Here is a 128,589-nt window from a genome sequence, read left to right as displayed (position 1 = left end):
CCGGATGAATCAGCGACTCCGTTAATATTCAAATGACTCTTTCAGTTCTGAGGGTGAAGTTGTAGTGTGCTTTAACTGAAGAAATTGTCAAAATGCTTCACAATGATTAGAAAACAAACGCATACACGTGTGTATTTGTTCCCAGAGTGAATCATGAGGCTCTCCAGAAGCTTGCAGTTTTCTTCCAGAACACCAAAGATGACCTGAACACTGGAGCGGAAATCACAGACGCGATTTCTACCAAGTACAGTATACTCACTCAGATTTTCAGCTGTATTTTTAATATGGAGCAACCCTTCTTCTCCATTGGTAACTCAGAGCTTTGATTCTGGTGATGGGAAGAAATTACGATATAATCTTTAAAAAAAAAAAAAAAAAAGAAAAGAAAAAGAGAATTGATAGTGTTGTATCAGACCCAATTTATTAGTTTAAGGAACCAAACTTGGAGCCAAAAGCAGCGGTCGAACAATACCCCAGGTTTATTACCCTTACAGATTATTGGTACTACTTGACTACGTTTACATGGACAGCAGTAATCTAATCATTGACCTTATTCTGAATGAGACGTATAATATTCTGATCATGAGTCGCTTTTAGAATATTCCTTTCATGTTCATGTTTTACATGTTATAGAACATAGAGCGATTAACGTCACACGTCATTACGTCCCTGCGCCACGCCGTCCGACGTCCCTCCAGAAATTCACGTATCGACGTACAGTTCATCTTCGTTATGGTACTCAAAAATCGCTGTTTACATGGTAGTTTCTTAATCTGAGTATCGACTTAATCGGTTTGATTTTGAATTATTGTTGTCCATGTAAATGTACTGACTGTGAGTAGAGCTGTGACCACCATATTGGCTTTGTAGTGCTTTATCTGTCAGCCAGGAGTCTAGCAATATCTATATACTACAAAGTAGTCGATAGGGTTCGGCTACTGCCTTTCGACTGTAAGAAACTAGACGGAGCAGACTCGCGTGACTCGAACTGGAGGCTAGGTTATTAATTTGTGGTAATGCAGACACAAGGTTACTGTAATTTATCTAAATATGCTAATATTTGTGTTTATGGTTTTGCAGCGTTAACGATCCAGGTAAGTCTAATTTGTTTTTGCTTGAGCTTTGACCAGTGTAATTCCATGTTTGTACATGCCTATAATTTCTATAAATGTGCATGTGAACACTTGGTGATTTATTGTGGGATAGTCCAGAGATCGTAAATAACCACCCAAAGGTTAAAGGTCTTGATCAGCTTATTTCATGTGTGTTTACCGATAGGTTTGCTGTGTGACGTGGAGGAGCCTCCATATGAGTAAGTATGTGTGTGGAAGACTGAGGGCTACGTGAAGTCTAAGCCTTTTGGTAGATTTACCCATAATGTGCAGAAAAAGCTTTCAATCTGAAATGAAGCTTTTGAGACCTGGTGTATTTAAGGAAATAAGCAAGGATGCAAGATCTCTGGAGTTACCGTGAATGTCTCTTCATTGAATATCTCTTCTTTAGCGAGGAAGACCAGTTCAGTTTCGCGGACGTCGAGCTGCTGCCACCTCCTGAACTCTACGCCGACTTTTTCTGAGCTGTCAGGTTTGTTTTCAGAACCGTATCCAAGATCTGACTGAAAATTAAACAATTATTGTTTCTATGTTCTCTTTCAAGAGATCCACACTCAGAAGCCCCACAGTGAATTCATTTTTATTATTTTTTTTTAAAACCCGTCTGCTACCAAATAAAATTCCAACCGATCCCATTCGGTCCTGAAAGAATACTTACCAATCAAACCATATACTGAAAGAATTCTGACCAATCATATGAGCTACTGTAAGAATACTGCCCAATCAAACCACGTACAGATGTTATACCGACTAATCACACCAGATATACCAGATATTGAAATAATTCTGACCAATCACGCCAGATACTGAAGACTTCTGACCAATTAAACCAGATATTGAAATAATTCTGACCAATCTTGCGAGCTACTGTAAGAATTTTGGCCAATCACGCCAGAGACTATAGACTACTGATCCATTAAACCAGATACTGATGGTATACCGACCAATCACATCAGATATTGAAATATTTCTGCCCAATCTTGCGAGCTACTGTAAGAACCAAATCAAACCAAAGTTGTGGTCGTAGTATAGTGATTGTATTTTGAATATGGGTGTTTTAAAAGGGGGGTGGAAAAGGAAATGTTGGGTGTACCAGGTGCATCTACCATGTAATTATCCTAATCAACTACTGGTCACTTTGTACATTACTGACTTTATCCCATATGTACGATTTTGCAGTTCCTCTACCATATGCATCAGTAAGAATGGACCAGAATCGATCAGATATTATTTAAGTGGTGGTTAATTCTCACTACAGCAGTGACGCTTAATTGTGTGTGTGTGGGTCTACAGTTGGATTTTTTTTTTTCCTCCACATAGCTCGTTTCTTTGCTGGATGTGAACCCAGACCTGTGTGCTCTGTTACTAATCTGTTAAACCAAACTCCACTGGAACTCCATACTGGTCATAACATGATTTTGTCTTTGTCTTACTTTCATATAAACGATACCTTTTCTACACTTGTGTTACAGACTCCAGGCTCCTGTTGGCACTCAGGAAATACAGTCCAGTTCTCTGACTGCTGCTGTTACAGCACGTGTTTCAGACTGTTCGACTAAACACTGAACTCTTCTAGCCAGAAGTGTGTGTGTGTGTGTGTGTGTGTGTGTGTGTGTGTGTGAGATTTAACTTCAGGTGTAAAAGAAGGCAGAGTTAAATAGCACGTTAATAAAAGAATGCGAACGGGCGTAGCACTTTATGGGTGTGTATTATATTGTGTCTAAATGTTGCACCTCATTTGGGCTGTGAAGACTTTGCACCATCTTGTATGAGCTTCCTTTGTGTTTTCATTTGAACACCTTTTTTTTTGTTGTTGTTGTTCATGATGCAGTGTTTCGGCATCATTTGTGTTCTTGTATGTTTGTATTAAAACTCATTTCTGAATGAATGCAAACAATAAATGGATTCATATACACAAATATTTGACCTCGGTTCTGCTCTTTAAGTCTCAGGTTCTCACAGTTGAAATTAGAATCCACTGTTATTAGTTTATTAGGTTTATCACTGTGTTCTTATTGTTATTAGTCTGTTTGATTGGCCACTTAGATTAGCTGGGTTTTCATCTGTTATTTATAAATAAATAATATATATTTTAGTGTGGAAATATATAAATAAATGTCAGCTTGAACTATGGCTCCAATAAATAAAGCAGAGTATTATTGTACACATTTAAATAATATTCACGCATTTAAAAAGAAATGTTCAGAGAGGGTCCCTGGAATTTATTTTACAGGACCCTCACTACAAAATGTTTGAGAACCCCTGCGCTAAATGATGGTAAATAACCACTAGATGGCACAACAGCATTTTGATTTGATATCTCTATTCCTGCCATCACAGAGCTGCTGAACATTAGAATATTGTATTGTCTCTGAATTAAATGGTGTCTTGGTTTCTGGACTGAATAAGAATGTTCACTCAGTTGGGTAAAAATTCAAACGTCCGAGAATCAAAGATGTACGTGGCGAAGTATACCGTATACATATGGACGTATAACTTGAAAGTGGGTTCAACTTTTAACAAAATGCACAAAGCAGATTTACAGAAATCCTACTCTTTATTACACGCGTCCAGACGTTGTTTTAACGTCTCATCTGAAACACGGTACTGTTTTTACAGTATAGTGTCCCTGTCACTATACTGGGGCATTAGGCCCAACACAGACCACAGGGTGAGCACCCCCTGCTGGCCTCACTAATACCACTTCCAGCAGCAACCTTAGTTTTCCCCAGGAGGTCTCCCATCCAGGTACTGACCAGGCTCAACCCTGCTAAGCTTCAGTGGGACACCAGGTGAGAGCTGCAAGGTGATATGTCTCTGGTACATCAGTTCAGTATTCAGGTGTAGAAGAGTAAAGACAAACATTACTGAGTGTGTTTACAGGATGTTCATTAGGAGTATATTAGGAATAATGGTCTGGGATGAAAGACAAGAGTCAGTGTCACATCAGAAGCTCTTGGGTACAAATCTAAACTATCCAGGTGGAATTATATACAGGATTAAGTGTAAGATTTGAGTTTAAACTGCTTATAAGAAGTGAAAATCTTTAGAGTATCCACATTGAACCATCCAGAGCCGCTCTGATGATCGGGAGTCACGCCATGAGATAAAATCCTTTCCTCTCTCAGAACTGGACTGAAGCGGTCAGGATCTACTGCACTTTCAGCTTGATGGTGATGCATCTCCATAAATGCCTAAAGCATAATGATTATCTACAGTCTATACACTGCTACATTTTCTAGCCATGTGTAATATACTTTCTATAAATTGGACTGTATGCTGATATCATATTATAAAGAAACTTTGATTATACAATAAAGCATATAAAGATATGCCTTCAGAGCTGCTAAACTGGTATGGATAATGACATGAACGTCCTTAGAATACACTACATGATATTTCAGAGAACCTAAAGAAGGTATTTAGACATGGTTGGGGTAATCACTGAAGGCTAATCTTGCATTTTTGTACTGCCATTGCCAGGTTATTTGGTATTTATCATCTGTAGTTTACATGACAAGGAATTTATAGCAGCAGTTCATACTGAATTAAGATTTTACTGTGAAAACCTGTAGCCCAAGACTATTATCTGCAATTAGGAGGTGGTAAACCATTTTAAAGTGACAAGCAAAACACCCAGCCCCCAACACACACACACACAATGTAAATTGCTGGCAGTCATTCAGAGCTAAGTGAGAGCCAAAGTTTTACACACACACACACAACTCGAAGTTCTACTCTGAACTTTATTTGTTTATATTTTTAAACGCTGTTAGAAATGTTTTTGTATCATGCTTGTTCATGGTGCTGATTTATTAATATTCTATGTGTTTAAATACTGCTATATTTATGACTTCATTTCGAAAAATCTTTATTTCACTGACGAGTCTTCTTGCAAATGAGGCAGCTTGAGGCTTTTAAATATTGAGGAACAATAAAACATTTTTTAAATAACATTGTACTGATCCCTGGTGGGGATGTGTGTTACAGCTGCATACACACAATACAATATGATGCAGCAGAATTCAATACATAAAGTAAGAATAAAATAAAACTGATATATGATAGAACTAGAAGGATAAATAAACGTTTGCAGGTTTATATATGAATGATTTCAGAGTGGTACTAAACTGTACTAAACCTTTCCTTGCCTCTGGGGTGGTACCATTATTATTATTATTATTATTATTTTTGTACCTTTAATATGTAATTGTCACATGGAAATGTGGATATAATGTTTCCTTAAAAAAATGATTTAAGGTACATAAATAGAGTTTTAGATTTTAAAGTTTTAAAGCTACAAAAGGTTTTAAAGGTACAAAAGGTGTAGGCTTGAGGGTATCACCCCAGTTTACTGCACAATTATTATTATTATTATTATTATTATTATTATTATTATTATTATTATTAATTATAGTAGTAGTAGTAGTAGAATTATTATTATTAGTAGTATTAGTAGTATTAGTAGTAGTTGTAGTAGTAGTAGAATTCTTCTTCTTCTTATTATTATTATTATTAATAGTAGTAGTAGTAGTAGTAGAATTATTATTATTATTATTAGTAGTAGTAGTTGTAGTAGTAGTAGTAGAATTCTTCTTCTTCTTCTTCTTCTTCTTCTTAATAGTAGTAGTAGTAGAATTATTATTATTATTATTATTATTATTATTATTATTAATAGTAGTAGTAGTTGTAGTAGTGGTAGAAATATTATTATTATTATTATTATTATTATTATTATTATTAATAATAATAGTAGTAGTAGGAGGAGGAGGAAGAGAAGGGGGAGGGGGAGGAGGACGGAGAAGCACGTATTATGGGCGGGGTTATAGCCACGATAGGCGTGGTTATTGTGACATGGGAGGAGTCTAGTTGTGGGGGAGTAAAGTAAAGCTCTCTGTAAAACCGCAGCAACTCAGAGAATCAGTGAAAAGTCTTTGTTGTAGCTGAGTATGAAACTTTAATCCTTTAGTACCTGAATCCTGTCTCATTTCAGCAGTCAGTAGTAAATCTCCACGTGTCTCAGTGAAGCAGAGCGAAGCCTGTAGGACTGATCATTTATTTGTTTGAGTGAAAAGGAAGAAACACAGTTGAAGTCAATGCAGCGGTTACTGTGTGAGAAGGTGATGGCTTCGGAGAGCAAAAACCCCACCAGTGAGGGGAAAGACACCAGCCAGAGGAAGATCCTCGTCTTCCTGGACCTCTTCTGCCTCTTCCTGGGTGAGTTCTTCTCTTCTGTGTTTCCTTTGCTGTGATGGGTGGCATGCATCTCCATCTCCATCTCCATCTCCATGGAGTTCATGTTTACAGCAGGGCTTCTCAAACTTTTTTTTTTTTTTTTGCAGGCTTAAGTGGAAAACAAAAACAGCAACTTATTGGTCCTCCTTGGTAGAGATTTTATTTTATGAACATAATCTATCAACTATTGAAATATTAGGCCTCATTTATTAAAATACTTTTGCAATAATATTTTTCTATAAATAATTATTTATAGATTAATCCCAAAAGGAAATTCATGCATTCCATCAGCAATCTAACAAGTAGTGCAAGCTATAATAATAATAATAATAATAATAATAATAATAATAATAATAAGCTTAAATATAGTATAGGAGTACAGCCCTATATATACTCAAGTCCTCTGAGGAAATGTGAGTGTTTTATTGCCCTTATGGAAAATGAGATTATCTGAGCATGATATGTGGTCACGTGTGAGAAACACGTGAAAGTGCATCTAAACATGTTACACCCTGGAATTACATACAAGTAAATGGACAAAACGAATAAACCCACGTATCGTGTATGTACAAAAAAAAATAAACGTGTGAAAAATTCTTTTCAAAATGGACTGTTATTTCCATACACTTACGTGCCCAAAACTGTCGGCACGTGTCCTTCTGTAATGATTGTCCCCTCTGAATGTGAGGTGTGCTACAGTAGCTACCTGAGCGCTCACAAATGACCTGCCTGTAGTTTCATTACAGTTCGAGACGTGTTGTAGATAGATTTTTTTTTTTTTTTGGAATGCGTGGGATGTACATGAAAGCTGATCACAGATGTGTGCTTCTTTGGTCTGGAGGAGGACGACCCTTGATGACCCGTGAGGTTCTTCATCCTAAAGTCATCTGGGAATTGTGGGTATGGGGTATTTAGGAGCACGACTTCGGTCGTACAGAGTGGTCTGATACTTCAGTCCAGAAAGGAATGCGAATAATTAATGACGATGATCAGGATGAACAGCACAGGTGTTGTAACGAGTCTAGGGTGCGTATTAGACGTGTCATGGGTTTAGTAGTTTAAAAATAGCTCAGTATTAAAAATAAAAACACATGTCGGTATTTATCCTGTTGTTGTTTATAAGCTGAAAGAGACCGTGGCTGCGATGAAAGATGCAACACTGCTTCGCCAAAAATGCATCTTTGTTTGGTTTAGTTTTGTCAGAAATGTCTTGTTCTTGCCTGCGTTTGTGGTTCTGTTATGTAGGATAAAGTTAGGACCATAATGACGTGGATTACGCAGCAAGAAAGGTCTAGAGGCCAGAGGGAGGTGTGAAATCCACCCTACATTTTTAAGGAGTCGCTGCCAGACATAAAAGGAGCTTAATTAGGTAAATAAAAAAAACAGCAGGCAGAAGTGTATTTTAATGAGTAAAACGTCAGCAGTGATCATACACCGTGACTAACTATGAACCTGTAACAACTCTATTAGGATTCGTTTTAAGATCCATGAGAGATTTATTCTCCCCGACATTCCCTTCACAGTCATCTCAGCCGACTTCGTTGTTTGAGAGCAGAGGAGGATTTCTGCTCAGGAGTTTCTGATTCCTCACATTCACATCACATTTTAACTCCATGAGCTGCGTACAGAGCTGTTGCTTCAGGTTCAGATCGAGGACAGAGGATGTGATGTGATTTAAAGGTAGCAGAGGAAGGAAAAGGAAGGAAAAGGTGGGACTTGACATTTTGCTTTTAATAGGCTTTTACACATTCCTGTGGGCAGTTTCACACATGCTAACTGGAATCTGGGGTTAAATGTTGCGCTCTCGCTTCAATTCGCAGATTATTTTCGTTTTCAGAGAACCCCAGCATCCTTTCTTGGCTCGTCTACGCTCACCTCAACAGCCAGGAAGTTATTTAAAGTGATGAAGCACGCTGAGTGAGCTGAGATTACCCAGAAAACCTCTCCGATTACATTTGACCAGAGTTACGGGGAAGATGATACAGATTGGATGTGTTGTTTGTTTATTATATGTTTGTTTTTGGGCTAGCCATATTGTGGCCTCGGTGGGTTTGAGCTGCCCTCAGTGATTGCCTGATTACAAGTAGGTCGCTGATGTGGTCAGAGAGGAGTAACCACACAGCGGAAACACAGAGGTAATTACACTCGTCTGTACACACACACACACACACACACTGGTATGGCATCTCCTAATCGTTCACTTCAGTGGGATGAGCAGCTGCAACAGTTCTTTTCATCATTAAATAATGTAAACAGATTTTTTTTTTCTATTATTATTTCATGTTCCATAAAATGTAGCGATATTAAATTAAATAAACTTGACTGTGTTTATCTTTCTATCTCTTTATCTAAATGTTATTCAGTCGGTATCCTGAACATAGGATACCTTACCATAAAACTTAATAAGAAAAAATAAATAAACTAGCCAAACTTAACAGGCCTTCATTAAACAATGGAATTTTTTTTTATTAATTACATATTAATTAGAGCACAGTGGAATTGTTTTCTTTGCATACCCCAGCACGCCAGGAAGTTGCGGTCAGAGCACAGGGTCAGCCATGATACAGCGCCCCCTGGAGCAGAGAGGGTTAAGGGCCTTGCTCAAGGGCCCAACAGTGGCAGAATAGCAGTGCTGGGGCTTGAACCCCCCAACCTTCCTATCAGTAACCCAGAGCCTTAACCGCCAGACCACTACTGTCCCCACTTTACCTTGATTGTACCAATGATAAATTTACAAGACACTTCCATAAAACCCAATGAAATACTGGGTTAAAGTGGATCTGATCATCTAGTACAATCCGCCAGCAGCTTCTTTCCTTTCAAACATGCATCGTAGATGTGCTGCTATGAAAGACGTTCAAACTTTAAAAAAAAAAAAAAAAAAAAGTCTTGAGTGGTACAGCTGTCTAAAGTTTTACCCTGTCCTCAAGAGATCACGAGTTCCAATTTCTACGATGCCACAGCCGTCCAAAACAGCATAACTCTGGGTGAAAGATGTATAGATAATATAGCGAGAGGTGGAACACAAAACCAGTAAAACGGACTATGGCGCTTTTCCCCCCAGAACTGATTATTCCACCTACGCTGGCAGAAAACTCCCTTTGTGATTTGTGACTTTTTGTTCTGATATATAAATATATTCATCTCATAAACAACCCCTGTCCCTGTTCTCCAGAAAGCCTTAAAGCTTTAGAGAGCAGTGGAATGAGCATATCAGGACAGTCAATCATTAGTGTAAATGAAAATGAAACACATATGAAATAACGCTGATGCGGTCGGTCCTGTATTCGGTCTTCAAACTGTTCCTCTACTCAATATATAATACACGTACACGTCCTGTGCGTGGCTTTAAAGGCTGCACATGTTTGCAGTGAAATCTCTGCCGGGTTTAAAGGCTGCTAATCAGCTTTGTAGGCACGCAGGCTGCTGTGCTGATTACTAAAGGCTTGTCTACGCTGCTCGTCAGAGGAAACGAACACTCAGCAGCTGTGGATATTTAGATCTAATTATTAATAACCTCCGGCTGACAGCATATGGACATCTGAATCCCCCAATATCCTTTGATATGAATATCTGCCTCAAACCATATCCAGTTCTTTAGTAACATCCCACAGACACACTGAGACTTGCTGTCAAATCCTAAACTGTTCATCGTTATTCAGACTCGATCTTATTTTGTCACACGCACAACTACACACAGTACGACACGCAGCGAAATGTTCATTACGACTGTCCGGGATATGAAAATAGAATTTATTTACATAAGCTAGAATTTACTATTATACAGGTAAAAAAAAAAGAAAAGAAACATGTAAAAAGAAAGCTTAAGGGATATACAACTACATTTCCAAAAAAGTTGGGACACTGTGTGAAATGTAAAAAAAAAAAAATGTAAATAAAAACAGAATGCAGTGATTTGCAAATCTCATAAACCCGTATGTAAAACCATGGACGCCACGTCCTCTAAACTAAAGAGGACTACAGAGGAGAGGGACCATCCGGCTTTTTATCAGCGCTCAGTTTAAAAGCCTACATCTCTGATAGTATGGGGGTGCATTAGTGCCTATGGAATGGGCAGCTTGCACATCTGGAAAGGCATCATCAATGCTGAAAAGTATGTACAGGTTTTAGAGCAACATCTGCTTCCATCCAGATTCCATCCCGTCTTCACTTCTGAAAGACTCCGCCTCTCTAAGATACACTTTTTATACCCAATCATCTCACTGATCTATTACCAATTAACCTAATTAGTTGCAAAATGTTCCTCCAGCTGTTTCTTTTTAGTCACACTTCCTTTTCCAGCCTTTTGTTGTCCCCGTCCCAACTTTTTTGAGACATGTTACGGCCGTCAAATTCAAAATTACCTTACTTTTTTCCTTAAAACGGTCCGTTTCCTCACTTTAAACATTTGATATGTGTTCCATGTTCTGTTGTGAATAACATGTGGGTTTATGAGATTTGCAAATCATTGCATTCTGTTTTTATTTACATTTAACTCAGCGTCCCAACTTTTTTGAAATTGTGGTTGTAAAAGATAGGAGGCAGCAATAGTATGACTATGTATGGAATAAAGTGACGATATGTGCAGTTGTATGTGCAAAAACCAGTGAACTGTGCAACATCAGCCTGAGGTAGTTGTAGTAATAGTAGCATGAAGCTGGTCATTATGAAACCATTCGTTCATGTACAGTAAGTGTTTTATCCAGAGTCTAGTCTTGAGGCGGGAATACACCGTGGATGGGATGGCAGTACATTGCAGGACATCACAAAAAAACACACACATTTACACAATCACTCAGACATAAGGGGCGATTAACATAGGCACCTACCAGAATTTAATTGGGAAGTGGAAGAAATCCGGAAAACCCGGAGAAATTGGTGTTTCTTTTTATTTGTCACCTTTTTGTGTAATATGGTCTGGTTATAAATTCTGAAGGTACAGGGAGGACAAAGTGTTAAAAGGACACACGTTTTTTTTTTTTTTTTATACTTTGTGCCGTAACAACACACCACCCTCATATATAAGCACAAATGTACACACACGTATCCTGGAAAACATGTGTGTGGACGTAAACCAGAATTCTAGCAGATGCCAGACTCGATGGGAATGCAGGTTCGTTTGCCTCCTGTTACTCATTTCGACTTGAAAATAAAAAAGCATTCTCTTAGAGAGAAATGCTAAGATCTGAGTCCAGAGTATAACCCATGTTTACTCCAAACAGCCGTCTAAATAAAAAAAAATCCAGCAGCGTGTAAGTAAAGCTGTGCCAGAGTGGAACAATTTGTCTCAATGTAAACCATGGCCTGGCATTTATTGAAGTATTCAGCATGTGCAGAAAGTACAAAAAAAAAAAGAGTAAGAAAGTCGCTGATTGGTTAAAGCACTCATCATTAGTCAGGGTGTAAAGACAATAATCCAACCTCACTAAATACAAGCTACAATACCAGTCCAACTATATTCTCCTTACGCATAGTGTTAACACTTCTGGAGACTGTTTTAAGGAAAATATCACCACCAAATCCCTTTAATATGGAAGCCCTAAGAGGCCATGCGCTATTAAATATTTTTCTTACTTGTTTTCAAACATGTTTTTATAGTTCTGGAGGCAGCAAACGCTTAGCTCAATCCTACAGCATCGTGGATGAACAAATTCGTTTTTACTTTGATCAGGGACTCGCTGACACTGAAACAGCTCTATGTCTGTCAGTGATTGACCTCTTCCACGTTAGTGTCTGACACATGAGATCCTTCTGTCAGGTATACTCCTGGCAGTTTCATCGCCAGTCGACTTGAGGGTCTGGGATGTCTGCATGGCTACAGAATGATGTTCAAAACATGGAGTTTAAATGGTTTCCAGCTTTTTGTTATGTCAAGATCACGAGAAAACGACGTTTTGCTACGCTAAAACAAGAAAGAAAGCAAAAAAATAATAATAATGCATGGCCTCTTTGGCTTTCCGTATTTTAGACCATTACTAAATGGCGTACTTATATAGCGCTTTTATCCAAAGCGCTTTACACTGTGTCTCATTCACCCATTCACACACACACACCAATGGTAGCAGAGCTGCCATGCAAGGCGCTAACTTGCCATCGGGAGCAACTTGGGGTTCAGTGTCTTGCCCAAGGACACTTCGGCATGTGGAGTCACGTGGGCCGGGAATCGAACCTCCAACCCTACGATTACTGGACAACCCGCTCTACCACCTGATCCACAGCCGCCCCGTTACTGTAATATAATTCATTAATCAATAATATTTTCTAATTGCAGATGCAGCATGTATCTGGTATATGTTTACAAACTTTCTTCTCAAAATATTAAATGAAATTAAAAAACAATTTTGTGCCAGGCTTCAACGAACACCTTAGTACTATCTTATTTTAACCAAAATCAGTTGCGTCTGTCCTACAATATGCACATTTTGTACATCGTGATTATTGATGCACATTGTTTAAAAATGATAGAAAATATCATTTTAGATCATCATCAACATTACATATTTAGACCAGAATGTTTGTTTATTTATTGTAAGAATTTCTTTTTCAGTTAAAAAAAAAAAAAAAATTACCATGAGCATTTTTACCCATAACTTTGGAAATCATTTTTCAATAGTGATATATGATTTATTTATTTTTTCCCTTTTCTGGTAAACCCATTAAGATGTTTTGTTTATTCCTGCTTCTCAGATCTGATGAGATGTTTGTATGACATTTAATGCGTTGTATATTTCTCTTAGCTGTTTAATCTGGTTCATTTTTCTCCGTTCTCATATTTGTGTGATATGTGAACTTTCAAACACTGCTTACATGTAATGCGGTTTTTAATGGGTTTCATTTGTAAGTTTGTTGTTTTTGTTGTGTGTGCTTTTTTTCCTTGAGTGTTTAGCAGTGGTTCTGGGAGCTTTAAACTTGCTTTTAAGCCTGAAGACAGGAAACGTGGCAGAAACAGAGCGAGCGAGAGAGAGTCGTATATGTTTACTTCTTCTCAGTTATCTACTCTGGAGCCTTATCAGAGTTCCCATCAACATGTTTAACTTTTATTGCTTCGGACCGGCTGATTTACGATCTGCTCGTAATTTCTTCGAGAGTTAAACGTCCCTATGAAGGCAGCCTGCAGTAAACACTCGGAGGCTATTTAATGCTCTTGCTAACGTTTCCCGCAGTAATTAACTCTGGGGTGCTCTGGAGGATTGGTGCAGCGCTGAATGCATTCCAGTTGTGTGAGCGGGGTTTAAAAACACAGTCAAAATGACAGTTTAAAATGGAAGAAGAAGCCTTTATATGTCACGTATACATTACAGCACAGTGAAATTATTTTCTTCCCATGATGTCAGCCATGATACAGCGCCCCCTGGAGCAGAGAGGGTTAAGGGTCTTGCTCAAGGGCCCAACAGTGGCAGCTTGGTGGTGTTGGGGCTTGAACTCCTGACCTTCTGATCAATAACCCAGAGCCTTTAACCACAACCAGTACCCACATACTCCTTGAAAATAAATAAGAAAATATTTTCACCGTGTAAATTTCTGTGCGTGTGCACACATCTTTCCACACACACACACACACACACACACACACGCCCAGATCCATATCTCACATAGCAGATATACATCAGCCAAATTACTCCAGGTAATCTCATGCCATGATCTCCTCTCCCTTCTCCCTCTCTCACATTAGCTGGTTTGCCGTTCCTGATCATCGAGTCCAGCGCTGTCCGGCCGTACCGCCGCGGCTTCTATTGCAGCGATGAGTCCATAAAATACCCGGCCAAGGACGGAGAGACCATCAGCGATGGGGTTTTATCAGCGGTGGGCACGCTTATCGTCATCCTCTCGGTAGGTTTCTTTTATTTTCGGGTTTGGGGTTTGTTTTGGTGGCGGGGGGCATGAACGAGTGTGTGAATGTGTCTGCACGTGTTGTCCCATCTAGGGTGTGTTCACGGGATGAGATCCGGATCCACTAGTTTACTTTTCTTTATTTTTCTTTCAAATTGACTAATTTGGCAAATGCTTTTATCCAAAGTGACTCACAACTGAGCTGAGCCGATGAAGCACTTTCAATTTGAACCCTTTCTTTGAAATGAATTGTTAAAAAACAACCCTGAGGAGTGCAGTGACTGGAAGGTTCTGAGTTTAAATCCTGGGAATTGAATTGCAAACAAAGGCACTTAACCGTAAAGTTATGTTTTCAGGTACGTTCTTGAATGCTGCGTCTCATCCAAGCTGCTTCGGATAAAAGCGTCTTCCAATACACTTAACAATAACTGACTTTTATAGTGCAGGTTCAGTGCACTGTTAAGCGTCAAACATATCACACAGAATTCACTTCTGTCGTTTATCCAGTAGTTTGTTCATAAGTAACCTTCAGTCGACTTGAAATGTTCCCTTTTGGATTCTTTCTGGAACCGAACGTCCGTAGAGAGACCGAAGACTCCCTCGTCTGGGCGGCGTTCTGAGTTGTTTTTCGTTTTCAAAAAGACATTTTCATTTCCTAGAACAGAGTAAAAGAGTGGGTTGCGGTCGATGGCAAGTTAACTCGTCTGAGGAATTTAAAGGCGGCGCAGAGCCGGACCCGTATAGGCCAGGTGTTTCCGTGCAAGAGGTCTGATGGAGGATCGCATTACAGCCTTCATCAGAATGAGAAACTGGTCCCAGACCGGCGCTTGCACTCTGAGAGGCCCCAGACTTCAGACTGGAAACCAAACAGCATACCATCAGCGTGAGATTCAACAGCTAGCTCAGCGATTCTCTTTATTAAAACCAGCCACATCCCCCTATTCTCCCTCGCACACGTTTCTCAGCTTAGCGGCGAGTTGACTGGGGGGAGGGAGAGTTGAGCTGAGACATATGGTTTGAATTACACGTAAGTGAAGAAAATGATGTTTAAATGTGACTCGAATACCTAAAATTCCATAATTCGCCTAAAAATTATTTGTCCAAAAACTGCATGTGCAACAATGAAGATTAATGTTAGTAAAACAGGCGGAGTAATTACAGCTGAGGATTTATTTTTCCTATATGTAGGACAAATTTCCTTTCAACTTCGTGCAAGAACATACCTTAATGCCACTATACTTGCATTGGGCGTCGTTTATCGAGCTGGAGACGAGTGGATTTAGGCAAAAAAAAAAAAAAATGGTTTGTACGAGTATTTACACAAGAAATTTGGTATTAATGAAAATTTCATAGATTTGAAGAAAAAAAAAAAAACATTCATATCCTACACATGCTCCCGAGTGTGTGTAAATTCACTCATAGAACCCTAATATAAAACTCGATCGGATTTAAATCATATAATTTGCAAAGGAGTTGCTGCGTTTTAATATGCAGATGATGCTGTCAAGTTTAAATGCCTAATTTATATCTATAAATAGCGAATATAAATTCACCTGGAGCTTATATTTAAGGACCAGTATGATTTTTTTATTTTCTGGAATTGTTTTTTTTTTTTTTTTTTGGAAACTTCTTTTGATGCTGTCCAACGCTTTAGATCCAGGACTAATTTGGTCGACAAAAAGATCCTGTGCCATTCCTGTGCATGTCCACGTTTTGTTTATGACTGTGGTTCATTTCTTCCTACTGGCACATTTTAAAAGAGTTCTTCTTTTTTTTTTTTTTTTTTGGTAGTTAAGTAGTCATTTTGGCTTCCCACTCTGTGAGCATTTCCTTTTATGGAGTTTTGTAGGCGTCACTAATTGCAAATCAGCTGTGCTTTGAATGGACCAGTAATGTATACTCTAGCTGATTGCCATCTTTCAACATACGCACGTGAATACAAAGAAAATCCAAAGAGTTTCTGAAACTTTCCTAAATGTTTTGTTCGGTTTAGCTCACGCAAACATTCACACACAACTTTACTCAAAGTATTGGCCCATTGGTTTGTGCTCTTCTGTACATAGCATATGGGTTTATTGAGAAATTTAATCGGAAATGAGTTAACGAGTGAAAACGAGGAATCGGGTAGCACGATCTTATGCTCAGCCCACTTGCATTCAACTGTCCTTTAACCCTTTTACCTCTTCACTTTGATTTTCCACCACGTATAGATCACGATAGGCGAGAGCTACCGGATCCACTTCCTCCATGAGGGCTCCAACGCGTTTGTAAGGAACCCCTACCTGTCGGCCCTCTACAAGCAGGTTGGGGTTTTCCTCTTTGGCTGTGCCATCAGCCAGTCCTTCACAGACATTGCCAAGGTGTCGGTGGGCCGCCTGCGTCCTCACTTCCTGGATGTGTGCAGGCCAGATTTCTCCCGGATTAACTGCTCGCTGGGTTACATCACCGAGTACCTGTGCACAGGGGACGACAGCAGGGTTCAAGAGGCCAGGTATGACACAAGCAGCATGAATGGACCATGTCGTAGGTGTAAATACATCTGTAATATATATGTGCACCTTATGTTGTGTTACTGCTTACATCATACTGCTTATTCAGTTCAAATAACACGATAAAATAGCATGAACACGATGAAATATAACTGATAGATTACTTGAAGGAAATTTCATACATTCAAAAATCTATGTAAAGACTAATTTGTATTAGAATTAATATCTGGGATTGGCTAATGAAAGCTGTCTTTTTATGAACTAAAACGCAATTTTGACTCCAACATAAAGCGCGTAAATATAAACGTAAATGATTTGTATTACTGCCCTTCTAGTAGTAACCCGTGTCATGTATGTGTATGTGCAGTTACATAAGGATATTAGAAATGTTCCCCTTAATCTGATAACAGACTGTATTATCTAGGCTAATGCCTTTAAGCAAACTGATGTGCAAAAGTGTACAAGTTAGCATTGTAAGAATCTGCTTATTGTGCTAAACGATTTAAAGATCGAATGCTCTCTCAGAGAGACGAAATAGCTATTACTTCCTCTCGCTTTGTGGGTAACAAGAAAAAAATAAAAAGTTGGGACATATGTTCAATCAGTCCATGACTGATGTGCACTGCTTTGTTTTCTCCTTAACTTCTCCTCTATACATTTGACTTGCAGTACTGTGCAAAAGTCTTAGGCACATGCAAAGAATTGCTGCAGAGCAAAATGTCATCAAAATAATGAAATTAAACGTTTCTACATTTGAAAAAAAAAAAATACTATAAAGAGCAGTAAACGGTAGTAAAAGAAACAAGGTCAATATTTGGTGTGACAAAAATTTTTTTAAATAACAATAGTAGTCTCCGGTACAATTAGTGCAGTTTTGTAAGGAAATGAGCTGGAAGTGTTATCGAGCGTCACGCAGAACCAGACACGGTTCTTCCGCAGACTTTGACTGTCGCACTCGCTTCGTATTTTTGATTCAAAACCCAGCAGCTTTCATTGTGTTTTCCATCTGAGAAGTGTCTCTTACCGCTTAATATTCTGCTTTCTTTACTCACACACAAGCATTTCTCTGTAACATTTCATTTTGTGCTGGAACACTAATGTTTGAGAATTTAAATTTTTTTTTTTTTTTAATGTACTGACGATAATGTAGAAGTCACGAAAGTTTGTACTAAAAAAAAACAATAGGGTGCCTAAACTTTTGCACAGTACTGTAAATACATATTTCCATGTTGACAAAGCCCTTAATCCGCTCTCTCTCTCTCTCTCTCTCTCTTCATAGGAAGTCCTTTTTCTCAGGCCACGCCTCTTTCTCCATGTACACCATGCTCTATTTGGCTGTAAGTACCTCCGGACTTCTGTATAAATTTTGTCATTCTCCACGCTTTAGTCTGTCTAAACTTCAGTCTAGGCTCAGAAGCAGCTGCAGAAATTAAATTGCTCGGATTATATTAACAGAAAATGCAAAGAAAAAACCCTCGAACGTAAAATACTTCGACTCACCTGGAGGGATCTCAGTATTCCGTTGTGTGTATTAACTCCAGAGTGATGTGTGTTTGTGTAGCTGTACCTGCAGTCGAGGTTTACCTGGGAGGGAGCGCGGCTGCTACGGCCTCTGGTGCAATTCACACTCCTCATGATGGCCTTCTACACCGGTTTATCACGCGTCTCTGACCACAAGCACCACCCCACTGACGTGCTGGCTGGTTTTGTACAGGGAGCCCTGGTGGCCTACTGCGTTGTAAGGACACACACTCACAATAGTCTTACTACGCTTGTGAAGATCTTCTATTGGCAGAATTATTAATGATAACTAGTACACGAATCTAATCCTAAACTTAACCTCGATAACCAAACAGAAACCATTTGGCTCTTTATTTATTTATTTATTTATTTACAAATAAGTATTGTTAAAAAAAAGGTCAATATTTCTTTCCTTGTAGGGACATTTAGTCCACGTCAAGATCCAGAAATATACAAACCACTGTGGAATTGGAGTTGTTACAAATCATCAATATATCAGTCAAATAGACGTGCAGATATTTTTACTCCATTCTTGTATGAATCTGGAATACATCTGCGTCATTTTGGTCGTCCGTCTTTGTATTGGTTAATTTCGGGGTTGTCCGTCCGTCCGTCTGTCCAATCCGAGATTCTCGTGAACGAACGCTTTGTGTCTATATGAGACTAAAATCGTAACCAGCAGGGTGAACCGATTATATTTTGGAATCCAAACAGAGTCAAGATCACAGCAAGGTCAAATGTCTGAATTCGTTTTTTTCTTCAATAGCTTCCTTTCTGTTTGGAATATATCGTTAAGGGTATTTCAGAATTGGAAAGATGAAGGAATAGACTTGTTTGCAGCAGAGGCATTGACTCCAGTGATGCCATTGGTGTAAAGTTCTACTTGTTTTCTGAGTTGTGTTTAGATATGGATCATATAAATAGTAACACTTGCGTAATTGAAACGTCGTGTTTACAACGGACGTATTTAATACCTGCTGTAGACACAGTAGAATGTCCATAATGATTTCTGTGACGTTTACAGATATTTTTCACACTTTTTATAATGGACTCTACTGTATATATGCATAGACCATCATACATACAGTGATAAAGTGACAGATCATGCACTTTCTCACTCACTAACACACACAATTCTTCTGAGTAGCTCTAATAATAATAATAATAATTTTTGCTCTCTACTTTTTTTTTTTTTCCTTCTCCCAGGCATTCTATGTGTCTGACCTCTTCAGCTCAAAGGACAGAGGCTCTTCCCTCCCACCAACTCCTATAAAGAAAGACCTTCTACCCACTGTGGAACGGAACAACCACCTCACTTTAGCATGACTCTAACAGCCTAGGATACGCTGAGGTGTCCAGGGCACACGGTCTGGAGTGGCCACTGGGCTAGCACTGGCTTTGCCCATCCGCAGACTGGCCTACACTGGACAGATGTAAACCACATGTGAATCTTAATGTGCCAAATTGATGGCGTGCTGGAATTCACGCCTACAATACTAACCGTTAAACCTGAGAATCCGTTCCAGAGCTGCAACGTTAAGATGAAGGAGCCTTCTTGTTTATCTCTTCAATCGATTCGTGAAACTCAAATGGACAGCGACGCTATTTCTGAGAAGACATGGTTGTTTAACCTTAAGCGAAACAAATTCCTAGCCCAGAGGAAGGATTATTAATAGAATCGCTACATGGTGGACTGTGAATTTTATTTGAGAATGTAGCGCGGTATTCAAACCTCACGTCGAACTAGACTTGAATGTTCGCTAAATTATACAATGCCTCGATCTGTTACGTAACAAAGCCCTGAACCGCATGTTCTACAAAATGTTTTTAGATTTTATGTAGTCATTCTGACTTATCTTGTTATTTCAAGATACACTCACTGACCAATTTATTAGGAACCCCTTTACATCCGGTCATTCATGCGAATATATAATCAGTGTATCGTGAGGCAGCAGCTCGGTGCATAAATTCATGTAGGCATGGGTTAAGCGCGTCAGCTAATATTAAGATCAAATAAGTGGCTCTAAAAACACAAAACCTACAACAACAACAACAACAAACTCAAATAATCAGTCTTTACTAATCACTCGTTCTTAATAATTTGGTCATTTTATCACTATTTGGACTTATCATGAGATAATAAGTTCAAATAAAAAAAAAACAAAGAACTCGTGGTTCAGGGCTTCCGTAGATTCTAAGCGATGGTACTAGACAGACATATCAGACTGACATTGGCCGGGAATATTGTGGTATCAGATAGGATTAGACGTATTTTGTATTAACATGTGTATGGTTGTTATTATTGCCCATCTGAAGCACGTTATTGGCTATCGGCTAATTCTCAGAGCTCTAATAGTGAATAAGACTAGCAGGGGCTGGTTTTCACATCTCTTTCATACTGGGTATTTATCACCACCACCACCACCACCACCAGTGCCTCTTTCTGAGTGAATTATTCCTTAAACAGTGTTCATTATTTGCAGTTGAGGTGTGTGACATGTGACAGGAGCGGGGTTTCAATCTGCTGGTTTAAGATGAGGCCCGACATAAAGAAACGCAGTTCCTGTATTATTTACCTTTTAAGTCAGTATTCTTTTACTTGATGTATGTACTGAATGAAGTGTTTGAGACCATAAGTATGAGAGGCCACTATAGATGTGTCCCAGTGTCAACGTCTGTGGCTGGGAACCTACGATTCTTTTTCTTTTCTTTTCTTTTTTTTTTTTTTCAAAATTAAATATATTTTTGTGTAATCAAAAAGACTGTGGAAACATGTTGTGATACCACTTGACGAATAAAGGTGCATTATGACTAAAATCTGATTTATCTATTAAAACACACTAAGGTCCTGTCCATGGTATAAGAGATATTGTTTATAACAGTTTTTTTTTTCTCTGCTTTGTTTTTTTGTTTTATTTCCGTCTATTCGGAAATAGCGATTTTTGTGTCACAGAGTTGATCTAAAACAATTGTAACGTTTTCTCGCGTGGATGAGAAACACACTGTTTTTGAGAACGTCCACATTACAGTTTTGCACGGGTGGTGAATGTGCTAGGACTCGCAGCTGCTGAACAGGTTGTTACTTAAGTTATTGTTTGATAACCTGCTTGTAATGTTATTTCACTTGGTTTTTATTATTGCAAACTCACGCAAAGGTGATCGATAGGATATAAGCTTTACTGCTATTGTGGTACAGACCGAACCTTTTTTTATTAAACCCAGGCAAACACTGTATTCTGAATAAATACTACGTTGAAGTGTAACCATAAGTCAGTCCACACATATTAATCCTCATGTTCGCCTTTACCTTTGGCCACGTTGGCGTTTTTCCCACATTTCACCTTCTCTACCGCTCAGTATTCATTCTCTTAATGTTATTTTTTGAAGCATTTGATGTAACAATCTTCACCTACTACGCTGGTGTACTTATCTGAGTGTTTTTAAATTGTTTTTCTAAATAGCAAATAACAAAATAAAAAGTCAGGGTCGTTTATTGTCACGTGTACAAGTACCGTGTACCGTGTACAATGAAAAACTTTCTCGAACGCTGCGCCACAGACTAATAGACAAGACAGGATACAATACAATAGATATACAGTAGATCCGTCACTGCTGTGTACACAAGTGTACATGTGTGCTGAAATGACCAAAATGTACAAGAATTTAAAAAAATATCATTATTGCTTGACAATAAGGCATAAAGTGACAGTACAATAAATTGTAAAGTGTCATTGTCTAGTGTCATTATTGTTATCACACATTAATGAGTGTTGAACGGTGTTATGGCATTGGGGTAGAAACTATTCCTGAATCGCGTAGTGCGTGTGCGAATAGTCCTGAGTCGTTTGCCAGAGGGCAGAAAAGAGAAGAGTGCGTGTGCAGGGTGACCTGTGGTCGTTCATGATGAGAGCCTTTCTGAGGCAGCACGCCGTGTACATGTCCTCAACTGCTGGTAATTGCGTGCTGAAGATTTTCTGAGCTGTTTTAACAACCTGTAGTAGGGTTTTCCTTTACGGTATGGAATACAATGCAATACACCCTGTAAGGACAGACTCCACTGCACTTCTGTTAAAAAAAAAAAATGATTGAGGACTGTAGTGGACATCTTGACTTGGCGGTGGTGATCGTTTTTGATGATGGATGCTGTGTGCTCAGTCCAAATGAGTCTAGACGTGAAGGTGACCCCTATGAATCTGAAGCTGACACTCTCTACTTTTGTCCCCTCTGATGTAGATGGGTGCGTTTACTTTATCCTGTTTCCTAAAGCCAGCTCCTTAGTTTTACTGACATTAAGAAAAAGCTTGTTGCTCTGACACCATTGTCTCAAAAACCTCACATCCTCTCTGTAGGCTGTGTCGTGGCACATCATGGCACAGTTGTTGACACCAGACGGGCTGGTTTGAGTATTTCTTTAAGTATAATTTATTGAGTATACAAAACTAGACAGTCAAAGATTGACGAAGGTCACCTGGTCTTTTTCCAGTCTTCACCTGTCCAGTTTGTATGAGTGTGTCCACTGTAGCCTCAGGTTCCTGTCAGTTCCTTGGCTGACAGGAGTGTAACCCAGTCTGCTGTTGTGGCCCATCTGTTCTACATTTAAAGATGCTTTTCTTCTCACAATGGTTGTAAAGTGTGGTTGAGTAACTGCAGCCTTCCTCTCAGCTCAAACCGGTCTGTCTGTTTTCCTCTGATCTCGCTCATAAACAAGGCGCTTCCTCCCACAGAACTGGATGTTTTGTTTTTGTTGTTGTTGTTGTTGTTGTTGTTTTGCACGGTTCTGTATAAAGTGTATAAACTGTTGTGTGTGAAACTCCCAGGAGATCAGCAGATTTTGAAATACTCAAACCAGCCCATCTGGCGTCAACAACTGTGCCATGGTCAAAGTCACTGAGATCGCTTTTTCCCCCATTCCCCCAGAGTTTGATGTGAAGCTCTTAACCCGTACCTGTATGCTTTTATGCATTGTGCTGCTGCTACATGATTGGCTGATTAGATAACTGCAGGTGTATAGGTGTTCCTAACAAAGTGGATGGTGAGTGTATGTGTGGACAGGGCCTTAACGATACTTGCTAGTTTCCTTGAAGCAGAGCCACAGACCTACAAATTGTTCCGATCATGCACTTCAAACACACACCGGAGAAAAACAGTTGTTTTTTTCAGGGCCATTTCGGCCACTCTTAATTCGATGCAGTAGACAGGAATTCTGAAAGGCGGTGGGTTCCTCCGGAAAAATCACAGTCTGATTCGAAGTGCTTTTTACTCGTGTGGTATTTTAACTGGACCCAGACCACGGAATGCCCTTCATGTGGCAAACTCAGATCTCACTTTCTCATACGCCCCACCACCCCGGACATGGGGGCTTGAGAATAACACTCTTCAACCCTGCATTCTTCCACACTCTGCTTCTTTAGTTCAGACAGACTTTCTCAGAGTTCAAAGATTTAACAAAATGTTTATCTTGTGCATCTATGAATCACTTTGTAGTCTTTCCTGTGAGAAATGCTTGGGGTTCTTTCTTTTCATTTTGTACGTAGCATTTCGGTCACCCTGGTCACGGGCTCCTTTCCCCTTTAAGACTCCTGCTTAGGGTTAAATTTCTTGCAGATGCGACAGCTTGATTTGCATTACTGAGGAACGAGCAGACAAAACATTAGCATGAAAGAATATTTACCAAACATGTCTGGGATTTAACCAGAGCAGCGTTACGCATGCTAACCACACTAAATGATTTCAGCGTAACATTCCAGACTTCAAGGCTCGTCAAAGAATAAAGGCTGAGAAGAAAAGAGACACGAGAAGAAAAGAGACAAGAGACAAGAGAAGAAAAGAGTCTTTTTTTTATGTTGCAAAGACTCAAAAGATCATTTGGGACAAACTTAATCTCTTCCACTGCCCGTACCAACATCTCTATGCTTAGTATCTTTGTAAATTTTGCGAATTTTGAGTTTGTACCTTGAAATCTACAGGCTTCCTGCAGAAATAAACGAACAGGAATGCAGAGAAAAACATCTCCTACTCTCTCATAACACTGGATACGCGCAAAGAAACCATTCCGCAGACCCACACCCAGAGAAACAGTAAATCCATACTTGACACTCCTCATTTTATGTTTTCCTTCTTCTGTTTTTCTTCCAGTGAGGAATTCGGACAAACGACCTCCACATGTTACGGAGAAGCTCCCACGGGATGCAGGCCAGCAGTGTAATATCGCTGACTGGACACAAAAACAAACTTCATCTTGGGGCGACCCTTCTGTCGTGTAGCAACGCTCGAGACAATTCGAACCATGTGTCGGGGAAATGTGGTTTGAGATGAAACGGGCAAAATATGTCTATACGTGTTTAGAAACCAGATCAGAAATCGGCTCTCGGGGTTCCTGTGTAGTGCAGAATAACAAAGCTGACAAAACTCGTGCTTCAACTCAAGCAGTCAATGGGCCTCTCTTATGAATGTTTTAGTAAAGTTGTGTAGTCCAGACCAGAATCAAAACCAGCACCGGGGTTTAAAATGTTTCGGTAATGCTGATTTTATTTATAGACGTGTGTATGTTGATAAATTCCAGTAATCTGTAAATGGCCAAGCATGTACATATCACAACTGATTTCTATTTAGAAGAAGGCATGTTCCCAGTCAGTTGAAAACAACAACAACAACAACAACAACAACAATAATAATAATAATAATAATAATAATAAAATACAGTCAAAGATTATCGAACTAACTCTTCACCCTTTTATAGAGTGCCATTAGTCACTTATTTTCACTAACTGCTTTATCCAAGTCTGCGAACCCGAGCCTATTCCCGGACACATGGGATGCCATTTTATTTACAAGCAGTAAACGATTCTTTGGAACGATTTTCAGTTATTTGAAAAGAAATCAACAGGAAATTCTCGTCAAACAGTGTAACCGGTTCATAAACACTGCTCCATTAAATAAACACGATGGTACACATTTGCCTGACACCTTAGTAATTTAACAAAGCACAGTACTGTACAAAAGATTTAGGCACCTTGTTATTATTATTTTTTTTTGTATAAACTTTGTTATAGATTTTTTTTTTATTTTATGACCTGTACACTATCGAATCAGTACAAAAAAAACATTTTAGATTCCCAAAGATTAGTTTTCTAGCACAAAATTAAATGTTACAGAAAAATGCTTGTATGTCATTAAAGAAAGCGGCGTATTACGTAAGAGACACTTTCCAGAAAAGAAAAAAAAAACACACAATGAAGGCTGCTGGGTTTTGCTGCAAAAATAAGAAGCACGTGCGAAAGTCTCCAGAAGAACCGTGTCTGGTTCTCCAAGAGATGCTCAATAAAACTTCCAGCTCATTTCCTTATAAAACTGCACTAATTGTACCACAGACTACTATTTTTATTTTAATTGTAATTCTTTTGTCACACCAAATATTGACTTTGTTTCATATACTACTGTTTACTGCTCTACTGTGTTTTTTTTTTTTTTAATGTAGAGACATTTAATTTCATTATTTATAAGCCATCTTTGCTCTACAGCATCTCTTTGCATGTGCAAAGACTTTTGCACAGTACTGTATATATAATACATCTCTGCTTCGATCATGAGACAGAAACTGTGGAATTTTCTTGGACACTTGAAGGGGTCCCTGAATAAAAAATGTTTAAGAACTCGTATCCTAATTAATGCAGAGTTCCTATAATGCACTGTACAGGCATGCGATGTGCAGGGAGTAGGGTACCAGTAGGGAGCCATTTTATATCTGTTGTTTTTTTAAATATTTAAAGCTAACTATGGAGCTCACAAACATTATCTAATTTTAGTCTTCCTATTTTTATTCATTTTACATTCTGATATATATTATAAGCTGTACGATAATGTAGAGGGTAACCCCTACCAGCTCACAACTTCACGACCCCTGTTTCGATCCTGACCCCTGGGGTTCAAACCCCAGCACTGCCAGGCTGCCACTGTTGGGCCCTTGAGCAAGGCCCTTAACCATCTCTGCTCCAGGGGGCGCTGTATCACGGCTGACCCTGCGCTCTGACCCCAACTTCCTAACATGCTGGGGTATGCGAAGAAAAGAATTTCACTGTTTTGTAATGTATATGTGATCAATAAAGACTCGTTATAATTAACACAATATAACAAAACTGAATACAAAATAACAAATCAGACAAAATGGAAAAGGTAAGTATAGTTTACAAATGGAATATATATCAGTGATTGGGTGAGACTTCTGTCAATCAAGATATACAGGAAGTACAGCAGGCTGTAGTAAATGGGACTTGTGGGAAAATTATTATGTATGGTTTATATAAAAATATAATGTTTCTCATCAAAACGTGATTTTAATGGCTTATGGTTCCTCTCAAGGTTTCTTCCTCATATGGTCTCAGGGAGTTTTTCCTTGCCACAGTCGCCTCTGGCTTGCTCACTAGGGATAAAATCATACATTTAAAATCTATATCCTGAATTTATATATTTTGGTAAAGTTGCTTTGGGACAAAGTTTATTGTTAAAAGCACTTTACAAATAAAACTGAATTGAATTGAATAAACCAATAACATTATGAAATCTTGTGGGGATGTTGGTACTGGCAGGTACTATAACTATAGTACTTAAAGTACCTTTTTCATTGTGTCTGACTTGTTATTTTGTTTTTGGATTCGTTAATTTGTTTTACACTTCTCAGCCACCGTAAGCATCCTCCGATAAACCAGCTTCCCGTTTACAATGTAGTCTTACGTTGCGCCCAGTGTTCCCGGGATCGGGTCCGGATCCACCGCCACAATCTGAAACAACCATTTGTTCTGTTATACGTGAAGGGCATTAGGTAATGCCCTTCACGTATAACAGAACAAATGGTTGTTTCTCCAAGCCCTTGCATTTCTAGTTCTTCCCCTGTGGACTTGCTGGAAAAGCCCATTGCAGCCACTCCATCTCCACTATAACTCCAACACTACGAATGATTCATAACACCCCTCTAGAGTAAAAGACTCCCCACTCACAGCTTTGACCTTGTCTTGTGGCCAAGAATGTCTCAGTCTGGCAACATTAGTAATGACCTGTGGCAGAAGTAAAGACTGAAGACTTCCAGCTCTTCACTGCCAGAATGCTAAAACATGATCATGGCCTGTTCATTTTAAAGCTCCGAGGTAAACCTTGTGACCTGAATGTAAGACGCCTGTTCTCAGTTACTCTTGCACTTCACTCCTAGATTTGCAGCAATGGAGATTCAGCCTTGAAGCCACTTAGATCTCCAGCCCTAAATTTAATCGGCACTTGTCAAACCATATTCATATATGGTCAGTGTTCAAGCCCCTCTCAGGGGCAGTCTAGATTTCACCCATCATCTTTTGAATATTAAACCAGCAAGTCCATGGAGCTCATCTTGTACTTTTGCACCAAAAGTACTAAATAAAATTACATGCAAAATACAAAGATATCTCCAAGGCCCCTGGTTCATGCTTGAGTTACTGTCCAGGCAGAGTTCTCTCTGTATCTCTGTGGGTTCCTTCTGTGTTCTCTGGTTTCCTCCCACTTTCCAAAAACATATCTGGCGACTCTAAATCGCCCCTAGGTATGAGTGGTATTCCCTGGATAAGCTCCAGATCCACCACCACCCTGACCAGGATAACCAGCAGTTACTGAAGATGACTGAATGAATATAATCTCTAAAATAAGATAAATTTGTTCATTTCCATGAGTTATAAAATATTAAGATAACATATAAAAGTACGTAAATCAAGTAGACGGTTCATGTTGACAGTCTTGCAGGAGTTTCAGTTGTTCCTACCATGTGTACTGTGCAAAATACTACACGTTTTTGATTTTCATATCCCAATAACAACAGTGCACAGCTGTTCTTGATTTAATGCGTGAAAGACTTAGGGACTAAGTCCGATAAATCAGTGCAGTGAAACACTAAACGATAGGGGATTTAATAATCTGGAGTGTGTAATAAGAAGTCTGTAATCTAAGAAGTAGATCTCGGGTTGAGGAGCGTGGTAAATATGAGCTCAGCTCTCTGGGGCAGGCAGAGGAACGTCTTGTTTAATGACAACACTCGAGCTTATTTATTCAGGAAACTGAATCATTTCCACTTGACCTTCAACCTCCACGAGCTCCATGTGTACAAAACAGAGTAACCGGGTCAGATCTAAAAAAACAGGTTTAGTAAATTCCAGAATTTAAATGTGATTTAGTCAGGCAGAAAGGAGCTGGATCAGCACATGCACTCTGAGAAACATTATACCAGATGTACTCAGTATCACTCCTGAGGGAACTGTTTCCCTGCTCAGACATATCTGACTCATCATGTGGGCTGTCATGTGTTTTTATGACATTATAACATTAGAACGTATAAAAACTATTAATATTCAGCAATATATATATATATATATATATATATATATATATATATATATATATATATATATATATATATAAATTTCTCATTGAAGCATTATAATAATTATGATGTGGGGCATGTTAGTGTCACGTCCAAATGCATTTTCAGGGAAAAAACGGATGATAGAGCAAATAATCCACCTTGTTTACGTTCATTACACACTCAACTATATTTCATATGCTCCTTCTCAATCACTCCTGATTATGTTTATGTGTTACGGATATGTCTGAGGGGGCGTGTCTAATACACTTCTGTGTATTTTTGTCAAACTTGGTGGTGCTGTTGCTCTCAGTTCCACAAAATTCCAAATAATCTTCTCTAAGGCATTTCACATCCGTCAGCCCATTTCTTCCAGGTGCCCCGAGAATATTCCAGATGCCGTCATTAACGTATATGGACGGTTTGTTTCCTCCAAACTGAGAGGGATTTATAACATTCTTTTATACACGAATGCTGAAGAATTTATGAACGATTTAAAAAAAAAAAACTCATGAGGTGGCAGGTTTTTTGTCCTTGGATGTTATTTCACAGCACATTCATGTCACATCACGAAACAGAAGGTTTTAGAAGGTATAGGCCTATATAGGAAGATAGAAGAGCGTTCAATTCCACGCACCTATAAAACCTAGAGAGAGTATATCCACCTCTCTAAAGATAAGATGAATGTATATGAGATTTTACAAAAGCCTCAAACAGCTGACCCATAATAATAACCGAGGCATCTCATATCTTCTGTTTCATGTAAAGACAGAGCAGTGTATTGTATAAACACGTAACATTTGGCTGAATGAGACAGGATGCAAGGATGCAGGCGCTTGGGGGGGGGGGGGTAATAACTGGATGGGGCAGAAGAAAAAACAAAACAAAACAACAACAAAATAAAAGCATAAAAGATGTAAAAGAACATCTCCTACCAGCAACATTAATGCAAAAAAAAAAAAGGACTAAAGATTGATTACTTTTATTACTAGATAAGAAATGTGACATATGTACTTAAAAATTAAGACTGACCAGTAAATCAGATTTAATTATTTGTGTGTTTATTATGTTAAGGGGATTCTGATGATCCTGATAGTACACTGCTTGTTTGTTCTTGCTTGACTTGCACGAGGCTGCCTCTCTTGCTCATGATGGGTTTGTCTTGACATTTTTGGTGTTAATTGCATGCTTATTTGTAGCCTTGACACGACCTTTTGATCTTGCTGTGAGATTGATTTTGATATGTTTTTCTGCTGATATAGTTTGAGTATTGTATTGAGTATTTTGAGGGTATTTTTGCTAAGTTGTTATCTAAGTATGAAAACTTTGGGATAATTCTTATTATTTTCTTTTCTTTTTTCTTTTTTTCCCCCTTAAAATATATAAATATATATGTATATAAATATAAATGTCATCAAAGTATAGAAATGTTGGATAATTTCATGTTGTGCGTAAGGTGTGTGTAAATATTGTGTAGCTACGTGTATATGTATGTATACAGTATGTGTTCATTATATCTATACTTTGTATACAAATATGTGTATCCATATATTGTCAATATGTATGATTGTCTGTAATGAGTTTTGAATTTATTCAATAAAGTTTAATCGCAAAAAAGCAGAACAGAAACCAGAACATTTCATTGTGCATGGGAACCGTGACAGGAAGAGGGGAATCCACCACCGTGGTCCAAGTCATGTCATCTCACAAGCTTTGACATAAACCCAGTACTGCTTTTCTTAATATGTATGTAATGTTTATGACTGTGATATGAAGACCCAATGTATTTACCCTTCAAATAAATAAAGCCTGCATCTGAATAAACAGTTACGTGAAGATTGAACTACATCGGTGCATTTCTTATTGCAGACTTCCATGCGTGCACATGGCCTACAAACATGAAGCATGAGCTAACATTCAAGTTGAGCAAAAAAAAAAAAAAAAAAGAAGGGTTTATGTGCCTAAGTCCAAGTCCTTGCTACACATTATGCATTCCCTCTGTCCCCCTGTACCACTTTCTCTAGCTGAGGCTTACACACCAATCCTGTATACCAGTTTTCTCTGATGCTCTTTTAAAAAAAAAAATCATACAGTATGCATAGAGCAGTTTTTATTCTCTAGACACTCCTGACTAAAATGGCGCTTTCAATTTTCAGACATGATTCATTATATATTCAAGAGCATTTGTCATACTGACTCTGTTTCTCTAATAAACACAATTCATACGCTATGATCGCATGCTATTACAACTTAGGCTTCATAAATCTATGTTTATTACTAATAAATCTACATTTCCTGTGCACGAGCATCGATCGAAAAGGTGACTTCATACTCGTGTCATTTGGCCCACGTCATGTTTTTATTTATGTTACGATTTCCTCGTGAGTCAGAACCAGAATGCATAAAAAGCAAGACTTGTGCGATATATTTACGAGCCTTTCACGATACCTTAACAACCTTCATGACACACCTTTAGTTCATAACAACCCCCCGGGTCTCACAAACATGACTGTAAATGTGCTAAGGAACCGACATGGTTTATAGTAAGCCGCACAGCATCCCTTTCACGCAGAAAGCCCCAAACTGACCCTCCAGTCACATGCTAGGTGCGGATGTTGGCTTTTTATTCAGCCCTTGCGTGAGGAAACGGTGGTTTCATCAGGGAGGGATTAAATAATGCCTTAACATGAAGGGATATGTATGTATATATTCAGGGTGGGAAGGACTTAGCAGTACTTATGGGCCTACTGAGATCAACTATTAATTCAGCAGCAAGGTGGAATTCGAGATGAGGTCACATGCACCACGTGAAATGGGTAAAAAGTTGAAAAGGTGGTTGAAGTGTTTTCACATGCAGGAGGAAAATTTTATCACCAAAGCAGACGAGGCTTGTGGACATCCAACTACTCTGTGGAATATTACATTTTTCCAAGAAACTCTCCTCACTGTGTCAAGGAACATCAGACAACACTTGGAACCTCTACTCCTGCCTTTATGGTAGAAAAATATATTGTGATACATTACTTAACACTATGCAATATATTTACCATGGGTGGTTCATGGCTTCAGAAAGTGCTGCAGGCCAGAACTAGTGCTGAAATCCATCTACACCATCTTGCATTCATGTAATGATGGATGATTATTATATATATATTTTTAATTGAGATGTTCTGGGTTAAACCCATATTATATATGTCTTTGCTCGGAAGAGCAAAGGAAAGTTAAACTCCTGCGAATAAATTAGCCATGATAATGACATCTAAAACCTGTAGAAAGTCTCATACTTCACATTTGCATATGCTGCAATATTATAATTGTTTTTGTTGTTGTTGTTGTTGTTTTTTTGTTTTTTTGTTAATAAATCCATCACACAAACAAGAAAAATCAGAAAGCTGCAGTAAGCTGCTTGTGCTGGATTCATTAACAATGCGATCTGACTGCGAAAGTTTATCAATACATGAGAAATATGATTACAGTCTAAGAAAATAACAGTGTGGATAATCTTAAAGTGATATTTTTATAAAAAGGTTCTCATCAGTTTCTTCATCAGGTTATCATATAGGCATGGAATATAAGACTTGGGGTCATATTGTTCTAGGATAATAATCAGCGACAGGGTGGCATGAAGCAAGTAACAGCACGTCCCCAAGTGTTGCCAGTGAGAACAATTTTTATTCATTTAAAAATGCCTCGTTGTACTTTTTATCCAATAATAACTACATTTAATGTTGCGGAATGTTAATGTTATAGCAGCTATAAACAGTCATTCTCTCACCAGCCTCTCTGTTTTTATTCTCTCTTGTATAAGACAATATGTATAAGGCAGCTTGTTATTTTACAGAGAAATCGTTAAGACCCTGGTCATAAAGGCATAATAAGCGCTAAAAGTTTAATAAACGTCACCATATAATAAAAACCTCACCATATCTATGGCCTGTGATTTGCAGCTGCACTACTGCCAGAGCTGCTGTTAATAAAAATTAATGAACACAATATGTTTAAAAATACATTGAGGTGTTGATTCATATTTAAAAATACATTGAGGTGTTACATGGACTGTGCTAAATAAAATATATAAAAGATTTTTGCAACTCTACAAAGCCATTAAGTAATCAACCAAGAAATGTTTTGATTTTTAAAAAGTTAAAACTGACTGCTAAATCCTTAATATATCGTTCGGATTTATACGTATTCCTGAACACTATACCAAAATCATCAACTTTTAAGCAAGTCATTTAATTCTGGTCTGCCAGTCACTGAATTGGACAATGCTGCCATCTAGAGGACATTCTGACAGTTTGTGGGCCTTGTGGGCACTGTATATAATAATATAAATAATAAACTTTGGAATGGTAACAGCAACTTTGCTCTTATCTTACAACCCTGACATTGATTATTTTCCCATGACAGCACAAGTGACGATCATGACGGTTTGATCCAACGCAATGTACACAATGACATTTTGGGAACCCAGATTTTCCACCATACCATTTGTTTGCTTTGGCAACAGCAGCAGTGAACATCACCAATGTCTCGATGCAGTAAACATTGCCAGTGTTCTTTCACATATCACTTATCTAGTTATATGAATTGTTCACATGTAAGCATGGTGATGTTCAACAATGTTAGCTAGCTGGTTGCAAGGTTGGGAGGCATATTTACAGTGCTTTTCCTAGCAAATACTCTTGTGGGATATGACCGCTTACCATTTCTCGTTAAGTTACAGGCTTTAAAATATAATCAAGTGATATTTGATCACTACTGAAAGCGGTTATTAGTTTTCATTTTTAGAAAACTCATTATGAGACAGCTTTAGAATGCTGTCATATAACAGCAAACCAGTGACTCCATTTCCCAGGATGCGCCACCAACTACAAACATGGCCAAAAAGGACTACACACACACACACCCACACCCCTTCACACCTTCTCTGGAGTTCTAATCACACACACCTGTTACTAATCTCACACCACAGTATATAGAGACTGTTAGAACACAATGTCTTTGCGAAGTATATGCTCAGTTGCTATTGTTTGTGTTGTTACCAAGCCTTTCTAAGCGTTGATATTCTGGTTTTGACTTTGTTCATTGACCTCGATTCTCTGCCTTGCCTGCTTTGACCTGTTTGCCTGATCATATGACCCTTGCCTGTTTAACATTGTGGATTTTTGAATTACCCTTTGGACTTGTTCCATCGTATATGGAAGCAACAAGTACACTGGAGTGGCGACAAGCCGTCGACGCCCACTGACTGTTCATAGGCGATCACCACCAACAGCTCGCCTATCTGACCGAGCAGGTCACTTGTCGTTCCCAAATCACGCTGGGTCGTCATGCCAACGCATACCCTGTTTCCTCCGATACCAGCACCAGAATAGCATGCCAGGGATCCTGCGCGATGCAAGGGTTTACTCCTGCAATGCTCCTTGTCCTTCGCCAGCTATCATGGCATGCCAGAGACATATTAGGTCACCTACTTTATAGAGCTCTTAACCGGTAACGCTCTCACCTGGGCAAAGGCGGTGTGGGAGCAAGGTGGTGAGCCCACCTCCTCTTATGAACAGTTTACGGGACTATTCAGGCGCATCTTTGATCACACTCCCGACGGCAAGGAAACTGGAGAGGAGCTCCTGACTATTTATCAAGGCTCATGACGTATTGCAGAATATGCCCTCGAGTTCCTGACTATCGCTGCAAGGAGCGAGTGGAATGAACCAGCTCTAAAGACGGTGTTTCACAAGGGACTTAAACATCTTCTGTTCTCCAGCACTGATCGTCTCAGGAGCCATGGGGAACTTCATCGTTCAAGACACGGTGAACCAGTTCCACATCCCCATTCATCCCTTACTACAGCCACATAAGCTTCAAGCTATTGATGGAGCTCCAATCAGAGGAGAGATCATCTCGCACTGTACAGAACCCCTCTTCCTCCAGATCAGCGCACTCCATAAGGACACCATCATTCTCTACATCACCATTTCTGCCAGAAATCCTGTCATCCTAGGTCTCCAATGGTTGGAGCTATACAATCCTCCTATTTCATGGACCGACAAAAAAATCCCTCACTGGTCTCCTTACTGCCATGGACACTGTCTTCAAGCTCCAGTTATCCCACTAGCAACCACAATAGTGGAAAGTCCCAACAACCTCACTCCAGTTCATGTTCTACCTGAGCATCATGAACTCTATGAGGTATTCAGCAAGGAGAAAGCAAGCAGACTACCACCACACCTCCCATATGACTGTGCGATTGAGCTGCTGCCCGGATCCAGCCCACCTCGTGTGGGTGTATCCACTCCCACAGACAGAACAGCAAGCCATGGAGAAATATATTCAGGAGGCACTCCAACAAGGGTACATCAGACTCTCTATATCCACTTCTTCTGATGATTTCAGGGATTCAGCCTCAGGCCATGCATTCATTACTGGAGCCTCAACCAATGCTCTGTCAAGTACCACTATCCTTTGCCACTTCTGCCTGCAGCCCTTGAACAACTAAGATCAGCAACCATCTTCACAAAGCTGGGCCTTCACAGTGCTTACAACCTGGTCTGTATCCAGGAGTGGAAAAACATCCTTCAGTACCACCTTGGGCCACTATGAGTACCTGGTGATGCCATATGGGCTTTCTAGTGCCCCCTCAGTGTTCCAATGTTTCATTAATGATATCCTAAGAGACATCAAACCCTTGCATAGATCTCAAGATCAAGATCGTCAGTGATTGGGGCCCGCAATTCACATCCAGAATCTGGTCCAGTTTCATGGAAAAGATGGGTATCATTGTAAATCTAACCTCAGGGTACCACCCACAAGCTAATGGTCAAGTGGAACGAGTCAATCAGGAGATAGGAAGGTTTCTCCAGACATTCTGTGCATCAAACCCAGAGGACTGGTCCAGATTTCTCCTCTGGGTTGAGTATGCTCAGAACTCCCTACATCACTCCGCAACACATCTCACCCCATTCCAGTGTGTCTTAGGCTACCAGCCATCTCTATTTCCATGGAATGCCAACCCCACCGTCGACCAGTGGTTCCAAAGAAGTGAACAAGTTTGGGAGAGCACACACCAACGTCTAGTGCAAGCTACATTCACCTACAAGCAAAAGGCTGATCGTCATCACAGTGAACACCCCCCAGTACCAATCAGGTGACAGAGAATGGCTCTCCACCAAGTATCTCAAACAACCATACCCATGCATAAAACTCAGCCGAAGATAGATAGGACCCTTCAAGGTCATCAAACAGATCAATGAGGTCACGTACAAGCTGGACCTACCCAGACACAGCCGCATAGCCCCGTCATTCCATGTATCGTACCTCAAACCAGTCGTCCCCGGCCCATTAACCACAGCAGTACCTCGAGACTCCCCACCTGCTCCATTGGATATCGACGGCCATCCGACCTACCTGGCAAAGAACATTCTTAACTCCAGCCACAGGAGGGGCATGTTAGAGTACCTCGTCGAATGGGAGGGTTATGGGCCAGAGGAACAGTGCTGGGTTCCATCTCAGGATTCTAGACCCAAGTCTATGCAGAGATTTTCATGCCCTACAGCTAGAAAGGCCAGGACCACAACCCTGGGGCAGACCCAGAAAGAATTCAACTCCCAGAGTGAGCCCTTCGGGGATGGGGGGGACTCTGTCATATCACAGCAAACCAGCGACTCCATTTCCCAGGATGAACCACCAAATACAAACATGGCTGAAGAGGACTACACTTCCCACACACACACACACACACACACGTTCACATTTTCCGGAGTTCTAATCACAAACATCTGTTACTAATCTCACACACACTCATTCCACAGTATATAAAGACTGTTAGAACACAATGTCTTTGCGAGGTATACGCTCAGTTGCTATTATCTCTGTTGTGACAAGTGTTAATATTCTGGTTTTGACTTTGTTTACTCCATTGACCTCGATTCTCTGCCTTGCCTGTTTTGACCTGTTTGCCTGATCGTATGACTCTTGCCTGTTTAACGTTGTGGATTTTTGAATTACCCTTGGACTTGTTGTTTTGGGATTAAACTACCTAACCTGCACTTGCTTCTGTCCGTGCCTCCTTTCGTGCCAAATGCTTTCACACTTGACATTTTTCCTCAACATCAAGTGCTTTTTTGGTCAAGAATGGTCAAAAAGTTAAGGTTTTTAATGTTTTTTTTAAATTTTTTATTTTGAAAAATGGAAAGTGACATCATGCACTTTTTTTTTTTTTTTTTTAACCTTCAAATCAACCAGGTCACAAATTCACAGGCAAGTGAATAAAAACATCACGGAAGACAATGTGCCAGGGAAAAAACGAATCTTATTACTGAGCGCATATGAAAAGATTTACTATATTCTGACATTGCAATATAACTAGAAAATAACAACTTGCGCCACCCATGTGTGAAAGCAGCCTTCAATATTAGCATGTATGACTGATTATCAGGATAGTAGGTGAGCTAGAAAGATAGAGTGTAGGTACAAAGTTATAATTCTTATCAGTACTATCAGAACACTTTAATGATTTCCCATGCACTGTAGTCAAACATTTTAACATAAAGCCGTACTCTATATTATATATTTTATATATGTGTGTGTTTCTAGCTAATAGCCAGCAAGCGTATCTTATTGTAACTAATTATATAGTATATAAGAGCAGATCTGACGATGCCATATGACAAGTGCACCTGGCTACAGTTTTAACTGTCTGTTTTTTTGTTTGTTTGTTTTTACAGCACTTCTCCCTTTAAAATGTATAGACAATTCATTTAATAAATGTATCTAAAAAAGACAGTTTAATAGTTGATCCGGCCTATACACCACATCCCCGGGTTAAAGCAGCTGAATAAGTAAAACAATCTCCAGGACTGAACATTTCCTCCAAACAATGATTAACTTTTCATTTCTTTCTGATTTCTTTATATGACACTGCTATAGAAACCACATGACGTCCACTCCACACAGTGTCCCAGTAACAGCACCCACGCACCCACACACACACACACACACACACACACACACACACACACACACACACACAGACTCTACACAACACTTAGAGATAATAATCACATCTCTCTGCATGATCTGGATACGACTGAGCTCTTTTACCTCTGGTCACCACTGTGTTTTGCTCAGACAGATGGAGGTTAATTATTCGCCATGCTGTCAGGAATCTAATTTAATAAATACAAATGTGGTCCCGACAGTCTGTGTACTTGTTGTACTTGTGTGTTTGTGGTGTGCTGAAGAAAGAAACTTACACTGTAAGAGCTCTTCTCTGCTTTCGGGTTCAGGAGGTGGAATAATCTGGATTTCTTTTACTGCAACAGAAACACAATACAACCAAATGACAGTATGGTAAAAAATAGATAATTATTTAAGTGTGATTTATATACTTACTTATTTACTATACCTACACTCTTAGACAAGGGGTTAAACTTAAAGCCTTTTCTACTGGTAGATCCTCACAATTTCTAGTTAAAACACCATAGTGGGCTTACCGTATATACATACAAAGACTCCAAGAAGAACCCTTTTAGAAACTAGAACCATAAAACATCCTAAGAACCATTGAGGAACTTTTTGTCCTTAGAATAGACAGTATACTGTTGAACAAACATTGATGCAACTAAGATGTCACATCAACCTCAGTAGTCCATTAACCCCCGGGTCTTAACATTTTCAGCAGAACAAATCAGTTCTATGTCAACACTCAGTGACAAATCATACGTTTTATCTGTTTATAGTTATATTCAATGTTTCTTTGACAATAATGAGATGAATAAACTGCAAGAGAAAAATCTCACTTGCCTCTTTTATTTATTTATTTTGTCAAAAAAATAAAATAGAGGGTAAAATACATTTACACAATATAGTCCCTTTAATAAGTAATCCAGTCTAGGGATTTTAATCACCAATTTCAAAAAGGTATCTAGGACAACAACATCTAGGCTAAAATTTAGGTCTGAAAATATCAGGCACATAGGGTTGCCAGGTCTCAGCACAATGTTCAGCCCAACTTTTTTTTGTGAAACTAGAGATAAACATTTTTCTTGGTCTTTGCCTTGAAATCAAGGTCAGTGTGCAGTGTACACCACACACGCTGCTGATTTACAGTACACATTTTTATCATCGCCTGATATGACCATTATCTATTCCATAACCCCCCTCTCTCATCCTATTTTCTTCTATATTAAGACGACTTCCTTGGCATTCTGACAATATATCAGTGGAAACTCATAGAAATAAAGATCACTTGCTTTGTTGATCCTTCAAGCATACTCTGAAACCGTATATTATACAGCTGATAGTTTGTGGACACCAAACTATCACATACAAATGTGCTTTTTTGAACATTCCTTTCCAGATTCAATCCCCTTTGCTGTTATAATATTGTGCATTCAGCCACAAGAGCATTAGTGAGGATCAGCACTGATGTTAGGTGAGGAGGTCTGGGGTCCAGTTCATCCTAATGGTGTTCAGTGGGGTTGATGTCAGGGCTTTGTACAGGACACTTGAGTTCTTCCACTCCAAGCTTAACACACCATGTCTTCATGGAGCTCACTTTGTGCACAGGTGCATGCTGGAACACGTTTGGGCCTCTTTGTTCCAGTGAAGAGAAACTGTAATCCTACACCAAGCAAAGACATTCTAGATATTTGTGTGCTTCCAACTTTTTGGTAACAGTTTGGGGAAGAACCACATATACGTGTGATTGCCGGGAGTCAACATACTTTTGGTCATATAGTGTAGCTAGCATACCTACACAAAAAGCAGTCTGACCTGAGTCATTGTAATATCTGTAGAGTTCTCGTTACGACCGAAATAGTTCTGTTCATCAAAGATATAATATCTGTATGTACATTTTCACTTCATTTGCCATAACTTATGTTTGTGGAAATATAAGATCCTGGCAGACGCAGAATATTTCAGAAATATTGTAGAAAACTATCAAAAAAAAAAAAAAAAGCCACCCTGATTTAGATGGGTGTCGCTCAAATAAAGGCCTGAAGTCCAACTCCTCATAAAATATACTCATGTAGAGTTTAGTTCAAACCCTAAGCTTCCTTTGGTATTTTCCCTGGATACTCACCTGATTTATCTCCTCATTACTCATCTAAGCCACTTCACTGAATGACTTGTTAGTGTGCCATTTAGGATGAAAAAACAAACAAACTGAAAAGCAGGAACTGGGGTGTCTGTGGCTCAGGTGGTAGAGCGGGTGGTCCACTAATCGTAGGGTTGGTGGTTCAATTCCCGGCCCACATGACTCCTTAGGCAAGACATTGAGCCCCAAGTTGCTCCCAAATGGCAAGCTACCCCCTTACATGTCAGCTCTGCTACCATTGGTGTGTGAGTGTGAGTGTGTGAGAGTGTGAGTGTGTGAATGTGAGTGTGTGAATGGGTGAATGAGAACCAGTGTAAAGTGCTTTGTAGACCCGCTAAGGTTGAAAAAGTGCTATATAAGTGCCATCTAGGAAAAATCTAGGAAAAGAACTGTAATATACAGACACTAAAAGGCACATCATACATTTATGAGAGATACTGTGCAGAGACACAAAAAGCTAGATTTCATATTAAAATGTATGTTTGACATAATTCAGACTGGTGGAGTAGATAACGTTACATGTTGAGTCCATTTGTATAATACATAATCTATTTCAGAGCTGTGTATTATAGTTAATTTGCATTGTGTTTCATGGAACTTTATGGAAATCAGCATAATAAAAAAGTGGGAAGAGCAGAAACAGGAATTGTTCAAGTGAAGTTCAAATTTACATGGAAATTTACAGCAGACTGCAGATATCAGACAGAGACACACACACCAGAGGGTCTTCACAATCCCTAACCACTTAAAATAATAACAATAACAATAATAACAACAACAATAATAATAATAATAATAATAATAATAATAACAACAACAACAACAACAATAATAATAATAATAATAATAATAATAATAATAACTAAGAACTCTTGTTGCACTCTTCTTAATTTCAAGTTAGAATTTTTTTTAAAAATAAATAGTCTTGGGGAAAAAAGGCTATTAAATATAATGTTTGTTTGGGGTTTTTTTTGTTTGTTTGTTTCATAACCAGGACCCTAGGAAGAACTAGACAGATTGGAGAAATGGTACACATGCTATGTACCTGTTAATTACTTGATAATATAACATTTAGAGTCATAGTTTTATAATGTCATAGGGCCATTTAGAGTCATAGTTTTATAAATCACTTTATAACAGTGTGTGTGTGGGGGGGGGGGTAATATACTTGACATGAAAATTTACATGATTTACATAATTTATGGGGGGGGGGTAAATTTACATGACCATTCAAGTTTTTTCTTTAATGTTGTTAATGCTTTGGTAAAAAAAAAAAAAAATGCTCTCTCCTTTGAATGATAATTGGGAAAAGTGTTAGATAATGCTTTTTGTGTGTGTCTAACTGGGCCTTACTGCACTGTAGTTGTTTCTATCTTGGATATATATTTTTTAAAGCCTGCTCAGAGGTCAAATGTAGACTGTAAGATATACAGTAGACAGTATAGGGCTTCTTGACCTCTGAAAAATTCTTCTGCATCTATAGTGCAGCAAAGTAATTGGTCATGTAATAAGGGTTGAGGACCATCCAGACCATCTAGAGCACGCACCCACAGTGTTTATATTCATTGAGTCCATTGGACTCCAATAAACACTCTGGGTGTTATTTCAGCACTAGGGATTTTACTGTGCAGGTAAGGCAGAAATCAATATTCTATTCCATTCAACTCATTTAATGATAATCTTTATTGGTCACATATACACATAGTAGAGCACAGTGAAATTGTTTTGTTCACATATCCCAGCACATCAGGAAGCTGGGGTCAGAGCGCAGGGTCAGCACCCCTGGAGCAGAGAAGGTTAAGAGCCTTGCTCATGGGCCCAACAGTGGCAGTGCTGGGACTTGAACCCCTGACCCTCCGATCAGTAACCCAGCGCCTTAACCGTAAAGCCACCACTGCCCCCAATGTCAAAGGATTAAACAAAAACTAGGCTAACACAGAGATTAATGCTTGGTACACAACAGGGAAAAGATCATGTGACCATATTACTTCACAAAGAAATTGTGTATGATATGTGTATGGTATGATGTGTATGAGAGTCTCTTTTATGTATTGTGTGATTGTGAGTGTAATTGGGAACAGGTGTCTCTGATTAGTCCTCAGGAGAAGGTAATGTGTCTGTGTGGAGTTTTGGGAGTTGTACTTGTTGGCCATGTTTGTAGTTTGTGGTGCATTCTGGGAAATGGAGTCATGAGTTTGCCATGACATGACACAGAGACACACTGCAGATGCCAGACAGAGACACACAGCACCTTCACACCAGTCACTAACAGGTAAGAAATAACTTCTATTAACTCTACAAATTCAAAATTTCAGTTTAGTATTTCAATTCTTCAAAAAATGTTCTTGACCAAAAAAAAACTTATTATATGTAATGTTTACTTTCTTTTTTTTTCTTTTTTGTTTTGTTCTGTTTTGTTGTTTTGAGAAAGTGTTATTAGGATCCACTTTATCCTGAATGTAGCAACAATAAATTTATATTTTTCTCTCTGGACTAGTTTATCAATTTTTTTATCGATTTGTTTAAATTATTTGATAATAAATCAAATAATCTGATTTTTTTAAAATTAGAAATATGACTCTAGTGTACTGACAGAGCTCACTCAGAGAGCACTCAGAAGAAAAAGTATTTAGATGACCATTCCAGTACATTCTATTTGAAAACCCATGTTTTTCTTTTCTTTTCTTGTACCTTGCTTTCAGCTTGCTTTAGGATAAGATAATACTTCCTGTGAATAACTGCACTGTACTTATTTACCTTATGTACCTTAAATATTTTTTCCCTGTCATAGTCATAGTTAAAAAATAGCCTGTTCAGTAAGACTGATACATGAATGTTGACCGCAGCTGACTCATTTGCATCCTCATAAACATGTGATAGTCTTTTAAGCAAGGTTTGTTGTCAGGACTACGTTACCCATCAGCCCCTACACCTCACGAGATCACACGCATCTGCGTCACATGTCTAATGAGCATGGGTATTTAAGTTCTGTCTCTCGTAGCACTCTGTCTTGTATTTATTGAGCTAAGTGTTTACTTGACAAAAAGGTCAAGTGTGTCAGAATTAGTAATATAATATACGATGAAGAAATCCACTGTCACTTACTGAACTCTTGTGCTATCAGAGCTTTAGAATAGGAACATGGACTCATCCATTGAATTACTGCTTTTGAATAATTTGTACCAAATCATAACATTAATCACGAGCAGTGATAAAAGCGTGCGTCTTTTATTGTGAAATTGTTGAGTATAAACTTATTTAATTTAAATCCACTTATTGCCATTACACACATCTGAAACTGCACATACAGTGCACGTGCTGTTAGATCTTGTTCTAGGAATTGTACTAATATGTAATGTCTGGATTTTTCCCCCCTCCTTGTTGTTCTCCGCAGTTATGGGTTCAGCGGTGAACTTCATTCTGCTTTTCTCGGGTCAGTTTAAGCTTTTGTTAAAATCTGTAAAACGGATGTTTCATTACATACTCAGCTCATGAGCAATTTCTATCCCAGCAGGACTGTGGGCTTTCGCTTTGTGTGCATCTCGTCAGTTTTATGTGGTGAACACGCCAATGACGTGGACCGATGCTCAGAAATACTGCAGAGCAAAATACACTGACCTGGCCACCATTGCGAATGATGAAGAAATGAATGCTGTGAAGGAAGCTCTTAACGGGAGCACAGAACATTTCTGGATAGGACTGAGGCAGACTGATAGCAATGTACGCATTTTAATTATTTTAATTAGAATTATTTAAACACTGAGGATATTTGTTTTCATTTTTCCCTTTAAATAACTTTAACCACTTTTAACAGATCAGCCAACACTGTTCTTCACAAAGCAATAGCAGATGTGTGTCTGTAAGATACTGTTTTCATTTAGCAAATGTGTCTAAATTCTATTCAAATAAAACAGAGGAACATGTTTCTATATTGGTTTTATAACTTAAACCACTCTACCTAACATTTCAAAACTGTAACTAGTGCTTATACTAAACAAGGAATTATTACTCTACCTTTCAAGAACTTCATAAGTTTCAGATTGAGATTCTTGTGATAAAAAATAAATAAATGTGTTTACAGACTATAAATTAAAACATTATTAGCTGAATAACTGTTAGCTGCTTAATCCATTTTAAACCATTTCAATAAAACCACGTTTTTATTTCTTTAAAACTGTTTTATTATCTGAATTATGACTAATGGTATGACTTATTTACTTTTTCCCATAGTCCTCGATTGTTTTTAACAGTAGGTCCTGGGTCTGGTCAGATAATTCTCAAGTCTCATACGGGTACTGGAATGAAACAGAGCCAAACAACGACGGGATTGATAACTGTGTGGAAATTTGGGAAGCAAGTGCAAATAATAAATGGAATGATGCAGGTTGCAATAACACTGTCCATTTTGTCTGCTATAAAAGTGAGTAACGTAACAGAACATTTGAATAGATTTAATGTACAGCTTTAATTAATTCTCTTTAACAGCTTGTAGTTGGAGCTGGTGGAACTGAGATGCAAATTAGCTTTCTGGTTTTTTTTATGCATCCAAAACTGGTCTCGAGATCAGACAGGCAGCTAGCACAGATTTTTGCAAAAGCAGTTAAAAACATTTTATACTCATTTTTATGATTATTTAATTAAATCTTTTCTTTCAAACTATTTTAGTGACTGTTATTCTGAGCAATTTACAGAAATGCTTTAGTCTCCATCCAATTTATATTCTTATTCTTCTTCTTCTTCCTCTTCTTCTTCTTCTTATTGTTGTTGTTGTTGTTGTTGTTGTTGTTATTGTTGATGTTGTTATCGCTGCAGGACGAACTCCTCTCACCGTGATCACTGAGAAGAAGACCTGGCGAGAAGCCCTGAGGTACTGCAGACAGCATCATGTGGACCTGGTTTCTGTTGACTCGCAGGAAATGCAGGACTGGGTGGAAGTAGTCACTAAAAATGTCTCCAGTGATATGTGGATTGGCCTGCGTCACACCTGCGCTCTGGGCTTCTGGTACTGGGTGAAGGGAGAGATGATCTGCTACCAAGACTGGGCTCCAGGTAACGGAACCGGAGTGGAAGATTGTAGTGATGTCGAGAGAACCGGAGCGGTTCTGTCCGAGAGTAAGAAGTGGGTCAGCCTGCCACAGACTCACGAACTCTACTTCATCTGTATCACCTTCCAGTGAAGGTCAGAGATCTATACACTTGTCACTACTTAATTATTCATAGAGAAATAAAACTGATTCATGTTCTTCTTATTTATAGGCTACTAGAAGTGGACGCATGAACTTCAGCTGGATCCTCGTAGTTCAGGACCAGACATTTCTTTCTCAGCATCATTTCACTTAATTTTTTGGACATGCAAGTACAACGATTTATTTAGGAATTTCACAATAATGTTGAGTTTCTTTATGGTGTTGGTCAAACTTTTACTTTCAAAATAGCTCTTAGTAGCTTTACTGTTAGCTTCTGTTTAAAAACTAGAATATGTGAGACTTTCCTTTTGTTCACATGGGATGTGTTTTATTCAGTAATACATTGTTTAGCTGTTTAGCGTATCATTAATATTTTTGATTTGCAGTGTTGAGATTTAGTTAGCTACATGTAGCAATGCTACCAGCTTAAGCACATTTTTAACAGAATGGCAGTAGATGAGCTAATTTCCAAATAATGTCGCTTTTCCTGTAACAAGCTATTCTTTCACGAAGTCCCCGTGTAGCGTGACAAATCTAGCTAGTTACATATTTCCAGAAATGAACCGAACCAAGAGTCGTTTAGTGAGCCCTCTTTGTATCTGTTTCTATTTGATGATGTTTTACAGTAAAGTAACACTAACTGCTTTTTAAAATGGTTTACAAACAGAAAAGCTAAATCTATTCCGACATTACCTGTAAAAAGCAGGTACATTTTATTTCGTTCAATAAATGAGCCGTGCAATAAAACTAAAATATCCCAGGTGATTTTCCTCACTTTGACAATCTCCTTCAGTGTAGTTAGCTACTTTTTCTTAGAAGCTTGTAGTGTAGCTAGCTACTTTATCAACACAGTAGTGATTGATCATTAAAATCATGAGTACCTTGTAGCTTGACCAGTTACAGTCGCAATGTATCTTCTCCAACATTGTTGATTTGTACATTGCTGTACATTGATGTTTGTACATTGCTTTCCTAAGCTTTTTCAAATAAATAAAGTAACCAGATACACTGTTTATGGTTTTTAATCTTTTTTTTTTACATATCAGAATTACACTATATGGCCAAAAGTATGTGGACGCCTGACCATCACGTCCTTATGTGCTTGTTGAACATCCCATTCCAGGTCAGCGCAAAGATAACACTGTCTCTTTAGCCCTGCAAACACAGTCCTGCACACAATATATGTCCAATGAGGAGGTTTTCATTAACACATGGATCTTGAGAAATGATTAAAAGGCCCCAGTAAGTCTGAAAGATAAATTCCATACAATACTGATAATATCAAGAAGTAAGAATAACTACAATGAAAAACAATAATTGTTCTTCAAAGTTAACGATTTCGCATCCATTCTAGATAAACAATTTATTTCATAAATGTCTCTGATGATTACAGTTTAATAGCTGATCCTTTACAAACCACAAACCCGGGGTAAAGAGGCTGAGTGAACATGGTGTGAACTCTGTGGAGGAGCTTCATCGTGTCCGAGACGCTGTAGAAGGACAGAGTTCCTGCCCTGTGATCCACATACACTCCTATTCTAGAGGAGCTGGGCATTACTGGGATTTTAATTTCTTTTTTAATGTGTTTGAACGAGTAGCAGGAGGGATAGCAAAACAATCTCCAGGACTGATCGTTTCGGCCAAACAAACATTCAGTACCTTTTCCTTTCCTGCTGATGTTTTTATACGACACTGCTATAGAAACGCCATGATGTCCGCTCCATTCAACCTCCCAGTAACAGCGTCCACACACACTCTCTGTACACAACACCTGGAGATAATAGTCAAATCTGTCTGGATGAACAGAATAGGATTGTGCTGTTTCACTGCAGGTCACCACTGTGTTCCTCTCAGACAGACAGAGGTGTTTATTTACCGTGTCCGGGTCCAGTGTGAACTGGCAGGAATCTGATGGAGATGAAACACAACGGGCCTCATTTATCAAACTGGATACAAACTAATTTATTCCTAAATCATTTGCAGGATCATTCACACAGGAAAGGTGGTAGTCATGAATGTCCAGTTGTTTCAGAAATAAAATTCGTTTGTTCTGTTTCGCACCTGAGTTTAGTGTAAATTTAGGTATAAGGAGACTCGGATCAAATCACTTTATTTCCATTACACACGCCAATTTAATGAACATTTTGTGGAAAACCGGTCATTTCATGTTAAAGTTCCAAAATAAGCCATAAATTAAGAGAAAAGGACTAGCCGTTAAATTAGGACAAAAGTATTGGCATGCTATAAAAGGAGGAAGTCATGCTTAGGGGGCGCTCTTTCGCCGTTTAGTTGTCATTTTATCGGTTTCAGTTCTCTGTGGGATTCACCTTTTATGGAGTTTTGTTGGTGTTATTAAAAGTAAATGACCTTTGCTGTGACCGTGCAGGGGATTTACTGATTGATTGGCATCTGGTGGGAATATTTAGAGCTTTTTAGCCAAACGATTATTTAGATGCAACTCTACTAAAAGATAAAAGACACCCAATCTTATCATTTAAAACCATGTAAACCTTAAATTAAATAAATACACATACGGGCCCTAGAATCCCATTGTTCCTGTGCACTTAATAACATGTACAGAGTATGTGTTTGTGGTGTGTTGAAGAAAGAAACTTACACTGTAGGAACTCTTCTCTGCTTTTGGGTTCAGGAAGAGGAATAATCTGGATTTCTTTTACTGCAAGAGGAACAAAAGTAAACTAAATTACAGTATAGTAATGATCATTATTTAAGTATGCTTTATATTAAATTTCACACCCTTTAAAGGACTTTCAGCTTTTTCTTCTGGGAGAACATTCACAGTTTCTACATAGAACCCTGTTTACCTTAGAGAAAAACACTCCACATAGAAATCCTTTAGAAAGTCGAACCATGACCCATCCAAAGGACCTTTGAAGAACCTTTTGACTTAAGAATATATACTTTTCAAAAGCCATTGATCAAACCAAGTAGTCAGATCAACCTCAGTAGTCCATAAACACCCAAGTCAGAAATATTACTTATCCTAGTGCATGGAGCTCTCAAAATTCTCTCCAGAACTTTCCAGTGATTTACCTGCATTTGATACCATTCTGAACTCCTGATAGCAGAACTTTTCCACTTTGTCCCTCAGTTGAGACACAAACGCTGTTACATCCTCAAGAGAGAGGAAAGGACTGAGCTCGATGGAGTGTACGTCTGCAGATCCAGGAATGTCCAAAAGAGAGGGGAAACTCTACAATGAAAACCAAAGAAATTATATACTATATTCTACATAATAATATAAGGTATCAATTGTACATATATATATAGTTCCAGATGAGTGGTTTGCATCTTGTGGTATGGCCTCTATATTTCTGCTCTCTAAGTCTTCTTCCAAAGGTAGATTGTGATACCTTCACCCCTGCCCTGTGGAGGTTGTTGCTGATGTCACTGACTGTTATTTTGGGGTTTTTCTTTACAGCTCTCACAATGTTTCTGTCATCAACTGCTGCTTTTTTCATTGGCTGACCTGTTTGATGTCTGGTTGTTGGTGCATTCTTTCTTTTTCAGGACAGTCTAAATATTGGTAATGGCTATACCCCGTTCTTGTGCAATGGCTCTGACAGGTTTTCCCTCTTTTCTTCAAAATGACTTGCTTTTCTCCCATAGACAGCTCTCTGTCCTTCCTCATTGTTTATCCTTTTTAACAACAAATGCAGTCTTCACAGGTGAATCCCAGGGCTCAAACCAAGAGTAGACATTTAGTGCTACTAACAGGGCGCAAAAATTGGCAAAAGAAACACCTGTTCTAATATTTTTGATCACTTGAAAAATGGGTGGGTTCAAATAAAAAGGTGCCATGGTCTAAGTTTTTTAACACATCTAGATGAAAATATGAGGGAACGAAAGCTGAAATTCTGCTCTGACGTCTCATATTCATCTCGTGATCTCAAACCCAAATGAGTTCAGTGTATAGCAAAAACAGAAAATATTGGCCTTGCTGTTCCAATACTTTTGGATATACTGTGCGGGTATGTGTAAGTGCAGTGTAGACAATGTGTATGGAATATTATGAATAATACAACATGGAGTGGAGTTACTGTTCCCACCCCAAGAGTTTTAGTTTAACAGTCTGCTCTGAACTGTTTTATTCCTCTTACACAACCGCAATCTTCCAACCATTACAAGATTTTATCTATTAAAAATAACAGATCATGTTTCTCTTGAAGGTAATAAGACAGAAAAGACTCTTGTTGAGGAACACGTCCAGACTGTACCGAAGTGCTGACACTGGAGACTCAAATGAACAATGATGTAGCATAATGATCAGATTCATATACACCTGTGATATGCAGCTACGCTATTGTCAGAGCTGCTTTTATAGAAAACACCATCTGACCAATCAGACTGCAGAATTCGTAATGTTACCTGGAGGAAATGGATGGGATCCGTGTGTGAAAGCACCTCCAGCTCAGAGTCTCTCCTCTTCAGCTCTGCAATCTCCTGCTCCAGCTGCTTCATGACTTCTTCAGCTCGACTCACTGCAGCTTTCTCCTGAGCTCTGATCAGCTCTGTCACCTCACAACGTCTTCTCTCGATGGATCTGATCAGCTCCGTAAAGATCCTCTCACTTTCCTGAACTGCTTTTTGTGCAGAGCGCTGTTAGGAGACGCAAAGACAAAGAGAGGAAGGAAAGCTAAAGCAGCTCGCCCTGTAAGAATTAACTCTGTAAACAGGTACATATTAATCATTATTAGTATAATTGACTAAAGAAACATATTGACTTCTCAATTTGAATAAGAATTATGTCGAAACAGCAATTTCTGACTGCTTTCAGAAAATGATTGGCTGGTAGATTGTGATTGATGGAGAATCCTGACTGATCCTAAAGCAGGGTTGTTCTTCCAATGAAATCTAAACTCACCTCATAAAACTCCACAGCTTCTGATAGCTCCTGATGCTCCTTCTCTCTATCCAAGATTCTCTGCTGACATTTTCTCTGTGTCTTCAACAGCTGCTTCTAGATAAAGACAAAACTCAGAACTCAGCCAATTCCAGTGTGGTGGGTGTTAAACATCTAGGAGACAGGATGGAACAGTCCTCCCTATGACCACAAGAGGGCAACCTTGCCAGAGTTCTGAAATGCCTGTACAGCAATTTGTCCTCCATTTTGTTTCTCGGCTTAAACTGCCTGTTAGATAGCACTCTTTGTGAAGTCTTGCTACTGTTTACTGCATGGCTGAACCTTGAATGTCTAACTTTTGGTTGGTTGGTTTTAATTATTATTATTTTTTTTATTTTTTTTTTTACCTTTTTCTCAGCGCTTGCTTCTGCACCTGATACTGTATCATGTCCTTTATGTGTATCTAACATACACAACATGCAGATACACTGCTGATCAGTGTGACAGTAAACCTCCAGCAGTTTGTCATGCTGAGAGCAGATCTGCTCCTGGAGTCGTCTGGAGGCTTCCACCAGCTTGTGCTTCTTAAAGGCAGGAGATTCATAGTGAGGCTGGAGGTGAGTTTCACAGAAAGAGGCCAGACACACCAGACAGGACTTGATGGCTTTGGATTTTCTCCCAGTGCAGAAATCACACTCTTCAGTTACAGTGGAACACTGAGTAGGACGTCTAGCTTGGTGTTCTATCATTAGTTTCTCCATTAGTTCAGCCAGAACAGTGTTTTTACTCACAACAGGTCTTGGAGTGAAGGTTTCTTTACACTGAGGACAGCTATAGACTCCCTTCTGATCCTCCTGATCCCAGCAGCCATTAATACACACCATACAGAAAGTGTGTCCACAGAGAATAGTCACTGGATCCTTGAGTAGATCCAGACAGATTGGACAGCTGAACTGATCCTGAAGTCCTAAAATATTCGTCTCCGCCATTTTACTTTGGTCAGTTCAAAAAGAAAAGACGTGTGACATAAAATCTGGGTTGTAATGTCAACCAAAAGGGTAAAAAGAAGAAAGAAAGAAAAAAACTCCAAATTTTCAGACAGCTAACTCAGTTACACACACACACACAAGGACGGAGGAGTTTTAGTTTCACTTCTGCTGAAGTGAAAAGGAGTGGTTAAGAGAGAGAGGGAGGGCGAGAGGAAATGGGAGGGTGTGTGTCCCAACAAAGGACAGGGAAGTTACCACAAATATCCACTGTGTGTGTGCTCTGCCTGTAAGACTGCATACTGCTCGAATACAGACTGCTGTAGCTCACACATTTATTATATTTACTAATGAGCTGGATAAGTCACATTACCTTAAAAGAGAATAAATGGTACTTTCACTAAGTCTACTGTATAGACTAGGCTGTGATCCTTATGTGATTTCCCTTAACTGCTGACTACAAGTAACCTGGTAGAACCCTTCCCAATTTGTTTTTACTTCCTGATAAAATTGTGTTTCTGCAAAAACTAGCGATACATGCTACCGAGATAAACATCCCAGCTGTCCGATAATGTCACTAGTAGCATGACAGGAAGGAGCCGCTGCATTGCTGCTTGTTGATGTGTTAAATGTAATGAAGTTTATTAGTTCAGTGTATGAGTCTATTATCAGTGTAAATTATTAATATTTTAATGAATCTCAAACACAAAATCACAGACACAGTGAGGCTGATCAGGAAGCCAGTTCCCTTTTCATAAACAGGAAGTTTGTTCATTCGACTATGTGTTTCAAAGACTGAACGTGAACATGTCTGGCCTCCAAGCATGCACTCTTCAAATTGAGAACTCTTAAAGGTTCCTCCGTTGTTCCCCAGGAGAAACTCTTAAAATTTACAGGCAGTTTTCCTATCAGAAAGCATAAATAAAACTATACAACTGTACAATTATATTTAACTGCACTCTTTTTCTAAAGAGTTTTTCTCTTTTTAGCTAAATGCCAGTTAAAATGTTTCCTACGCAGATTCCTACATAACTTTGCTGATGTTTTTGTTTCTAAAGATGATATAGCTCTAAAATGTATGGAGTTTATTGTAAATCTCCAAGGAAAGTTAATAAAGTCTACAAAACAACAGGAAAAGTAAAAACAGGAAAAAATGATGAGGGAGTTGCGGCAATAGATTTTAATCACAAATTTCAAAAACGTACCTGAGATAACAGCATCCAGGATAAAACAGTGTAGTGACGCCTCAGTCTGAGACTCCTGGTCTTCATAGTCAACATGCAGGTCAGAATAAATAACGTACACTGAACAGTTTTAGAGCAGAGATTGTCAGCTGAACTCCTGATAAAATATACTCATGGTCATTTTAAACCTTTGTGTTTACCCTGTACACTCACCTGATACAAGTGAATTGAGGTACTGATGTTGCGTGAGGAGGTCTAGGGTGTGTTCCAGTTCATCCCAGAGGTGTTCAGTGGGGTTGAGGTCAGGGCTCTGTGCAGCTACACTCGAATTCTTCTCCTCCAACCTTAACACATCATGTCTCAATGGAGCTCGCCTTGTGTACAGGGGCGTTTTCATGCTGGAACAGGTTTGGGTCTCTTGGTTCCAGTAAAGGGAAATTGTAATGTGATAGTATATAAAGACATTCTATACAGTTGTGTTCTTCCAACTTTTTAGAAACAGTTTGGAGGAGAACCAGATATGGGTGTGATGGTCAGGTGTCCACATACTGGACTTCTGGCCATACTGCTTCATTTTTGTTCTGGTTTCGTTAATATAATGTGGAAATATCTGTACATATAATAAACATGCATTATCACTGCATATGATGATATTAAGTTAATCTAGGTAGAGTTTCACTTCTACGCTCTGAACAGTTAGAACTTTCATTCATTTTGGATTTTAACCAACACCAGAGCAGCTCTACTGCAGTAAACTACGGACTGAAATATCACCCATGTGCTGCTTAGATTATGGACATACACTATAAAATCTAGCATGAATATTGTATTTTCTGTGTCTCTAGCCTAAAACCATAACCCTGCCATGAAAAACAATGTTATTTTGTTTTAAATACTGTAGCTGTTCTGCGTGATTCTAGTGTTCTAGTGTTCAGTGTAAAGGCCACTTTGATTCCAATGACAGTTTACATGCACTGAATGAAGATGAAGGCTAGTGAAATTTTAATTATAACAACACTCACTTTTAATTATGGTTCTAAATCATGACCATTTTAATTATTATGAAATCTTCTTTAGATCTGGTTTATTTGCATAGAACTACGGTCTGCATCTCAGCTATAATGTTGGATTGTGACCCCATAACTGAGAGCCCATACCATAAGGGGTTAATAATGATCTGAATAAATTAATAAGGGGGTTTTGAAGAGGAAAAAGAAGACTCTGCAGATTTGAATCCATCCAAGATGAGAAACACTGATAAGAACTACATCAGGAAATGCATTGTAATATACAGAAAGCACGAGGGGAAAATCCAGTGTATATTTCTAAGAGATACTGTGCAATGCAAAAAGGAATAAAAATACATTTCATACTCTAATGTTATTTTATTTACACAGGATTTAACAGACATAATTCAGACTAATGAATAAATAATGCATTGGTGTTTGTAAGTGGAATCATCTTTTTGTAGCCGATAATGCACACATCTACTGCAGAACTGTGTATATTAGTTCATTTGCATTTTCGTTTTTGGAACTTTATGGAAAGCAGCACAGAAAAAAAGTGGGATGAGAAGAACAAAAAAATATTTGTAAAAGTGAAGCTCATTCTGAGGTACAGAGAAGGCGGAACACAGCAGACGCCAGACAGAGACACACTGCAGACGCCAGTCAGAGACACACTGCAGACGCCAGACAGAGACACACTGCAGACGCCAGACAGAGACACACAGACCACAGCACCTTCACACCAGTCACTAACAGGTAAGAAATAACTTCTATTAACTCTACAAATTCAAAATTTCAGTTTAGTATTTCAATTCTTCTTTTGAAACGTTTCTTGTCTTCTAAAAGAAACTTATTAAATGTAATGTTTTCTTTCTTTTTTTTTTCTCTTTGTTTTGTTCTGTTTTGTTGTTTTGAGAAAGTGTTATTAGGATCCACTTTATCCTGAATGTAGCAACAATAAATTTATATTTTTCTATCTGGACTAGTTTATCAATTTTTTAAAATCAATTTGTTTAACTTATTTGAAAATAAATCAGATAATCTGAATTTTTTTTTTTTTTTAAATTAGAAATATGACTCTAGTGTACTGACAGAGCTCACTCAGAGAGCACTCAGAAGAAAAAGTATTTAGATGACCATTCCAGTACATTCTATTTGAAAACCCATGTTTTTCTTTTCTTTTCTTGTACCTTGCTTTCAGCTTGCTTTGGATAACGTAATACTTCCTGTGAATAACTGCACTGTACTTATTAGTACCTTAAATATTTTTTACCTGTCATAGTCATAGTTAAAAAATAGCCTGTTCAGTAAGACTGATACATGAACGTTGACTGCAGCTGACTCATTTGCATCCTCATAAACATGTGATAGTCTTTTAAGCAAGGTTTGTTGTCAGGACTAGGTTACCCATCAGCCCCTACACCTCACGAGATCACACGCACCTGCGTCACATGTCTAATGAGCATGGGTATTTAAGTTCTGTCTCTCGTAGCACTCTGTCTTGTATTTATTGAGCTAAGTGTTTACTTAGTTGTTATTCATGTACCTTGTTTGTGTTTTGTAACATAAAAGGCACACAGCTACAAAAAGGTCAAGTGTGTCAGCATTAGTAATATAATATACGATGAAGAAATCCACTGTCACTTACTGAACTCTTGTGCTATCAGAGCTTTAGAATAGGAACATGGACTCATCCATTGAATTACTGCTTTTGAATAATTTGTAGCAAATCATAACATTAATCACGAGCAGTGATAAAAGCGTGCGTCTTTTATTGTGAAATTGTTGAGTATAAACTTATTTAATTTAAATCCACTTATTGCCATTACACACATCTGAAACTGCACATACAGTGCACGTGCTGTTAGATCTTGTTCTAGGAATTGTACTAATATGTAATGTCTGGATTTTTCCCTCCTTGTTGTTCTCCGCAGTTATGGGTTCAGCGGTGAACTTCATTCTGCTTTTCTCGGGTCAGTTTAAGCTTTTGTTAAAATCTGTAAAACGGATGTTTCATTACATACTCAGCTCATGAGCAATTTCTATCCCAGCAGGACTGTGGGCTCTCGCTTTGTGTGCATCTCGTCAGTTTTATGTGGTGAACACACCAATGACGTGGACCGATGCTCAGAAATACTGCAGAGCAAAATACACTGACCTGGCCACCATTGCGAATGATGAAGAAATGAATGCTGTGAAGGAAGCTCTTAACGGGAGCACAGTAAAATTCTGGATAGGACTGAGGCAGACTGATAGCAATGTACGCATTTTAATTATTGAATTATTTTAATTAGAATTATTTAAACACTGAGGATATTTGTTTTCATGTTTCCCTTTAAATAACTTTAACCACTTTTAACAGATCAGCCAACACTGTTCTTCACAAAGCAATAGCAGATGTGTGTCTGTAAGATACTGTTTTCATTTAGCAAATGTGTCTAAATTCTATTCAAATAAAACAGAGGAACATGTTTCTATATTGGTTTTATAACTTAAACCACTCTACCTAACATTTCAAAACTGTAACTAGTGCTTATACTAAACAAGGAATTATTACTCTACCGTTCAAGAACTTCATAAGTTTCAGATTGAGATTCTTGTGATAAAAAATAAATAAATGTGCTTACAGACTATAAATTAAAACATTATTAGCTGAATAACTGTTAGCTGCTTAATCCATTTTAAACCATTTCAATAAAACCACGTTTTTATTTCTTTAAAACTGTTTTATTATCTGAATTATGACTAATGGTATGACTTATTTACTTTTTCCCATAGTCCTCGATTGTTTTTAACAGTAGGTCCTGGGTCTGGTCAGATAATTCTCAAGTCTCATACTGGTACTGGAATAATAACGAGCCAAACAACGACGGGATTGATAACTGTGTGGAAATTTGGGAAGCAAGTGCAAATAATAAATGGAATGATGCAGGTTGCAATAACACTGTCCATTTTGTCTGCTATAAAAGTGAGTAACGTAACAGAACATTTGAATAGATTTAATGTACAGCTTTAATTAATTCTCTTTAACAGCTTGTAGTTGGAGCTGGTGGAACTGAGATGCAAATTAGCTTTCTGGTTTTTTTTATGCATCCAAAACTGGTCTCGAGATCAGACAGGCAGCTAGCACAGATTTTTGCAAAAGCAGTTAAAAACATTTTATACTCATTTTTATGATTATTTAATTAAATCTTTTCTTTCAAACTATTTTAGTGACTGTTATTCTGAGCAATTTACAGAAATGCTTTAGTCTCCATCCAATTTATATTCTTATTCTTCTTCTTCTTCCTCTTCTTCTTCTTCTTATTGTTGTTGTTGTTGTTGTTGTTGTTGTTATTGTTGATGTTGTTATCGCTGCAGGACGAACTCCTCTCACCGTGATCACTGAGAAGAAGACCTGGCGAGAAGCCCTGAGGTACTGCAGACAGCATCATGTGGACCTGGTTTCTGTTGACTCGCAGGAAATGCAGGACTGGGTGGAAGTAGTCACTAAAAATGTCTCCAGTGATATGTGGATTGGCCTGCGTCACACCTGCGCTCTGGGCTTCTGGTACTGGGTGAAGGGAGAGATGATCTGCTACCAAGACTGGGCTCCAGGTAACGGAACCGGAGTGGAAGATTGTGGTGATGTCGAGAGAACCGGAGCGGTTCTGTCCGAGAGTAAGAAGTGGGTCAGCCTGCCACAGACTCACGAACTCTACTTCATCTGTATCACCTTCCAGTGAAGGTCAGAGATCTATACACTTGTCACTACTTAATTATTCATAGAGAAATAAAACTGATTCATGTTCTTCTTATTTATAGGCTACTAGAAGTGGACGCATGAACTTCAGCTGGATCCTCGTAGTTCAGGACCAGACATTTCTTTCTCAGCATCATTTCACTTAATTTTTTGGACATGCAAGTACAACGATTTATTTAGGAATTTCACAATAATGTTGAGTTTCTTTATGGTGTTGGTCAAACTTTTACTTTCAAAATAGCTCTTAGTAGCTTTACTGTTAGCTTCTGTTTAAAAACTAGAATATGTGAGACTTTCCTTTTGTTCACATGGGATGTGTTTTATTCAGTAATACATTGTTTAGCTGTTTAGCGTATCATTAATATTTTTGATTTGCAGTGTTGAGATTTAGTTAGCTACATGTAGCAATGCTACCAGCTTAAGCACATTTTTAACAGAATGGCAGTAGATGAGCTAATTTCCAAATAATGTCGCTTTTCCTGTAACAAGCTATTCTTTCACGAAGTCCCCCGTGTAGCGTGACAAATCTAGCTAGTTACATATTTCCAGAAATGAACCGAACCAAGAGTCGTTTAGTGAGCCCTCTTTGTATCTGTTTCTATTTGATGATGTTTTACAGTAAAGTAACACTAACTGCTTTTTAAAATGGTTTACAAACAGAAAAGCTAAATCTATTCCGACATTACCTGTAAAAAGCAGGTACGTTTTATTTCGTTCAATAAAAGAGCCGTGCAATAAAATGAAAATATCCCAGGTGATTTTCCTCACTTTGACATAGAACTACGGTCTGCATCTCAGCTATAATGTTGGATTGTGACCCCATAACTGAGAGCCCATACCATAAGGGGTTAATAATGATCTGAATAAATTAATAAGGGGGTTTTGAAGAGGAAAAAGAAGACTCTGCAGATTTGAATCCATCCAAGATGAGAAACACTGATAAGAACTACATCAGGAAATGCATTGTAATATACAGAAAGCACGAGGGGAAAATCCAGTGTATATTTCTAAGAGATACTGTGCAATGCAAAGAGGAATAAAAATACATTTCATACTCTAATGTTATTTTATTTACACAGGATTTAACAGACATAATTCAGACTAATGAATAAATAATGCATTGGTGTTTGTAAGTGGAATCATCTTTTTGTAGCCGATAATGCACACATCTACTGCAGAACTGTGTATATTAGTTCATTTGCATTTTCGTTTTTGGAACTTTATGGAAAGCAGCACAGAAAAAAAGTGGGATGAGAAGAACAAAAAAATATTTGTAAAAGTGAAGCTCATTCTGAGGTACAGAGAAGGCGGAACACAGCAGACGCCAGACAGAGACACACTGCAGACGCCAGTCAGAGACACACTGCAGACGCCAGACAGAGACACACTGCAGACGCCAGACAGAGACACACAGACCACAGCACCTTCACACCAGTCACTAACAGGTAAGAAATAACTTCTATTAACTCTACAAATTCAAAATTTCAGTTTAGTATTTCAATTCTTCTTTTGAAACGTTTCTTGTCTTCTAAAAGAAACTTATTAAATGTAATGTTTTCTTTTTTTTTTTTTCTCTTTTGTTTTGTTCTGTTTTGTTGTTTTGAGAAAGTGTTATTAGGATCCACTTTATCCTGAATGTAGCAACAATAAATTTATATTTTTCTATCTGGACTAGTTTATCAATTTTTTAAAATCAATTTGTTTAACTTATTTGAAAATAAATCAGATAATCTGAATTTTTTTTTTTTTAAAATTAGAAATATGACTCTAGTGTACTGACAGAGCTCACTCAGAGAGCACTCAGAAGAAAAAGTATTTAGATGACCATTCCAGTACATTCTATTTGAAAACCCATGTTTTTCTTTTCTTTTCTTGTACCTTGCTTTCAGCTTGCTTTGGATAACGTAATACTTCCTGTGAATAACTGCACTGTACTTATTTGTACCTTAAATATTTTTTACCTGTCATAGTCATAGTTAAAAAATAGCCTGTTCAGTAAGACTGATACATGAACGTTGACTGCAGCTGACTCATTTGCATCCTCATAAACATGTGATAGTCTTTTAAGCAAGGTTTGTTGTCAGGACTAGGTTACCCATCAGCCCCTACACCTCACGAGATCACACGCACCTGCGTCACATGTCTAATGAGCATGGGTATTTAAGTTCTGTCTCTCGTAGCACTCTGTCTTGTATTTATTGAGCTAAGTGTTTACTTAGTTGTTATTCATGTACCTTGTTTGTGTTTTGTAACATAAAAGGCACACAGCTACAAAAAGGTCAAGTGTGTCAGCATTAGTAATATAATATACGATGAAGAAATCCACTGTCACTTACTGAACTCTTGTGCTATCAGAGCTTTAGAATAGGAACATGGACTCATCCATTGAATTACTGCTTTTGAATAATTTGTACCAAATCATAACATTAATCACGAGCAGTGATAAAGCGTCCGTCTTTTATTGTGAAATTGTTGAGTATAAACTTATTTAATTTAAATCCACTTATTGCCATTACACACATCTGAAACTGCACATACAGTGCACGTGCTGTTAGATCTTGTTCTAGGAATTGTACTAATATGTAATGTCTGGATTTTTCCCTCCTTGTTGTTCTCCGCAGTTATGGGTTCAGCGGTGAACTTCATTCCGCTTTTCTCGGGTCAGTTTAAGCTTTTGTTAAAATCTGTAAAACGGATGTTTCATTACATACTCAGCTCATGAGCAATTTCTATCCCAGCAGGACTGTGGGCTCTCGCTTTGTGTGCATCTCGTCAGTTTTATGTGGTGAACACACCAATGACGTGGACCGATGCTCAGAAATACTGCAGAGCAAAATACACTGACCTGGCCACCATTGCGAATGATGAAGAAATGAATGCTGTGAAGGAAGCTCTTAACGGGAGCACAGAACATTTCTGGATAGGACTGAGGCAGACTGATAGCAATGTACGCATTTTAATTATTGAATTATTTTAATTAGAATTATTTAAACACTGAGGATATTTGTTTTCATGTTTCCCTTTAAATAACTTTAACCACTTTTAACAGATCAGCCAACACTGTTCTTCACAAAGCAATAGCAGATGTGTGTCTGTAAGATACTGTTTTCATTTAGCAAATGTGTCTAAATTCTATTCAAATAAAACAGAGGAACATGTTTCTATATTGGTTTTATAACTTAAACCACTCTACCTAACATTTCAAAACTGTAACTAGTGCTTATACTAAACAAGGAATTATTACTCTACCGTTCAAGAACTTCATAAGTTTCAGATTGAGATTCTTGTGATAAAAAATAAATAAATGTGCTTACAGACTATAAATTAAAACATTATTAGCTGAATAACTGTTAGCTGCTTAATCCATTTTAAACCATTTCAATAAAACCACGTTTTTATTTCTTTAAAACTGTTTTATTATCTGAATTATGACTAATGGTATGACTTATTTACTTTTTCCCATAGTCCTCGATTGTTTTTAACAGTAGGTCCTGGGTCTGGTCAGATAATTCTCAAGTCTCATACTGGTACTGGAATAATAACGAGCCAAACAACGACGGGATTGATAACTGTGTGGAAATTTGGGAAGCAAGTGCAAATAATAAATGGAATGATGCAGGTTGCAATAACACTGTCCATTTTGTCTGCTATAAAAGTGAGTAACGTAACAGAACATTTGAATAGATTTAATGTACAGCTTTAATTAATTCTCTTTAACAGCTTGTAGTTGGAGCTGGTGGAACTGAGATGCAAATTAGCTTTCTGGTTTTTTTTATGCATCCAAAACTGGTCTCGAGATCAGACAGGCAGCTAGCACAGATTTTTGCAAAAGCAGTTAAAAACATTTTTATACTCATTTTTATGGTTATTTAATTAAATCTTTCCTTTCAAACTATTTTATATAATTTATTCTGTTATTTACTCTTATTTTAGCTTTTCCCATGTTTTATCTTGATGTTCTATATTTACATTTATAGCACTTAGTGACTGTTATTCTGAGCAACGTACAGAAATGCTTTAGTCTCCACCCAATTTATATTATTATTGTTGTTGTTCTTGTTGTTGTTGCTGCTGCTGCTGCTCATATAATGTCTCTGCTTGATTCTTATGTCTTTAATTGTTTTTAATCTCCTTGTGAAGCACTCTAGTCTGCATTTTAGGTATGAATGGTGTGAGAAAAATTAAATAAATAATTTCACATCAATGAGAAGCTTGAATTTGGAACAAACAAATGAGTAAAAAGAAGGAAAACACCTACAGATAAAAAGGACACTATTAAAAATGCTACATGAATAATTTTTTAACAGGAAAACCACAAATCCAATATTATTAATTTTTTACATGATTTCCACATTTCTTCTCTCCTTGCAGAACGAACTCCTCTCACCGTGATCACTGAGAAGAAGACCTGGCGAGAAGCCCTGAGGTACTGCAGACAGCATCATGTGGACCTGGTTTCTGTTGACTCGCAGGAAATGCAGGACTGGGTGGGAAATGTCACTAAAAATCTCTCCAGTGATATGTGGATTGGCCTGCGTCACACCTGCGCTCTGGGCTTCTGGTACTGGGTGAAGGGAGAGATGATCTGCTACCAAAACTGGGCTCCAGGTAACGGAACCGGAGTGGAAGATTGTGGTGATGTCGAGAGAACCGGAGCGGTTCTGTCCGAGAGTAAGAAGTGGGTCAGCCTGCCACAGACTCACGAACTCTACTTCATCTGTGTCACCTTCCAGTGAAGGTCAGAGATCTATACACTTGTCACTGCTTAATTATTCATAGAGAAATAAAACTGATTCATGTTCTTTTTTTTTTATAGGCTACTAGAAGTGGACGCATGAACTTCAGCTGGATCCTCGAAGTTCAGGACCAGACATTTCTTTCTCAGCATCATTTCACTTAATTTTTTGGACATGCAAGTACAACGATTTATTTAGGAATTTCACAATAATGTTGAGTTTCTTTATGGTGTTGGTCAAACTTTTACTTTCAAAATAGCTCTTAGTAGCTTTACTGTTAGCTTCTGTTTAAAAACTAGAATATGTGAGACTTTCCTTTTGTTCACATGGGATGTGTTTTATTATCAGTAATACATTGTTTAGCGGTCTTATGTATCATTATTAGTTTATCAAAACATTAGTTTGCCTGTGGCTTATTTACAGACAATAAGCCAGAAGTATATTGTAATGTTTCAGTTGCAAAGTAGTTTCCCCAACACTACTGGTTTGTAAACTGATGTTCTTTGCTAAGTCTTTTAAAATAAATATATTTCCTGGATACTGTGCATATGTTGTTTTTTTTTTAAACATCAGGATCATATTTAACACTCACAGTCCATGTAGATCTATTATATACTAAATAATTCCTGATTGTTTGTGGATACTGAGCACATTTGACATCAAACACTGAAAGCAGCTGTTTGTTTTCTGCATCCAGTTTTCAGAGAACCCCACTTGTTTTACAGACGTGTACCGATATGATTTCCATGATTGGTTTTGATGACAACAGATAATAAGGTCCAAGTATCAGAGGCATTTGTGCTCAAAAGTACTGAATTGTCCAGTGTACAAAGGACAGAATCACTATTAGCCTTTGGGTTAAATTATACACTGATGGGCCACCAAAACATTTTTTAAAAACATGATTACCATTTGTCTAATGTGTTGTAAGCCTTCCACATGACACCAAAACAGCTGCAAGCCACCAAAACATGGACTCTACGCAAGATCTCTGAAGGTGGAGGCGCTACAGATTAGAATTTTTGTTCCAGCACATCCCACAGACGCTCGATTGCGTTGAGATCTGGGGAATTTGGAGTTCATGGCACCACCTTGAACTCTTGTTCCTCAACAATATGTGAAGTGGCAGCGCACATTATCCTGCTGATAGAGGCCACTCGAATTGGGGTATAAAATTGCCATGAAGGTGTGTACTTGGTCTGCAGCGATGTTTAGGTAGGGGGCACATATCAAAGTGACGTCCACATGAAACCCCAGACCTGGGGTAACCCAGCAGAACATTGCCTAGAGTATCGTACTCCCTCCATCGGCTTGTTTTCTTCCCATAGTACATCCTAGTGCCATCACTTCCCCAGATAAATGGCACACACTATCAGTAGATAGGTACTCACCACTGCACACCACAAGCCTTGCTGTTTCAGAGATGCTCAGACCCAATTGTCTGGCAATAGCTATTTGGCCCTTGTCAGAGTTGCTCAGGTCTTCAAGCCTGCCCATTTCTCCTGTATCCAGCACATCGACTAGGAGAACCAACTGTTTGTTCACCGCCTATAGATCCCAGACCTTGACATACACCATTGTTACGAGATAATGTTATTCCCTTCATCTGTGAGGGGCGATAATATTTTGTCTCATTAGTGAGCAATAAAGACACGTTTAATTACTATGTTTTTAAACACGGCAGGAATTTAATTAATGATTTTGATCCTACTGCTCACTTTTAGTATGTTTTGGGTACTTAACTGAAATATCCGGTAGGTGGCAATATTACATAGTTCCCTTCCCAGCCTTGAACAACAACAGAACAGCAATGCCTATAATCAGTATTCACTGTGAGTGTTCAAGTGAGAGTGCTATTTAAACGTTTTATTAAAGCATACGCATTAAGAACGTAAATAAATGCTTACTACTGGATGTCAGAAGATTGCTGAAATTTTATAACATACCTCACTGCTGTGAGCTGTAAGTCTTTTCAGTCATCTGAGCACTTTTATCATGTTATACTAACAATTATGAAAAGCCTGGTGATTTAACATTAGTAGGAAAGACGACACACTGTGTCTTATTTCTAAACCTATTTACAATTTTCAAGTTCAAATTTGCTTTACTGTACTTCCTTATCGAGATAAACTATTGAAATATCAATTCAGAATTGTGACAATTTCAAGCACGAAATGAAAATCTAGATATTGTATTAATTATCCTATAACTGTTTAAAAACAATCAAATGAAGAGAAAATCATTTCTAGGATTAATTTATGATAATCAAGATATCTGCTTGCTAAGATATACTGTAATTGTTCGTAGTGTGCCGTGTGTATTGTATTTCATGTAAATGGAGTGTGGTAAAAGCAGTAAAGGTGTTGTATTTTGGTGTCACGCTTGGTCTCCTGTTACCACCTGTGTATTGCATTTCATGAGAATACATTGAGTATTCTGTTTCATGAGAAGCTGTTTTCAGTCACCCAAGACAGCTATTGGTGGTTATGACAGACAGCAGAGGGGTCACCTCTCCTCAGCGGATAAATCAGTGGAGGCTTTCCATAAATATCTAAATGTGGTAAATGTGAATGAGAATGCAGTTTCATACACAGGAGGTAGTACATAAGACTGGGGACGAGGATAACACGGAGGTGTGCATTCATACAGTTTGGTACTATAAGAATCGCAGTGGAGGACGTTTTTGTTTGTAACTAATGTGAACTTCTTATAGTGAACTGGCCCAAACTAGACAAGTAGCAGGTATGTGAAATATAAATCACTACAAATTAATGGATTATGATTGTATGACAGGACAAACAAAAGGAGGCAATAGTCCAGGCAATAACTCCTGTAGGTCATATTTGGACAGACCATTTTGGTTAACATCACCATTAATTTACAGACCGTCACACTGGACTGGCCGGAGTATTCAGTCAGCAGTTTTTCCAATATGGAGTGACATTTTAACGATGTGAAAAATGTGAAGAGTGTGGTGATATTGCCTCGCCACAACAAGCCCAAAAGGTAGTGGAAATAAAGAAGACCACAGTGGGCTTAAGAAACCCAGACGTTCTTCAGCGAAATAACCAAAGCGCTCATATCGTACATACCAAAATCAACTGTTGGACCCATCATTAAGTGTCATTCATCAAGTGAACACTGGGGATGTGAGCAACAGGAAATGATGTAGGAGGTGTAGAAGTAATACTTTCCTTAATAATACAAAACCCTGGAAGACCAATTCGACATAAGCGCTTAATGAAGTCATCAGGGACGTGTCTATAGATACTATTTTCAGAAAACTTTACACACTGAAGCACACAATTGGCAAATCTTGCTTTCAATAACATTCTGGTTCATGCATTTAGTTCAATCAGCTTAAGCCTATGACTATATAAGCCTAAACACTTTATTTAAGTGGTGGATCATTCTCAAGCGCTTATACCGACACTGTAATGCTGTTAGGGTACTGCTCTGGTACAAGTGTCTCACTTGGAGCTTGTTCATAAGACAGCTTAAGAACAGTCTGCCAAACAAAACTCTCCAGCCAACAGTGGTCTTGTTATCACAAAACACAAACAGTCATAAATAGTAATTCCTTTAACTCGACAAGGTAGAGCTTCTCTTTTCAGTCAAACGTCACGGTCCAAATTAAGCAAGAGCAACAATACCTTTATGCTCCTCTATCTAAAGTCACTATGATTTTTATGCATTGGTTATATACTTGTAATTAAAGCAAAGAACATTTCAGTATTTGATCCCAGCTTTCCAATTAACAGACCATCAGATGGGAATAAAGAACATCTTATCATAGGCGTCAGGACCACATGGATCTGGTATTGTGACACGCCTTGGTGTCTTCGCAGTGTTGATCATTTCCCACCACGTTTTAACCCAGACTCGGAAAACATGACTTATTCCTATCCTAGTTAAACCTACAGTGTAGATTTAGAAATAAAACCATGCTCTTCAGGTAATTTTACCCAGTGATAAATTTATATTTTTATTATAGAGAACAGTGATGTGCTCAGATGGTCATTTACGTATCTTTCAACAAAAGATATCCATATTTTCTCTCAAGGAATACAATAAAACCTTGTATACAATACATTATTGTTGGTCAACCACAGCATGTCTGCTTTTCAACCACCAGGAATGGTGCATATGCATAAAAGAGTCTGGAAATATTTTGTATTCGTTGTGGTTTGGTTTTGGACAATTTTTCAAAACATTTGTGACAAATGAATGATAAATCCTTCCAGAATTCCACATTACTCTTTATATTTTTATAGTTTTAGACATAAATGACTATTTAAAAGGATAAAGACCTATGTCATAGGGTCAGATGTATTCATCAGCAGTCTTAGAAAAAAGGGTTTTTTATCTAGGACTCTATAAGGTTCTTTGGTTTGTCCATTTCAGAGAACTTTTGAATGTTTCTAGGGACATTTTCGTACTTGGCCCGAATACATGAGTCTGCACCCAGGTTTGCTTTCACATAAAAGAATTCCTTCCAAACCATTGATCGATTGTGCAATTCTGTACGTCACTTTTGTACATGAAGGTTAATCCATGCTTTTTTTTTTCGGTACCAAAACAAACAGTGCTGGAATTGTAGCTGAAGCTGCCTGCATATATAAAAACAATTCAGTGATTTTATCGGTTGTGTCCATTTGCATGTATAACATCTTGATAAGGGACTTTGTCTCTTCTGACCATGACAACCCTTTTCCCACCATCAAGAAACTTTTAACCAGGAAGTAACATGATAAACCGATCAAGTTACTCGACATGCAGTGCTGAGAGTGGACAATTTCCACACCCGACACAGATCATAAGCGATTCAATTGAAGCAAGCCCCAGTTCAGGGAACAGTTCCATGCACCTCTCCAAGGTGAGCTCAGCTTTCACATCTCAGCAAATGTTCCGAACACTTGGGGTAAATGAACGAGGTAGAAAATAGGGGCTTCCCATCTAGTAAAATGGTTACAAACTGAACTTCTTAAGGAATCTAGAACCCGTAACCATCCAAAGAACCTTTGAGGAACCCATTGGGGTACGTGCAAATTAAATAACCCATAATTTCTCTTTCTGATCATTATTATTTGGTCTCTTTACAGGTCATGGCTCCACGGGGTGCTTTTAAAGTCTATAGTTCCAGTTACTGTAGGTCATATTCAGATGGAATTACTTTCACGTGGGTAGGTGAGGTAATAATTAGCATGCTTTCCATTTTCTTAAGTATGATGACACTCCTGAAAGTGCTTGTTTGTATTGCTTCCCACCCAATCAAGCAGTGATTTTGGTTTTAAACGCCCAACAATAAATGTACATGGCATTCAAAAGGAAACTCATTAGGGAAGCAACATCTCTGCCTGAATAGTACTCAAACTACAAGAGGAGGAAAAAACAGACACATTATGGCAACACTGTATCATGTTCCATTGTATTCATTTCATGTGGTCATGTGGTCTGACTTTTGTTATGGAACATCCATCGCTGTTTTCAGTTCCTTATTCTCTAGTTCACCCCGTGTCGTCTTCCTCCTGACTCAAAACCAAGTCATGGTGTCGTTGCTTGTGGTTCTTCAGGCTGACGTTGTGGTTAAAACACTCTCCGCATTGCTCACACATGAAAGGTTTCTCTCCAGTGTGGACCCGCATGTGGGAAGTGAGGTTTTCCATCTGGTTGAAGGAACGCTCACACACTTGGCATTTGAAAGGCTTTTCTCCAGAGTGGATGAGCTTATGCCTCCTCAGCCTGTGGAGATCTTTAAAGCGCTTTTCACATATATCACACAAATACTTATATGGACCTCGGTGGGATTTGACGTGGTTATTGCGTTTGTAAAGATTGTCAAATTTCTCTGGACAGTCTGGACAGCTGTATGGCTGTCTTTCCTTAGGATGAGTCTGTTCATGTTCCAGTTTTGCTGGTCTGTTCTTAAACACCTTCAAACAGTATTTACATGGGTGGTCGGCGTCCTCATGGAGTTTGGTACAATGTCTCTTTAAGCCGACCTCAGTGAGGAATCTTTTCCCACACTCCGGACAGACAATGAATTGGATCTTTTGTTCACATTTATGTTCTTTCAAACCTTTAGTTTGAGGGTCCGCTATAACAAACTTGCCACATTCCTGGCACAGCTTATAGAATGTCTTTACACCGTGGTCCTGTTCAGCATGTTTCTGAAAACTGGCCAAGTCGTCAAAACGAACTGCTAGTTTTTCTAAACTAAGCATCTCAGTATCGCCGCCAGCATCACACCGAGCGCAGCAGAACACCTTTTTGTGCCGAAGGACAGAACAGGAGAGCGAGGCCTCGGTCCCACATTGTGTACACCACACCACAAGTTTACCCTGACCGTCCTCCTTTAAAGCTGTGAACAGATCTTCATCCATGGACACATCGGAGTCGGTGGCCACTTCACCCAAATCTGGCTGCCATTCATCTGAACTGTCTTTACTTTTAGACTTTTTATACTTCTTCTTCATCTCTTCCTGCAAGCTTGTTTCCTCTTCTGTGCTTGAAAAATATGACCCATCTGTTTCGATGTACATCTGCTCATAGCTTTGCTCACTGCCCTCATGATCCGATGACCCAATCTGGACCACAACCTGCAGGATATAGAGATCCTTTGATTAGGGCACTGGGGCTAATGTGAACTATAATGTGAACAATTGTATATGTCAGGAAAATAGGCCATGACCATGCCATTAAAATGTAGCAAGCCTATATGGATAATCGTAGTCAGTCAATTTGTATAACCGTATTTAATCATCTTGAAAACATTTTACTAAGATGCCAACTTAGTCTTTCAAAACAAACAAACCAAAAAGTCCAACAGAACACCAGACCAAAAGACAAGCAAGAGAAGATTTCCTGGATGTGGCTGGAATTTTTTTTTTAAGCACACACACACAAAAGCCAAAATATAAGTGGAGCAACATGATGTATTTCGTCTTAGTAAGAGAACAATGCAAGAATTGATCATAGCTTTTTGAGAGTTTCAGTTTCCATTTTATTTTTGTGTATTATAATGAAGGTATGCATGCTGAAAAGTGCTCACAGGTGAAATAAAGAAAAAGACAATGAAAGAAGCACAAAGATCCATCAAAAGTCCACATACTGTTCCACAACGTTGCCGAAACCCAATCCCAATCAGATTTTGCTGAGTTTTTGGTGACGGGTGCAGTTAAAAATGCTTGATTTTGCTGTGGCTTTTTTTTTTTTTAATTTGAGATGCAACTTGTGGAGTTTTTTTGTGCATTTTTTTGCCGGAAACTACTCAAATTGGAGAAATTGCAGTTGCACAAACTTGTTTTGCACGGTCTTACAGTGATGTTTGTTGGTAAATGAGACCTTTTAGCATGTCATGTGACATCACGATCAGCCAAAGCCCTCTTCAGTTCATGTGTATCGAACATGAGTACAGCTGTGATGAAGGTTTAGGGGTTATTCTAGGACCTTACAGACTAGTACTGTCTTTCTAAAGTGGGCAAGGCACCTCCATCCACCACTGAACCCAAACCCAACCACCGGCGTGGGACCTTCCCATTGTACTGGAATCCCTTAAAGACCTTATTTTTGACCCTATGCATTGTAAGCAGCCTTGGAATAGGCTTGCTATGCATGCCCTGATGGCCAGATGAATCTGGGGTTATTATTATTTTCACAGGTTAGTTGCCATAACTCATGCTGTAAAAGATTGAATAAATACCCACCTCCTCACTATCCTCATCTCCAGGCTCCAACGTGTGTTCTACCTCTATGTATGAATTTGCATCATTATTATCCTCACGTTTTTCATCAAATGTCTCTACATGGTCTTTGGGTTCATTATGAAATGTTTCTGCAGGTTCGGCTGAAGGCGGGTGACTCCTCCAGTCTCTGTGGTGTCCACAACTCTGGCAGTCCTGGGTGACTGAAAACAGCTTCTCATTGCCCTCAATGGTAATACAGCACTCTTTCTGACAAAGCCAGCAGAACTGGAAAAGCTCCAGCAGACAGTGTGTGTTCACCAGCACCTCACTACTCCTAAAAACAAAGAAAAACAAGATACATTCACTCGATGTGCCATTTATATATATACACATACCAGTGAGTAAGCTAAAACACATTCACTTTAAATGCTGACTTAAGAGACACTGTAACAATGTAAGTAAAACCAAGAAAAGTAAACCAATAATAAGAAGAAGAAGAAGAAGAAGAAGAAACCACACAAAAGAGAACATCTTACTTAAAAATGTCAGTTCCTTGATAAGAAGGCTGAAGGCTCTTGACAGCTGTGGAAAAATATTTAGAAGTTCAACCAAACTGCATATTTTCTCAACATATTTTATTTTATAGTTAACCAAAACTCAAGAATGACCAGACATTAAAAAAAAAATTATGTTTACCCATTTAGTATCACAAGGAAACCTTGTGATAGTTTCTCAATTAGTTGAAACAACTACAGCAGGAGGTGTGGCCTACAACACAGAAGTCAAGCACTCTTCTTTTGCTTTGTTTGCTTTATAACCCTTCCACCAGACTACACTGTAGTAGAATAATTTTGATTGCAACTGTAATAACTCCCATCAACCGCATACCATCTCTGAAATGCACTTAAATTACCGATCATGTTAACTAGACCAGCTAATATACATGAACTAAAACATTATTAGATTTATATACAACATATTTTTTTTTTAGATATTACTCTATATAAAAAATTGTTGTGTGTGCTACATTCTGTGCCCACAGTGATGTGCGAGGCTCGAGACCATTCTCTAACTTATCTTGAAGTTAGACAACCGCACACAACTTCCTACCTCAACCAATCACACCACTAATTAGAGGTCGACCGAATTATCGGTTTTGCCGATTAATCAGCGCCGTTAAATGATTGCTGGAAGTACCGGTTATCTGAAAAAATCCTAATGGTCCGCTGTCGTTATACAGTACGAGAGAGGCCTCTAGAGGCAAAATAAAAACTATCGCTGACAAATTTTGTTGTGTTATTTGAAGTGTTTTTTGATTCATTTTGGATATCTCCATTTTTATTTGTTATTTGGAGTGTTACTTTTTGGTCCAGTTTGGATATATTATTCAGTTAGTATATATTTCATTTAAAAAGTACAGTACATTTTCATGGTACAGTCAATACTCTTTATTTTTCTAATAAAGTTCAGCAGAGTTTTACTTTGAGTGTTGTGTTTTCATTCAGTATCAGTTTTAAAAACTATCAGTTGATTAATCAGTTATCGGCAGGTACCGCCCAATTTAGTTATTGGTATCTGTAAAATCCACATCAGCCGACCTCTACCGCTTATGCACACTGTTACACATCAAATGCTGTTAGGACTTTGGACTGCATGTCAATTGATCAGTTTACCCAGAATTCCCCTTTCTTCACTGCAATGTAAATACACAAAAATGTTTCAATGCAGAAGTATAAACCAGCAATAAGCTTTGCATGACAACCTACTGTGTTGTTAGACAGCATTAATCAAAAACCATTTTCCCCTACCTTTGTGATCAGCTTGAGGCACTGTAACAATCTCATATTGCCCTATAATCACTGGCCGGGGCTCATCTTTTAGGATACAATCCTGTGAGGAAAAATAAGCCCAAGTCAGAACGTTGGCTCCTAACACAGCTCTAGACTTAATAAATAGGATTTAATCGAGTTTACACACTTTGATGCACAATATATCCACCATCAGCTTTAAAATGGCGTTGCTATTGGCTTCCGATTTATAATCTACACCAGTGGTCACCAACCCTCTTCTCTGATATCCACCTTCCCACAGGTTTCATCTCCAACCAAAATCTAGCACACCTGTTTTAGTTGATCAAGAACGTCTTAAGGCAATGATTAGATGGTCAAGTGGGTACGATTATGGTTGGAGCTAAAGTCTTCAGTAGGGTAGATCTCCAGGAACAGGGTTGGTGAACACTGACCTAGAGAAGACCTATTTATTCGCTGTCCCAATATTGAAATAACATTGTTTACAGATATAAGAGATAGATAACATAGTTTCTACATTTGTTTTTTGTTTTTTTAATAAAAAGGCACAGATGACACAGTTTAAAAACATGGCTGCTTTAGCTGAGAAACGCAATATTTTACATTTACTCTTTTACTGAAATTTACATTTATTCTTTTATTTAAAAATGAGGAAATACAAGCAAAGTGATATATCAAGCAGAGAACAATACAAGTACTGCTACCATACAAGATTTTTAGCAAAGTGCACTGAGTGGAGGTGCAAGAGCCAGTGTAAACGCAGGGGTTTTTTTGTTGTTGTTTTTTGAAAGGGGGTTAGTTAAATGTTCACGGGGTTCCATTTTATGGGGGTCCAGCTTTATCCATTTTATGGGGGTCCAGCTTTATCCATTTTTTGAAGCTAGTGATGGATTCTGCTGTCCGGATTGAGGTTGGAAGTTCATTCCACCACTGAGGGATAGTCAGTTTGAAGGTTCTGGAAAGGGACCTTGTGCCTCGCTGAGTAGGAACTGTACCAGGTGTCAGTCATTAACTGATCGCAGGTTGCGTGATGGAACATAAACCTCAGGGAGAGTGTTGAGGTAGGAGGGCGCTGTTCCAGACAAGGTTTTGTATGTGAGCATCAAGGCCTTGACTTTGATACGGGCGGCTACAGGAAGTCAGTGGAGGGAGATGAAGAGGGGTGTGACATGGGTCCTTTTGGGCTGGTTGAAAACAAGGCGTGCTGCTGCAACATTCTAAATCATCTGAAGGGGTTTGATGGAGCTGGCTGGGAGACCTGGGAGTAATGCTTTGCAGTAGTCCAGTTCTGAGATAACCAGAACCTAGACTAGTATCTGTGAGGCATGATCAGTGAGACAGAGTTTGAATTTTAAAGAAAAGTGAGTTTCTGAAGCTAGTAAAAGAGCAAAAATGCCCTCTCAGACCATCACAGGGCATCAGATTTAAAGGGGGCAAAGCTAGGTCATAAATACGTAAGTTGAGATAGAGATTAGTTTTTAACCTAATCTAATTTAATTTAATTTAATTTAATTTTAATTTTATTTATTTTTGTATAGCGCTTTTTACAATAGACATTGTCTCAAAGCAGCTTTACAGAAATATCAACATGGTATACAGATATTAAAGGTGCGAATTTATCCCAACTGAGCAAGCCACTGAGTGGCGACGGTGGCAAGGAAAAACTCCCTAAGATGTTTTAAGAGGAAGAAACCTTGAGAGGAACCCGACTCAGAAGGGAACCCATCCTCATCTGGGTAACAACAGATAGTGTGAAAAAGTTCATTATGGATTTATATGAAGTCTGTATGGCCTTAGGAGCAGCCGTAGTCCCAGCAGTCTGGAATTAGAGAAGATTTGAGCTCCATCCAGAGGCAGAAAGGATCTGGATCTCTAGTATCTCCATAAATTCATGTGGGGCTCGGCGAAAGGAGAGAGGGAGAAAAAAGATTATTATGACTGCGAAGTAGTAGAACAGAATCTAGTCAGGGTAGGCTTGAGTAAACAAATACGTTTTAAGCCTAGACTTAAACACTGAGACTGTGTCTGAGTCCCGAACACTAATAGGAAGACTGTTCCATAACTGTGGGGCTCTATAAGAGAAAGCTCTTCCCCCTGCTGTAGCCTTCACTATTCGAGGTACCGTCAAATAGCCTGCATCTTTTGATCTAAGTAGGCGTGGCGGATTATATAAAACCAAAAGGTCGCTTAGATATTGTGGCGCGAGACCATTTAGTGCTTTATAGGTTAATAAAAGTATTTTATAGTTAATGCGAGATTTTACTGGGAGCCAATGCAGTATTGATAATATTGGTGTGATGTGGTCGTACCTTCTAGTTCTAGTTAGGACTCTAGCAGCTGCATTCTGGACTAACTGGAGCTTATTTATATTCCTACTGGAACATCCAGACAGTAAGGCATTACAGTAATCTAATCTAAAGGTGACGAATGCATGAACTAGTATTTCCGCATCATGTAGTGACAATATGTTTCTTATTTTAGAAATATTTCTGAGATGAAAGAAGGCTATCCTAGTAATATTATCTACATTATCTAATCTCTATTCTCAGCCACTGTATCAGTAGTGTGACTGCCACAGTTTAAAAAAATTCAACACATTTCCCTGTGTTGAGATAAAAAAAAAAAACAACTAGTAAAAAACCCGAGAAAACTTGTATAGACAAAACTACATCTGACTGAAAAGGTTTGTACACGTACAGTGGGGGAAATAAGTATTGGATGCGCCAACATTTCTGTCAGTAAATATATTTCCTATGAGGTTATTCACATGAAATTTTCACCAGGCATCCGTATTAACTCAAGAAATCCGGAAATATAAATAATTCACAACATTAAAGTCTATAAATAAAGTCCGATACTTATTCACCCTACTGAATTTTTAAATGATGAAATGAAAGATATTTAAGCAGTTAGGACAGTTCTTCCTTTATCAAATGTAACAACAAAATGAATATTAAGATATTAATTCTGAAATCATAATAATATTTTACTTCTTAAACTGTATTACTTTGTTTACTCTTTGACCCCAACACCTTATCCAAGACGAAGGCATGCTTTCGACTTTTCTAATAACGATAATTTCTAACTAAATTGTCAGGGTCCCTTGGTGCAATACTGAGCTCGGGTTTCTGTGCATGTTCTCCATGTGTCTGCATCAGTTTCCTTCCAAAAACATACCGGTGTTGTCCTATAGGTGTGAATATGTGTGTGCATGGCATGCTGTGGTGTAATGGACAATCCAGGGGTGCATTCTTCATGTCTCATCCATTGATCCTGGAACAGGCTTTAGATCCAACACCTGGACCAGGATAAAGTACTTACTGAAGATCATGGGTGGCCAATCTTATTCACGATGCTCAGGTGTGGGTGCAGGTTTTCAATCCAAACAAGCAGAAGCCATACCTGAGTCTAATAAAAGCCAAGATCAACTGAGTAAACAGGTGGAATCAGGTGTGGCTCCTGTTTGATTGGAATGAAAACCTGCACCCAGACCAGGCCCTTGGCCTGTGGCAAATAAGACTGGACACCTCTGCTGAAGATGAACGAAGGCCACCGGGTCCCAACCCTGATCCTGGAGTACTTCCTGTCTTGCATGTTTTAGTGAAGGGGTGTGCAATCTTATCCGCAATGGGCCAGTCAGTTGATCTTAGCTTTGAATAGACTCAGGTGTTGCTTCTGCTTGGCTGGAATGAAAACCTGCATCCACACCAGCCCTTTGCAGGAAATATTCAAGTAATCAGATGAGTTGATGTTTCTGTGTTAGAGCTGGGAAAACACTCAAATGTGAAGGACAAGGAGGTTCCTTCAGGACCAAGGTTAGGAACTGGTGATTTAGACCAAAAAGTATTTAACAAGAAAATAAAAATACACCTCTAGGGCATTGACTGATAAATATTTAACATATACAGCCTAAATAATGTGCCATAATGAACTTCCTTTTACTTTCACACTATCCGTTGTTACCCAGATGAGGACGGGTTCCCTTCTGAGTCTGGTTCCTCTCAAGGTTTCTTCCTCATATCATCTTATGGAATTTTTCCCTCACCACCATCGCCACCGGCTCGCTCAATAGGGATAAATTCACGCATTTAAAATCTGTATCCTGTGTTTACATATTTCTGAGTCAGTGTCCATTGTTAAAAGCGCCATACAAATAAAATTTAATTGAAATGAATTAAATACATGATGATGAGACAGGCATCTTCCCAAAACTGTTCATATGGACTATACCAGGGGTTCCCAAACTTTTCCAGGGAAGGCCCCCCCCCCCAAAAATGTCATTAACATTTGACCGAGGCCCCCCTTTTGCAAGATGTCTTTAAAACACATGAAAATACAGACTTCTGAATATATCCCCTTTTTTATTATTAATAATTACATCTTACATCCTCACATTACATTAGGAATTATATAAATATATAAATATAAATATATACTATATTTAAAAAAAATTATTTATTTTTCACATCAAATTGTTGAGGCCCCCCGGGCGCCCCCTGGCGGCCCCCACTTTGAAAACCACTGCACTATACAATTGAATGGAGTGCAAAGTAGTTCCGGTTACTTCCACTTTCTGTAGTATCAATGCGCGACATCATTAGGTAGTCACCTGGATTGATATCCAAGCAAACGTTGTGTTTTTTAATCAGATATTAGTCGGATATTATGTTATACACAGCTCTACACCGTGCCCACTGACATTTTAGATGCGTTACAGCACTGTTAGATGTTATTTATAAAACGCAATTCGATTGTTTTTGTTGTGCGTAGGCGTTCTGTGGCGCACCGCTGCAGTGTACAGTACAGTACAGTACGGAGTGATGCATCTACAGTAAGTCTGACTTTACCTCAGGTTCAGTCATGCCCCAGAAATGCCCCGGGTCCGAATGAGGGACAGCTGATCTCTTCAGACACCGGAGTTTGCGTGTGGTTTTGCGGGCGGTTTCTGTGAAGAAGTCCTGATCAGAGAAGTGAGCTCCACACACTCTCAGATCCGCCGCGCGGAGTTTATTCCTCGGGGTGTTGACGTCCATCCGCAGGGCGAGCAGCCACAAGTGCAGGGTTCTCGGGGTGTGGAAAGGAAGACGGTGAAAACTGAGTCCACTTCTTTTAGTCATCTTGTTGGTGCAGCTGGGAAAAGCACACCCCCGGACCATTTCTGCGGCTAATGCGATTTACTTTATTATTATTATTATTTATTATTGTAATGTTGGGGGGTGTAAACATGTGCTTCTCTTCTCTATTGCACGGTTACACCAGAAACAGTAATAAAGCAAATTAGCTCATTTTTACATCCGGGTGGATTTAAGTAGGATTACTGTCAAAATAAAAGTCACATAGTACTAATATACACGACATGGCCGAAAGTATGTGGACACCTGATCATCACAACTATATGTGCTCCTTCTTCAGACTGTTTGAAGCACACAATTGTCTCAATAAAAAGTCTTTGTAGCGTCCCTGCTGGGAAAAACAACCGAGTTTGTGATGGGAATTTGTATTATATAACATTATATAACATTACATTACAGGCGCACTGTGGCTTTTAGTGGTTAGCACGTTCGCCTCACACCTCCGGGGTCGGGGGTTCGATTCCCACCGTGGCCCTGTGTGTGTGGAGTTTGCATGTTCTCCCCGTGCTGTGGGGGTTTTCTCCGGGTACTCCGGTTTCCTCCCCCAGTCCAAAGACATGCTATGCAATGGTAGGCTGATTGACGTGTCCAAAGTGTCCGTAGTGTGTGAATGTGTATGTGAGTGTGCCCTGCGATGGATTGGCACACTGTCCAGGGTTTACCCCGCCTTGTGCCCCGATGCTCCCTGGGATAGGCTCCAGGTTCCCCTGTGACCCTGAAAAGGATAAGTGGTATAGAAGATGGATGGATTTGGCAGACGCCCTTATCTAAAGCGACATACAATTATCTCATTTATACTGTACAACTGAGCAGAGAGGGTTAAAGGCCTTGCTCAAGGGCTTGGCAGAGCTGGGATTTGAACGTCTTAACCACTGAGCTAACACTTCCATTGGTTTTAATGGAAACTGTAATGGTCCCTGTGGGTTTCTACTGGTAATTTGGTGGCATGTTATGTCTAGTGAATACCATTAAGGACCTACGTCCTACTGGTCTTAATGATTAACAGCCAGTGTTTGTAGTGTAAACCATTAGAATTTCTGCAATGGTTTCTTTTGGGGTTTTTTTGAGCAGGGGTTACAAGTTCCCTTCACCAGAACTAAGAGGCGCCAACCTGTTCCAGCATGATAATGCCCCAAGCGAGCTCTGTGAAGACATGGTTTGCCAAAGCTTGGAGTGGAAGATCTCGAGTGTCCTGCACAGAGACCTGACCTCAATCCCATTGAATACCTCTGGGATGAACTGGAAGACCTCCTCGCTCAACATCAGTGCCTGACCTCACTAACGCTCTTGTAGCTGAATGAACACAAATCCCAACGCTCCAAAATCTAGTGGAAAGACTTCACAGAAGAGTGGAGCGCATTATAACAGCAAAGGAGGAATAAATCTGGAATGAGATGTTCAACAAGCAGATACGGGTGTGATGGTCAGGTGTCCACATACTTTTGGCCATTTAGTATATATTACATACGTACTTGAATACAAATACATTGTTTGGAATGAACAGATAATGTGTTTGAAACATACAAATAGGAGATGCACTATTCTTTTTTTTATTTTTGTTTGTTTTCTGGTTGAGACTAGAGGTGTGCACTGGGACTGGCATACACCAGGATGAAAACAAGTCTCCTTTGCTCCAAGATCCTTTGCTGCCTGTGATAGTATTAATAGTAGTTGAAAATACTGTAGTTACTCTCAGTCTGATCATTTAATTCACTGATGATAAGCAGACCTTTGAATTAATAGGGGTTTTATTTAGCAACAATGTATTAACCTCTGTGAAATATGCTAATTTTGCATGGCATAAAGAGAAACCCGTCACTGCCTGGGAGCAAGCAACTGGCCCAGGTCTGGAAATGCTGCATAAGAGGTACAAAATAAAACCAAAGGTGTTAAATAGTTTGTTGGTAATACATTTAAACCTGCTTGAGGCATTCCATAAGAGGATAGCTTACATCGTAAGTGTTGGAATTTATGTATTAGCAGGAAAATAGTCTTATGGTCATAAAAATATCGGATGGAGCTGCTGTGATTCCAAGATCTGTGAAAAAGTCAGCGTGACAATGTGATTTGACAAACAATGAAGAAATCCACCATATTTCTATTCTCAATCAGTATTAACTGACTCCGTTAAAAGTGTTTCTCAGCAATCCTTCAAAGTAAATTGTGGCCACGCCCTCTGTTCCACTGGGGACACCTCAGTCAAGGCGACCACGGTGCAGTTTCACGAGTGTTTGTATAAATCACGTCTTTCTCTTGAGTCAAACTCGAGTCATGGTGTCGTTGCTTGTGGTTCTTCAGGCTGACGCTGTGACTGAACGACTCTCCGCATTGCTCACACGTGAAAGGTTTCTCTCCAGTGTGGACCCGCATGTGGGAAGTGAGGTTTAAGATCTGGTTGAAGGAACGCTCACACACTTGGCATTTGAAAGGCTGTTCTCCAGAGTGGATGACTTCATGCCCTTTTAACCTCATGATGTCCTTAAAGCCTTTCTCACACACATATTTACGTGGAGCTCGGTGGGATACGACATGGTTGTTGCGTTTGTAAATACTGCTAAACTTCTCTGGACAATCTGGACAGCGGTATGGTTGACTTTCTTTAGGATGAGTCTGCTCGTGTTCCAGTTTCGCAGACTTGGTTTTGAAGACCTTCAGACAGTATTTACACGGGTGATCGTAATCCGAATGGAGCTGAGTGTAGTGCGTCTTTAGACCGCCCTCGGTGAGGAACCTTTTCCCGCACTCTGGACAGACGATAAATTTGGACTTGTGTTCACATTTATGTTGTTTTAAAACTCTGGATTCAGGATCTGCTGTAACAAACTTGCCACAGTCCTGACACAGTGTATAGAAAGGTTTGGCTCCGTGCTCCTGTTCAGCATGTTTCTGAAACCCGGCGACGTCATCAAACCGAACAGGAAGTGATTCAATATTACGTGTTTGAATGACGTCACCTGCACCGCACCGAGCGCAGCAGAACACCTTTTTGTGTCGAAGGACAGAACAGGAGAGCGAGGCCTCGGTCCCACATTGTGTACACCACACCACAAGGTTACCCTGACCGTCCTCCTTTAAAGCTGTGAACAGATCTTCATCCATGGACACATCGGAGTCTGTGGCCTCTTCATCTAAACCTGGCTCCCACTCATCTGAACTGTCCTTACTTTTAGACTTCCTCTTTCGTTTCTTTTTCACTTCCTCCTCCTGCAGACTTGCTTCTTCATCATCACTAGATAAATATGACCCGTCCTTTTCGATAAACACCTGCTCACTGCACTCGTTATCTGACGACACGATCTGAACCACAACCTGCAGGATCACAGAAAGCCTTCGTTAACAACACTTGGGGATCATGTAAGTAACCTAAACAATCTACACTACACCGTGTAGCAAAAATATCTTAGGAGTGAAGATGACTTTACTTGCTTTTGATAGCGTCTGATCAACTATATCATTACTTGTTAATATAATTAAAATTCCAGATTCCCTTTGCCCCTGTTGTGGACTTTTTATGCGTTTTAGAGACTGCTAATTCATTGGTAGCTTCTTCTGTACACTGATTTGTGTGTAATATTCTAGCGTTAATTCTGGGCCAGTGTGTTTAGGGACAGGAAACACCACATCACTCACAATATATCATCATATATATAAACCAAAAAAGTATTATCCGGATTCTAACGTCATGAGTGTACAAGACGAGCATTAACGATGCTAAACGTGTGTAGGTGATGTCACAAATATCACAAATAACCTAGCCTTAATTAAACCAGTGGTCACCAACCCGTAAGTCTTCCTGAAGACTTTAGCACCAACAATAATCGTGCCCACCTGACCCTCTAATCATTGCTGTAAGATATTCTTGATCGACTAAAACAGGTGTGTTTTTTCCATTTTGGTTGGAGATGAAACCTGCAGGAAGAGGGTTGGTGACCAATGAAGTAAAATGTCAACACTTATCAATGAGTGATCGGGTGTGTCCCGCCATTATGCTCAATAATACAGATATGCTGTAGGCTGTAGTGTATAAATACCCACCTCCTCACCATCCTCATCTTCAAGTGTATGTTCTTCCTCGTTATGAAAGGTCTGTTCAGGTTCGGCTGAAGGCGGGTGACTCCTCCAGTCTCTGTGGTGTCCACAACTCTGACAATCCTGCGTGACTGAAAACAGCCTCTCGTTGCCCTCAATGGTAATACAGCACTCTTTCTGACAATGCCAGCAGAACTGGAAAAGCTCCAGCAGACACTGTGTGTTCACAATCACCTCACGACTCCTGCAAAATGGCAAAAATTATATATATACACATATACACACACACACACGTACACTACCGGTCAAAAGTTTAGACACACTCTTTCTTTATTTTTATTATTTTTTCCACATTTTAAAATAATAATAAAGTCATCTGGAGTAACACAAATGGAACTATAATGGGAATTATGTTGTGATAAAAAATCCAAAATAAATCTAAATAATTTAGTATTTTATCATCTTCAAAGTCGACGCCCTTACGCCTAGAATATTCCAGAAATGTATTCTTGGCGTTTTCTCGACCGATTTCTTGAGGAAATTCCCTGAGATGCTTTCTAAACAGTATTAAAGGAGTTCACGCCGACGCTGGACTCTTATCGGCTGCTTTTCGGAAATATTTCTCTCCGAGTCGTCCGTTTAAAAAATATATATATATTTTTGTAAATAAAATGTTAGTTTTCTAATGAACTAACACCGATTTCAAACATTTAATCACACACCTTCTGATCAAAAGGGTTTTAAGATCACGAGAAACATTTCAGTCGAGTGTCCACAAACTTTTGACTGGTGGCGTATAGTTATATATATGTATATATCTTATACCTACTCTAAGTATGCCATTAATTTGTTGAAATACTGGTAAGTAGCAGCAAAAGCTAAACCAGACAAACAGAGACAATATAATATCATGATGTTTACTTTTAACATTAACGTTTTTGAAAGCAGCTGATTAGAAGTCGAAGTTTTGTACTGCTTTTGAATTATTAAAACTTAACAATGCTGATATTAATATTGTCATTTTTTCCGCCCACTTTTCAGCATTAAATAATAAATTATAGTAGAAATTAAATACAAGTACAGTTTATTTTATGCAGCACTACAGTTTTACTGGCAGTTTGTTAGCAAGCCTATATATTGTGATACATTATCATCTTTGAGTATCGTGATATGATATTTTTGTCTCATCACCCAGTATTCATATATAGTGTTTACACTCACCGTCCACTTTATTAGGAACATTCATGCAGTTATCTAATCAGCCGATCATGTGGCAGCTGCGCAATGCATAATGTCATACAGATACAGGTCAAGAGCTTCAGTTAATCTTCACACTTGGGGGGAAAAGTGTGATCTCTGTGACTTTAACCGTGGCATGATTGTTGGTGCCAGATGAGCTGGTTTGAGTATTTCAGAAACTTCTGATCTCCTGGTATTTTCACACACAACAGTCTCTAGAGTTTACACAGAATGGTGCGAAAAACAAAAGACATCATGTGTGCAGAGGGTCTGCAGGATGAAACACCTTATTGATGACAGAGATCAGAGGAGAATGACCAGAATGATCAGAATACCTCAAATAAGCACTCTTTACAACCGCGCTCAGCCGAAAAGCATCTCAGAACACATCTGTTGTGAGTGAAAATCCCAGGACATCAGCAGATCCTGAAATACTCAAACCAGCCCATCCGGTACCAACATCCACGCCACAGTTAAAGTCACAGAGATCACACTTTTCCCGCATTCTGATATTTGATGTGAACATTAACGTAGTCTCTTGACCTGTAACTGCATGGATGTGCAAGTGTACAGGTGTTCCTAAAAATAATAAAACGTCAATGCCTTACTTAAAAATGCTAGTTTCCTGATAAGTCTGAAGGCTCTTGACAGCTGTGGAAGAAAAAGTAACCAAGATCAATCCAAACTGGAAAGACATGTAACTTGTAAATAAGTTTACTGTTTAATGTTTAATTAAAATCAAAGCCTGACTAAGTAGGAACTACAGAGTCCTGCAATTAGCAAAAGGATAACCGGATTACAAACGTTCTCAGTGTTCGCCATACTCTCATCTAGAACACGTATTTACAGTACTCTTGAAAGGACTTCCCAGTGAGAAATTCTAATGAGAGATCTTTCACTAAAACAGATTACTTTCAATCATTAAGTCAGTGACTTTATTTATTTAATTTAATTTTTTTTTTTTTTTTACTTAAGTTTATTTCCTCCAACCTTCACGCCATGACTTCTCTTCCACCGTGGAACATGTTGACAGTGGAGTAGGTGTGTTTCCTTCAACAAAAGACATCTTTAAAAATAAAGAATAAACATTAGATGCTGTGCAGTGAACGTTTGTTTTGGCGCTATCTGACAAAACCAATTTCAATTCAACCCGTCTGCAGATCGTGAAGACATCAATAATAAATAAATCCTAGTGACGTCCCAGAAATTTTGTTTATAAAAATTTACATGCAATACCTTTTGAGATCTTCCTTTTCTGTTCGTTCTCGGATTAACAAAAGTGCAAGGTGATCTGGAGTCGTGTAGATTGGCGGACGCGAGTCTGTGATTAGGTTGAGGAACTGAAACGACCTCAGACTGCAATGGTAGCGCTGGATTTGGCCCAGCCTCCAAGCGGCAATCTTGGTCCTGTAAAGATATGTCAGAATGTCAATCTGTCAGTGAAGTAGCACCGGTATAAACCAATTTCTCAATCAGTGTCCGTTTCTGACCACAGCATCACTGTTGGCTGAAGATCTTTGGTTAGAAATAACTATGCACCTACAAAGTGGTCTATCTGGAGACCTGACCATCACACCCATATGTGTTTCTTCACCAAACTGTTTCCACTAAAGACTATATTCATAAAGTGTCATCAATATGTGTAACTAACATTTAGAATCAATAATCAATACGAGTTAACAAGCACAATCGATATGTATAATCAATATTTAGAAGCATAATCCAAAACCATAAAGCACTTTCTAATCAAGTTATATTCCGAGTGTGTACTGAGGTGGTTTTCTGTATCGTTTGTATTTCCCGTGTTCGGAGTTAGAAGAACCGTGTATTTTCGCAGCACAGCTATAAATCAGCAATTAGACGTTCACCGAAACTGTGTTTCCAATCAAGACCCCTTTGAAGCTTGCAGACCAAATAAGGCTTCCAGAAAAAAAGTGTACCGAGCTGGGATGAAAGCCAGAAAACCATTATGCTGGTAGAAAATGAACTTTGTACAGACTAAAAGCTGTGTCCTCATAAAACCTTTCTAAAAAGCAACTAACTGTGCAATGAGATATAATATAGACATGAATAATTAATTGTGGGGAAGGAGATTGGTTTGTTTTTAGGAAGAAAGGGTAAAACCCCGCCCAAGATGAGCTCGCTGTTGCAGAAAGGTATAAAAGGGCATGTGTGTGTTTGCATAATTTAGACTTTCTACAGACAGTCATGTTTCCATGTCAATTTCCAAGTCCACCGCAACCTTGCGACGGTTTCCCGATCTAGCCATGAGAATGATTTCAGTACGTTCTTCTTTTTTCAAAGGCGTTCTTAAAGGTTGTCAGAAAAAAATATATATGTATTATATAAACTGAGTATGAACAATTGTGTAAGAAACTGTTCATTTCCTTAACGGAAACGATGACGGAAACGATGACGGAAAATGAGACGATGATGAGACGACACCGATATGATTAAACACTAACTGTGACTACATCAACATGAAATATTGTTGATGAAATGACTAAAATGTAGTTTAAAAAATAAAAACAAAATCTCTCTTTATTTTTATTATAAACTTGACTACAAAAATCAGGATAAGGTTTACTAAATATGATTTTTTTAAAAAACAAAAAAACAAACTCAAGGACACGGGACTAAGACTAAATTTAAAAACTGCTGACAAAATTAACACTAGTATGGAGACTTCTGGGACAACCTGTAGTGTATTTACATTAAACTACATAAAAGGTGCACATCATTGGACTTTATTTAGTTTACTTTTATTATATTATATATAATAAAGCTTTATTGATGTTTCCATATAAAAAAATAAAAAATACAAGTTCAGGAAGTACAAGAAAGGAAGGAAGGAAGAAGATGAAGAAACAATGAGGAAAAAAAAACCCATATAAACCTATAGACCTGTAAAAACCTATGAATTGTTACAGAAATGCTCTCGAGGGAATTTATAAATGCTTTAAAAGATGTTTATTAAAGGTATTAAAGAACTTTGTGTACAATCACAAAGGCATGAAAAAACACCTTTAATGGAAAAGATGAAAAAAGAAAAAAAACAACAACCGTTAACCTGTTCCACCTTGTAAACAAATACAATAAACATCAATGTTCAGTGTTTGAAGTCTGCTCGTCTTAAATATATTTAAAGCTACACATTTAGACATTTTCCACTGTCATGGTTCTGGGCTGGAGTCAGTTCTCGAACCGCTCTGTGTATACTGTGTAGATATCTGAATAATCTCATATAGGATGGGATTGGGTGAGTTCATTTACCCGTCAGATGCAAAGCGCTTTAGTTTAATGGTGTTCATTACTGATGCTCCGATCAGGATTTTTACAGCTGATACCGATTTCTTGTCATCTTGAGTTCGGAGTTCATTTGTTATGCACAAAAAATGCTGAGTCATTCGATCTGAGCCCACTTGGAACACTGAAACGGACCGAGTGTGAAAAAGTCTGGTCTGAAATATTATAATTGGTACATTCCACCAGTAGAGAACCTTTTTGTTCCACCATAAGTTTTAAAGAATACATGCAGAGAATATAAAAAAAAAAAAACGAATAGATGTATAAACTGCAATTGTCCCATTACAAAATCACCAGAAATAAATGGTTTTAAATTATATATTAAAATAACAATAACCTTAGTGTACCCCTCAAACAGGCTTCAAGTTTTCTCTTGTTCCACCTTTTTTGAAAATACTTTTGCAAATATAGCAATAAAAATAAAAGTTATTACATTAAATTAAAAAAAAAATAGTTAAAACATTCTTCTGCATTATTAACTTATTTTAAGTAATAATAATCACACATTCAAGCCATGTCCCACAACTGGTATGTGCAACCAGTAAGCAGAGTAAAACCAATAAGTCACATGACAAACAGGACGTTTCATCATCAAGTTTTCAACTCAACTCTGTGACTAAGATTATACATTTAAACAATTTCTTTATGTATTATTAAAAAAATGGGTTTGTTTTGATGTTGAAAGTGACACATGGTTCCAACCCTGTTACCAAGCAACCAAGCAAGCGGGAAACAACAAAGGAAGTTAATTTTTGAAGACTAAACGATGCCTCAGTGGTACTCTAATGGTGGAATGTCCCAATTACGACAGCCCAAGAACAAGCTGGCCTACCTTTGCTTTAGGAACTGGGTTATTCTCCTCATCTTCAGGCACATGGTGGCTGTCAGCCTCCTGCTTTACAGGTAGGTGGTGTCCTCCACCCTCAGCTGTCACTGTGCCCACGCATTTGTGCAGGTGATCCACAAATCTGTTCTTCTTCTCCAATAATTTGCAACATTTTGGGCAGTGAAAATGTGAAACAGTCCTGCAGTTCAATCCACACTTGAAGATTACATATCCTGCAACAAGACATGTCACAAAATTAAAGACGTCGTCACAACATGCATTCGGTCAAAGCCCTCTTCGATTCACGTGCGTCGAACATGAGTATAGCTCAAATCAATCATTTACCAACAAACATCGCTGTGAAAGACCGCGCAACTGCAATTTCGCCAATTCAAGTAATTTTTGGCAAAAAAAAAAAGTTACATCGCAAATTTCGCATTTTTGGCCGCAACAATCACAAAGAAAAAAAACTCCGCAAAATCCTGTATGGACCGATTAAAAACTAAAACCACTCACATTTATGCCGAAATTATCCTCACCCCCGAAAGAATATTTTGAAATGAATCAAAATGAGCATTATTGACATGAATCCGTATAAACTCTACTGTCGCCTTTAATCATTTCCTGGCGTAAAAATATAACGTTACATATGGATTAAGGTCAAAGAGTTTTCTCTACACTTAAACACAGAGATGAATGTTAACCTGTACAAGTCAGGCAATGTATATAAGAAAAATATACATAAACATAAAATTCTAAGCAAGTAAAAATAAGCAAATTCCATGTTTTGTGCCTGTTTTGAGGCCGACGGTCCAGGGATTGTTGTGCAGGCTGATGGAATCATGAATTTCGCAAGGCACCATGATATTTCAGCTCAAACCAACCCAGAGCGATTCCTCTACCAAGACGTTAAGACTCAGATAAACACTTAGATAGGGCCATTGATAGAACATTCAACAGGAACAGATGCAAAAGCCCAGACATTTAATTCACAGAGCGGATCGTTCTACAAGTGCCTCCAACCTAGTTAGACATTATACATTATAGGAAGACGCTCTGTGTCATTATTCTCTCTAGGCGAGGCTTTAAAAAAAAACAATTCATTTTAGGGGTGTCAATAGTTTTGAAACCAAAATGTCCTGTGGGGAAAATTGCACTTCTGGAAAAAAAAAAAAAAATCCTATGCAGCACCTTCATATGTTAAAGCTTAAAATATCACTTGCTGAAAGTTATTTATTTTATTTATTTATTTATTTATTTACTCGTTTTTATGATTCCCATATGGATCGTTCTGGAGCCAATTAACAATACGCAGTTATTACTTTGTAAAATATCTATGCAGCAGGAACGAAACACAGAATGGTCGCTTGCCTTCAAACTTGACAGCCCTCTTTTCATGCGCTTTAATGTGCTTCCTCACTTTGCTCTCCACGGTTGGCTTAAACACCTCAGGCTTGCAGAACGGACAGTGGTATTTACTGCAGCACTGCACACATTTTTCCAGCTGAATTGGTCCTCCGTTTTGGATTGTAACATGTCGCTGTAAAAGAAAAAAGGAAAAAAAAAGACCAGAATAAAGCACTGAATTAGAATATATATGTACGTGCCTTACATCCTTTTGTCATTAAAGTCAGTATTTACGTAACGACAATACGTCCTACCTACTTCGTATTTCATTAATGCTTTTTAATCAACCTTTAACAAACCATGTACATGTTTACATTTGATTTAAATTTCAAAAGCTACCTATACGAGGAAGTTTACTGATTTGAGGAGACAGTTATATAATATGGCATGGATGGTAAAACTGATGGCGTTTGAATCCTAGTTTTGTAACAACAGCATAACTTCTATGTGAAATATCTCCAATTAATTCTCACATCTGCTCAGTCAGAAGGTATAGATAGATAGATAGATAGATAGATAGATGGATGGATGGATGGATGGATAGATAGATAGATAGATAGAAGCGGCTGGGACTGAAAGCTCACTACCTTTGTAAAGTCTTTAGGACAAGCTGCATTCTTTGTGCCTTATTTCAAGAGACCTTGAGGGAACGATGGTAAATGAAGTGATTTTAGAAAGTAACTTGTTTTGTGAACGTTCCACTACACTGAATGTAATTACAGACAGAAAAAATTTGCGGTGGTATAAGAGGAATAAAACACAGCAGGACGTGTGGTGGTAACAATAACTCCTTAACGGCTTCGTCACACCATCCTGTCATTCATTATTTGCTATAACAGCCCCCAAGTGTTTTATTCCTTATTTCATCTAAAGGTAACCTCCATATAGTGTCCATGTATGACTAACATTCCAGTAGCTGTATGGGTCTAAGTATAATAGGGGTGTGTACCTAAGACTTTTTGATATGACTGGCTTATTACAGTATACGTCCAAAAGTATGTGGACACCTGACCATCACACCCATATGTGGTTCTTCTGCAAACTGTTGCCAGAAAATTAGAAGCACGCTAATTTGTTAATTGTCTAGAATGTATTTGTATGCTGTAGGATTACAGTTTGCAGAGGCCAGGACCTGTTCCAGCATGACAACGTCTCTGTACACAAAGCGAGCTCCATGAAGACATGGTGTGTTAAGGTTCGGAAGAAGGTGGAAGAACACAGAGCCCTGACCTCAACCCCACTGAACACCTTTGGGATGAACTGGAACATCGACTGCACCCCAACATCAGTGCCTGACCTCCTTAATGCTGAAACACTCACAGCCAAGCTCCACACTCAAGTACAAAGCCTTCTCAGAATAGTGGAGCTCATTAGAAGAGTAAAAAAAGGAAATAAATCTGGAATGAGATGGTCAACAAGCAAATATGGGTGTAATGGTCAGGTGTCCACAAACTTTTGCCCACGTAGTGTAAAAGGTGACAAAACTCTTGCATCCGGCCAGCTATAAACGAACACAGCCCGAGTGTGGTTCTAGCAGGTTTCCCTTCCTGTGAACATGGATATTTATGTCACAAGCAGCGAAAAGTTCATATTATACAATGGATTTATTAACAGAAATCTTTAATCATATTCTAACACAGGCGACTGACTATACAGTAAATTGAGGCATTAATCAGCCTGCAAGATTGTGCACTTTACTTTCTTTTCCCTTTTTAAACAGTATGTAGATGATGTACACCATAACAGCTGAATTGTGAAAGTCTTCCAAGGTCTCGGTCGTTCCATGAGTGCTTCAGGTGTTTCTGAAACGTCGATTCCAATTGAACAACCATCATTAAAGCATCATCTTCTGCATGAGACATGCTTGAAAGAGATGACTAGAAAGTGTCCTACTGCCTTCGAATAAATAAATAAATAACTACAAATAAGATGACTTACCTCCTCTCCAAGAACAACAGCCGGGTGACCGTCCTGCTCCTCAGACATGCGACAAGAGTCTGCATCTTCTTTCATAGACAAATTACACCACTCCGGCTCCTCCTTTAACAGGAAGGGATTCTCTCTATCCTCATGTGCCACCGTTCCCATGCATTTGACCAGATGCTCCAGGAATTTGTTCTTTTTTTCCACTAATTTACTGCATTTGGGGCAGTGAAAATGTGAAACAGCCTTGCAGTATAAGCCGCACTTGAAGATTGCATATTCTGGAAGGAAATTTTGTATTTGTTTGTTTGTTTGTTTTTTTTTTAAAGAGAGGAATAGAAATGAACAGAAGGTTGTACATAATATATCATTCTTGCATTTTAAATATATTTCATTTCCCATACAGTATGTGCACCAGATAAGTCGCTTGCCTTCAAACTTGACAGCCCTCTTTTCATGCGCTTTAATGTGCTTCCTCACTTTGCTCTCCACGGTTGGCTTAAAAATCTCAGGCTTGCAGAACGGACAGTGGTATTTACTGCAGCACTGCACACATTTTGCCAGCTGAATTGGTCCTCCGTTTTGGATTGTAACATGTCGCTGATAGAGAGAAGAAACCGAAACAGGATTACAGTAAACCTTGAATTAAATTATGGATGTCAACGGTGTTTAAAGTTGGACATAGTAGCTGATAAATAAATAAATAAATCCACGAATATTTGATGTGAATATTTATATATGCATAGGTTACAGAGTCGAGACCCTTTAAAACTTAATGGGGCGAAAAAAGACCCTGATGCTCAAACTGAAGATCCATTCAGTACACACAGCACTCCTTGACCTTATAGCATACAGTCATAGGAGGGAAATGATTTATAATCGCACTATCCGGTGTCACCCAGATGAGGATGGGTTCCCTTTTGACTCTGTTTCCTCTCAAGGTTTCTTCCTCACATCTTCTCAGGGAGTTTTTCCCTCGCCACCGTCGCCTCTGGCTTGCTCATCAGGGGTTAAATCTAAATCTATATCCGGATTTCTGTAAAGCTGCTTTGTGGCAACGTCCCCTGTTAAGAGCACTATATAAATAAAATTGAATTGATTCGGCCATTGGGGAATAATTAATTGAGAATTAAAACTCCCATTAGGAACGACACATTCCATTAAAACTACCATTAGAGACCATCAGAAACACATTAAAATCCAACCGGTACCTTTAGAAAGCTCTAACGGTGTTTGAGTGGTGGTGGAGTTGCATGGGAGGTGGGGTACATACGTGTCTATAAATATCATTTTCCACCTTTATGTACTTGTACTTACAAAGTCGTAAACAACTCTGAAATGAGACTCTCTCTCTCTCTCATAACGTTAATATTAGCTCCCTCACCAGTAAGAAGCATGACCAAAACACCTGGTAGTAAACATTTCTTTCATTAACTGTATGTAATCCAATACTGACTATAAGATTGAGTAGGCGTTTCGTTTTGTATAAAATATAAATGGATTACGAATGATCATGAATGGATCATTTTCATACGGTCTTCACTGTTCTTTGTTCAAACGTTCTCTTTCTTGCATATGGTCACACTTCAGCGGGGGCGTCTTTGTTATTGGTAGTATTGAGAGCTGAATTGTACGTTATATATGATTCGTATCGTAATATATGTTTTGCTAAAACTCCATCATATTTTATAAAACGTGTATTGTTCATCCAAACAATGTCTGCATGCAATTTGTCTCCAGTGCAAAACTATCTCAGGAAGCAATTCCTTTACCTTAGCTCATTGACGACATTTCTTATAAGTTTTAGATTGTGTAAATGTGATGTTCTGCCAAATTCATTTAAGGCTTTCTCGCAGTACACTGGCATTACATTCAGCCAGCAGAATGGAACTCGACTTAACGGACATTTTCAGTCAGTATAAACAAATGAATTATTTAATCGTGGCAAGTCAGAGTCAGGACACTGTTGGGTTTCTGTGTGTAGAGTATCATGACTCCATGTTTAACTGCTGGTGAGCGGGACGATGGGAGAGTAGAATTAGTACATTGGTACAGAGATAAAACAAACAGCACAACTAAAGCTTTTTTGATAATAAAACACTGTATACAACTGCCACAATAAAATTATAGCATTCAAACCTAGTAGGCTAGGTAAAAAAAAAAAAAAGAAAGAATCGTGTAAAAACTGCTGATTATTAAAGCCCTGAGTGTCTACTTTAATATTAACCACTACTGTGGAGTGTGACATCACGAATAAATTCAATGCTGATAACGGGCACTACCAAAACAGGCGCGAAATCCATTTTTTGGATTCTGGTAAAAAGAGTTAAAGTAGTCTCAACAGTTCAGATTTTTTTATTTGCATTCCTGACAGCAATGGTTATAATACTGCCTTCACATGCAATCTGAAATAAGGTAAATAAATGTTCCCATGTTTTTTACAAATAGCTTTAATTTCTGTAATATTTTCCATGATCGATCTACTTTTAGTCACTTTTAGACACTACCATACATTTATAACTGCTGGTGTCGTTATCGGCTTTTTATAGTAGGGTACACGTTAGCAAAGATACCAAAATAAAGCAGATTTAAGGAATAAAACGCTATACAGGTGTGCCGTGCTGGAAAATGCGATGCGGTGAATGTTTTCACCCTTAAGCTGATTATTTTCCCATTACAGCACACCCCGAAACATTTTATTCCTCTTACACCACAGCGATTTGCAAACGTTTACAATTTTTCATTCATTACTGAACGAAACATCACGCTTGTTACAACGCTACCGTTACATTTATTCTTGTGCAACATCCGCAAGACAAGTGACTTCCTGTTAACACTTACGTTACGGCAGCTACAAACGACCGTTTCATCACCAGCCTTTCTGTTCAACTTGATAAGGCAAACAATAAATAAATTGTGGCTCATCAGGTACTTTTGAGTTTCGAATCTACTTACAGAAAGCTTTCTCATGTGAACTTAAATCGGTTTGAAAGTCCCTTTAAATGAGCTGTTACTATAGAAACGATAAGGTATTAGAAAGAGCGCATTAATATAAACCTGTGATTTTAATTATTGAAAGCGCTGCTGTTACAGTGTAGCTAACGTTTAGACGTAAAGACTGACTGATTCATTACAATTTACCCTGCTGGGGAAAAAAAAACAACAATAGAAACTTTCATAGAACCTGTAATGGTTTTAATGGAAGCTATAATGGTCCCTGTGGGTCTCTACTGGTAATTTGTTGCCTTCTATTGTGGGCATGTTATGTCTAGTGGATACCATTAATGGTAATGGTTTTAATGGTTAGCTGATGGTTTGTAATGGTATTTGTAGTGAAAACAGTTAGCTTCTATTGTTTTGGGGGTTTTTTTTCCAGCAGGGTAGTAAATGGTTTAAAAATCAACACGGCAATCCCACGAGCACGTGAACACAGCTTTCACAACTGAAAACCGAAACAATGACTGCATTCTGTCAATGAAAAACCTAATAACGAGTCTGTATAACAGCAAACACCCAAAGTAAACAATGTATACCTCAGTGTCAGTGCTGCGAGGTAGCATCCATGACAAATCCATCAGGTTTGAACACATTATTAGAGAACAGCACACTCGGAGATTTTGGATAGCAGTCCAGTCTCCATGCAGTGTTCACAAAACACCCCGAAATACGGAACATTAATAGTCCTTGCGTCTATTTACAATCTGTTTATGACTGACAATTCGGGACAATAACACAATAATCTCACTTATGCAGCTGCCTTAACCTCTCCTCACGATTCCACATGCTACTAAATGTTTACAGTTGTACGAAGACAGACCTACAACAACAAAAAATAATAATAAATAATAAAGAAATGCGACACCAGACGAACAATTAGGAAATCCAATGCCTCCAGTGTAATACAACTTCCACACAGCTCTGTTATCTAAAGCCGAGCTCAGGAGCCAATCAGATTGCAGATGATCATTCAGACGTTCGTGCTCAACAGCCAATGATATCCCGTGTAATTACGTCACGTCCTGGATGAACCCTAATTTCTGTACATCTCTATAAACGCATATATTTCAGGTATGGAGTTACAATCAGTATAGACTAATGGCATTTCTGGCAAAATTTGAGACAAAACATATAGTGTATATACCCAAAAGTATGTGGACACCTGGACATGTCATTCCACATGTATTCCCTTCTTTACTGCTATAATAACCTCCAGTCTTCCGAGAAGGCTTTCCACTAGATTTTGGAGCATGGCTGTAGGGATTTCAGTATTACTGATGTCAGGGGAGTTTCAGTTCATCCCAGAGTCGTTGAGTCGGGTTGAGAGGTCAGGGCTCTGTGCAGGATACTCGAGGTCTTCCAATCCAGCTTTGGCAAAGCATTCATCCATGCCTGGAGCTCGCTTTGTGCGCTGGAGCTATAATTAAGAAGCTGGAAAAACAACACTGAGGGATTTTAAATCTTGTCCCTACCTTGGTAGTGGAAAAATGGATGTATTTATGTTAATACATAAGTTTGTTGCAAATCTGCTACACATTCAGGCGTGAGCTCCGATTGTTTTCAAGACATTTTCTCCGTTTTCTTTCATAAATTTGCCACAAGTTTACTGGGTTTTTCCTCAAACTCCCTCAAACACATTCAACTGCAACAAGCAACAAAAATGATTTTTTTTTCCCCAGAAATAATTCTGTAATTTGTGTTTATTGTGCAGGAAAATGAGAGACAGCACAGTCTGAATTATAAAAATAACAGCAGAAGAGTGCTCGAAGACAGGTTTTTCAATGCGGGCTTCAATTAAAAGAACGTCATCATTATGTCTGTCAAGAACCTAAACCATAAAATGACCAAAATGCACATTTCGATTTTCCACCTGGTGAATAAATAACACGGAGCGTCATTCTGGTGTTTGACTACAGGAGCATGACGACTGGAAAAAAGGCTGCTGGAGGTGAGCTTCAAAAGCCTGCCATATCCAAGAGTATTCCTGAAAAAGTAGCTTATGTATGCAGTAAATATACACAGTACCTTAATAGGCTTTAATAACTATTCATTATGAATTTGAACTGTTGAATATTTAGACCGTGTTTTTAAATCAGCAACATACATATACTGTATTTAACACAAATACCTAAAACAAACAAACAAACATAAGAATATTCCTTGGACTGAACCAGTCTAGAGGAAGTGCTGTGTTGTTAAAGGTAAAGAACGACATGGTGGTGGTGTGATACAGTGAATCAGAGGGTCTGGTTATCCATCCAGCCATTTACCATACCGTTTATCCTACACTGGGTTCGATATTTCTAGTGAAATGAAACAAAAGAGGAGATCTAGTGGCCCTGCATTTTCTTGGGGACATCCTGCTCCAAGTCATTCATCGCTTTGTCCTCCTGAGTCATGGTGTCGTTGCTTGTGGTTCCTCAGGCTGACGTTGTGACTGAACGACTCCCCGCATTGCTCACACGTGAAAGGTTTCTCTCCAGTGTGGACCCGCATGTGGGAAGTGAGGTTTACCATCTGGTTGAAGGAACGCTCACACACTTGGCATTTGAAAGGCTGTTCTCCAGAGTGGATGAGCTTATGCCTCTTCAGCCTGTACGCATCCTTAAAGCTCTTCTTACATACATCACACACATTTTTTTGCGAACCTCTATGGGACCGGACATGTCTGTTACGTTTATGAATGTTGGAAAACCTTTTTGGACAATCTGGACAGCGGTATGGTTGACTTTCTTTAGGATGAGTCTGCTCGTGTTCCAGTTTTGCAGACTTGGTTTTGAAGACCTTCAGACAGTATTTACACGGGTGATCATAATCCGAATGGAGCTGAGTGTGGTGCAACTTTAAGCCGGCCTCGGAGAGGAACCTTTTCCCGCACTCTGGACAGACGATGAATTTGATTTTATGTTCACATACATGCTCTTTTTTTGCTGTAAAAAACTTGCCACAGTCCTGACACAGTGTATAGAAAGGTTTGGCTCCGTGCTCCTGTTCAGCATGTTTCTGAAACCCGGCGACGTCATCAAACCGAACAGGAAGTGTTTCAATATTACGTGTTTGAATGTCGTCACCTGCACCGCACCGAGCGCAGCAGAACACCTTTTTGTGTCCGTGAACAGAACAGGAGAGCGAGGCCTCGGTCCCACATGGTGTACACCACACCACAAGGTTACCCTGACCGTCCTCCTTTAAAGCTTCCTCATTGGACACATCGGAGTCTGTGGCCTCTTCATCTAAACCTGGCTCCCACTCATCTGAACTGTCTTTACTTTTAGACTTCCTCTTTCGTTTCTTTTTCACTTCCTCTTCCTGCAGACTTGCTTCTTCATCATCACTAGATAAATATGACCCGTCCTCTTCGATAAACACCTGCTCACTGCACTCGTTATCTGACGACACGATCTGAACCACAACCTGCAGGATCACAGAAAGCCTTCGTTAACAACACTTGGGGATCATGTGGAAAAAAATTATTTAATTACACACGGTTTTCAATGTTAATTTTAACAGTCTTTAATATAATTTCTTCTATGAAAGTATGGATTGATTCACAGTGATGTTTTAGGCCATAGCCAGTCCGTACAAGCTTTTGCAGAGTTTTTTTTGTGATTGTTGCGGCTAAAAATGCTCGAAATGACGAAAATACAAACTGCATGAAATGTCTTTCACAGTGATGTTTATTAGTAAACGAGACCTTTCAGCTGCACTCATGTTCGACCCACGTGAATCAAAGACGACTTTGGCTGAATGTGCATTGTGATAACATGACCTGACGCGTCTCAGCCCAAATCTGCAAAAAAAAAATCTAGGGTAATTCTGAAAAATTTAAAGCTCCTCTGAATACTGTGGTGTTTCCTTGATTTTGTGTTAAATTACACGGTCGCAAAAATCCCAGCAGGGTCACATGATGTGTGTTTGTGTTATTCGATGAAGTGCTTTCGCAAACAGTGCGGATACATGTAGCTGCTCGCATTAACACACACCTCCTTATCATCTTCACACTTCAGTGTATGTTCTGACCCATTAATGAACGTCTGCGCAGGTTCGGCTGAGGCTGGGTGACTCTTCAAACCGCTGTCGTGGCCACAACTCTGGCAGTCCTGCGTGACTGAAAAAAAAAAAAAAAAAAAAAAAAACCTCTGTTTAATGCATGAACATCATAATCTCAACTTACTGTGTTTATGCAAAATGACTAACCAGATGTTCTTCCTACCTTCAAGCCATGAGCTCTTCTCCACCTCAGAACATGTTGTGACTGGAGTAGGTGAACTTTCTCTTTTAGGAGACGTCTTTCAAATCAAGAACAAACATTATATTACATATAGTGCATTTCATAACTGCTTATCATCAAGCCTTGTCCTCAAAATGTGCAGCGCGGTTCTTCTGAGAAGATCAGAAGTTTGGACCAGCTTTTGAGTTGTTCGTCTTCCCATAACTCTCCTTACCTTAATGTCAAGCTTCATCTTCCAAGACTTCTAAAGCAATGATTATAAGCACAGTTAATTCACTACATCAGTTTCGAGCCCGAGTCAGATTCAGAAAAAGCAGATCAACTGGAACCAGCTTTGTGAGGACCTGAGCAGAACTTTTACAGGTGTTTGAAGATCAAAACTACTTCAACACAATCACTTTAACCAGCAGGTTATCTACATGACACAAACCCCAGCACCTCAACACTGAATATCAGATACTTTATAAATTAATCAGACATACTTACAGGTTCTGAGTCAGAAATGAAAGCCTGTCCGAGCAAACTGGGGACTGCTCCATGTTTCAGGAGTAACCTTCGTACATAACCTGCCTTGTATTTCCCCAGGTTCAGAAAGCTGTCCTCTGTGAAATGCTCTGTGCACACACACACTTTGGGGTTGTACTGATCAGGAACAGCGTTGTAAAGAAATTTCAACCACTGATTCCTAATTCCGTCCGTTTTCGGAAAGCCGAACAAAGGGGTTTTGTTTTTGCATCCAAACACACAGCGTCTCCATGACATGGCGCCAAGCACTACAATTATTCTTCTTCTTCTTGTTTCAATGGCGGTTGGAAAACCACTAAAGGTGCATTACCGCCACCTACTGGACTGTACTGTGGGCAGTGGAGCACTACAATTCTTCTTCTGCTTGTTCAACTACTTCCGGTTTTGTGACAGTTGGCAAACAAACCTATTGTGCATGCAGACTGGAAAACAAAACATGACACTAGACAACTTGCTGGGGAAAACATATGGGAAAATGCACCGCCCCCTAATAAACTATCTAAAAATACTGGGATAAGTGAGAGACTTTAGTAATCTAGTAGGAATATCTAGAATATAGTTATTAATCTCATTATATTTTGATTTTATTTATTTTTTTTTATGTTTTTCCATTTTATTTTTATTTTTTTCTGCCAATCTACTGCCCACACTCCAGTCCAGTAGGTGGCGGTAATGCACCTTTAACTGGTTTGCCAACCGTCATTAAAACAAAAAGAAGAAGAACATATTGTGCATTTCCGTTACCTAATGAGATGGAGTATGGAGCATTATTCATTACGTTTACATTTATTTATTTATTTATTTATTTATTTTTTAATACAAGAAGATGAAAAACAGTTACATAAGCATTGCAAATAAATGACTTACAATAACAACAATATGTCAATAGAACATAACACATCAGCTGTAAACATACATTAACATACAGATTTTACAGCACAGGGAAAGCATCTAAATACATGGACTTTCTTTAAAGTTTTCTTCAGGATATTTAAGTTATCTTAGATGATTTTTTTTAAATTCTTTATCTATAAAATTAAGATCTTTTAAAAAGTAAGTTTGATTCCATTTTAAGGTTGGGGAAGGATGGGAATGCCATTTGCTAATTTTTGTTTATGAATGGAAAATTCACCGTATAAAATGGAAAAAAAAATAACCACATACTCTAGAGGTTTTTATTAGTATTGTTAAATAAATAAATAAATAAATAAATAAATGATGTCTTTTAAAGTAGAATAATGTGTAAAATTGGCAGAGTTAAATATATGATAAACTAGTTCAGACCAGAGTTTAGATATAGGACAATAAAAAAAATAAAATACAAAAACAGATGTGCAAATGTCTCCTCTGCTTGTTTACAAAAAGAACATGAGCTGTCAATGTCCAAGTATTTAGAGCAGGGGTGTCCAATCTTGCTCCTGGAGGAGCTAAACTGTCCTGCACAGTTTAGCTCCTAGCCCCAGTTAAATCTGAAACGGCTAATCAAGGTCTTGCTAGGCATACTAGAAACTTCCAGGCAGGTGTGGAGACAAGTTGAAGCTAAACTCTGCAGGACAGTGGCCCTCCAGGACTGAGTGTGGACACCTCTGATTTAGAGATATTAGAGTTGACAGGGTATATTTCGTGTCATATTTTGAAATGTATTTTCCTTCGCCTTATTGGAGATATAATAGTTTCCAGGTAAAAGCCAGGCCCTTTTCCAGTCTATATCCTCTACCAATGACCTCCAATAGAATTTTCCTCTTGGAGAAATTTTCCTCTTAGCATGAAAGATGTGGCACACATGCCTATTGGTACATTTCTTATTTTTATAGATTCCAATATTCCTTCCAAGAGTAAAGGATATTGCGTTGTAACTGTACTCCTTAGGCTATATATAACATGACTTTTAACAAGGTGAATTAACTCAGGTGAAATTGCTTTAATCCAGTAGCCTATGTTTACATGCAGAATATATATATATATATATATATATATATATATATATATATATATATATATATATATATATATTAGTTACATCTATAATGTAATTTGTGCATATCTTAATTTGATTTGCGAATACTGAACGTCCAACATCAAGCCAACTTTATACCAGTCCGCTAGGTTCATCTTCTCTTGTGTTTTGTCTGCACAGTCCCACCACTAGGGGGCGGCCCAGAGTAACATGTTACAATAGTATCGGCAATCCATTGATCTTCCTGTGAGACCCGGATGTGAAGACTTGAATTTTAAGACCTGAATTTGTGAGGTTGAAAAATAACGTGTTGAAATATTACCTGACGAATAATGAAGATGGTGTTTTAACAACTGAATAGTTTGGAACAGTATTTTAGGAAGGTGAATATGTGCGCATTGAATTTTTAATTCTGGAATTTTGTTTTCAATCCAAATATACAAACCCAATGAATTGCAGAGGAAACTAATTCAAGCATTGTTACTGCTGTGTTTCTTTGTGTCAAATTGCTGGGTGGAAAAATTCAAGTATTGTTATTGCAATAAGCTATGTTTTTATTCGATATAATTAAGTCAACATGCCATTTTGCCTTGAGAACATTTGGCACTATTATACTTCCATATGGGAGGCTAACCAGCTATAATTAAGAAGCTGGAAAAACAACAATGAGGAATTTTAAATCTTGTCCCTACCTTGGTAGTGGAAAAATTGATGTATTTATGTTAATACATAACTTTTTTGCAAACCTGCTACACATTCAGGCGTGAGCTCTGATTGTTTACAAGATATTATTTTCCTTTTGCCTTCATAAATTTGCTACAAGTTTACTGTGTTTTTCTAAAACTCCCTCAAACACATTCACCTGAAGCCATCAATCAACAAAAATACATTTTTCCAGAAATAGTTCTGTAATTTGTGTTTATTGTGCAGGAAAATGAGAGACAGCACAGTCTGAATTATAAAAATAACATCAGAAGAGTGCTCGAAGACAGGTTTTTCAATGCGTGCTTGAAGTAAAAGGACGTCATCATTATGTCTGTCAAGAACCTAAACCATAAAATGACCAAAATGCACATTTCGATTTTCCACCTGGTGAATAAATAACACGGAGCGTCATTCTGGTGTTTGACTACAGGAGCATGACGACTGGAAAGAAGGCCGCTGGAGGTGAGCTTCAAAAGCTTGCCATGTCCAAGAGTATTCCTGAAAAAACAGCTTATGTATGCAGTAAATATACACAGTACCTTAACAGGCTTTAATAACTATTCATTATGAATTTGAACTGTTGAATATTTAGACCGTTTTTTTTAATGTCAGGAACATACAGTGTGGGAAATAAGTATTGAACGCATCAACATTTTTTTCAGTAAATATATTTCCAATGAGGTTATTCACATGAAATTTTCACCAGACATCAGTATTAACTCAAGAAATCTGGAAATATAAAGAATTCACAACATTAAATTCCATAAATAAAGTTGTGTGTAAAATGGAATGACACGGGAAAAAAGTATTGAATACGTATTGAAAAGCAGTTCTCCAAGGCAAGGTAAGGCAAAGAACCAGCTGAAATCTGTAAGTAATTATACCCCCTATCTGTACAAATTAATAATAGCTGGGTTAGTAAATTGATGGTCTATAAAAAGGATTTTCATTATCAAGGTGTCACACAAGAAACATCTCATGATTGGTAAAAACAAAGAGCTCTCCCAAGACCTTCGGAACCTTATTGTTGCAAAACATATTGCTTTAATCAGATACAGATGTATTTCAAAACTTCTGAATCTTCCAGTAAGCACCATGGGGGCCATTATCTGCAAGTGAAAGCAACATCACTCCGTCATCAACCGGCCACGCACAGGAGCTCCTTGCAAGATTTCTGACCAGGGATTCAGAAGAATAGTCAGAAGAGTAGCGCAAGAGCCAAGGACCACTCGGAAAGAGCTCCAGAAACACTTGGAGGCAGCAGGTGCCATCGTCACAGAGAAAACAATAGGCAATGCACTCCACTGCTCACGCTCACCCGCAAGACTACATTACTAAAGAAAAGGCATGTCGAAGCTCGTTTAAAGTTTACTACAACTCATTTGGACAATCCTATGAAATACTGGGAGTGTAGTCTGGTCAGACGAGAGCAAAATTGAACTTTTTGGCTGTCATACTACACACCATGTTTGGGGAAGAAATGGCACTGCACATCACCCTAAAAACTACACCAACAGTGAAGTTTGGAGGTGGAAGCATCATGGTTTGGGGCTGTTTTTCATCACATGGTACTGGCAGACTTCATATAATTGAAGGAACGATGAATGGAGCCCTTTACCGGGAGATTCTTGAGAAGAATCTGCTGCCATCCACCAGGATGATGAAGATGAGACGTGGGTGGAGCTTCCAGCAGGACAACGATCCAAAGCATACAGCAAAGGAAACTCTCAATTGGTTTCAGAGAAAAAAAATGAAGGTGTTAGAATGGCCCAGTCAATCACCTGACTCGAATCCAACTGAACAAGATTTAAAGACAATATGTTTAGAAGAATGGGCCAAAATCACACCTGAATACTGCGGCCCATTAATTTCTTCATACCGGAAGCGCCTTGAAGCGTCATTACAAACAAAATGTTCTCCACTAAGTATTAAATACATTTCAGTTAGCGTGTTCAATACGTTTTTTCCCGTGTCATTCCTCTTTATTACACATGTCTTCATTTATGGACTTTAATGTTTGGATTCCTTTATATGTTTGCGGATTTCTTGAGTTAAATCTGATGTCTGGTGAAAATTTCATGTGAATAACCTCATTGGAAATATATTTACTGAAAAAAATTTGCTATGTTCAATACTTATTTCCCCCACTGTACAAACACTGTATTTAAAACAAATGCCTAACACAAAGAAACATAACAATATTCCTTGGACTGAACCAGTCTAGAGGAGTGCTGTGTTGTTAAAGGTAAAGAACGACATGGTGGTGGTGTGATACAGTGAAGCAGAGGGGTCTGGTTATCCATCCATCCATTTACCATACCGTTTATCCTACACTGGGTCGTGGAGAGCCTGGAGCCTATCCCAGGGACTCTGAGCACAAGCAGGGGACACCCAGGACGGGGTGCCAACCCATCGCAGGGCACAATCACACACTACAGACAATCTGGAAATGCCGATCAGCCTACAGTGTATGTCTTTGGACATGGTAGATGGTAGACGGATACAGAAATCTGCATGTTCTTATTGCTGAAATATACTAGTGCAGTGTCAGGATAGGGAAAAGATTCAGATAAAACATGCTCTATTCATTTAAATGTGGCTTGTCTGAATATAATTCCCAGTCACATTTCAAAATGTTATCGCACCAAATCTTCTTCAATATTTCTAGTGAAATGAAACAAAAGAGGAGATCTAGTGGCCCTGCATTTTCTTGGGGACATCCTGCTCTGAGTCATTCATCGCTTTGTCCTCCTGAGTCATGGTGTCGTTGCTTGTGGTTCCTCAGGCTGACGTTGTGACTGAACGACTCTCCGCATTGCTCACACGTGAAAGGTTTCTCTCCAGTGTGGACCCGCATGTGGGAAGTGAGGTTTACCATCTGGTTGAAGGAACGCTCACACACTTGGCATTTGAAAGGCTGTTCTCCAGAGTGGATGAGCTTATGCCTCTTCAGCCTGTACGCATCCTTAAAGCTCTTCTTACATACGTCACACACATTTTTTTGTGAACCTCTATGGGACCGGACATGTCTGTTACGTTTATGAATGTTGGAAAACCTTTTTGGACAATCTGGACAGCGGTATGGTTGACTTTCTTTAGGATGAGTCTGCTCGTGTTCCAGTTTTGCAGACTTGGTTTTGAAGACCTTCAGACAGAATTTACACGGGTGATCGTAATCCGAATGGAGCTGAGTGCGGTGCAACTTTAAGCCGGCCTCGGAGAGGAACCTTTTCCCGCACTCTGGACAGACGATAAATTTGATTTTATGTTCACATACATGCTCTTTTTTTGCTGTAAAAAACTTGCCACAGTCCTGACACAGTGTATAGAAAGGTTTGGCTCCGTGCTCCTGTTCAGCATGTTTCTGAAACCCGGCGACGTCATCAAACCGAACAGGAAGTGTTTCAATATTACGTGTTTGAATGTCGTCACCTGCACCGCACCGAGCGCAGCAGAACACTTTTTTGTGTCCGTGAACAGAACAGGAGAGCGAGGCCTCGGTCCCACATGGTATACACCACACCACAAGGTTTCCCTGACCGTCCTCCTTTAAAGTTTCCTCATTGGACACATCGGAGTCTGTGGCCTCTTCATCTAAACCTGGCTCCCACTCATCTGAACTGTCTTTACTTTTAGACTTCCTCTTTCGTTTCTTTTTCACTTCCTCTTCCTGCAGACTTGCTTCTTCATCATCACTAGATAAATATGACCCGTCCTTTTCGATAAACACCTGCTCACTGCACTCGTTATCTGACGACACGATCTGAACCACAACCTGCAGGATCACAGAAAGCCTTCGTTAACAACACTTGGGGATCATGTGGAAAAAAATTATTTAATTACACATGGTTTTCAATGTTAAGTGCTTTCGCAAACAGTGCGGATACATGTAGCTGCTCGCATTAACACACACCTCCTTATCATCTTCACACTTCAGTGTATGTTCTGACCCATTAATGAACGTCTGTGCAGGTTCGGCTGAGGCTGGGTGACTCTTCAAATCGCTGTCGTGGCCACAACTCTGGCAGTCCTGCATGACTGGAAAAAAAAAAAAAAAAAAAACCCAACAACCTCTGTTTAATGCATGAACATCATAATCTCAACTTACTGTGTTTATGCAAAATGATCAGATATTCTTCCTACCTTTAAGCCATGAGCTTTTTTCCACCTCAGAACATGTTGTGACTGGAGTAGGTGAACTTTCTCTTTTAGGAGACGTCTTTCAAATCAAGAACAAACATTTCTGTACTGTTAATGCGAATATAAATTTTCCATTTGCCTCGAAGTTGATGTCCTGACCTCCAGGGGGCGATGAAGTATAGCTACAGGGTCCTTAATTTTCATTAATACTTTGATATATTACTGGACATCACAAAAAATGACCACAACCAATTGATTTATTTATAGTCAGTAGACTATTTGGCTGGTCACTTATCAAAAAACTAAATCATGAGCCTATTATTTAAACAGTTGGGTTATGTTTGGAGGGGTCCATGACTTAGTTCACAGTTAAAGAGGTCCCTGACTATACCGAGTTTGAGAACCCCTGATAAAACATGCAGAACCAAACAATCGTGTATTGCCTTTCAATATATTGATGCACGAGTAGATTCTTATGGATCCTTTTCTTGCCCTCCTGCCCACGTTTGACCTCAAGCAGTTCATCGACCCAGCAACTCATAAGGCCGGCAAACAGCTCGACCTCATCCTCACATGTAACTGCACCACACCACATCATCTTATTACTCCTCTCCACACATTTCTTTATCCAGGTTTCTATTTCTCTCCCCTCACCGTCTCCACCGTCAATCTCCTTTCGTCTTCGCTCCCTTACCCCTCACACTTATCCTCCACTGTCACCACCTCACTTCCCTCTCATAGCCACCTCTCCTCACTGGACTCCTCACAACACAACAGACATGCTATGTTCCACTCTAACATCTTCTCGACAGCATCTGCACCCAAACTTCCAGGCCAGCTCGGCGGCTGAAAGGAAATGGCGTAAATCAAACAATCCGACTGACCTAACCGATTACCAAACACTTCTCTCGTCTTTCTCCAATAGCATGTCTACCGCCAAAGCCATATACTACCAGGAGAAGATTAGCAGCTCTCCCAAAACCCATACTCTCTTCACAACCTTTTCTTCTCTTCTCTGTCCCCCTCCTCCTCCTTCCCCTACATCTCTCACTGCAGACGACTTCGACCACTTTCTTTTCCAACAAGGTTACATCAATCAGGAACCAGTTCTCCACCCCAGACACCCACCATCTCCATGTAACTCTCAACTTCCTTGTCTCAGAGACTCATGTCTCAAAACTCCTCCTCTCTAGCCATCCCACAACCTGTCCTCTAGACCCAATCCCTTCTCAACTTCTTCAGTCCATCTCTCCCACACTATTACCTGCACTCAAACACATCTTTAACACATCCCTCTCCACCGGCACATACCTACCTCATTTAAGCAGGCCCAGGTTACCCCTGTATCTATATCTATAGATATAGATTAGTGTTGAAACGTTACTCTGCTGTTATAAACTGAGCCAAATAAAAGTAAACACTTAGTATTTACTGCAGACTGGTGACAAAAGCAGTTGACATGTTTACCTCACAAGCAAGCGACAGTAACTCTGCTTTTAACTCCCTCTCACAGTCCTCCTGCTTGAAGTGTTGTATAAACATCACAGGAACAGCAGTTTTCTTCAGATACCGTCGTATCTTCCCCTCATCTGCTCTAAAATCGTCTGGTGTGAAATGTTGACTGCACAGCCTCATCTGTCTGACACAGTGAAGGGGTAAAGTGATGTCCTGATGAACAGAGAGCAGCCACAGCTTCAGGCGCTCAGGATCATTCACTGGGAATCTGTGAAAGGTCAGCCTTTCATCTGGCGGACTCGGGAATGCACTTTTGCGTACTCTCGCTGATTTCTCAAGGTTCTGGCATCCAGGAAACGCACACTTTAACACCATTTTTGCAAAATAAACTGTAACGAACGACACTTGCATACACCGGCCCTCTTCCTCGGCTATTTAACAGTGCAGCACGTCCTGCTTCTTCTTCTTTTTGTTTTAATGGCGGTTGGCAAACCAACTAAAGATGCATTACCGCCACCTACTGGACTGGATTATGGGCAGTAGGTTGGCAGAAAAAATAAAATAAAATGGGGGAAAAAATAAATAATAATAATAATAATAATAATAATAATAATAATAATAATAATAATAATAATACCAAAACAATAATACATAAATAAAAGAAAATAGAGAGATAAATAACTATATTCTAGATATTCCTACTAGATTACTAAAGTTATCCCAGTATTTGTGCAGCACTTCCGGATTCGGTTGTATCGCGAGAACGACGGGTCTTGCGTCATCACGACACGCATGCGTAGTGGCTCTCTCTTGAACGCGCGTCGGAGATCTATGCGGAAGTGAAGATAATTTGTGAATAAAGTTTTTTTTTTCCAATTGAGGCATGTATTTTTAATTTATTTATTTTTTATTTTCAAAATTACAAATCGAACCAACATGGCAACGTGCAAAAAAAAATTAAATTAAAATAAAAGTACAGTTTAGGACTGAGCAAAGACAAAATACGCAAGCAAGGTGCAAATAAATACAAGCATACAGGTCATTAACATAAAGAAACTAAAATAAAATTACAGCACGATTGAATGGACAAATAAATACATTATACAAGAAAGAAAACAAACAAACAAGACAATCCACTGTAACCTCTGATTGGGGTCCAATTAAATGATCAGACTGACATAAGTGTATGGAGTAAATTGGCTTTCCTAGATTTCATTACTTTGAGTGAATCCAAATAAAGAGACAGCGCTTTCAGAAAAACAATGAAATCCATCCATCCATCCATCTTCTATACCGCTTATCCTTTTCAGGGTCACGGGGAAACCTGGAGCCTATCCCAGGGAGCATCAGGCACAAGGCGGGGTACACCCTGGATAGGGTGCCAATCCATCGCAGGGCACAATCACACACACATTCACACACCCATTCATACACTACGGACACTTTGGACATGCCAATCAGCCTACCATGCATGTCTTTGGACTGGGGGAGGAAACCGGAGTACCCGGAGGAAATCCCCGCAGCACGGGGAGAACATGCAAACTCCACACACACAGGGCCACGGTGGGAATCGAACCCCCGACCCTAGAGGTGTGAGGTGAACGTGCTAACCAGTAATCCACAGTGCGCCCAAAACAATGAAATGTGGGGTATTTTTTTAAATGTACATTTATGTAGAAATAATTTAGCTACAATTATTTGGTTATTATATAAAAATTCCAGCTTTCTGTCCTCCCATTATAAAACCCAGTTTAATCTTATCATATATCAAGGCCGGTATAGTAATATCCAACTGTAATCGAGGTAGAGAGCATAAAACTTTCAATTTTTTATTGAAAACAGGTCATCTCATACATTAGAGCACGATCATTATGATATTATACAGTTTACAATTTAATTTAAATAACCTTGTTTTATTGAACAATATGTCATGTACAAACAACACGGCAGCAATCATACATCACTGGAATATAATAGTAAGATCAGGTGCAGTAGTGCATTACATGGAAAAAGAAAAATAAATAAGTAAATAAAAAAAACCCCAAATAAACATAAATGTAAAAAAAAAAAGCTAGGGTTTATTTTCCAAATCATATTCTTCTATTATAGCAAAATGGTTTTGTTTTTTTTTAATAGTTGCATTTTTACTTTTCATTATTTTAAGGGCATTTGTATAGGTAAGAAACTCTGTGAAATACACAAAACCTAGGATTCACTTTTAAATATTATCTAATTTAAATAACTGAACAAGTGCAGGTTGTCAGATTTTAAATCCAAATAATAGTAAAGGACTATTAATACTAATAAGGACATTGTACTTTATAAATTTAATAATAATAATATGTATACTTAGTATTACCATCTCAACCATCATTATAATAACTAGTAAAGGGCCTAATAATAATAATAATAATAATAATAATAATAATAATAATAATAAATATAGCTGCAAGTAGAAATTACGGTTAAAAACCCACCTCTTCTGTGAATACTTCACTAACCCCTAACTTGTCCTCTAACTTACGGTAGCCCTTACGGTTCAAATGTTATTAGCATAACAGTGCAAATTTGAGCTGTTGGTGGCATTAAAGGGTTTGAGTTAGAAACTCCAAATTTGCAGTGGTAACATTTCAGATTGTACCCTATCTGTGTGCCAAATTTCATAACTTTCCTATGTATAGTTCTATGGGCTGCCATGGACTCAAGAGCAGATTAAGATGAAGAAGCAGAATAATAATAACACTAACAATTACAATAGGTGCCTATGCACATGCGATGCTTGGCCCCTAATAATAATAATAATAATAATAATAATAAAAGAAGAAATAAAAGACTAACTGAAATAATGCATAATATAAAAAACGAATAATAAACTACTCTGTTGTACAGTACTCATTCTCCATTGTCACTGTCTATTGCCCAAGCACATTCTCAGTTTTTTTTGTTGTTTTTTTTACTTACTGTGAGCTCAGTGTGCATTTGCAAAATGCTTGTTTTTTTTTCATCATTTTTATACTTACCCTTCCACCAAACCCCCTTTCTCTATATTTCTCACATTACCTGCCATTCTTACAGAATGCAACGACAGGTGTATCTCCATTTAAGCTCGCTATGGGATGGAAAATGCAGCTTAAATGGACTATTCTTCCAACACAGAAGGAGAGCAAGCAGAAGGGAGCACATGAGAGAGTCACTGCACATCAGAGCAAGAAAAACAAGTGTGACGGCAGGCCGGCGGCTGGCGCACAAAAGGGAATGAGCGCTCCTCCCATGACTGCCGCTATGGTACTGAAGAGACAGCTCCGCTTCAGCACCACCAATGTTTTGGACAGCCGGAAAATTGTTATACAAGACACCGAGGCACTAAAAGCCCAATATGCACATGTGGAGACCATGTCTGATTTAGGAAGCCAAACCATGTTCCAAATGCTGGACTTCAATTCACTGATCCTCTTGTGGTCAACCCATGTACATACATCTTAAGCGATGGAAAGGGGTGGTCACTCATGCCAGATAATGCAAACATTCCAGTTAAGGTACTAGTTAAATCATCAGCATCGAATCAGGTAGAAATGTGAACCTGAAATGTGTGCAAAAGTGTGTAGAAAGTGTGAAACTGTGAAAAATTATTACATGTCAGTTCTTTCTGAAGGGATTTGATTAAAAAAAAAAAAAAAAAAGGGATTCCCAAAATTTTGGGCAAACGACCCCAAATAGACATCATACATTTTCTCCAAACCCCAAGCCTTGACCACCCTACACTTTAATAACTCCAGATATACAATTTCAAGACTACTGTAAAGTTTGAACATTTTTAATACGTTAGTAACCTACATATGTCTAACATGAGTGACTAAAAACCAAAGGAATATTCCTTGACTGACTCTTACCAGTCTAGTGGAAGTGTTGTGTTGTTAATGATTTCATACATAGTGATGATAAAATCACCGACGAGCTCCGTTTCTCTTTAAATCTTTCCGTCATCGTGATTATTGCCATGAACTGTGTCTCAAATATAAAACTTGATCTGTTCTTAGCGTCAAAAGTATTTCCTAATCTAGAAAACCCAGATGACTTATACACAAAACAGAGATTTTAGTAAGTTTCTAATAGGAAAACCACGGTTAGTCTTAACACTTAATAACAGTATAGAATAGAAGATACTGTAAGCACATGTTTGAGACACATTGCGAGTTTGTTTCCTGGAGGTAGGTGGATGGGGAAATATGCCAGTTTCTGGTAAAAAGGCTTGTGCAATTGTGTTCATTCATTTGTGCAATTAATTAATAAAACAAAAGATGAGTTTCTACCATGAAGCAAGGTGACTGTCCTTACTGTTTGATAGAGTACTCTTCATGAATAAACATTTTCATGTTGGTACACAGTACATAGGTCAGGGTCTAAAAATATGATTAAGTTAGTGTAGGGATAGCAAACAGAGCTGCTTTCAAAATGTATCGCATGGTCTGCAGATAGAAAAAGTCAGACTGATCTTCAGTTTCTTTGGGATTTCCGTAGAGATATACTGTTCCTGTTTAGAGCCTGGACCAAAGTCATAACAGTTATGGAACCTCTACCTGTGTATTCATCACCGTATTCTCTACATCATTTAGCACTTCTTTCTCTTGAGTCAAACTCGAGTCATGGTGTCGTTGCTTGTGGTTCTTCAGGCTGACGTTGTGACTGAACGACTCTCCGCATTGCTCACACTTGAAAGGTTTCTCTCCAGTGTGGACCCGCATGTGGGAAGTGAGGTTTAAGATCTGGTTGAAGGAACGCTCACACACTTGGCATTTGAAAGGCTTTTCTCCAGAGTGGATGAGCTTATGCCTCCTCAGCCTGTTAATATCCCTGAAGCCTTTCTCACAAACATCACACACATATTTATGTGGACCTCGGTGGGATACGACATGGTTATTGCGTTTGTGAATGCTGCTAAACTTCTCTGGACAATCTGGACAGCGGTATGGTTGACTTTCTTTAGGATGAGTCTGCTCGTGTTCCAGTTTCGCAGACTTGGTTTTGAAGACCTTCAGACAGTATTTACACGGGTGATCGTAATCCGAATGGAGCTGAGTGTGGTGCGTCTTTAGACCGCCCTCGGTGAGGAACCTTTTCCCGCACTCTGGACAGACGATAAATTTGATTTTATGTTCACATACATGCTCTTTTTTTGCTGTAACAAACTTGCCACAGTCCTGACACAGTATATAGAAAGGTTTGGCTCCGTGCTCCTGTTCAGCATGTTTCTGAAACCCGGCGACGTCATCAAACCGAACAGGAAGTGTTTCAATATTACGTGTTTGAATGTCGTCACCTGCACCGCACCGAGCGCAGCAGAACACCTTTTTGTGTCGAAGGACAGAACAGGAGAGCGAGGCCTCAGTCCCACATTGTGTACACCACACTACAAGGTTTCCCTGACCGTCCTCCTTTAAAGCTGTGAACAGATCTTCATCCATGGACACATCGGAGTCTGTGGCCTCTTCATCTAAACCTGGCTCCCACTCATCTGAACTGTCCTTACTTTTAGACTTCCTCTTTCGTTTCTTTTTCACTTCCTCCTCCTGCAGACTTGCTTCTTCATCATCACTAGATAAATATGACCCGTCCTCTTCGATAAACACCTGCCCACTGCACTCGTTATCTGACGACACGATCTGAACCACAACCTGCAGGATCACAGAAAGCCTTCGTTAACAACACTTGGGGATCATGTGAAAAAAATAATTTAATTACACACGGTTTTCAATTTTAACGGTCTTTAATATAATTTCTTCTACAAACAGATGGACTCATTATGATGCTTTTGCTGAAGTGTAGCTGATCGCATTAATAAATACACACCTCGTCATCATCTTCACGCTTCAGTGCATGTTCTTCCTCTTTATGAAAGGTCTGTGCAGGTTCAGCTGAAGGCGGGTGACTCCTCCAGTCTCTGTGGTGTCCACAACTCTGGCAGTCCTGTGTGACTGAAAACAGCCTCTCGTTGCCCTCAATGGTAATACAGCACTCTTTCTGACAACGCCAGCAGAACTGGAAAAGCTCCAGCAGACACTGTGTGTTTACCATCACCTCATGACTCCTGGAAAAAAAAATAAGGACTGATTTTCTCCACCATTTCTATTACAGTGCCTTGGATAGGTATTCACCTTAAACTGAACTTTTTCAAAAATTTATGTACTATATCCTGGAACTGCAACAGACCCGATTCGGATTAAATGTCATGAATCTACACTCAAATAGTCCATAATATGAAGTGAGAAGAAAATCAATGCTTGCAAATAAAAAATGGTCTAAAGTGTAACTACATATATCGCTGTGGAAACCTCTACAGGTTGCCATTAGAAGTCATGTAGTTAGGTGAATGGAGTCAATTTGTGTGCAATTTAAGGACTAGAGGATCTCAGTATAAATACACCTGTTCCTGGAATGCACAATATTTTGATGGAGAACCTAAGCAATCAGGATCAGGCAGAGCAATGAGCTGTCAACATAAATCCAGCAAAAAAAAAAAGTCATACAGAGCAATATTAAATCCCTTATACATATAAAAATGGAAAGAATATGGCACAATAGTGACTCTGCCTAGAGGAGTCTGTCTACCAAAGTTCAGTGACTGGGTGAGAAGGGCAATAGTCAGAGAAGCAAAAGAGAGGCCAAGGGTAACTCTGAAGAAGCTGGAGTTATCCACAGTTCAGATGTGAGAAGGTGTTCACCAGGACTGTCATTGCTCAGATACTCCACAAAGCTTATGGAAGAGTTGTGAGAACTGAAACAAAAGAAATTCAGGTTCGCCAAAAGGTATGTTGGAGGCTCAGCAGACACGGAAAAACGTTCTCTGGTCTGATGAGACCAAAACCGAACATTTTAGCCTTGGCACAAAGTGCTACGGTTGGCAGAAACCCAACACTGCTTAGCATCCTGAGAACACCATCCCTGCCGTGAAGCATGGTGGTGGTAGTGTAACGTTGTGAGGGGAGGAGGGTGTGCTTTTCATCAGCAGGAACTAAGAAACTAGAGCCAAATACAAGGTAATCCTAGAAGAAAACCTGTTCCAGTCTTCAAGTTCTGACCCAGAGGGGTGAATACGTACACAGCCAACAAATGACTGCCATTTTGTTTCATTATTTGTGTCACAATTTTAAAAGATACACAGTGGAATTGTTTCTTACCTAAAAAAGTTAGAGCCTTGAGGAGTCTGAAGGCTCTTGACTGCTGCAAAATAAAAATTACAAAATTAATCCATGAGCACTTCATGTGTTAAAGAAAAATGGCAACATGACTAATCAGAAGTTCCTCCTACCTTTAAGCCATGAGTTCTCCTCCACCTCAGAACATACTGAGACTGGATTTGGTGCAATTCTTTTTCCAGAGGACACCTTAACAAAAATCAAGAACAAACATTACAGTTACAATCGAAATAATTCAACCCCCATTGCAAATCAGGTTTATTGGCATTGCTCTCATCACAATAAATCTGAATAAATCCGACAAACATTCAACCACTCTTTCGTTGGATTTCTTGCTAACGAGAATCTAGGATGTACGCGTGGACAGATAGAGGGCCAAATCTGAGAACCACCACTTTTACATTTACGGCATTTGTCAGACTCCCTTATCCAGAGTGACTTATGTTTATTTAATTTATACAACGGAGCAGTTAGGAGTTAAGAGTCTTGCTCAAGAGCCCAGCAATGGAAGCTTGGCAGTGTTGGGATTTGAACTCATGACCTTTGAACTCACAAATTGTCTTAACCAAAGCACATAGTGGCTGAAGCATAAAAAGGAACAGTTTGCAGGAAAACGCACAACAAACCATAGCTGCTTCCAATTATCCCTACTACCCTACCATACTGTAGCTGGAAAAGTAGCGACGCCAAAGGAGTAGTATGTCCAAATTCTTAATACCCAGAGGTCCTACTGCTTCTGGTGAGATTCTGCATTATGGAACCAACGGACACTGTGCTATCCCATAAGGCAACGGGCAGAAGGCAGCACGTCTGCGCTTTTTAAGTGTAAGTGCTATAGGTATTAAACGTCGTTTCTTATAGTCTCCGCTGTGCTGTACTACCAAACGTTGTAAGCATCATATAAATCATTTTACCATGAGGACGGTGCAGGTGCTCTAATCTGACAGGTTCTTTAAGTTTTAGCCGTTAATAGTTCAGATTAATTTAGTTTATTGATTTATAAAGCACATTAAAAACCAACAGATGTTGAAACCAAAGTGCTGCACAAGAAATATAAAACAGAATTAAAACAAATTTAAAGAGTAAACAAAAACTAAAAAAATGTACACAATCAATTAAAACATAAAGAATACAAATAGGTCTTCAAAGAGGATTTAAACACAGAAACGGAAAGGGAAGATCTGATGTGAAGAGGAAGACTATTCCAAAGCCTAGGAGCAGCCACCGAGAAAGCCTGGTCAACTTTAGGCTTAAAACGTGAACGAGGAACCGAGAGTGGTAACTGACTGGATGATCGAAGGTGTCTTGAAGCAATGTACGGGGTGAGAAGATCACAAATATACTGCGGAGCAAGTCCATGCAAAACTTTAAAAACAAAAAGCTACATTTTTAAGAATCAAATCAGCATGGAACTTGACCGGTAACCAGTGAAGAGAAGTGAGAACAGGTGTAACGTGCTCACGGTTTTTAGAGTCAGACAGTCATGTGGCTGCAGCATTTTGTACCATATTATGGCGTTGAAGGTCACATGACAATGCCATCATGGTGGATGTAGTGGGTGCTTCTCATTTCTTACTTGTGCATCCTCATTTCCTTTCCTCGCTTCCTTTCATTGCATCCTAGCTCAGGTGTTCCTAAATTTTTCAGGTCAAGGCCCCCCAAATGGCATTAACATTTGACTGAGGCCCCCCTTTTGCAAGATGTCTTTAAAACACATTAAAAATACAGACTTCTGAATATATCCCGCTTTTTTATTAATAATTACATCTTTACATTACATTAGGAATTGATTGTGTGTGTGTCTGTGTGTGTGTGTGTGGTTGTCTGAGAGTGAGAAAGAGAAATCATACATTTATTTATTTTTTTCACACCAAATTGTTGAGGCCCCCCGGGCGCCCCCCTGGCGGCCCCCACTTTGAAAACCACTGTCCTAGCTCCACCCCCTTAGGAAGCGAGGAGGGAGGAATCGAAGCAATTCAAATGGAAAACCGTCACTCTCTCGATCACCACGTCAAACTAAGCGACGTCGATTAATGATGACTGTGCGCAGATGGATGACGTCACCGCATTTCCGGGATGTGCTGTTATGTTGTTGGAGTTTGATTAATAACATTCAAAATTCACTGATGGTATGTGAAATGTCTGAGTTATTCAACAATGATTTAATGAACCAATACATAATTAACACATCTTTTGTGCAGCTTCGCATATCCAAACATGCAAGGATCAATTAACGACAATGCTCATGCAAGCGTATTATTACTATTTAATTATATTTCCCACAAAATTCACATCATCAAAGGACTTTTAGTTTGTAATTGTGGCAGATGTAAAGGAGAAGGGAATAAATCTGTGTATCCTCGCTCCTAGCTCCTCTGGAAGCTTCTTCAATCTTCGTCCTTCAAAAATGGCGGGTGTTCTGGCGCACCCTGATGACGTAATATTACCGCGCAGGGATTGACTACTTCTGTTTACCAATAGTTTTTCCACGTGAAACGTTTCTATTTCACGAAGCGAGTATTGTGTGATACAGGCTAACGTGTTCCCAAAGTAAATAAACTGAACCACATAAAAGTAAACACGATGTTTGCAGAGGAAACGCTGCAACTTTACCTGAGCTTGAGTTTTATTGAGAGTCTGAGAGGGTCTTCTGCCTGGCTTTCGTTTTGTCTGGAAAATAGTCGGAATTGCTGTTTTCTTTAAAACCTTTTTTGGCGGACATCCCAATAATTCCGCCTTCAGATCCCTCTGATAGTCGTCAGGACTGAAGTGCTGGCTGCACACCCGTAAAGACGCGTATTTCCTCTCGGTTTTAGTCCCATCCCTGCCGATAGCCGCTAACCATTTACTGCACAGCTCCAAGTCTTTTTCAGGGAAACGGTGAATAACAACGCCTTCAACTTTCTCCTGATTGCGTTTCCCACAGCCGGGGACACTACACCTCCACGACATGTTTCAGCTGGACCAGTATAACCCAGTTTTCCCACACTCACATGCAGGCAGGGTTGCCAATTCCATCAAAAATAAAAACCTTCCAGTCCAAAGTCTGTTTTAAAAACGTGAAAAACTACTATTACACTAACTCTACTCATTTCTGAGTTTTAAATCCATCTTTTACTCACCATTTGTCTTTCCGTGACTTCTTTTCTGATTGTGTGATGCGGTATAATACAGGGAAGTTTACTTCCTTTGTTTTCCATATTTGACCCTTTCTATGCACTTAACACCTCAGGCAGTTTTTATATATCAATTACTTAATTAATTTGCTAATTAAAATAATTAAATGGGGGCACGGTGGCTTAGTGGTTAGCAGAAGGTTGGAGGTTCGATTCCGGCCACAGAGTACCAGGTACTCCGGTTTCCTCCCCCAGTCCAAAGACATGCAATGTAGGCTGATTGGCGTGTCCAAAAGTGTCTGGTGTGTGAATGTGTGTGCGCGATTGTGCCCTGCGATGGATTGGTACCCTGTCCAGGGTGTACTCCGCCTTCCGCCTTGTGCTCCCTAAGATAGGCTCCAGGTTCTCCATGACCCTGTAAGGATAAGCGGTACAGAAAATGGATGGATGGATGGATGAATGGAAAATAATTAGATAACAAGCACCTATGGGTGTGCTGATCAGGTGTCCACATACTTTTGGACATGTACAGGCCCTGCTGGGGGGGAAGAACAACAAAAACCATCATAGAAATTCTAATGGTTTCCACTACAAATACCACTACAAACCATCAGCTAACCATTAAAGCCATTACCAGTCCTTAAATGGTATCAGAGACCAATAGGGACCATTACAGTTTCCAGTAAAACCAATTAAATTCCCATTAAAACCAATACATCTTCTATAAGGGTTTCTATTGTTTTGGATTTTTATTTTTTTTTCAGTAGGGGGGGTGTCCCAAAATTCTCCCTACATAGGAGACATTAACACTTTTTTTTTTCCAGCTCGTTTTTAAGAATGCAACTGGCAAAAGAAGAACGTATTGAAATAATTCTAATGGCTGGATAGAAAAGATGTCACAATTAGAAATTGCTTAAAAATGTTTGATTTATTTAAGTGTCTTACAAAATCACTGCAGCAGTGCTCATGAATAAACATTCAGTCATGTTGGTACACAGTACACAGGCCATGCTATATAAATACCATTAAGTTAGTACAGGGATAGCAAACAGAGCTGCTTTCAAAATTATGACATGGTCTGCAGATAGAAAAAGTCAGACTGATCTTCAGTTTCTTTGGGATTTCTGTAGAGATATACTGTTCCTGTTTAGAGCCTGGAACAAAGTCATAGCAGTTATGGAACCTCTACCTGTGTATTCATCACCGTATTCTCTACATCATTTAGCACTTCTTTCTCTTGAGTCAAACTCGGGTCATGGTGTCGTTGCTTGTGGTTCTTCAGGCTGATGTTGTGACTGAACGACTCTCCGCATTGCTCACACGTAAAAGGCCTCTCTCCAGTGTGGACCCGCATGTGGGCACCAAGGTTTTCCATTCGGTTGAAGGACCGCTCACACACTTGGCATTTGAAAGGCTTTTCTCCAGAGTGGATGAGCTTATGCCTCCTCAGCCTGTTAATATCCCTGAAGCCTTTCTCACAAACATCACAGACATATTTATGAGGACCTCGGTGGGACTTTACATGGTTATTGCGTTTGTGAATGTTGTCAAACTTCTCTGGACAATCTGGACAGCGGTATGGTTGACTTTCTTTAGGATGAGTCTGCTCGTGTTCCAGTTTCGCAGACTTGGTTTTGAAGACCTTCAGACAGTATTTACACGGGTGATCGTAATCCGAATGGAGCTGAGTGTGGTGCGTCTTTAGACCGCCCTCGGTGAGGAACCTTTTCCCGCACTCTGGACAGACGATAAATTTGATTTTATGTTCACATACATGCTCTTTTTTTGCTGTAACAAACTTGCCACAGTCCTGACACAGTATATAGAAAGGTTTGGCTCCGTGCTCCTGTTCAGCATGTTTCTGAAACCCGGCGACGTCATCAAACCGAACAGGAAGTGTTTCAATATTACGTGTTTGAATGTCGTCACCTGCACCGCACCGAGCGCAGCAGAACACCTTTTTGTGTCGAAGGACAGAACAGGAGAGCGAGGCCTCGGTCCCACATTGTGTACACCACACCACAAGGTTTCCCTGACCGTCCTCCTTTAAAGCTGTGAACAGATCTTCATCCATGGACACATCGGAGTCTGTGGCCTCTTCATCTAAATGCAGTTCTTGCTCATCTGAACTGTCCTGCCCCTTAGATTTCCTCTTTTTCCTCTTAATTTCCTCTTCCTGCAGACTTGCTTCTTCTTCATCATCACTAGATAAATAAGACCCGTCCTTTCCAGCGAACACTTGGTCATGGCTCTGCTTACTGCACTTGTTACCTGAAGACCCAGTCTGAATCACAACCTGCAGGATAGAAAGATGTTTTCATCAACCAAAATGTTTTAGTCCACGGTGCTCAACCCTGTCCCGTTTTAATACGTATTTATGATGTGGAACTGCTTCTGCACTTAATGACATTTAGAGTAGCTGATTACATAAATACACACCTCTTCGTGCTTCCGTGTATGTTCTACCTCTTTATGAAAGGTCTGTGCAGGTTCGGCTGAAGGCGGGTGACTCCTCCAGTCTCTGTGGTGTCCACAACTCTGGCAGTCCTGTGTGACTGAAAATAGCCTCTCGTTGCCCTCAATGGTAATACAGCACTCTTTCTGACAACGCCAGCAGAACTGGAAAAGCTCCAGCAGACACTGTGTGTTCACAATCACCTCACGACTCCTGGAATCGTACACAGGTACACGAGACACTTTCAATAAACTCGCAGCATAAAAACCAAGAGAATAAAAAGCTGGAGAACTTAAAATGACATGGGTTGCTTACTTAAAAATGTTAGATCCTTGAGGAGTCTGAAGGCTTTTAATAGCTGTGGGGGGGATAAAATATTAAAAACTATCCAGTTCAGTCCAAGTACGCAAATGTATTGCATTCAACAAGCTTTGAACTTAATCCTCTACCTTTAAGCCATGACATCTCTTCCAACTCAGAACATGTTGAGAGTGGAGTCGGTGCGTTTTCTTTTTCAGATGACGCCTTTAAAAAACAAATATAATACATCTGTAATAAAAAGTAACAAGTGGATAGTTTCTGTTCTGAAATCAGCTGAGCTGCATTGTAACATACATGAGACACACATAAATGCGACCGCATTACAACAACTGAATTCTGTATTAATGCTCCAATTTGAAAAACGTCGTTCTGCCCGTTATTTTGCTCAGCACCCAAAGCTTATTGCTAACAGACAGCTGTGTGAATTGTTTATTACGAATGTTATTGATAATATACTTTATGATACTGTAATGTTTTGTGTGTTTGTCACCAGTTTATATTTTAAGTCACTGTAGTTCACGTGCCCTCCTGCGGCTTATTGCTTTACTCATTGTCATGAAAAATATAACACCAAGTCATGAACAAATCATCAGTTGTTTGTGTTATTTAATGCAACATTAATCCTTCCGTTCCAGCAGGATGACCAAATTGGTCCAACTGACACCATGCTTACAAAACACGTGCTTTGGTTATGCTTTAGGGAAAACTGAAGGAACAAACTTTTCTTTCAATAAACGTCTTGGTGGACGATCTACAGTATCTTGATAGTCCTCTGGAGTTAAACATTAACCCTGACATTTGAACTCTAGATACACTGTACAGCTAAAAGTTTGTGGACACCTGACCATCACACCCATATGTGCTTGCTGAACAACAAATTCCAGATCAATTCCTCTCTCTGCGGTTATAATAAGCTCCACTCCTCTGGGAAGGCGGTATGGATTTGTGTTCATTCAGCTACAAGAGCATCAGTGAGGTCAGGTACTGATGTTGAACTGGTGAGGAGGCTCTAGTTCCAGTTCATCCCAAAGGTGTTCAGTGGTGTTGAGGTCAGTGCTCTGTGCAGGACACTTGAGATCTTCCACTCCATCCTTGACGCACCATGTCTTCATGGAGCTTGCTTTGTGCACAGGGGCGTTGTCGTGCAGGAACAGGTTTGGGCCTCTTCTTTCTTCCAATGAAGAAAAATTGCAATGCTACAGCATATAAAGACATTTTATACAATTGTGTGCTTCCAACTTTGTGGAAAAACCACATACGGGTGTGATGGACAGGTTTCCACAAACTTCCGTCGATATAGCGTATTGTCAGATGTTGTTCTTGATAAACAGTGATAGAAAACATCCCTTGTGATTATGAACTGCTAAACAAACACACACACAGCTCTATTCTGGTGCGTCAGGTTATACTCTGCATTGTCACCGGTAAACATGTCTTCATAGATAAAGCTCGGTGGAGATCTCAGTGAGGAAATGTCATTTATCAGTGTGTGGTGTTGAAACTTGAAGCATTCTTGTATGATTTATTTTCAGAGAGAATAAAATATTTAAACAGCGGTAAATAATGCTTTTTAAACCATGACTCAGAACACCTTCATTAAGCTGGCTTTGTGTGCATTAAAGCAAAACATTATGACCGACTTGAATTTTTAAAATGGCGGGTGCTCTGGCGCGGTTTGACGACGTGTTATTGCCGCGCGGGAATTTATGCTTTCTGTTTACTGTAACGTTCGGGTTCGATTTGAAACCATAAAAATAATCCTGATAGTTAAATATTAATGAACACTATAATATTGCTGTACTGCACACAATGTAGATAAAGTGTCCCCTGAATAAAATGAGCCATATAAAAATAAACAACTCATGTATGTGTGTATATAACAAGAGAAAATAAAAGAGCTGCTTTACCTGAGGTTGAGTTTTATTGAGAGTCTGAGAGGGTCTTCTGCCTGGCTTTCGTTTTGTCTGGAAAATAGTCGGAATTGCCGTTTTCTTTAAAACCTTTTTTGGCGGACATCCCAGTAATTCCGCCTTCAGATCCCTCTGATAGTCGTCAGGACTGAAGTGCTGGCTGCACACCCGTAAAGACGCGTATTTCCTCTCGGTTTGAGTCCCATCCCTGCCGATAGCCGCTAACCATTTACTGCACAGCTCCAAGTCTTTTTCAGGGAAACGGTGAATAACCACGTCTTTAGCTTTGGCCTGATTGCGTTTCCCACAGCCGGGGACACTACACCTCCAAGACATGCTTCAGCTGCGGGGTTTCAACTGAGAATTAGTTTAAAATCTGACAAAAACAATTAGGTGATTCTTTCTCCACATGAAGCTTTCTTCTTCTCTGTGCTGGTAGAAAGCATCGTGACTACTGCCCTCTAGTGTAAGGGTGCTTTCACACAGGTGTAACAGAGGTTCTCAAACCTTTCTCTAATCACCTGCTGGGGGGAAAAAAAACAATAGAAACTCTAGTATTATCAAATAGTATTTGTATTGGTTTTAATGGTCTCTACTGATCATTTGTTGCCTTCTATTGGTGACATGTTATGTAGTTTTAGTAGTTTAAGTAGTTCTAGCAACAAGCTAACTGGCTAACATTAGCGATAAGTATAACGTTGATGATTACCTTCTCAAAACAACGATTAGTATGGTCAGTGTTATAAACTTAACCAAGTACTGTGTCTGTATATCAACAGATCTAAAGCCAATACTGCTACAAACACATTTAAAATTAGAGAAGGGGGACTTTATACTGAACTGTTCACAGTGTGAGCGGCCATGTTGATTTGATGTCACTCAGTAAATGGGGAAAGAACTGGTAGATGAGGAGACTACCCATAATTATCGAGTTGGAATTGCATTCACAGTGTTTTTTCTGTGGTTTTTACTGGTTATTGATGGGGAATTACCATTGCAACTTCACTACGACCTCACCTTGAATTCACCTTTAACTCTATAGTTGAACCACCATAAGTTATCAAGACCACAAGATGTGTCTAAATGGGTTGAAATGGGGAAGGCTCAATGAGTAAAAAATAATTAAAATTGTATTCAATATTATTCCACCCATTTAACCATTAGATTCCAAATTTCACAAATTTTACGTAGTGCACCTTTAACATTAAAATAAATTCCATGAACCCACTCAGTACAGTGCAGACAAACATGCTTTAAATGTGTACAACAAAATTTTGTCTACTAATTAGAGCCAAATTTTCCTGAAATTTCCACCAACAAAACACATTAGGCCCAAGTTGACAATATTTCTACCCCAGTTCTGAGTTACTGAGGTTTAGATGAGGCATTCAATTCAATGAAGCAATGAAACAGGCTAATAACTATACATAACACAATAATAAATATAATAACTTGCTGCTAGCTAATGGTGGGTTGTGATTTCTAAAACATAATAATAATTATTATAACAAGTAACCAAATTTTTTTTCATGTATTTTTTTTTAATGTATCCTAGTTTTGACTACATTATTTCTCTGTACTGCATTAATTCTCTCCCCAAATTGTTTATTTTTTCTGTATAACATGCAGATGCATTTACTTGCAGCATTACATTTCCAAACTGGCCTTACACACAAATTTAAAGCTTGTTCTATGCACGCTTTGATAAATGAGACCTCATGACGCTGACACGGAAGAAAACAAGCTCTGCTTCCACCAACAATGAAGACACCAAAATGATCATTCTGACTGAAAGTTAATTTTATACATTCTGTTTTGATAATTGTGCATACATGACAAGCAATATTAAGTAATCAGTGTTAGAATATGATAGAAAAAGTCACATAGTCTTTTTATGTTTTATGGGTGAAAACATAACATCATTAATGCAAGTTTTTTCAAATTAAAATTTAAATGTTATTGCTCACTGGGTGCACGGTGACTTAGTGGTTAGCACGTTCTTCTCACACCTCCAGGGTCCTGGGTCCGAGTCCCGCCGGGGCCATGTGTGTGTGGAGTTTGCATGTTCTCCCCATGCTGCGGGGGTTTCCTCCGGGTACTCCGGTTTCCTCCCCCAGTCCAAAGACATGCATGGTAGGTTGATTGGCGTGTCTAAAGTGTCCGTAGTGTATGAATGGGTGTGTGATTGTGTGCCCTGTGATGGACTGGCATCCTGTCCAGGGTGTACCCCGCCTTGTGTCCCATGCTCCCTTCGATAGGCTCCAGGTTCCTTTTGTGACCCTGAAAAGGATAAAGCGGTAGAAGATGGATGGATGGTTATTGCTCACACGCAACTATACACAGTATGACGTGCAGTGAAATTTACACACAGCAGACCAGAATTTATTTGTATACATTTAGTAAATGGAAAAGTATTTAAAATAGTATAAAAATATAATGTAAGTATATAAAGATAGGTGGCAACAGCAGTCTGACTGTAATTGGGATAAAGTGCAAATTTTGCGGTTGTTTTGTGTAGTATAATGCTGTGCAACATTAAGCTGAGGTAGTAGTATTGAAACTGCCCACATATACTGTATAATAAATGTTTATAAATACAGGGTAATACAGGATAAAGTGGTTACTGAAGATGAAAGAATAGAAGATGTATTAAAGGAATGTAGATGGTGTGGGTGTTGTGTGGGTGTGGTGTTGGACTGATCCCCTAAATGAGGCTTTAGCCACTATGAAAGAAAGTGAAGTCAAAGGTTTGGATGGTTCATGAAAATAACACCTTCTGATTAATCATAAGAGCTAACACTAAAATATATTACTGCTATATTTGCTGCTCAGTGACGGTGTATGTGGATGGACATTATAACTGTTTTTCAAAAGTGAAACAAAAAAAAAATCTGTAAATGTTGAGTGTTGAGTGTACATGTTAAACACTGTTTACCAGTATCAACATCTTTTCCTGACAATGGTCAAATCAATTTACTGAAATCAAATTATCAAATCAATAATATATACATATACAAATTAGCATTTTATATACTTAGTAACAACACTGTACTTGCCACTTGGGGTGGCTGTGGCGCAGGTGGTAGAGTGGGTTATCCACTAATCGTAGGGTTGGTGGTTCGATTCCCGGCCCACATGACTCCACATGCCAAAGTGTCCTTTGGCAAGACACTGAACACGATGGCAAGTTAGCGCCTTGCATGGCAGCTCTGCTACCACTGTTTGTGAGTGTGTGTGTGCGCGAATGGGTGAATGAGACACAGTGTAAAGCGCTTTGGATAAAAGCGCTATATAAGTGTACCACTTCCACCCAGCTGTATCTACTGGGTATGCTCTGGCTCCAAGGACTCTCCGAATTTGGCAAGATGGTGACTCTGAATTCGTCCCAAGGGTTCAAAATGCACAATGGAGGTTAATGGCACCATGCTGTTCACTTATATACACAGACATGTTTATAAGTAAGTAAGTAAATCAGTCAATAAATAAAAGTTTAAAGTTTGACTCTCTTATTACTGAAGCTTTTAAGGGAAAACATAAGTTTGAATGAGTTAGATAGTATTTGTAAGAAACCATTAATATCCCTACATATAACAGGGTTAATTGTGTTAGGTGTTGCTTAAATATATCTGCCATGCTAAAATTATCTGGTTAGCTTACACCGATATAAACCAATCAGCCATAACATTAGAACCACTGACAGGTGAAGAGAATCACACTGATTATCTCATTACAGTGGGACCTGTACAGAGGGTGGGATATATTTATTAGGCAGCATGAGAACAGTCAGATCTCGATGTTGATGTGTTAGAAGCAGGAAAAATGGATAAGCGTAAGGATCTGAGCAGCTTTGATATACAGTCAGTGATGACCCTTGACATCTGGTAAATTCGATGGACAAATAAAAAAAAAGTCATAAAAATTTGTGCTTACAAAGTTACTCAATAATTTTAAAAACTGTGAAACAGAATGGAAATATGTTACTGGGAATAGAACTGTTTTTGTGTGAAAATGCTGGAATTTTTAGCATCTAACAGTGCAGGAGTTGGTTTTTGGTAAGAAAGAAGTATTTGCCCTTTTCTAAAATTATTTGTTTTGTTTTCAAAAACAAGTTGCTAGTCTACCCTGTAAACCATAATAGTTGTTGTTGTTGTTGTTGGTAGCAGTAGTATTACTTTTCATTTATTATAATAATGAATTACTGACGTTTAAATGTTATTTGATACGTTTGTGTCAAAAAGAGGCGAATCAGGCTCACTGCAGTTAAAACACTAGTTATTTAATGAGAAAGTCAGATAAACAGATAGTTACACAGAGAACATTAGCACTAGTGGAATTAACAATAGAAGCTAATTAACTAAATCAAATGAATAAAAAAAAAAAAACAGGATATACATCTTTCCATGAACAGTATAGCTTCACAAGCAAAATGGTATGTGTGAGGTAAAGTTTTAATTTTTAGAAAAATTCCATTGCTATACTTTAATTTGATTCAAGTTTAAATGATTACCAAAACAAAGTAAGAGATTAAATCTTGAACAACAACATTAATGAATAAACACAATGCATTTTATTAACTGAACAAAACCTGCGGTTTTCAGATATGTTCATAATTCCTTCATTACATATTACCTGGCCATATTTAATCTAATGAATTCAGATTTTACCAGTAACAGCATGTTTAATTTTACTGAACCCTGCTCTTGCATACCCCGTTACAGCATTAACTCTTTCCTGTGATTCAGGATGAATGTTGTTCAGCTCTCTTACTTTCTGAGCAAGGACATCTCTTCCAGTTTCTTCAGCTCAAGGGTTCAAGAAGTCGAGACACTGAACAATGAAAGCAGAATCTGACTTTAAAGCAATCTTAGACAGTTTTATGATGATGGTGTAGGCTTCTTCCACCAGCTCAGCTTTTTCCTTTTCATTCTTAGTCAGTTCTTCTTTCAGTCTCTTCTCCATGCTTGTCTTCTCCTCTTCCTGTTTCTTGCTGCTTTCATATTGTTTTTTTAAATCATCATATGTCACCGTAATCTCTTCACTGCGTGTAACATATTTCTTGTCCTCTCTGACATGTTTATTGTAGTGACATTTACCTGTACATACAGTACAGTGGTAATTTTTCACGACTTCACACCAGACAGGACTCCAGGCGCGCCAGCAGTTATACTCATGACAGTTCTCCTTACAGACAGAGCAAGTGGTGGCCTTTCTGTCCCACCATGAAGCATTTTCAATGGGAACTTTTTCTTTGTAATTCTTGGTGACTGTAAAAGTAAAGTTTTCATTTATCTTTATCTTTTCTCGGATTTCCTCAAGGACTTTCTGAATCTGAATCAGTTCTTCACGTTTGCGCTCTACAAAGCCAATGTGGAATTGTAGATTAGAAATACAGGCTTCAAGTCGTTTGGACTCTTTCAGAACATTTTCAGTCTGCTCTAAGCTTTTTCTGTTCTCTTCTTTCAGTGAGGCAAAAAAACATTTAAACTGTCCTCTGTTTGTTCCCAAGCTGTCTGGAGAACTCTGTTATATCCTGGGATCCTCTTCATAGTTTGATGATTGTTGAATAAGAAACGCTCAGGTTCATTTTCTTCATCTTTCCTGCAGGGAATCGCCGCTTTCTTGATGGTATTAAGAGCATTTGTTGGAGGCAGTCCATCTGAGTGAGTGATAAAAATGACAATGTTGTTCTCAATATCTTTACCAAATAAGGACAAAACTGCATCAAAGATGTACTGCTGTCTGTCAGAGAGTAAATTCTCAGATGCCTTCACTACCAGACACACTGCATCGATTTCTTTCACTCCAGAATCATTGTGAAACAGTTTGTACAGATTCTCAGCGATCTGTTTATCATATTCTCTTCCCCTGGTGTCTCCATAACCTGGAGTGTCAATGATGGTAAGACAGATTGGGTTGTCTTGAGCAAAGACCTCATACACAGTGATTTCAGTTGTTTGACTTTTTGACTGATCTGACGTGTGATTATCTCCTTCCTCTTCTGTAATCTCAAACCACACTTTATCTGTAAACTTCACCCTGAGTATATAATTTACCATGGCATTGATCAGAGTAGTTTTGCCTGTTCTAGTTTCTCCTACCAGCAGTAGGATTTTGTTTTGCATTTTGACGTCTCGCTGTCCAAATGTCCATTTTCTCACTGAGCCGTTTTCATCAAGATTACTTCTGGTTGTGAGGAGACGATATCGTCGAGGTCGATTTTCACTGATTAATTTACTTTTCCTGATTACATCACATACAGTCTGTGATGAGTCTTGAAATCTGTTGAATTTATAGGACCTATATAGGGTCAGAATGTTGTGCTTTCAAAGATCCATAATCATTTTAAAACGTGTGATATAGGATGCAAAATATATTACTGACAGTGCAATTTAATTTTCAGTATCTAACAGTACAGAAAGCTGTTTCTTCCGAAAGAAAGGAGCATTTGTCCTTTTCTGAAATAACATTTTTAGTGTAAAACAGTTTGTTCACGTACCCTGTAGCCATAATCCTGGTTAGTTAGTGGTAGATGACACAAATGTCTCAGAAGTTTCCTGAACAGCTGAATGACCTGTTAAAGAAATTTAGAAGTTTTATTAAAATAAAGATGTGGAGAATCTGCACATTTATCAGTGCTGGAAATGACATCGACTTAATTGGGATTATACCTTCTGTTTTGTTTTTTTGTTTGCAGCCGAAGACTACGATACCCAGAATGCAATGTGCCTACAATGATCAACCAATCCAGACCTCTGAGTGAGACACGTGACTTATCTTAAAAAAAATTTAATTTAAATTTGATCCCAGTGATATTAATACTGTATGGCAGGATTGGTTGATAGTAGATTACTGTATGTCTTAGATGATTAAAATAACACACTTTTGCCATCACCTCCTACACTGCTGTCTGACATCAACCAAGGATGCAATATAATAGTGAAAATAATACTGAAATGAATATAAAATCCAGATCTCATGGTGATTTTATTTAGTATATTTCCTTATCAACCCCCTAAAAATAAATACTGGCTACACCACAGGGGCTCAAGTCAAACAACAACAACAACAACAACAACAACAACAACAATAATAATAACAGATTGGCACCCTGTCCAGGGTGTACCCCGCCTTGTGCCCAATACTCCCTGGGATAGTCTCCAGGTTTCCCCGTGACCCTGAAAAGGATAAGCCGTATAGAAGATGGATGGATGGATGGATGGATGGATGGATGGATAATAATAATAATAATATGTTGTAATTCCAGACACACTGATCACAACTCACTTAAGGCCAAATATTTTCTGCTTTTTATGCACCTTATCCACTTTTACTTAAATACCTTTTAAAACCAAATAAACTTTTTTACTTAAGCGGTACTATAACTTACTGATTTATAGGTTTTATTTACTCTACTAGTAGATGTGCATAACAGTAAATATTAGTGTAAATGTGAATGAGTTTGAGTTTAACGTACCTGTGTTGTAGAAATCAGTCAAAGGAAGAAAGGTGTGTGAAGCTATAATATCTCTGTTATGACAATGTTAACAGGAAGAGTTTCTTTATCACCTGATGAGAGTCATAAGGGAGGATTAAAGACCAGCCAATGAAAATGACTGAGAAAGCTGTATCTAGTCATAACATCATATGAAAGGTTATGTCTAGGACTTTAAATTCTCTGCATCCTTCAACACAGCACTCCAAATAGCTTGAGACTCAGGTTTGTCAGCAGTGTTTGGGAATGAATCTCATCCCTCCCAGCTTGTTTTGTGTTTGAAACAAACCACGCATTTTATACTTATATTCTAAAACATCACGTGGTTTCCAGGAACACGTCTCCTTTCCCATATAGTGGTGAAGGGAATTGCGACTCGTTTCAGTGAGTCGGAGCTTTCAACTCCTCTCCCAAAAAAATAGCAGTCTATTTTCATTCCCAAAGGGGTGTAATAAAACTTATAAAGCTTACTGAACATAGGTCCGTGTATATATTATTAAAACTATAGATTATTACACCTGTACACTGTAATCATTTATAATCCCATTTTCCTTTTGATGATAGGATCCAAGTCTGGTTCCTATCAAGGTTTCTTCTTCATGTTGTCACAGGGACTTCTGTTATAGAGTACTTTTGCAAGTTGATGATTCATGGCCAAAAACCACACTGTAAGCATATGGATTAAACTATAATTTTATGATGAAACATATTCTAATATCAATAATTTTAGAGATTATCAGCGATCTCGCCATCATATACTTTATCCTGTTAAAATTCCGACGGCGCGCCTGTGCGCTGTCGCGACTTTATGAGAAAATCTATGCTATCAGCTTCTGTGTGTACAAAGGTACTCATTTCTTTGGAAATCTGAGATTATTGTGATTCGATTGATATAAACCGTTTTGAGATACAATCACAAGAGCAGCTACAATCAACATTTCTGTCAGACCACCGACATACAAACAAACATTTACGAAACGGAGGCAACTCACCTCATATGAAGCCTTACAATAATCCACTGATCCATAACATCCTGACAAAAACAGTCTTGTTCCACTGGCACCGGTCCAGAACAGGGGTGTTTAATCTGATCTGGAAAGGTACTGTGTACGTGCAGGTTTTCATTCCAGCGAACCAGAAGACATACCTGAGTCTATTGAAACCCAAGATCAACTGATTAAACAGGTTGAATCCTGCTTGGTTTGGAATGAAAACCTGCACCCATACTGGCCCTTTGCTGATAAAATTGGACACCCCTGGTCCAAACAATCCAATTATATAAAAATATTTAGTCCATCTTTCAAAAGAGACCAAAGCCATGCGTGTACTCCAAATGGTTCAAGAATAGTGTTAATTTTACTTTGGGTAT

At 38.8% G+C, this 128,589-nt stretch overlaps 10 protein-coding genes, 1 long non-coding RNA gene and 1 pseudogene across 13 annotated transcripts; 5 read left to right on the top strand and 7 right to left on the bottom strand.

The window, feature by feature from the left end:
• Window positions 1-1,068: 1,068 nt before the first annotated feature.
• Window positions 1,069-3,015, top strand: LOC128610480 (uncharacterized). The gene is made up of 3 exons (XR_008386357.1): window positions 1,069-1,312; window positions 1,504-1,584; window positions 2,585-3,015. It is a non-coding gene; the product is annotated as an uncharacterized LOC128610480 (long non-coding RNA).
• A 2,960-nt stretch (window positions 3,016-5,975) lies between these two features.
• On the top strand, window positions 5,976-21,004 carry LOC128610478 (phospholipid phosphatase 3). Its single transcript, XM_053629818.1, has 6 exons — window positions 5,976-6,329; window positions 14,020-14,177; window positions 16,388-16,668; window positions 17,946-18,003; window positions 18,228-18,404; window positions 19,394-21,004. The coding sequence occupies exons 1-6, from the start codon at window positions 6,209-6,211 to the stop codon at window positions 19,511-19,513; spliced, it is 915 nt and encodes a 304-aa protein (XP_053485793.1). The 5' UTR covers window positions 5,976-6,208; the 3' UTR covers window positions 19,514-21,004.
• Window positions 21,005-34,349: 13,345 nt separating this feature from the next.
• LOC128610740 (macrophage mannose receptor 1-like) lies at window positions 34,350-45,786 on the top strand. Its single transcript, XM_053630158.1, has 6 exons — window positions 34,350-34,844; window positions 34,959-35,111; window positions 43,213-43,383; window positions 43,894-44,083; window positions 44,476-44,842; window positions 44,920-45,786. Exons 1-5 carry the CDS (start codon window positions 34,350-34,352, stop codon window positions 44,838-44,840), a joined length of 1,374 nt encoding a protein of 457 aa, XP_053486133.1. The 3' UTR covers window positions 44,841-44,842; window positions 44,920-45,786.
• Window positions 45,787-45,855: 69 nt separating this feature from the next.
• On the bottom strand, window positions 45,856-50,903 carry LOC128610473 (tripartite motif-containing protein 16). The gene is made up of 6 exons (XM_053629810.1): window positions 50,121-50,903; window positions 49,735-49,830; window positions 49,239-49,469; window positions 47,904-48,063; window positions 47,467-47,526; window positions 45,856-46,757 (listed from the first exon to the last, which is right to left on the bottom strand). The coding sequence occupies exons 1-6, from the start codon at window positions 50,700-50,702 to the stop codon at window positions 46,237-46,239; spliced, it is 1,650 nt and encodes a 549-aa protein (XP_053485785.1). The 5' UTR covers window positions 50,703-50,903; the 3' UTR covers window positions 45,856-46,236.
• Window positions 50,904-53,369: 2,466 nt separating this feature from the next.
• Window positions 53,370-56,782, top strand: LOC128610476 (C-type mannose receptor 2-like). 2 transcript variants are annotated; one of them, XM_053629815.1, is made up of 6 exons: window positions 53,370-53,646; window positions 54,825-54,863; window positions 54,945-55,150; window positions 55,669-55,858; window positions 56,251-56,617; window positions 56,695-56,782. In XM_053629815.1, the coding sequence occupies exons 1-5, from the start codon at window positions 53,424-53,426 to the stop codon at window positions 56,613-56,615; spliced, it is 1,023 nt and encodes a 340-aa protein (XP_053485790.1). In that variant the 5' UTR covers window positions 53,370-53,423; the 3' UTR covers window positions 56,616-56,617; window positions 56,695-56,782. The 2 variants fall into 2 exon arrangements, with proteins under 2 accessions (XP_053485790.1, XP_053485789.1); XM_053629814.1 differs by having other exon boundaries at window positions 53,372-53,646; window positions 54,942-55,150.
• A 1,052-nt stretch (window positions 56,783-57,834) lies between these two features.
• LOC128610477 (C-type mannose receptor 2-like) lies at window positions 57,835-61,913 on the top strand. Of its 2 annotated transcripts, none has more exons than XM_053629817.1 (6): window positions 57,835-58,077; window positions 59,254-59,292; window positions 59,374-59,579; window positions 60,098-60,287; window positions 61,004-61,370; window positions 61,449-61,913. In XM_053629817.1, exons 1-5 carry the CDS (start codon window positions 57,855-57,857, stop codon window positions 61,366-61,368), a joined length of 1,023 nt encoding a protein of 340 aa, XP_053485792.1. In that variant the 5' UTR covers window positions 57,835-57,854; the 3' UTR covers window positions 61,369-61,370; window positions 61,449-61,913. The 2 variants fall into 2 exon arrangements, with proteins under 2 accessions (XP_053485792.1, XP_053485791.1); XM_053629816.1 differs by having other exon boundaries at window positions 59,371-59,579.
• Window positions 61,914-64,633: 2,720 nt separating this feature from the next.
• Window positions 64,634-77,281, bottom strand: LOC128610463 (zinc finger and BTB domain-containing protein 17-like). Its single transcript, XM_053629800.1, has 5 exons — window positions 75,709-77,281; window positions 70,862-70,943; window positions 69,590-69,635; window positions 69,075-69,387; window positions 64,634-67,967 (listed from the first exon to the last, which is right to left on the bottom strand). Exons 1-5 carry the CDS (start codon window positions 76,015-76,017, stop codon window positions 66,876-66,878), a joined length of 1,842 nt encoding a protein of 613 aa, XP_053485775.1. The 5' UTR covers window positions 76,018-77,281; the 3' UTR covers window positions 64,634-66,875.
• A 464-nt stretch (window positions 77,282-77,745) lies between these two features.
• LOC128610465 (zinc finger protein 543-like) lies at window positions 77,746-89,237 on the bottom strand. The gene is made up of 9 exons (XM_053629802.1): window positions 89,155-89,237; window positions 88,739-89,004; window positions 86,765-86,933; window positions 85,400-85,626; window positions 82,498-82,668; window positions 82,252-82,327; window positions 81,870-81,912; window positions 80,029-80,266; window positions 77,746-79,302 (listed from the first exon to the last, which is right to left on the bottom strand). The coding sequence occupies exons 2-9, from the start codon at window positions 88,886-88,888 to the stop codon at window positions 78,193-78,195; spliced, it is 2,184 nt and encodes a 727-aa protein (XP_053485777.1). The 5' UTR covers window positions 88,889-89,004; window positions 89,155-89,237; the 3' UTR covers window positions 77,746-78,192.
• A 3,725-nt stretch (window positions 89,238-92,962) lies between these two features.
• Window positions 92,963-97,577, bottom strand: LOC128610468 (zinc finger protein 91-like). Its single transcript, XM_053629804.1, has 4 exons — window positions 96,438-97,577; window positions 95,934-96,009; window positions 95,704-95,828; window positions 92,963-95,134 (listed from the first exon to the last, which is right to left on the bottom strand). The coding sequence occupies exons 1-4, from the start codon at window positions 96,711-96,713 to the stop codon at window positions 94,091-94,093; spliced, it is 1,521 nt and encodes a 506-aa protein (XP_053485779.1). The 5' UTR covers window positions 96,714-97,577; the 3' UTR covers window positions 92,963-94,090.
• A 4,108-nt stretch (window positions 97,578-101,685) lies between these two features.
• On the bottom strand, window positions 101,686-106,351 carry LOC128610467 (zinc finger protein 660-like). The gene is made up of 4 exons (XM_053629803.1): window positions 104,746-106,351; window positions 103,282-103,357; window positions 103,052-103,176; window positions 101,686-102,913 (listed from the first exon to the last, which is right to left on the bottom strand). The coding sequence occupies exons 1-4, from the start codon at window positions 105,142-105,144 to the stop codon at window positions 101,870-101,872; spliced, it is 1,644 nt and encodes a 547-aa protein (XP_053485778.1). The 5' UTR covers window positions 105,145-106,351; the 3' UTR covers window positions 101,686-101,869.
• A 1,466-nt stretch (window positions 106,352-107,817) lies between these two features.
• On the bottom strand, window positions 107,818-115,478 carry LOC128610464 (zinc finger protein 774-like). Its single transcript, XM_053629801.1, has 5 exons — window positions 114,540-115,478; window positions 112,040-112,115; window positions 111,909-111,951; window positions 110,581-110,818; window positions 107,818-110,405 (listed from the first exon to the last, which is right to left on the bottom strand). The coding sequence occupies exons 1-5, from the start codon at window positions 114,876-114,878 to the stop codon at window positions 109,296-109,298; spliced, it is 1,806 nt and encodes a 601-aa protein (XP_053485776.1). The 5' UTR covers window positions 114,879-115,478; the 3' UTR covers window positions 107,818-109,295.
• An 8,505-nt stretch (window positions 115,479-123,983) lies between these two features.
• LOC128610469 (uncharacterized) lies at window positions 123,984-127,562 on the bottom strand (annotated as a pseudogene).
• Between the last annotated feature and the right edge of the window lie 1,027 nt (window positions 127,563-128,589).

Source organism: Ictalurus furcatus, chromosome 7 (genome assembly GCF_023375685.1).
Source record: "Ictalurus furcatus strain D&B chromosome 7, Billie_1.0, whole genome shotgun sequence".
NCBI classification, from domain to species: domain Eukaryota; kingdom Metazoa; phylum Chordata; class Actinopteri; order Siluriformes; family Ictaluridae; genus Ictalurus; species Ictalurus furcatus.
The sequence above is the reverse complement of the archived record's forward strand: the minus strand, read 5'-3'. Positions and strand labels throughout refer to the sequence as shown.

Excerpts from the sequence above, each read along its gene's own strand:
- LOC128610473 (XM_053629810.1), bottom strand. The coding sequence starts at position 50,702 with ATGGCGGAGACGAATATTTTAGGACTTCAGGATCAGTTCAGCTGTCCA. Across the intron at positions 48,064-49,238 it reads ATCCCATCCATTTCCTCCAG|AGTTTCCCCTCTCTTTTGGA; the intron begins GTAACATTACGA and ends TTTTCATTGTAG. Across the intron at positions 47,527-47,903 it reads CAGAATGGTATCAAATGCAG|TAAAAGAAATCCAGATTATT; the intron begins GTAAATCACTGG and ends TTCCTCTTGCAG.
- LOC128610464 (XM_053629801.1), bottom strand. The coding sequence starts at position 114,878 with ATGTCGTGGAGGTGTAGTGTCCCCGGCTGTGGGAAACGCAATCAGGAG. Across the intron at positions 111,952-112,039 it reads GGAGAACTCATGGCTTAAAG|CAGTCAAGAGCCTTCAGACT; the intron begins GTAGGAGGAACT and ends TTTATTTTGCAG. Across the intron at positions 110,819-111,908 it reads CAAGGCTCTAACTTTTTTAG|GAGTCATGAGGTGATGGTAA; the intron begins GTAAGAAACAAT and ends TTTTTTTTCCAG.
- LOC128610463 (XM_053629800.1), bottom strand. The coding sequence starts at position 76,017 with ATGGTCCGGGGGTGTGCTTTTCCCAGCTGCACCAACAAGATGACTAAA. Across the intron at positions 69,636-70,861 it reads GCCTCAAGCTGATCACAAAG|CTGTCAAGAGCCTTCAGCCT; the intron begins GTAGGGGAAAAT and ends ATTTTTCCACAG. Across the intron at positions 69,388-69,589 it reads CAAGGAACTGACATTTTTAA|GAGTAGTGAGGTGCTGGTGA; the intron begins GTAAGATGTTCT and ends CTTTGTTTTTAG.
- LOC128610478 (XM_053629818.1), top strand. The coding sequence starts at position 6,209 with ATGCAGCGGTTACTGTGTGAGAAGGTGATGGCTTCGGAGAGCAAAAAC. Across the intron at positions 6,330-14,019 it reads CCTCTTCTGCCTCTTCCTGG|CTGGTTTGCCGTTCCTGATC; the intron begins GTGAGTTCTTCT and ends CTCTCACATTAG. Across the intron at positions 18,405-19,393 it reads CCCTGGTGGCCTACTGCGTT|GCATTCTATGTGTCTGACCT; the intron begins GTAAGGACACAC and ends TCCTTCTCCCAG.
- LOC128610476 (XM_053629814.1), top strand. The coding sequence starts at position 53,424 with ATGGAAAGCAGCACAGAAAAAAAGTGGGATGAGAAGAACAAAAAAATA. Across the intron at positions 53,647-54,824 it reads TTCACACCAGTCACTAACAG|TTATGGGTTCAGCGGTGAAC; the intron begins GTAAGAAATAAC and ends TGTTCTCCGCAG. Across the intron at positions 55,151-55,668 it reads TGAGGCAGACTGATAGCAAT|TCCTCGATTGTTTTTAACAG; the intron begins GTACGCATTTTA and ends TTTTTCCCATAG.
- LOC128610467 (XM_053629803.1), bottom strand. The coding sequence starts at position 105,144 with ATGCAAGTGTCGTTCGTTACAGTTTATTTTGCAAAAATGGTGTTAAAG. Across the intron at positions 103,358-104,745 it reads TACTGTCGCTTGCTTGTGAG|ACGTCTCCTAAAAGAGAAAG; the intron begins GTAAACATGTCA and ends TTGATTTGAAAG. Across the intron at positions 103,177-103,281 it reads AAAAAGCTCATGGCTTAAAG|TCATGCAGGACTGCCAGAGT; the intron begins GTAGGAAGAATA and ends TTTTTTTTCCAG.
- LOC128610468 (XM_053629804.1), bottom strand. The coding sequence starts at position 96,713 with ATGTCATGGAGACGCTGTGTGTTTGGATGCAAAAACAAAACCCCTTTG. Across the intron at positions 96,010-96,437 it reads TCATTTCTGACTCAGAACCT|ACGTCTCCTAAAAGAGAAAG; the intron begins GTAAGTATGTCT and ends TTGATTTGAAAG. Across the intron at positions 95,829-95,933 it reads GAAGAGCTCATGGCTTGAAG|TCACGCAGGACTGCCAGAGT; the intron begins GTAGGAAGAACA and ends TTTTTTTTTCAG.
- LOC128610740 (XM_053630158.1), top strand. The coding sequence starts at position 34,350 with ATGGGGAACTTCATCGTTCAAGACACGGTGAACCAGTTCCACATCCCC. Across the intron at positions 35,112-43,212 it reads TTCACAGTGCTTACAACCTG|TTTTATGTGGTGAACACGCC; the intron begins GTCTGTATCCAG and ends GCATCTCGTCAG. Across the intron at positions 43,384-43,893 it reads TGAGGCAGACTGATAGCAAT|TCCTCGATTGTTTTTAACAG; the intron begins GTACGCATTTTA and ends TTTTTCCCATAG.
- LOC128610465 (XM_053629802.1), bottom strand. The coding sequence starts at position 88,888 with ATGGGAACGGTGGCACATGAGGATAGAGAGAATCCCTTCCTGTTAAAG. Across the intron at positions 82,669-85,399 it reads ACCCAGTTCCTAAAGCAAAG|GACCAAGATTGCCGCTTGGA; the intron begins GTAGGCCAGCTT and ends ATATCTTTACAG. Across the intron at positions 79,303-80,028 it reads AAGATGAGGATGGTGAGGAG|GTTGTGGTTCAGATCGTGTC; the intron begins GTGGGTATTTAT and ends GTGATCCTGCAG.
- LOC128610477 (XM_053629816.1), top strand. The coding sequence starts at position 57,855 with ATGGAAAGCAGCACAGAAAAAAAGTGGGATGAGAAGAACAAAAAAATA. Across the intron at positions 59,580-60,097 it reads TGAGGCAGACTGATAGCAAT|TCCTCGATTGTTTTTAACAG; the intron begins GTACGCATTTTA and ends TTTTTCCCATAG. Across the intron at positions 60,288-61,003 it reads CCATTTTGTCTGCTATAAAA|AACGAACTCCTCTCACCGTG; the intron begins GTGAGTAACGTA and ends CTCTCCTTGCAG.